This window comes from Callospermophilus lateralis, chromosome 2, assembly GCF_048772815.1.
Source record: "Callospermophilus lateralis isolate mCalLat2 chromosome 2, mCalLat2.hap1, whole genome shotgun sequence".
NCBI lineage: Eukaryota > Metazoa > Chordata > Mammalia > Rodentia > Sciuridae > Callospermophilus > Callospermophilus lateralis.
In genome coordinates this window covers 38,743,420-38,861,678 of record NC_135306.1, presented here as the reverse complement: position 1 = coordinate 38,861,678, position 118,259 = coordinate 38,743,420, and the positions used below count along the sequence as shown (strand labels likewise).

The 118,259-nt window shown below is 37.2% G+C and overlaps 4 protein-coding genes and 2 pseudogenes across 6 annotated transcripts; 1 reads left to right on the top strand and 5 right to left on the bottom strand.

Moving 5' to 3' along the window:
- Window positions 1-4,207: 4,207 nt before the first annotated feature.
- Rigi (RNA sensor RIG-I) lies at window positions 4,208-86,292 on the bottom strand. 3 transcript variants are annotated; one of them, XM_076845922.2, is made up of 19 exons: window positions 58,730-58,847; window positions 42,994-43,128; window positions 36,169-36,350; window positions 35,165-35,312; window positions 33,912-34,034; window positions 32,232-32,327; window positions 31,397-31,550; window positions 30,661-30,919; window positions 28,100-28,262; window positions 26,458-26,562; window positions 22,961-23,118; window positions 21,721-21,856; window positions 19,174-19,322; window positions 16,930-17,020; window positions 12,648-12,815; window positions 11,416-11,567; window positions 7,055-7,198; window positions 4,648-4,976; window positions 4,208-4,521 (listed from the first exon to the last, which is right to left on the bottom strand). In XM_076845922.2, the coding sequence occupies exons 1-18, from the start codon at window positions 58,833-58,835 to the stop codon at window positions 4,668-4,670; spliced, it is 2,778 nt and encodes a 925-aa protein (XP_076702037.2). In that variant the 5' UTR covers window positions 58,836-58,847; the 3' UTR covers window positions 4,208-4,521; window positions 4,648-4,667. The 3 variants fall into 3 exon arrangements, with proteins under 3 accessions (XP_076702037.2, XP_076702038.2, XP_076702036.2); XM_076845923.2 differs by lacking the exon at window positions 58,730-58,847 and adding an exon at window positions 86,205-86,292 and having other exon boundaries at window positions 4,208-4,976; XM_076845921.2 differs by having other exon boundaries at window positions 4,208-4,976.
- Window positions 48,566-50,077, bottom strand: LOC143390884 (actin-related protein 3 pseudogene; annotated as a pseudogene).
- Window positions 61,816-63,336, bottom strand: LOC143385828 (TIP41-like protein pseudogene; annotated as a pseudogene).
- Window positions 75,681-86,293, bottom strand: Topors (TOP1 binding arginine/serine rich protein, E3 ubiquitin ligase). The gene is made up of 3 exons (XM_076845919.2): window positions 86,205-86,293; window positions 84,588-84,782; window positions 75,681-79,382 (listed from the first exon to the last, which is right to left on the bottom strand). The coding sequence occupies exons 1-3, from the start codon at window positions 86,205-86,207 to the stop codon at window positions 76,452-76,454; spliced, it is 3,129 nt and encodes a 1,042-aa protein (XP_076702034.1). The 5' UTR covers window positions 86,208-86,293; the 3' UTR covers window positions 75,681-76,451.
- On the top strand, window positions 86,091-86,957 carry Smim27 (small integral membrane protein 27). Its single transcript, XM_076845924.2, has 2 exons — window positions 86,091-86,250; window positions 86,593-86,957. Exons 1-2 carry the CDS (start codon window positions 86,206-86,208, stop codon window positions 86,713-86,715), a joined length of 168 nt encoding a protein of 55 aa, XP_076702039.1. The 5' UTR covers window positions 86,091-86,205; the 3' UTR covers window positions 86,716-86,957.
- Window positions 86,958-88,235: 1,278 nt separating this feature from the next.
- Ndufb6 (NADH:ubiquinone oxidoreductase subunit B6) lies at window positions 88,236-100,389 on the bottom strand. Its single transcript, XM_076845918.2, has 4 exons — window positions 100,084-100,389; window positions 98,092-98,184; window positions 91,581-91,625; window positions 88,236-88,412 (listed from the first exon to the last, which is right to left on the bottom strand). Exons 1-4 carry the CDS (start codon window positions 100,261-100,263, stop codon window positions 88,344-88,346), a joined length of 387 nt encoding a protein of 128 aa, XP_076702033.1. The 5' UTR covers window positions 100,264-100,389; the 3' UTR covers window positions 88,236-88,343.
- Window positions 100,390-118,259: the final 17,870 nt, after the last annotated feature.

Below are 118,259 nucleotides of genomic sequence, written 5' to 3'. Positions count from 1 at the left end.
TTTGAATTCTTATAACTTAAATGTTTCTTTTGATACTGTCACATAAATCCCATAAGTTTTCTTTTTGTTCATTTAATTTTTCTTTCTTCTATATATTTTCAAATAACCCATCTTCAGGTTCACAGGTGTTCCTTCTACTGGATTGTCCTTGCTATGGACACTATTGTGCTTTTCATTCATCATGTTTTCATCTCTAGAATTTGATTTTCTAAAAAAAAAAATGCAATATCTTAAAATTCTCATTTTAGTCATTTATTACAGTCTTCCTGATCCCATTGAATTGTCTGTTTTCTTGAAGTTTGCCAAGCTTCCTTAAAACAGTCATTTTGAATTATTTATCAGACAGATCATAAATCTCCAGTCTCGTGATGTCAGTGATTGGCTTTATTTTGTTCTTTGGTGGGGTTCTGTTTCCCTTATTGTTCTTAATCCTTATAGCCATGCCTTGGTATCTGCACATTTCAAAAAGGTCTTAATCTAGTTTTGTGGGCTGGCTTTGAGTGGGAAAGCCCTTCACTGGTTAACCCATTTAGAGATTCTGGGTAGGCTATCTGGAGTGGCCTGTGGGTGGGATTGCTACTGGAGTCCTTGGCTGATTAGCCTGGTATCTAGATCAGCAGGTAGATGAGTCAGGTTGGATTCAAAGTGTGGATCCACTGGAATAGTTCTATTCAGCAGGACTGTAAGAACTGGCCTCTGTCCACAGGAGCTAACCTGGACCTGGGGTGAGCCTTGAGCCTAAATCCTTGAGCCTGAATTACTGTAGTATGCTGACTGGCTGGAGCCTTACATCTGCAGGGGTAATCCTAGAATCTGCACCACTTTTCTCAAGTAGGTCTAGATGCTGGCTCCACTGGAGCCTTGAGCCACAGGGATTGGCTGGTGCCAGGACATGAGTGAGGCCTGGAATTGTGGGTACTGACCTGATGCCTAAAATCACTAGGCAGGGTTGGCATGGAAACCGGGTCCATGAGGACTGTTCTGGAACTGAGTTCACAGGGTCAGTCCTGGAGTGCAGCTTGTCCCCACAAGGGTCTGCTGGAGCCAGCCTCATGTGTAGCACTGCAGGTCAGCAGGGCTAAGACATGCAATTATGATGCTAGTCTGGTGCTAGGGCCAGCCTGACTCAGGTGGACCTGGAACCAGAATGAATGGCATGGGAATGGGCCTAGAAACAGTCTACCAGACAAGTTTTGAGTCTGGGACACAGCCCTGCCCCGCACTGGGTTTTGCTTTGGCAAGCCTAGTGTTGGAGTCCAAGGCAAAGCCAGGACTCACTTCCCTTCCCTAGCCCCAAGCTTAGGGTACCTCGCACTATGCTGCCTAAGATTGAGGGAGAAGTGGCACAGGTGAGGTAAAGCACTTCTTAACCTTTTTCAGTGCATCTGTACTTCTGTGCCACATCTAGGTGATATAAATATCCCACTTGGTAGCCTTAGCTTTTAGGACAGTGTTTTTGTGTGTGGACAGTTGTTCAAATGGATGTTTCTGTGGGAGGACGAGCATGGAAATTCACATTCCACTGTCCTACTCAAGTTTCATTATTTCTTGATATGTGACATTATGGTTTCAGAGTCAGGGTATTTGGAAGACAGTGTTAGATAGGTCTTAATTATTAAAGAATTGACAGTGACAATGACAGTGTATGTTGTAGGTCACTGAGGGAAAGGGTGGCAACAAATGGTACAGAAACCTACCTGACCGTAGAATACATTCTTCAGAGAATCTCATGGCACTGTGTTCCACAGAATGCACCTGAGGAAATACTGGCTTCTGCTTTGTTATTTGAAATTCAGTTAATATAGAATCTGTTTTAAGTACAGGAATCAGTTTACTGACGTTGTTGCACAATCAAGGCTTTGAAAGATTCCATTTCAGGGTGAAAGCATCATAGTGTCAGCACCAGCTAGAACCATGGAGATAACAAAGTGGTAGAACAGGTTTATCTGAACCACCTGAAGAACTTACAGAAACACACATGGTTAGACACCCTGCTAGGATACTATATTGGGGACTGGGATTATGTCCATGAAACTCCCTGGTTGGCTCTCAAATGCAGCCTTTGATCAAGAAATCCAATGACAGCAATGACCTATTTCTTCATTCAGTACATATTAACCAAGTGCCTATTCTGTTCTCAGGTCTATGCCTGACAATGGCTTGATTCCATATAAAAGTCAAATGAGGAAATTTTAAGTTTTTGTTTCAACTTTAGTCTGAAGAGAGGACTATTTGCCTTCCATCTAAATTAAATGTTAAAAGCATTTTTCTCTTCTGAATAACATTTCTAGTAGATGTTTAATATATCCTGTTGAAGTTCCTAAATAGTAATAGCGAAGAATAGTAATTACATATAAAGATCCTAATAGTGAAAAATGAAAAAATCAGCTCTCAACAAATTGTTTTAAATAATCTTTTTATTGCATCTAAGAATACTATTATAGTAACCATTGTTAAGCAATTAATTATTGTGTGTGTGTGTGTGGGGGTGTGTACTTTTCTTATATTTTAATTAAAAGCTGACAACTAACCCTGATAGTTTGGGGTTATCCTTGTTTTACAAAGAGCCTATGTAACTGGCAAGTTTACTTGACTACTTGCCAGCTCTACTGCTGAAATGGAAAGTAAAGCTGCTGTAATGTGTTATCCTATTAATCTCCAGGGCTCATCTGGGTAATTTCCAAATAGCCTTCAGATATAAATATGTCTTACTTGAAAAGGTCATGTCATCACATGTGCTGAACATATTACTAACCTTGTGTGCTCTCTGGAATTTTGTTTAGGTCATTTAATGGTCGTAATGAACTACAACCAACCAATCTGAATCTGTTTTGGGGTGATACTTAAATTACTATAGATCCTTCCCAGAACTAAACACAAGATAAAAATAAAATAAACCTAGGCACTGTTACCATATCTGGAAAACCCCAAACTAAGCTCTCTGAAGCATCAGCAAACCTTGCTAAAAGACACAGGAATGCCATGTGAGTACATATTCTAATTTTTTAAAGTAACAAGAACAGCAAAATTGAACCATTTCCACAGTAGCAAAGGGGCTTAACTGAGGACAGATAAACCAAGTGTTAAGCATTAATCTCTATTAATGAAAAATGGCTTGAGATGACTATTCCAAGGGAAGAATGGCATGAGTTAAGAGAACAAATTAAATGAGCAAGTAAACAACTTCTTAGGAACATTGTATCCCTGATGTGCCTTCACCACTAAAAAATGGACTACTATAGAATTTTATGATTACCATGCCACACATTTCTATTAAGAAAACATGAGGATATGTAACTTGTACTTGTGTAGGTATATACTGAACCCTTGGAATCATCTACACTTAAGGTATCAGCAAAGAAGAAGCAATAAAAATGCTTTTATGTTTATTAAAAAAAATAGAAAGGCAGAAGCCAAGGAAAATTTCAAGAAAAGAATACGACAGCCAAATGCAACAAAGAAATCAAAAGGACTAAGAAATGGCCATGTGATTTGGCAACTAGAGTCACTGGCAGCCTTGAAAAGAACAGCAGATTAAGGGGAAAAGCCAGTTTACAATGGTTAAGGAAATGGGGATAGGGGTATGGAAAACCTTTCAGCATCCCATTCATTTATTTAGCTCAGTGTGTATGGTGTTGGTACATTGTATGCATTGGCAGTGGTTCTGAAAAGGATAGAACCGAATTTGTTTTAGATTTTTTTTGTTTTAATTAGTTATACATGACAGTATAATGCATTTATGCACTTTTATATACATAGATGGGATATAATTTCTCATTTTTCTGAGTGTACATATTGTAGAATCATATTGGTCATGCAGTCACATATATACATAGAATAATAATATCTGTTTCGTTCTACTATCTTTGCTATCCCACATCCCCTTCTCTTCCCTCCCTTCCCTTCCCTCTACCTAATCTAAGGTAATGCTATTCTTCTCTAGTGCCCCCCACCTTATTGTGAATTAGCATCTGCATATTAGAGAAAACATTTGACCTTTGGTTTTTCAGGATTGGCTTATTTTGCTTAGCATGATATTCTCCAACTCCATCCATTTACTGTAAATGCCATAATTTCATACTTCTTTAAAGCTGAGTAATAGTCTATTGAGATATATATATATATATATATATATATATATATATATATATATATCTCAATAGACTATATATATATATATATATAGATATATATATATATATATATATAGATATAGATATATATATATATCTCACATTTTCTTTATCCATTCATCTATTGAAGGACACCTAGGTTGGTTCCAAAGGTTAGCTGTTGTGAATTGAGCTGCTATAAACGTTGATGTGGCTGCATCACTGTAGTATGCTGATTTTCAGTCCTTTGGGTGTAGACTGAGGAGTGGGATAGCTGGGTCAAATGGTGGTTCTATTCCAAGTTTTCTGAGGAATCTCCATACTTCTTTCCATAGTGGTTGTGCCTATTTGCAGCAGCAATGTATGAGAATTCACTCACATGTGTTTTGCATATATGATGTAGCACAAACTGTTCAAAACCAACAGAAGGTGAAGTTAACTGAGAGTGTGCAATACAGTATAAGCCTTGTGTAAAATACCTTCATAGAGGCACAAGCAATGGGTGATTACCCACAGGGTTAATTTCTTCACTCACCATTCCCTGTAGCTAAAGACTTAGGCCCTGAAGTCATTGGGATATTCTGCAGCATCAAACTGTATCTTCTCAAAATGAAAATCTTTCCACTTTGAGTACCGTGTTTGAACTCCAGTTGCAATATCTTCCACTACAAAACTTTCAATTTTTATGACTGGAATCTCAAATTCCTTATACTTCACGTGGATTCCCCAGTCATGTCTGCAGTTCTCTTTGGCACAGAATATCTTTGCTTTCTTCTCAAAACCCCCATAGCTCTTCGGTCTGGGGTGTGGTTTACTCACAAAGCGTTCCTTAAAATCATCTCCAACCACAGTGTAATGGCATGTCTAAAATGAATAGTTGGAACAATATAGAAAATGTTAGAAGCAATCCATAATTGTGATTTAAGATAAAATACTCCACAATAATCTGAGATGAAGAACAGATGGAATCCCACTTATTTCACAGTTTCAAAAAGAAATCACCTGAAGGCCACATTAGGCCTAAATTAAGTGCCACTGGGTACCTCATGAAAAGGAAGATTAAGAAATTTCCAGGAAACCTACCCCCTAAAAGTTCATATTCTGAGTTCAGAAACAAAAGACATAGTTGTTGAAGATCTGTGGAGTGTTAAATTGGTCCATGAAAGGACAGGCACAATCCGAAGGACACATGGAACAACAGCAAAGGATCAGTGTGCCCCAGAGAACACCATGGACGGTATGTCCATCGGCCACTCATACAGTCAGTTTTACAATAAACTGCACAGAAACAAATGCAACTCCAACATCTAGTCTTCCAGGAATACAAACTCTAAAATGGCCATTGTCAAGAAAAAAAAAATCACAAAAAAAAATTGAAGCTAAAAGGACCTTTTACAGCTAAAGTAAGGCAGGGGAATTTAGTATCACTCATAATATGCTTCTCGCCCAAACAGTTGGGCTCATGAGGTTTAATTTTCTGAAGACCAAAAGGAACTCTCAAGTAATAACTCATCTCTTGACTAGCCCAGCCACTCAACCTGCTCTCCATCAGCAGCAAGTTACACTCAATGTTTGTCTTTGGAGATTTTTTTAAAAATTACTTTTATATATATTTTTAGTTGTTGATGTACCTTTATTTTATTCACTTATTTATATACTGTGCTGAGATTCGAACCCATGTGCCTCACACATGCTCACCAAGTGCTCTACCACTGAGTCACAATCCCAGCCCTGTCTTTGGAGATTTTTCTAATCCTTTATTTATAAGGAAAAAAACAATAATAAAAAAACAGAAGGTCGACTTGCACGTGTCACATTAGAAAAGGAACATTTTGTTTTCATTGGAAAAGTGTTCCATATCCCATAAAGTTTAGAAAATAAAATCGTAGGAAGAAAATAGTCACGGAACCTCATCATCAGAATATAACATTTTGGCTTTCTTTTAATATCGTTTACAAAGGTACCCGCCCCCCCCATGGTATTATTGTTTCATGCAACTATAAGAATAGCATATTGGGCTAGGGTTGTAGCTCAGTGGTACAGCATTTGCCTAGGATGTGTGAAGCAAAGGGTTCAATTCTCAGCACCACATATAAATAAATAAAGATCCATTGACAACTAAAACCAGATTTTTTTAAAATAGCATATTTATAGTTTTGTATCCAGTTTATTTTTTCCACTTTTATTATACTACATAAGCTTCATAATCGTATTTTTAAATAAAATTCTACTTTGGGATAATTTTAGACTTAGAGAAAAGTTGCAAGAAAATTCCTAGAAAATTCTTTGTATACCTTTGACCCAGTTTCCCTAAATGCTAACATATTACAAACCATAAAACTAAGAAACTAATATCTGTGTATTGCTATTAGCTAAACTACAGATTTTCTACTAAAATTCTTTATTCTAGGATCTAATTGAGACTACACTGCATTTAGCACAACCATTATTCTGAAGAGCTTCATAATATTTAAAAGACAGTAATTTTTACCTTGACACACAACAACGGTATTTATGGGGCACAGTGAGATAATTCAACACATGAGTACAATGTATAATTATCAAATTAGGGTAATTTGCATTTTCATCTCCTTAAAACATTTATCATTGCTTTGTTATAAAAAAGATTTATGAAATATTTAATAATTGTTGTCCACTGTTAGCCACCCTACTATACTGCAGAACAAGAGAATGTATTCCTCCTGACTCTACTTTGCACCTGTTATCTAGCCTCTTATGCTCCTCCTCACTACCCTTCCTAGCCCACAATGACCACTAGTCTCTCTACTATATCAACGGTTATAGCTACCACATGAGCAAGATGTTGTATTTTTTAATACATGAACCACAGCAGAAAAAAATAGTAATCTTAACATAAATATTTCATCAAGTTTTAACTTATGCTAAAAATCAACCAGATGCTCTTATAAAAGGCTGCTTACCTCTACCACGCGTACATCAGCCGTGTAACATGCCAAGGTTTTGCACTTTCCACAGAGCAGGTTTTTATTTTTCTTATCAGGGACAGGTTTTGATTTGGGTTGACTATCTCTGATGAATTTATCATGTATCTGTATACTGTGAACCTATGTGCCAAAAGAAGAGCCTCATAAACATAGTCTAAGTATAATGAACATATGTGTAAATAAAAGCACACGTAAGTACATATATAATCATTCATATACACCTATGAATAGACAATATCTACTTATATTGTTTTGTTTATAAATGAACATATGTGTAAATAAAAGCACACGTAAGTACATATATAATCATTCATATACACCTATGAATAGACAATATCTACTTATATTGCTTTGTTTATAAATATCACATGGAAATGTTTATTGGCTCTCTTGACTGTTAGTCAATGTTTGTGGCCTCCAATTAGTCTTTCAATTTCTTCTTCAAAGTTGCCATAAAAGGACTAAATATATTCATGAAATAGTCATGTGAACCATGTTTCACACTTAGTAACTGGTAAAATTTTAGAAATCCATTCAGATACATAAATTAAACTATACTAAAAAGCTATAGTAACAAAACAGCATGGTATTGGCACCAAAATAGACATGTAGACTAGTGGTACAGAATAGAAGACACAGAAACAAACCCACATAAATACAATTATACTAGCCAAAAACACACATTGGGGAAAAGATAGCCTCTTAAACAAATGGTGCTGGGAAAACTGGAAATCCATATGCACCAAAATGAAAATAAACCCCTATCTCTCACCATACAAAAAATTCAACTCAAAGTGGGTCAAGGCCCTAGAAATTAGACCAGAGACCCTGTGCCTAATAGAGGAGAAAGTAGGCCCAAATCTTCATCATATCAATATAGGCCCTGACTTCCTTAACAAGACTCCTAGAGCACAATAAATAAAATCAAGAATTAAGAAATGGGATGGACTCAAACTAAAAAGCTTCTTAGCAAAAGAAACAAACAATGATGTGAAGAGAGAGACTACGTTTGGGGAGCAAATTTTTGCCACCCACAAGTCAGAGCTCTAACCTCCAGGATATATAAAGAACTCAAAAAACAAACAATCTATATTTCTGGAAAATATATTAATAAATGGGCTAAAGAGCTGAACAGACACTTCTCAGAATATGATATACATTCAATCAACAAATATGTGAAAAATTATTCAACATCTCTAGTAATTAGAAAAATGCAAATCAAAACTAAGATTTCATCTCACTCTAGTCAGAATGGCAATTATCAAAAATACAGACAACAATAAGTGTTGGTGAGGATGAGAGGGAAAAGGCACACTCATTCATTGCTGGTAGGACTGCAAACTGGTGCAACCAATATGGAAAGCAGTATGGAGGTTCCTTAGAAAACTTGGAATGGAACCACCATTTAACCCAGCTATCCCACTCCAAAGGACTTAAAATTAGCATAGTATAGTAATGCAGCCACATCAATGTTTATAGCATCTCAATTCACAATAGATACACTGTAGAAGCAACCTAGATGCCCTTCAATAGATGAATGGATAATGAAACTGTGGTATATATACACAATGGAATTAGAAGTATGGCATTTGCAGGTAGATGTATGGAGTTGGAGAATATCATGCTAAGTGAAATAAGCCAATCTCAAAAAACCAAAGAATGTTCTCTCTGATTAGTTGATGCTGATCCATAACAGGTGAGGGGGGTATGGAAAAAGGAGAGGGAGGGTTGGAGAGGGATATAAATATAAACTCTCTTCTTAAGCATTCAATTGTTTTTTAAATTCACTTATAACTGATGACATTTAATCATATACTAATTAAACTATGTACAATCTCAAGTATTTTAAATGTTAATATTGGCAGTAAATATAGCCCTAATAGGTCAAAGTTATTTATATTATATTTAAAACTAAATAGAAGTCAATAACTGGGTAAAGAGGTTCAAAATAAGTATTAAATCTGAGGTGTACTGTCCCTCCTCCCACACACACCCAGGGTTGGAAAGGAAGCCTTGCTCTATGCACTGAGGTGGAGAAAAGCAAAACTCAGGACTTCTGATGGTGGGTAGTCATAGGAACACATCATGTTGGAAGTTCTTCATTCTAAAGAAACTTTATTTTATGTCCTATCCTCCATGAAGAAGGGAGCTTTCCTCATTTTCCTGTTTTCAGATACCACTTTAATCAAAACAGTTCAAAATACCCTTTATACCTTACTCTTCTACAATGAAACAGGACCAAATCCTGAAGTTTCCACCACGGAGATAAATTCTTGGGTACCTCTGGACTGCCCACATGTTAAGTTGCTGCACAGTAACCAGAGAATCCCACAGGAGCCAGAGTGCTATAGTGATGGCAGGCTGTACACCACAGACCATGGACAATGCAGTGGGGGTGCCAGGAAAGAAAGTGTACAGACTCCCAGCAGATTGCCCAAAAGAGCTCCAGACTTTCTGTTCTCTCTGTTAAAGCTGAAATGCAGGACCACAGTGTTCGAATTCAACCACAAGTCATCCTTAAATGCCACAAAAGGGAATCTCACCCCAAGAACCACAATTCCTTTTAATTTTAGGAATATAAGATTTTCCTACTTTGTTCTACTAAGCTTTGAAAGCAAAATCTTCCCCCTCTAAACAGAGCAACTAGGCTGGTCATCTATGACAGGACAGAATGGCATCAAGACTCCAGGTTCCCGGCTGCCTCAATTACCAGCTACCAGTGACCCCTGGCTCCACTCATTCTGGGATCCCTTTGGTTTTTTGTTTTTGTTTACTGGTACCAGGCATTGAAACCAGGGGTGCTTAACCACTAAGCTACATCCCCAGTGTTTTCCTTTTTTATGTGTGTTTTGTTTGAGACAGGGTCTTATTAAGTTAGGGCCTCACTAATCCCTCTCATTCTTTACCATTTCTTAGATATTTCACTGGTTGTCTCCTCACCCCACACCTTGGCTTGGTGTGCCAGCTACCACAAAAAAAAAAAAAAAAAGTCTACATCTGGTCCAGTCTCCACTTTTCTCAACAGACATGCTTCCGTCACGAGTGTCTTATTAAGTGGATTGTAATTCAGTGAGAGATAAAAATTATGCCATGGTTATTAAAACTCAATAGGATTTTAAAACATTTATTGACTCAGTGAAACAAGAACCTGTCAGTAAAATTAAGAGTGAAAATGTAGAAAAGGTGGTTTTAGACATATTAGTCTCCAAACTTAAGAAAGAAATGTTTTTCAAATGAGTAAACATTGACATAAAGTTGTAATTTTATCCAAAAATAATTGTTAATTTGTTTTAAATCATTGCTTCCAAATACTTTTTCTGGCATAGAAATTATGACCTTTTTGCAATTATGGACACTACAGAATTAGTATACTGAGTTGTAAGGTTCATCGTAATGAAGTTTAACTATGCCTCACACCTCTATTTGGTGACACATATGAGCACATATTTTATACCAGGTACTGTGCTAAGTAATACATATTTCTCATTTAATTCTCATAGCTTCCCTGAGAGTTAAAAAAAAAAAAAAAACATTTTCCCACCTTGACATGTGAGGAGATTGATTATTTAAGACAGGGTAGCTGCCTGAGGTCACAATGCAACTGGCAAAACTGAGATTTGAAACACTGAGTATTTTCAAAAACTCTTCCCCAGTCCTGCAGTATTCAGTGCTTCTAAGGTTTCTGAGATGAAAATCTCTGCAAAGGGTCTAGAGAAAGTGTGGGTAAGCATGCCTGCATGGCAGTTTCTTGACTTCTCCAATCTGATTTCATGTTTCTGTGGTACAAAGGAAATTACAATAGAATGAGGGTTACTACCAAGAGGCTGCTCTGAACAAATGTGCCACTCTAAGGTATATGTTATTGTCCACAGCTACATGTAGGCATTCCAGCATCTGCCCAGTGACCTGTGAGCTCCTCTCAGAGGACTTTGGATGGCAGAGAGATTTCAGGAAGAAACAAAGGAGAGCTGTGTCATGCAGTGTCAGGATGTGGTCCTCAAGAACTGTCCACTTGAAAGAAAATATAGCTCTGTTTGCCTTTTAGATCTAAAAACAGAACTTCAGATATTTTAATCTCATTGACCCTAAAATATAACAGATTTAGCTGGGTATGTAGTTCCGTAGTGGAACACTTTCCCTAGCATGTACAAAGCCCCAGATTCAAACCCCAGCACCACAAACAAAACAGAACAAAACAAAACCCAGTAAATTTAATGTTCACTGTGGAACAAAAACAAACTTACTATTCTAACACAAAAATTCTGAACAATATGATAAAAGGTACAAACCCTGTTCATGTTTTCTGTTATTTATGGTCAGATGAAAATTTGACTTACTTTTTTTTCAAATTTCATTTTATCCCATGTCTGAAGTTTTGAAATGGAGTCATTCATCATTTCTTCCTTATACATGTTTATATTTTCTTTTTCAATTACATCAGCATTACTAGTCAGAAGGTAGCATTTGCTACCTCTTGCTCTTCCTCTGCCTATTGGAAAATATATATTTTATTTGGTGTTTTTGACTTAAAACTCATATATCATGAGAACACAAAAACAAAAGGACAGAGATATTCCTAAAATTTCAACTTTGGTTCACTGAATCCTGCTTTCACCTGCATGTTAAACATATGGATAAACCAGGAGCCCACCTCAGGCTACCTCTCTTAGGGTCTCCAATGGCACGGTGTGATTGTATAGCCTTATTATCAGAAATGCCACTTAAAAGATAATTCAATATGAACCCTTTGTATGACTCTGAGCATGATTCTAAGATGATAATGAATAGGTCCTTCCTCAAGAGCCTTTTAGGCAATGACATGTTCACAATCACCAGAACAAAGATAGACATAGAGGGCTATGGGCATTCAAAGATCTTATTCTAGCTGGGGGACTTAGGGACAGGTAAGATGGATGCAGAGGAAGAAGTAAAAATAGTAGCAGTACACTAACGATACTTTCAACAGCAAATGATGAAGTCTGATTGGCTGAAATGGAGAATGAAAGAAGGGGAAGAAGAATGGGAAATAGATTGGAAAGGTGAGTGGGTCCTGGATTTTGAAAACTTGAACATGAAGTGGAATGGGGAAATATTAGAGTTTCTGTACTGGCAGTGACGTGCTCAGAGCTGTTTTTCAGGAAAATTAATATGGTAGTCATAGAAATTGGGAAAAAAGGGAAAAGGAAGTAGGCTAGTTGGGAAATTCTCTAGTCCAGGTGGGACAGAACTCTGAAGAATCTCCTCTGGAGCACAGGGAGCACCAGCCCAGTTAGAAAGATACACACTGGCCAAGTCTCAAGCCAAGTTGGAATTATCCCTTCACAAATATGTCAGTGTTGGGCAAGTAAGCAGTATCATTATGAACAGAATCACTATAGGGTACAAATTAATGGGCACAACTGTAAACACCCAATCCAGACCAAACAAGTCACAATTGAGCCACATACCTGAGTCCCCTGTACCATCAATTGTATACTCAACCTCATTCAGTAGAGGAAATAGGCCAAAATGACAAACACCAAACAAAATACAGTGGGAGCCATATAGGAACTGTATCAGTTTTTCTCACCTCTGGTTTGGATCATTTTGATGACATTGCCCACGTACTCATACAGGATGACCAGATTGCACTGAGCAATGTCGATGCCTTCATCAGCAACTGAGGTGACAATCAGAATATTATCTTTATCTTCTCTGAATGCATCTAGTGCACACTTCTGTGCTGGGAGGGTCATGCCTGTATCAAGCAAACAGACATTACACAACTCACCAAAGAGAAAACTTTCCACTTGAAAAACTAGCAACTACTTATGGAATACACATTATATGCAAGGTACTATAATAAGTGCTTTATATTCCTGATCTCCCAACAACCATAAGCATTAGGATCTATTCTTATGCCAGTTTTAGAGAGGAAATTTAGAGAGACCTTTAAAAGCTGAGACTTTGCGACAACACTAACAGTTCAAATCCCAACTGCAGCATTTACTAGTTGTGTGGCTTCAACAATATCGTTCCAAAACAAATACCTTCTTGCAAAAATATCAACTAACAATAACACTTTTACATGCAAACAGGAATTTACAGCTGACAAAACATTTTCATACTTTTGCACTCACTGGAACTTCACAAGGCCCTTTTAGATGAACAAGGAATTGTGACATGATTCCCCTTTATAGATGAGGGCCTTACAGTTCCAGAGGTATGGTAAACTGACAGGTTAGCAAGCAGTAGTTTCATTTCTTTAACTTATGTTTAATGCCCAAATAGTGTGCCTCCTGGAGTATTCTTCACTCCCTGCCTTCTGTTGTCTGAGAATTCCTCTCATGCTCTGAGGAGGAAACTCTGGGTAGCTGCAGTTGTATTATGTTTTTCAATCAAAGAGACAGCACTCGCTGTTCACCAGTAGTCGTATTGTTTCTCCAGGAAAGAGAAAACACTATCTGTCTATCTGTTCTTCTCTTGTTGGGCACACAGCTAAAATAGACTTCCTAGCCTCCCTTGCATTTGGAGTGCCTATGACTAATTCTCATTAATGACATACAGACAAAAGCAGTGTATTCGTTTTTTCCAAAACTGACCCTAAAAATCATCCATACTCTTGCCGTATCTCCTCAATGGACTAAATAAGGTTATGGTAGAGGAAGTAGAGACACCCTGGGATGATAAATAGCAGTTCCTGGGTTGAAATAAGCACTTCAATCATGTTGGGCCACGTTCTCCCTCTTGGATTCTGAGATTGGGTTTTAGAGACAGGTAGTAAATTGGGAAGGTATGGGGAGTCTTAAATGAAGAAATGGAAGAGCAACTGTAAAGAAAAAAGAATGAAACAGACATACGGAATCAGAGGACTTCCCAGTCTCATTGTAAATGTCTGTGAAGCCTAAGTGCACTTCCTATACAGACCTGAGCATCCTTGTAGCTGGCCCCCATTCTGCTCAGACTAGCTAAGTAGATTTCTATTAACTGAGGAGAAAGAAAGGACCTCGACTAAGATATCCACATGTTTCCATGATATCCTATAGCAGTATGATCTTGAAGGCTACATTTAAATTGTCTATATAGACTGAAGTTAGGATGTGGTAATTGCCCAGTTCACGTGATCATGGCAACACCCAAAATGGTGAGAAAGAATACGCACACTTAAGTTCAAACTTTACGGGCCCCAAAGACCCATCGGCATTTAAGTTTTAGTGGAATCATCTTCTGATCTCCATTTAATGTTTCATAGAAAAGCCCCACCTCAAGCAAGCAGAGGAAAGTAATATTATCTCCTTTACCTAGCTGGCCATGGGATCCAGTTTGTACAAAGACCATTTTCCAAGTTGATGAATTATTTGTAATTCCAAGTCATGAAAACTCAAGTGCAATCGGTTTTATTTGTAGAAATTCACTTAAATTTAATCCCTAATTATTTGATTTTACTTTTGGGTTTCTTTACTCAGATTACTGTTTTTTAAGATATAAACATACTTTCTATTTCTTTTGAATCCGTGGATTCTCAGTAAAACTGACACCAAACAAATGAAACAGTACATGTGGACCACTCTGTGAGAAGTCTATACGTGAAGTCTATATGTGAGAAGCTAATATTGAATCTGTATTAAACACTTACTATGTGCCAGGCATTTCTAAACCAGGAGTTGGCAAACGTTTTTTATGAAGGGCTTATTAGTAAATATTTTAGGCTTTGTGGACCATGCTGTCACAGCTGCTCGACACTGTCACTGCAGTGTGAAAGCAGCCACAGACAATACATAAATGAACATGACTGTGTTCCAACAAAACTTTTTATAGACACTTAATTTGAATTTCATATCTGCTTCATGACATGAAAAAATCTTTTGATTTTTTTCCACCATTTAAAAATGTAAATCTTATTTTTAGCTCAGGAGTCATTCAAAATCAGGCAATAAGCTGTATTTTGCTATTCACATCAACCCTATGAGCTATAATGAATATTATTATTTTTCCATTTGGCAGATGAGGAAAATGAGCATAGATTAAATAACCTGCTTCTTCACAAAATAGAAAATCAAAAGGCAATAGGAATGGGAATTTGTAAATATTCAGACTTAGCCAACTGAACTGACATTTATCTTCTACCTGAAGTTTTGTTATAAAAGCTCACGATTTTTCTAGTTTAATGGTAACAAGAAGAAGACAGACCAGAAAAAAAATATTTAGTCAAAATTATCTTCACCCATCTATCCAAATCATCTTAACCTATCTATCCATTCATTAAACATTTATTTAGTAATCATAGATCATGGTTTGTCAGATAGCAGCAAAATGGTTATAGGTTCCACTTTTATCCATAAGGAGCTCACATTTTGTAGGAGGATATAAATAGGAAGCTGTGATTCCATGAGGTGAGCAATGAAACAGGTAGAATGGATGCTGTGGAAATGTAGAAGAAGGGCGTCTCTGTTCATTTTCAGAGGATGGTGGCTGCTTGGGAGAAGAACAACGCCTGACACAGAGGGAGTTCTAAAGTAAGAATATTTTTGGAATGCCTACTCAGAAAACTCATGTTGGAATCATTTGCAGAGAACTTTGAATCCCAACCACACTAAGGTGATGCTGTACTTCACTTGATAAGTCACAGTTTCAAAATATGAATCTCCTTTTCATATTCCAAAAGTTTAGAAATTATATATGGGGAAAGAATAAGAGCAACGACTGAGGATCAAGATGATGGGATGATGAGAAGTTGCTTACTACAAACAACATTCAATAAGAAGAGCAGAGTGAGAGCCCATCATTGTAGGTCATGAAATAGTCTCTAGAGGGCAGGCAGCACAGCTGTGAAGAGGTCAGAATGAGAGCTGGCCATCTAGGACCTTCTCAGATGGTAACAGAGAAACCTTTTATCCTTTGACCACCCTAGCTAGACTTCAGGATTGTCACCTTTGACTGTTTTTATACCATAATATATATAATATACATAAAAGCTATATGTCAACAGTTTAAATAATAATAATAATACAGAATATTTGTATTTTCAGTTAATCTTAAATTTGCTGATTGAGAGTTTAAGGAAAGGGATACATTCAACCAGTATTTGGAAAACAACTTTGGCTCTGTTGGTTGGACATATGAGAGGAAGCAACTGTCTACCAGCAAAGAGACTAGTGTTTGTGGTGTTTGAGCAGTGTGATGGCCTTCTAATTCACCAACTGAGTGAAACTGAGCTACAGTTCCCAGTTACTCATCTAGGTGCTGCTGAGAAGGGATTTTGCAGATGTGATTAAAATCCACAATCCGTTGAATTTAACTTAAACTAAAAGGGAGTTCATTCTAGGTGGGCCTGACCTATTCAGGTGAACTTTTTAAAGGGAACAGGATGGGAAGCAATGAGCTCGGCCCTCCCTGAGCTCAGGGACTTCAAATAGTTCATGCTTGCAGGGTTTCAACCTGATTCTGATCTTCCCTTCCTGTCTACCTGCCTATAGATCTCAAGACTTGCTTGCCAACCCAATTGTATAAGCCAATTCCTTCTGTGACATTTCTCATGGCTCTAAGTTTTCATTCTATTTTTTATTTTTTATAACCACCTACAGAGACAATGCAAATACTAATTTTAAAAAGCTACTATGTGACTGTATTTCAAAGTTGTAAAACATTTATTAAATCTTAAAGACAAACAACAACAACAAAGAAATCTCTAGGTTATGCATAGGTATGTGTACACATAAAAATACACATACATATACCATATATATGTATAATCTCCTACTGGTTTTGCTTCTCTGACTGAACCCTGATAGAAGCATTTAAAAAGAATTTATGTGTATTATGTATTTTATATAGATAGTATACTAAATGTAATTTACTACATATATAAGTACCTGTATTCTGATTTGTTCTGCCACGACCAGTCAATACACCAGGTTTTAGAAAGTTGAGTGCAGCATTTTCTTTAATCCATTTCTTTAAAGCCTAAAAATGAAAACTCTCTTTATTAATTCAATATTGAAATATATATTTATATAAACAAAAAAGATTTATAGTATACAGATGGATATCAGACTGATAAACCTTGAAATCCATGCAATAATACAGACTAGTGGTATAGATTTTTGTGACCTATCTGGTTTAACTGCCAAAATATATCTTAAGCAAAAAAAATAAAGTTCAAAATAGTGGGTACAGAGAAGTAATAAGTGAGTTCAGCAAAATTGCAGGACACAAAAATCAATATACACAAATCAATTGTGCTTCTACATACTACAAATAATTAGAATTTGAAAAAAAATGTTAAAAGTACCATTCATAATAATGTAACCAAAAGTAATACCTAGGTAAAAGTCCAACAAAATACATGCAGGGTCTCTATGTAGAAAATGACAAAACATTGGTAAAACAAATGAAAGAAAACACAGTGGAAGCCTCTAAGGTAGTGCTCAGTGACTTCCATCTCCTAAATTCAAATCCTCAACTTAAGAGTGAATTTCACTTAATAATTTACTTCTAAGAAGTACAGTAGACCTGATGAGATACAAATTCAAAAAAGAATTTATAAAATGAATGTGGCTTCCAAATCAGGCCCTCTTTTTCTCAACCTTTCCTGGGTCACTCACTCTAGGGAAAGCCAGCTGCCGTGTTGTGAGGCAGCCTGATGGAGAGACCCACATGAGTAAACTTGGAAGCACATCTTTTAAAGCCTGTCAATAGCCATGATAAGAAAGCTCAGAAGTTGATCTTCCCCTCAAGATGACTGAAATCATGACCAACACCTTGACTGCATTCTACAAGAGACCTTGAGCCAGAAATGCTGCTTTTTCCAGAATCCTGATCCATGAGTGTTAAGATAATAAATGTTTGTTGTTCCCTAGCATTAATTTGGACTAATTTGTTACTTAGTAACATATAAGTAATAAAACGTTCTATATAAATGAAGATATATATTATGGTTCTGAACTAGAAGACTCAATATTGTTAAGATGCCATTTCTTCCCAAATTTTATCTATACAGTCAATGCAATTCCAAGTGAAATTCCAGCAAGCATTTTCATATATGTGGACAATCTAATTCTAAAATGTATATGGAAAGTCAAAAGATTATGGCTGAAACAACTTAGAAAAAATTGGAAGACTTACACTATTCCATTTCACGACATCATAAAGCTACCGTAATCAAGTCAGTTGTGGAATGAATGAATGGATGGATGGATGAATGGACAGACCAAAGGAACAGAGAAAAGAATCCAGAAATAGATCCAAACAAATACAGATAACTGATTTTTTTGGTTAAAAAAAAAGTTACAAAGGCAATTCAATAGAGAAAGGAGTCTCAACATACATTGCTGAACAATTGGATGTCCATATTCAAAAAGAAAAAGAAAGCATCTCAACCCATGCCTCGAACCACATACAAAAATTCAAAATGGATTACAGACCCAGATATAAAATGTAAAACTATAAAACTTCTAAATGATAACAAAGAAAATCGGGGGGACCTTAAACAAGCAAAGAATTCCTAGATATACCATAGGCAAAATCCAGAAAAGAGAAAATTGATAAACTAATCTTTGACTTTTTCAATCTGCAAAAGCTATTGTTAAGAAAATTGGGTGGCAGGGGGCGGGGTGAGCGGAAGCATAAGCCAGAAGAAAATATTTTCAAATCACATGTCTCACAGAGGACTTTTTGTGAGAACATTAAAAAGAATATTCAAAACCTCAATAAGATGATAAACAATCCAATTTTAAAATGGGCACCAAAAAATAAAAACTGAACAGATACCCCAACAAAGTTAAAAAGCATATAAATGATGTTTAGCCATCTCAATCACTAATGAAATACAAATAAAAATTGTTGTGAGATACCATTACACATCCATAGAATGGCTAGAATTTAATTTTCTGTGTGGGTAGATGAAGTTCTTAATCCACAGGTATCAGGATTTATAATCTAGGGTGATTAAGATAGTGAGGTATTCATGTAAGAATAAACAAACAGAAAACCAGAATAGAGATCCCAGAAACAGGCTCACACACATATGGATACTTGACTGCTAAGCAGTGAGGAAAAGGCAGTCTTTTACATGGTACTAGGCCAATTTGTCATTCACAAGAAAAAGGAAGGCTTACATCCACAAGTGCTCTGGTTTTCACGAAAAGAATGGTTCTGGTCTCTGGATATAAGTGGTATTCCTCTTGTAAGATGAGGCAGAGGTCGTTGAGTTTAGGGTTCTCATTGCTGGGATCTCTGCAAACACGTTCTAGTTCCTCCAGTTTTTCTGCAAATGGAGAACACTTTACAAATGGCTTCAAAATTCTTAAAGTTTATAACACATCGTGACCTAAAAGTTCAGTTAATCTCTCAATCTTAGACCAAAATTTTCTAAGAAACAACTACCAATATAAGTTGGTACATTTTAGGAAGGTCATTTGGCAATATCCATTAAAACACAAAGCTCACACAACTTTTGATACAATAATTCTATATCTAAGAATTTGAAATACCACTATATTTAGAAAATTATGGAAGATATCTCCAAGAATAGTCACAATAATTTCATTTAGAAAATAACCTAAATGCCCAAAAGGTAGGAAACAGTTCAAAAGATCATGATGGGCTATACATGTCAGTTGTTAAGATTAATAAGGGATTGGGTTGGGGCTGTAGCTTAGTAGTAGAGAACTTGCCAGGCATATGTGAGGTACTGGCTTTGATCCTCAGCATCACATAAAAATAAATAAATAAATAAATAAATATATTGTGGCCATCTATAATTAAAAAATATTTTTAAAAATTTATAAGGGATTAATACATACATAATGGTTTCACAGATATTTTAGATTAAAAAATCAAAATACAGCCAGGCACGGTGTTGCACGTCTATAATCCCAGGGGCTGGGGAGCCTGAGGCAGGAGGATCAAGAGTTCAAAGCCAGCCTCAGGAAAACAAAGCACTAAGCAACTCAGTGAGGCCCTGTCTCTAAATAAAATACAAAACAGGGCTGGGGATGTGGCTCAGTGGTCAGGTGCCCTGAGTTCAATCACTGGTACCAAAAAAACAAAATCAAAATACAAGATAGTATATTCAGTACCGTGCCATATATGTGTGTATGTGTGTGTGTGTGTGTGTGTGTGTGTATACACATACATATATATGTATGAATGAAGCTGTGGTGTGCAAGAGCCAGATCATACCAGACTGATAGTCAATTGTTAAATTTTTGAGAGTTGCATGAGCTAGCTTTAAATACGAAGATTATTAAAATTTATATAATTGATATACATTTGCCACTCAATAACATATTAAAAATGAAGATAATAAATAGCCCACACTCATATCTCTTAATTATTTTATTACTTTTTACTATAATATGCTCTTAAATTATTTACATCTATTGTGTCTGTAGGGTAGGGATACTACAGAATGGTGTGCTACTGTTCAGTTTTTTGGTCACTCATTTGATGACAACATGTTGGTGGCTTGAACTTGATGACAGTGGGAGTACTGATATCAGGAAAGTCAGGAAACAATGAAAATCAGTGCTTGATCTATTTTCTTGACAATCTAGACTTATGAAAGCAATTAGAAAATTATGCAGATCAAACTTAGCTATTAAGAGTACACTGATAATAATATTCATAATAATAAACATAATCTCCCAGGGTTTGAAAAGCTATTGTCCAATTCAGAACAAAAAATAATTGCTCAGATCCTTGACAAACAAGTGAAGCTTCAATGTCTCTGTTGTTTCATTTCCATCTTACTCCCAACATTAATGAAAATATATACCAACATCCATGTCGGAAGTATATTTGTCTGTTAGCTACAACCATAAGTTGGTAATGAGTACCAGGATTCTACAAAACCACTAAAAGCCATTTATACAAGTCAACTGGCTATGTAGAATTTACAATCAAGGAGATTGTATTTATTATTTGTAAGTTGCATGCTATATAGCTTCTATATCAATAAAATTTATATCAAACTTATGTATAATATATGCACACATTCTTCCCAGAAAACTGTTAAATGTTTATCAGCACAGCACACCACTAGGAATACATATGTGTAGTGAATACTTCAGTCCAGGACAAGGTGATCAACAACCATGATCACCTTTGGGAAAAGAAATTTGAAAGAAAGAGGAAGAAATTTTTTCACTTTATATGTTTCCATATTTTTGGTAATAATATGAGGGCAGTCGAATTAAGGGTCATTTTGATTTCCTCTTCATATAGAGGTATATATACATATAGTCTTTAAAGATCATTAGAATACTTATTTGTATTCTCTAAACTTTTATAAAAATCACTGAAAGTTAAACAAAAAAAATGTCATCAACTCTATGAGAATTATACTTTGCAAATTCTGCTTTTTTCCTTCTTCCAAATAGGTAATGGTTTAAGCAACCGATTCTCTCCATAGGTATGAAATTTCACTGAAGCCAGTCCCACTATTTTGTTTTGGAGTGCTGGGGACTGAATTGTTGCCCTACACATGCTAGGCAAGAACTCTACCACTGAGCTACACCCCAGACCCATAATATCTTCTTAAACCCAGTACAACTGCCTGAGCACCACCAAACTTATGTATATTAAATACAACACCATGTCTGTTTGTTACCACTCAGAATTACCAGACTCTGGTGGCTTCCTTCTCAGAAAACACCCCTCACCTTCAAACCTCCGAGTAAGATCTTGCTCAGTCTCATCAAATCCCGCTGTTCGGACATTGTTGAAGAAGTCTTTCAAGTAATTCAGAGCATCTTTCATTTGTGCATCCTCACTGATAATGAGGGAATCATTATATTTCTGTTTAAAATAAAAACTGATTTTCAATATATTTCCATCGTCTAACATATTTGCCCGGCTTAAATTCAATTAGCTGCCCTTAACAAGGAATTCGTTTTTAAGTCTATTTCAGTTGGGTTTTTTAGATGAATGTTCCCTGATGGTTCTATAATCAAAATTTGAGCCAAATACAGTTTTTAAAAATCTCAATTAGCTAGAAACATTAAGTAATTAGTAGCACTTTCAATTTTAAAACTCCATCTTGGCAAGAGGGGGCAGGTAGAGAAACTATGAAAAATCCATATCATAAAAAGTAATAACAAAAGCATATCAACTTCTACACCTACATTATAATTCAAACATTCAACTTAATTTCTGAAGTTGAATTTCTAAATCATAAATACACCTTTTACAATGACATTACTGACCACCTATACCAATTCAATTAAGATAATTAAAATTCTACAAACACATGCTAACTGAATGCATTTTAAAATATTTTCAGTGGCATTATGAGCAAAGATGATGATTATTACTGTTGTTCCTCGGCTTCTGTTAACCAGAGACCCTAGATTTCTGAGCACGGGGCTTTATCAGAAGCAAGAAATCACAAGTTCAGGCAATGGGACTCACATAGGCTTTAAAGATGGCTACTACTGGTCACATATCAAGAAAATGTCCTCTTATCATCACCCAATTTTTCCCAACCATGTCAAACATGGGACTGCTGAAGTGATGGTCAAGTTTCAGTCCTGTTGCCTCCACTATTATCATTTCAGAAATAAGGCCTCACCAGGGATTGAACCCAGAGGCACTTAAACACTGAGCACCTCCCCTGCCCTTTTTATATTTTATTTATAAAAGGGTTTCACTAAGTTACTTAGGGTTTTGCTAAGTTGCTGACGCTATCCTTGAACTTGCAATCTTCCTGCCTCAGCCTCCCAAGTCGCTGGGATTGCAGGCATGCACCACCATGTCTGGCTCCGAACTTTCCTTTCAAATCAAAGATTCCTAAATGAGCTCTTGGGGAGAGGATGAGATAAATGTTAATAGTCTCTCGGCTACCACAGTGCAGCTCCCAGGGGGTGCTATGACTAAAATAGCCTTTCAAAAGAAGTAACATACCCGCAAGTATGAAGTATACAGAAATAGTGCTTTGCAAATCCTGCTCTCTTCCTCTTTGTCTGGCAGTCGAAACACCATGCCTGCTTTATGAACTCCAACAATACGTTGTTCATACTTCTGTGTTCCAAAGTCCCCATTTTGAGTTTGAAATAAGTTTCCTAGGGAGGAAAAAAAAGCTTTTCACTGTGCCATATGGTCAATCACTTAAGGTTCTAGCATGTCCCATGCTCTGATTTCCTTTCTTACTATCTTTAAACAGGGCATGCCTCCTGCAACAGTCTGAGCCTTAAGCAGTGTGTTTCTGTGTACATATGGTTATTTACTGAGTCCTTAACTATGTACCAAGAATCACAGGGCCTTACTTTCATAATTTCACAAACTCATGAGGTAGAGATCACACTTTATAGTTGTTTATAGGAAGTTCAGGAAAGCTAAGTAATTTACCAAAGTCACATAGATGAAAGAGTGGGGAGGGCCAGAATTCAAACCCAGAGTGTCTGATGCCCTAATTCTATTGTCTATGACAACTAAAGGATCACAGAGATACAACAATGGACTTGGGAGGTGGGAGGGGACTTTACCTTTAAAAATAAAGAAGCAGTGAGTAAAAATAACAGGTCTCAAGAGCTTCACCAGAGGGTGTATAAAAGCAGGAGATTCAGGACTCAACACAGCCTGCTCTGCTTTGCTGTGAACTTAGGCCACCTGATCTCCAGAGAGCAGTCAAACAGAACAGGAGGGCCAGACATAACAGGAACTCAAGAGATGCATGTTACGGACGCCTCTGTATGCCTTCATCCCCTAAGCTAAGCCTCAATTCCTTGGTTCAAAAACAGAGTCTGCTATGGTCCAGGCTCTGTTTAGGGCTGAGGATAAAAAGATAAGGAAGGCAAAGCCTGGGCTGTTTTCAAATGGTTTGATCTTGCAGATTGAGTTCCCTTTGCCTGAAACATATCAGTTCTCTGGGGCTCCTCCAGATGAGCACAGTACATTAAAATTCCCCTCATCCATTCATTTTTAGTAAGAGGAAAAAGGAGACTGCTCTAACATGTAACATGCCTCTTTCCTAGCCCCAGTGACAAACAAGATGGCCAACAGAAACTAGATGAACCACCAAGTATTTACTGAATAGGTTAGGTGTAAAAACAACTTAAGCAATTTGGAAATGACCAACTGAAAGGATACGAAGGAAAGGGTGAAGGCAATGTACCAGGGGTTAGCAGAATAAGAAAGTAGAAAATCATGTGACTCCACCCCATCTCTCCCTCCCTCTGCCACTTCACCATGTCACCTTGCTCCCAGATGACCTTGAACTGCTCTCCCCACCTCTTCCCTTGTTTCCTCAATTCTTTCCCCACCCAGAAAATAGAGGGAGTTTACAAATTTTCAAGTGAGAAACCATGCTACCCAACTGCATAAACGCCTCTAATGGATTCCTTAAGCCAAACTCCTACCCTGGTGCTATGGTTTAGATATGGCTAAGCGTCTACCAAAAGGCTCATGCATTGAAAGATGAGTTCCAGTGTAGCCATGTTAAGAGATGGAGCCTAGGAGGAGGCACTTCCCTTAGAAGGGACTAAAGTAGTTCTTGTGAGAGGGTTGTTAAAAAAAGAAGAAGCCCCTCCCTGGCTCCACTCTGGCTTCCTGCCTGGAGATGGGATCTCATCTTCTCACATGTACTCCTACACCAATGCCATCCACCATGAGACCTTCACCAGAGCCTGGGCCATTTTGTTTAGGCTTTTAGCCTCCAAAACAATGAGCTAAATAAGTTTCTTTTCTTTATCAGTTACCCAGTCACAGGTATTTCATTATAGTAAAAACAGGCTAGTGCCTCTACTCACAAAGGGTGAACAGGGTTCTCTGGTGTCTGGCCTTGGCCTACTTTTAATTTTCACCTCTAGCCACTCCACTTCCCTTCTTTCACTTTATAGGACAAATGGAATTCCCTATACTTTCTCTAGTCTGCTGACCTTTGCAGATTGAGTTCCCTTTGCCTGAAACATAGCTGATGATCAGCACCCAGACAACCCAGAAGCTTCACTACTTAATTTTGGCTTTACCCTTAGATTGGAAATTTCATGAGGACAGAAGCTACACTTCAGGATTTCACACTGTATTCCCTAGTACGTTGCTTGGCACTGAAAGAATGAATAAACATGTTCAAGCAACTGCTAAATCCAAGTTGGAATTGTAAAGATAAAGGGAAGCAGATTGTCCATGCGCATTAGAGTTCAACAATTATTTCCTAGGCAAAAGGCTATATGAACATAAACTTGGTATGTCAAGAAGACTAACCAATGAATGGAACATGAAATGGAAGAGACAGTGAAGGTGGGAAAATTACCATAAGGCTATTAGAATGGGTCCTAAGTTAAGCTTGGTAAGAAAAGGAAAGGTAAAAGCAAAAAGCTCCTAGAATTCATTGTGTTCTTTCTTCCTTCCTTGCCTGCTATCCTTCCAACCTCACTTGCTTCTCTCCTTGACATGATTGACTTCCTCAAGAATTTTCTCAGCCATTAGGTCCTCAAAAAGCCCTTCCCAGTCCAGGACACTCTGCTGCCCAGTGTGAGACTTCTCACCCCATGGCAACCATTTGTATCAGATTTCCATTATTTGACTCTTGAGTTGAGGTCAGGGTCTCTGTGTGTGTCTCTCTCTATTTCTCTCTCTTTTGTGGGACTTTATCTTTAATCTCAATATTTCTGTTGCCTAGCCCAGTGCCTAGAACGATAAATATTTCATGAATGGAATAATGAATAAAAAGTGGAAGGACAGAACTTGGTTACTCCATGAGGGAGTTTCAGATGAAAAAAAAAATTATATATATATATCTCAAAGATCACCTCTAGTGACTGGGGTTGTGGCTCAGTGGTAGAACATTTGCCTAGCATGATTGAGGCACTGAGTTTGATTCCCAGCACCACATATAAATAAACGTCCATTGACAACTAAAAAAAAAATTTTTTTTTAATCATCTCTAGGTTTTAATCACCAGCGGGAAAATGGTGGTTTCATGTTATGTGAATAGGAAAGTCAGTATGGAAAGCTAATTTGGAAGGTCAAGAAAGCTGATGAACTGATTTAAATTATTTTTTAAGGTGTGCATGTCCAAACAATTTACACGAGATTTAAAAAGAAAAACGGGCAAGAGAGAATAAAGGAGAACTTATTAGGCTCCTGAATAACCTATGATTAAGAAAGTCCATATATGGGGCTGAGGATGTGGTTCAAGTGGTAGCGCGCTCTCCTGGCATGCGTGAGGCACTGGGTTCGATCCTCAGCACACATTAAAAAAAAATAAAATAAAGATATTGTGTCTACCTAAAAATAAATTAATTAATTAAATTAAATTAAATTTAAATTAAAAAAATATGGTGTTGACATTGTCTAAATGAAAGAGAAAGTGGAAAGCCACTAGTGAATGCTCTATGGCTATTCCAATGGAAGGGACACAATATATGAGACTTATCTCACTGAGAGTTAAGAGAACTCACCAAATTCTGCACAGATATTCCTTGCCAGACTCTCTATGTCCCTCATCAGCTGAGATACGATGAATTTAAATTTGTTGGTAGTCCGTGATTCCACTTTCCTGGAAACTAGAACCATCAAAGGCAAGTAAGTATTTTTAGGGAAGAACAAATCATAGTTCAATGTGGGTATCTCCAAACCTTTTACTTCCTCTGGAAAATTAGAGATCCCAAGTTCACTGGCAGATGATCTTAATCGTACAACAAATGCTCAAAAAACTTGGCTCCCTATTGCTCACCACATTGACTCTGACATTTGTTCCCCATGCTTTAGTTTCTCACTCAGCTGCCCTGTTACCTCTGACAAGCCAAAGCCCTCCTGTTCTGCAAGTGGCAAGCTCGAATCCTGTGTCTGTGCTTTGCTGTTCTCCTTTCCTACCCAGCCCCCAAGAGTGTCCACACATCGTTGTATTCTTTCAGCAGAATCTTATTAATTGCCTATCGTGTGCTATGTTCTGGTGATAGAGAGTTGAAAAGAACACACCCATGCTCCATAGAGGGCTGCATTCATAGAGAGTTCTGTAACCTAAGTAGGGGCAAGGTACCATGGAGTACAGGGGAAGAATATCTAATGTTTTAGGGGGAGGCAGTGTTGTTGAATAATATGGGAAGAAAGAAAGGAGCAAGAGTAGTTATGGGGAAAGGACAGCATGGGCAAGAGCTCAAAGGGAGAAAGCTCATGGCATGTGTGGGAACCCAGAGGAATGCAACATGGTTGGGTTTATGGGATTTGGGAAGAGAGGAGGCTCAGAAGGCTGGAGGGGCCAGATTACAAGGAAATTTATACATGTTAAAACGTTGGGTACCTTCTCTCCATTCCTTACAGATTGTTCCCCATCAGGAACTTACCCGTGTCCCCCCATCACCTAAGTATTTGTTTTGCCTTAGACTCATACAGTCCTGTGCTGCTCAGAGAGCAAGGGTGTATCTCCTGAATCTCTCTTGTCCTTGCAGGATTAGTATAATAATAAAGTCAATAAACAACAAACATTTGCGCATCAATCTTATTTTAAAGATAATATTCTGATCTTTTGAGGACAAAGAAGGTGAATTCAGATAATTTCAACTACATTTATCAGATACATATTTTTTTTTAGTTATAGACGGACACAATACTTTTATTTTTTTAAATTTATTTTTATGTGGTGTTGAGGATGGAACACAGTGCCTCACACATGCTAGGCAAGTGCTCTACCATTGAGCTACAATCCCAGCCCTCAGATATATATTTAAACGATGATGACCACACAGTACCTGGCTCAGGCATGGAGCACAGGGAAGGACTAGGCCCAGCCTTTGGCTTTCTACCTGCTTAGATTTTCTCATCATCTCCTTCACATTGCTAGGACCTTTATCTGGGTTTTATGGAGCCAAAGTAGAAATTTTTGCTCCTTATAGGCCACTTCTAATGTTCATCCATTGGGAGGGAAGACAACTCAGGAAGAAAGACTGGAAATGTTATGTGACTATTTCCCAGGTTTGGGGTTAAATATTTTCTCCTAAACAAATAAAAGGCCAAAGTTCAGTGTTCATGTAAATCACCCTGAACTAGGGGTAGCAGAGAGTGTTAAAAATTCCCAAGAGCTTGTTCTTGGATACCACTTACATTTCTGGGGCTTATAAACAACTTGCTCCAGTTCCTCCAAGTTGTCTCTGACTGTTGCTATCACTGTTGCATCAAGAGAAGCACACAGTTTGCAGATGTAAAGCATGGCTTCATCTGTGGTTTTGGCATCCCCAACACCAACTGAGGCAGTCAGCCCAACAACCTGTAAGAGCATTCCAACATTAGCTTTTTTCTCCTAACATTCTCTATGAAATTACAAATAAAAAGGTCCCAATTGGCAAAGCATGAATACAAGAGTCACAGCTCAGCTAAACACTAAGCAACCTAGAAACTGAGACAGGGAAACTTTCAGGGCAATGATTCTCCTTTCTTTTGCCTTGTGTCCCCTATTATGTGGAGAACATCATACTGAAAAGGAAAAGGACTGAAATTGACACACATCCATTCCAATCTCAGCCATGTCACAATAACTGTGTGTCCTTGGACAAGTACCTGCAGCTCTCTGTAAAATTGGGAAATCATAGCTATTTATTTGCAATGGTATCTGTGCAGATTTAGTAAGATACCTCCCTCCAACAGCTGTGCAATAATTATTGAATAACCATCTAACCAGCAAGAAATGTAATTAACATCAAAGTTATTCTAGAAGAATAGGCTATAAGAAAGGTGATTTATATGGAAAGGTTCTAGTTTTGGTCTGTGAGCACCATACTAAATTTCTTTTAACCTGCACTCCCCAGATGGATAATTATTAGGGCTGTTGAACTTGACATATGTGCAGACTGGTATACCATAAATTCATAGTTTCCAACCACATTTGAGTCCCCCATACAATCAAGGAATTTTTCAGTGTCTCTTTCAGTTCTCCCTCAGATTTCAAATTCTCTCCACTCTCCCCAGCTCCTGCTCCCTTTCATATATCGATGATACTCAGCAATGTTCAAAAGAGAAGTTATACACCAGAGATTTCTTTTGCTTCCTAATCCATGTAATAACAACTCTCTGAATCGACCATTCTCATATGACACCAGACATGTCATTCCTCTCCTCCCACACTAATGCATCCACTTGCCCACTAACCCCACACCCTCTGGTGTCTCCAGGCATCTTGCTCTACCAGTCATTGCCCCCCCCTTTCATTCCGCCTTGCCTACTGCTGTATCCTACCTCACACTCTATACGCAAGTATCACTGAAGAATTTCAAGATTTTGGAGCACACCAGGTTCTTTCAGAACACTGCCTCTGGACACACAGCACCCTCTTAATGAAAACCATCCAGCCATCTACCTGGCAAACTCCTGTTAGTTTCTGCCTAGCCCCTCACCCCCTACCTTTTTTATTTTTTAACTGGGGATTGAATTCAGGAGCCCTTTATCACAGAAATACAACTTCAGTCCTTTTTGTTTTTGTTTTTTTTTTATTTTGAGATGATCTTGCTAAGTTGCTGAAATATCCCAGAACTTGCAATTTTCCTGCCTCAGCCTCTAAGTCCTACTTAACCCAACTTCTGTCAGGTCTTGCCTTACTTTTTTTTTAGCACACATAGGAGTACTTTCACTCCTGTTCTGGCTATACCTTATACCTGTCTCCACAACACACCATTATGATAAATTGTGACATAATTCTTACATATCTGTCTCCCCATGAAAACTCAGGTGTTTGAGGACAAGAATTATTTCTTTACATATTTGCACCCCGAGTGCCGAGAACAGTGTAAGGCACAGAGAGGTGCATGATGCATATAGTTAGCCCTCTATGTCCACAGGTGCAACCAATCAAGGGATCAAAAATATTTGAGGGCTGGGGATGTGGCTCAAGCGGTAACACGCTCGCCTGGCATTCATGGGGTGCTGGGTTCAATCCTCAGCACCACATAAAAATAAAATAAAGATATTGTGTCCACCTAAAACTAAAAAATAAATGTTAAAAAAATATTTGAAAAAAACTACATAAGAATTGAACATGTACAAACTTTTTTCCTTGTCATTATTCCCTAAACAATATAACAACAACTTATATAGTATTTAAATTATATAAGGTATTATAAGTAATCTAAAGATGATTTAAAATATATATAAGGAGATATATGTAGGTTATATGCACAAACTATGCCATTTCCTGTAAGAGACTTGAGCATCCTTAGATTTTGGTATCTGGGAGGCAGGAGTCCTGAAACCAATCCCTTTTCAATACTAACGGACAACTATTTGTTAAGTGAATAAATAAATGAAGGAATCAAAATTTGTCAATGAGTTGTACAATATGAACTTTGAATCTAAAAGGAACAACCCTCAAATGTAGCCACAAGAGTAAGTAAATAGGCCTGGGTACAGTGGCACATAGCTATAATACCAGTGGCACTGAGGCTGAGTCAGGAGAATTACTGAGTTCAAAGCCAGCCCCAACAATTTAGCGAGGCCCTGAGCAACTCAGTGAGATCCTATCCCTAAATAAAATACAAAAAAGGGCTGGGGATGTTGCTCAGTGGTTAAGCACTCCTGAATTCAATCTCTGATACCAAAAGAAAAAAAAAAGTAAGTAAAGGAGGATTGAGGAAGATAATAGCTTTTCTGAGGAGTACATCTAACTTTGAAGATACCTGGGGCAGTGGGTCTGAAGATCCTCCAAGTTTCTGATCTAGATAATTGAACATGATCATATTGTATGGGTGGTGTTTATTGGTGTTGTGGCATTCATCAAATATCATCAAAGTAAAGACAGACAGTGATGGAATAGTTCCATTTTTGAGATTGTTCACAATAATCTGGGGTGTTAAAATGATGATGTCATTGTTCTTGATAGTCTGTTCTACTGGGACATTTTCAGTTGTTGCTCCAGAAATGCCTGCAACACTGTACCTGGGAAGAGACAGAAATCCTATGTTACCATCCTGTGAATGAGGAAACACAAAGATGAAGCACTAGATCAGAAGAGCAGCTGATGAAGTTCTCCCTACATCCAAAAAGAATATATCCTGACACATAGCAAGTGATTGACCATAGCAACTGATAGAATATATTATTTTTTCAAGTCACTAAAAGAAAAAAAAAAGAGTACTTACAAGGGAATTGTCAAATAATTATAAAATCATCAAAGAAATCAAATGTGCCTTTTAAATGTCAAACTTATCAATTAATCATTTAATCACCCTGTAAGAGCAAACCAGATTAGGATTTCTGGCATATCTAACAAAAGCAATCTGAATTACATCTAGATTATATAAAAGCTGAATCTATTACAATTTTTTAAAATTGTGGCTTTAAAAAAGCAAAACAGAAAACACATTTGTTGCATAAAGGTAGAAAAAAAGAAGTTAGACTGACTGTTATACCTACCCAAGCCTTTCGAAATAGCTCAAGAACACAGACTTCTGCTGCTCATACACAGGGACATGATTAGCAAAAAAAGCAACTTTCCCTTTTCGTCCTTGTGGAAAATTTTTAAGATGATGTTCACAAATAAGAAGTGAAACTAATGTTTTCCCACAACCTTTTAATAAACAAGGAAAAAGAAAACATGTAACATGGTATTAGATATTGCTATAGAAAGGTATTTCTTTTGGCTCTCCTAACACCAGTGGGAAGGTAAGTAAACTGATCATTTAGAGGGATGAACGACTGCAGAATTTAAGCTATAAACTAAAAAATAATCAAGCTACTTCCCAAGTTACCTGCACTTGAATAACCAGGATCAAAAGCATACTAAAAGAGGGTATTTTTCTTTCATTGTTCAAATTCATTTTCTTTCATTGTTCAATTTCATTGTTCAAATTCCTTAAAATATGTGAGACTTCATTAATAGGATAGTTTTCTCAAAGACAAATGGAACAGGAAAAAAATGAATCTTCCTTATTGTCAGTATTCAATAAAAGGGGAAAAAAGAAGGGGAGGGTGGGAAGGGGTTATAAGGGCAGGAAAAATGGTGGAATGAGATGGACATCACTACCCTAAGTACATGTATGATTGCACAAATAGTGCATCTCTACACTGGGTACAACCAGAGAATTGAAATGTTGTGCTCCATTTGTGTACAATGAATTGAAATGCATTTTGCTATCATGTACAACTAAGTAGAACAAATTAAAAATAAATAAATAAATCTCTTTTTTTTAAAAAAAAAGGGGGGGGGGGAAAGGGAGCAGAGAGGTATGAGTAATAGCGATTGGCTTACCAGTAGGAGCACATATTATTGTATTTTTTCCTTCCTTAGCAGGCAAAGCAAGCTCTAGTTGGTAATTTCTTGGTTTCAAGTTAGTTCGAGACATTTCTATGATACAAAAGGAAAAAAAAAAATTACCAATGGTTACCACTCTAAGGAATCATGGCATTAGCTGTAGTCAAATGGACATGAATCTGACTCTAGCAAGAAAGGTTTTGGTTGAGTATCCTGTCTCAATCTCCTTAGAATCTTGTCTCATTAACCATTCTAGCTTTCTCCAATCATTTGAAGTGCAGAATTTTCTCTCAATGCCAAAGTATCAATGGCAAGAAGGGGGAAAATATTGGAATGAATTCTTTCTTAAACAATACAGAATCCCGATAAAGAGAATGCAAAGCAGAATGGCCTAATTCAGGGCAAGACAGTCAACCACCAGTTAGTTATAGGCAACACTATGTGGAACAAGACAAAAATGCCCTCCAAGATCATTAAAGGAAAACAAATTTAATACAGATTCTCAAAGCAATTTCTTCTTGGAGAATAACCATACTTTGTAATTTTTCAGGCTCTCAAATTTTTAAAAAATACTCAGAGATTTTATCTCAATACCAGGTAAGAATATGACATGTTAAGAGCTAGAAAAGTCTTTGGTCTAAAGAGTTTAATTTACCCATTTTTTAAAAAGGGAGAATTTCTAAAAGGTTAAAAAAATTAACTTCACTTAAATGACACATCAGGATCTTTACATGTCAGAAATATTTAAATCAACTTATAGTTTTCCATTTTATATCAGAGTGACAAGAAACTGATATCATTCAGTCACAGAAGTAACACACAAATTTTCTTTTCATGTTATCCTAAAATTTGCATTTTTTTCTTCAAACACTACTTATTATTAATCCTAATTTCATTCCTTATATCCTTTTATAAATATCATTGTGTTCTGGCATATTATGTAACCTTCTGGTCTCTTCATAAAATGGTCATGAAAATATATTTCAAGAAACTTAAGGGGGACTGGGGTTGTCGCTTAGTGGTAGAGCACTTGTCTAGCATGTGTGATTCACGGGGTTCGATTCTCAGCATCCCATACAAATAAATAAATACAGGTCCATAGAAAACAACAACAACAACAACAAAAAAAAGACATAAGGGGGCCTTACAGGACCATTAATAAGTACTTATACATTGCCTGATGTTTGAGAACAAGGAGCCCTCTGGGAGGACACAATCCCTCCACGCACTGGCAAATACTACAGGCTGGTTCTCAATCAGGTACATTTGTGCAGTGCACATAGCTGGCATGGCAGCCCTGGGATCTTAGAAGGAAACTGAACAAGTGGCTAACAAACACAAGTATTTTTTCAGAAAGTAAGGCCGCTGTTGGATTTCTCAGACACTGAGGTTCTGAGAGGACTCTGTTTGCCTTTTCAATGTAGCCATAATTCAATGTAAGCCACAATAATTTCTTGGTGATAAAACAAGAATGAAGAAAAAAAAAGATAAGCTAAAAGCAGAAGAAGCAAATGACAATTCTAACCATAAAGTATCTATTTTAACTTAAATTATCTTTTCTTTATTAACTTTCCTTAAAAAAAATCACAAGGCTGTGACTTCTGGCAGTGCAAAATATATCCCCCCACAAAATACCTGAAGAACCCCATTATGAAAAAAAACAAGCAATGCCGGTACCTGAGGATGCTTGGGAATTCTGACTAAGATTCTGGTATTCTGGATCTTCCTGGAAGAAAATGTGTATTTCAGAAGTTTCCATTTCATCATCCTCCAGATCTTTATTTTCAATATCTTTTTCACCTGTGTGAACAGACAAAGGAAGAACTTAGAATCTTAACGTAATCTGATTATAGTTTTGATAAAATTTTAAACTTCCATTAATTTCCCACAACCACATTCCTTCACTTCTCAAAACAATTAAGAGAATCATCTTGAGTGTGAAGTCTCCATTTGATGTTTGAACTCCAAAGTCATTTAGAACTAATTATTGTAGGGCTGGGGATATAGCTCAGTTGGTAGAATGCTTGACTGACATGCACAAGGGCCTGGGTTCAATCCCCTGCACCACACAAAAAACTTCTTTTTCAAAGAACTAATTATTCAAGGTATAAATCATGGAACCAGTAACTCTGGAAGCTTGTTAGAAATGCAAATCTTAAGCCCCTACTGAATTAGAATCTGCATTTTAACAAGGCTTCCAAGGAATTCCTATGCACACTAAAGAAGAGAAGCTTCTTCTTAGCAGACATTCATGTCTCCCATCTCTGACTAATTCCTGACCCAAGAAAGTAGATGTGTATTTATATAGATTCCTGAACAACTTTTCATCAATAGAAGTCTAGCTGAAACCAAGACTAGACACTCAGATGTTTACCAAACTCAGCCAGTAAGGCAAGGCTCTGAGATGTCAGTCTCAAGTAGCCAAATGATAGCACAGACAATCGCAGCAGATTCTTTCTTCATTCACACGTTTTGTTCACTTCCAGTTGGCTGCCAGGTGAGAGAACCAGGCAGTGTCTATCATGATTCTACTCTAAAAAGAGGTAAGTCCTGGAGTTTGAACCTTCAACTCAAGAGTACACAAGCTATTTCTCTGATAACCTAAACTGGAAGCTCAGAACCTGCCTGCACCAAATTCTTTAGACCTGATGGGCTAATTCTGGATGACAGCAGTTTGTTCTGTTCCATGTTGAGGAGTCACATACAAACAAACCAAATCCATAGGCAAGTAGCTACCTCCCTCCCAGAACTCAGCATCATGCTGGCCTCTTAGTAGAGATAGAGCCTTAGGTATCTGAAGGGAAAAGTGCCTGTGAGAATAAGTAAAAACAGGTGGGAATAAGGGAAGTCCCAAGTTGAGTCGTGAGGGGGCACAGTACGTTTCTGAACCTTCCCTCTTCCATTTCCGAGTTGTCCTTGGCACGCCCTACCTTTCTCTACCAGCCACATTTCACTGAGGTTGTTCTGTTCCTTCTCCAAAGCAAGTTTCAAAGCCTTGGGCCAGTTCTCCTTGTCTGATTTCAGAAGGCATTCGATCAGTTTCTCTGAACCTGCTATCATCCCCTTGTTGTAACAAATCTAAGCGAGGAAAATACAGTTTATTGATCATTTCAAAAATGTTTTCCATTTATGAGTTTTTAAGTATTATCTGATTTAAAAATCATTGCAAATTGAGGACCTATGGATATTCGTTATTGCCATTTTTACTCCATTCAACACTGTCACTTAAGATATTCTTTCCTTCATTCTTGACCTTTAAACATGATATCATCATTTCAAACCAAGATTTCCCATCTCCTCTGAGATAGATTAGCATAAATAGATATTAGGAAGATTATAATATTAACAAGTAGTTTTCTTCAGGGTAGAGGGATTTACATGACTTTATTGTTAATCACAGTAACTAAAATTTATTGCACATATACTATGTGTCAGGCTTCTATCAACACTTTACATATACTATCTCATTTAACCCTTACAAAGATACCATATTATTTAGGTACTATAATTGTTCCCACTTTATGCATGAAGACACAGATGTTTACAGAAGCTAAATAAATCGCCCAGGATCACACTGCTAGTACACAGTTACACTAGAAATTTAATAAAATTTATTTATGTCCACAGCCTAAATTCTTAACTCCTAGTCTATAGCCTTTTTCATTTGCTAAACAGTTCAGTTTTATTTAAATTTGCATTAAACATTATTCAGAAAAGTAATGAGGTAATTTTAACTGAAAATAGGTCAAATTTAAAACTTTGACATAAAAATTACTCAATTCACATTAAAAGTACTATTCTAGGAAATAATACTTTAGACATGAGAATTTTTTTTTAGTTTCAATTATCTTTCTTAGGTTTAAAATAGTATAAAAAACAAAAGATACATCCCATATTCTATTTCCTCCAAATCTAGCATTTTATGTTAACTTACCTGTCTAATTTCTTCACATTCCTGACTAATTAAACATTCAGCTAGTTCAGGAAGGATTTCTAAAGGAACAATTCTGTTTTTAAATTCTGGTTGCAAACGTCTTAAAAGTGTTCTGTACACTTCTAACTTTTCAATTTTGTTGAAATCCCAACTTTCAATGGCTTCATAAAGTCCAGAATAACCTGAAAAGAAAGAAAATGAGGACTTTTATAAGATCAACAAGAAATACTTTGATGTTAATATCCTACAATCACATTTAAATGTAAAGTGACAGAACTCAAAAACACCTATAAATTACCTGTCATTAATGATTTTTCAAAAATAAAATAATATGCATCTTAGCTCCCCAATAAGTTTAGGATTTCCAACGGTGTTTATTATCTTTTAGGAGAAAATAGTAAAGTAAGGACAAACATGAAGTCTTATATTTGGCCTTAGTATAAAATCTTCCAAAATGCTCCATGAATTCCACCTACAACTCCTGATTTGCCTTTAAATAAATCAAATTCTCATGTCTATCTTCTCGGTAGAAAGCAGTAAAGAAGGCAAAAAGAAACATAAATCTTATTTCCTGCATCCCCAACCCTTTTTGAGACAAACTTGCTTGAGGCTTTGCTGATTTGCTGAGGCTAGCCTTGAACTTGTGATACTCCTGCCTCAGCCTCCCAAGTTAGTGAGGACTACAGGCATGCAACACTGCATCTAGCTCCTTCTTTTTAAGAGTTGAATAATATTCCATGTATAAACATATCATTTTTTGTGTATGGGATCAAACTTAGGCCCTCAGCACATGTTAAGCAAAGTGCTCTACCACTGAGCTACATCCCTGACCCAATTCCACATTACGTTTATCTGTTCATCTGCTGATGGACATTTGGTTTACTTCCATCTCTTACCTACTGTGAATAATGCTGCTATGAACATGGGTGTGCAAATATCTATTTAAGACCCTACTTTCAATTCTTTCAGAAATATGCCAAAATTAGTATTGCTGGATCATATGATGATTCTAAGGTTTGAAAGGACTCTCCATACTGTTTTCCATAAGTTACACCATTTTACCATCCTACCAATAGTGCACAAGAGTTCATTTCTCCATATCTCACCAATATGGGTTACTTTGAATTTCTGATAGAAGTTATCATAATGAGTGTGAGATGAAAATTCATTACAGTTTTAATTTTCATTTATTTAATGATTAGTGATGCTAAGCATCTTTTCATGTGTTTGTTTAGCATTTGTATATCACATATGAAGAAACGGGAAGTCCTTGGACTAATTCTTAATCATGTTATTGGGTTTTTTTGTTGAGTTACAGTTCTTTATATATTCTGGATATTAATCCCTTATCAAATGTTGACTAGTAAATATTTTCTCCAATTCATTGGTTCACTTTCCATTTTATTGATTGTGTCTTTTGATGCACAAAAGTTTTCAAGATTTAATGTAGCCTCATTTATTTTTTGCTTTTGTTACATATGTTTTTCTATCACTTTTTAATATTGCTGAATTTATAAAATTAAAAAACTTAAGACTCTGCCAGATAATTGTTGGTTCATTCTTAATTTTAAAAAAATATACATGCAATATTTAATTATGTAGTCAGAAATTAAAACAATGCAATGCATATAGGTTGAAAATTTTACAATCATCTTTTACTTGAAACTCTTGCCCTCTCCAACCTCCCAGAGATAATCGACATTAACAGTTTAGTTTCCTTTCATATTTTTTCAATGAAGTTCCATGAAAAACCCATATATAATCTGGGTTCATCCTTTTTTACAAAATTGAATTGCATGATGCACATTATTTCTGCAACTTGATTCCTTTATATAATATTATATCCTAATACAGTATTCCTAAATAGATCTCTTTCATCCTTTTGACTACTATATATTATCCCATAGTAAAGATATAACATGTTAAAGGGATAGGTATTTACTCATCTATTTTCTCCTTTTCTTATTTATCAAGTTGATGTATCCAAGAAATCATTGCCAAAGTCAGTGTCATGATGTTTTCCCCTTGTTTTTTTCTAAGAGTTTTATGCCTTTAACTAAGGTTGAATTAATTTTTGTATACAGTGTGTGATAGTTAATTTTGTATGAACTTGATTGGACTAAGGAATGACCGAATAGCTGGTAAAATATTTCTGAGTATGTCTGTGAAGGTGATTCCAGAATGTGAATCAGTGGACTGAGTAAATGTTGTAAAATGTACACAGGCATCATTCAATCCATTGTAAAGGACACAAATAGAACAAAAAGTCAGAGGAAGGGCACATTCTCTCTTTTCTTGAGCTCAGACATCCATTTTCTCATCCTGGGACAACAGTGTTCCTAGTTCTTTGATCTTACAACTTTAGAACTCACACCAGCAGCCCTTTTTCAGAATCAGACTGAATTATACTACTGACTTTCCTGGTTCTCCAGCTTGCAGACAGCAGATCATGGGACTTTTCAGTCTCTACAATTGTATGAGCTGATTCCCACTATACATATGTATATGTAGATACACATGCATATAAATAACACCTGTGTATACAGATACATCCCTTTACACACACACACACACACACACACACACACACACTATAACCTACTGATTCTGTTTTTCTGGCGAGCACTAACATATGTATAAGTGTCCAACTTCATTCTTTTCCATATGAGTATCAAGTTTTCCAACACCATATGTGAAAGAGACTGTGCTTCCTCCATCAAGTAGTATTGGTACCTTTGTTAAAGAACATTTGATCATTATACTCTGTAGAGTTTATTTCTGGGATATTGGTGTATTTGTCTCCATAACCAGTTCCACACTGTTTTGATTGCTATAGCTTTGTAATATGTTTCAAAAATCTGGAAGTGCGTTTGTTTTTCTTTTTTCACAATTTTAACTATTTGAGGGTGTCTTGAGAGTCCATGAATTTTAGAATAAATTTTCCTATTTCTGCAAAAAACTGCCATTAGAATTCTGAAAGGGTTGCACTGAATCAGTAGATTACTTTGGATAGTAGCAATACCCTAAAATTAAGACCATCTTCTAATTCATGAACATGGGTTGTCTTTCAATTTATTTCTATCTTCTTTCATTTTTTTCCACAGTATTTTATAGTTTTCAGGGTATGAGTCTTTCACCTACTTTGTTAGGTTTATTCCTAAGCATTTTATTGTTTTTGGTGCTATTATAAATGGAATTATTTTCTTATAACTTTTTGGGTTGTCATATAATATATGGATAAGCAACTGATTTGGGTTATTGATATTGTATCCTGAAACTTCTCTGAATTTATCAGTTTTAACAGTTCTTTTAAAATTGTTACAGTTTTCTACATAAACCATCTCATCTACAAACAAAGATATTTTATTTCTTCCTGTTCGATTTTACTTTTGTTTCTTTTCTTGCCTATTTGTTCTTATATTTTTATTGTTAAACCTCATTTTATTTTAAAGTAGAATTTAGAAGTGCCATTTTTACTTATAAATTAATAAGGGGTTTTAGTAACTCATAATAACCTAGATTAGGTGTATCCCCCAAATGGAGAAGCAGTGGGTTCTCTGAAGAGGGTTGTATAAGAGGTAGTGGGGAAGGTAAACAGAAGGAGGCTCACTTTACCCTTCTGTACCATTTAAATTGTTCGGAATAAACAGGCATATATTACAGTAACAAATTGAGAGAAATTTTAAGACAAGGTTAGGAAATGAAAGAAAATAAGTCAACAACTTTTAATCCTGTAAACAAAAGCAGAAAAGTTTCAGTTCACAATATTGGAACCAAGATTTAAACAATTTCACCTAAATTGTTTTGAAATATAAAACCATATCACTTTTCATAAAAGAACTGCAATTATACTGATTATATATATGTAGGCCTCTTGAGGAATTCTAATACCTAGGGAAGGACAGTGTGTGTTTTGCTTTTAACACTGTGCTAATTTAACATATTGGTGTTACAATATGAGGACACAGGTAATAGAAGACACCTCATCATCAGAATTTGTTTTCCTGTAGTAATGACAAGTTTTCCTTAATTTGCCCGGTTTTAAATCATTCTACTACAATGCAAATAATAATTGTATAACAACTATATTTTGTTTGGTGACTCTTTGTATGCATTGTGCTAGGTTTTCATATATGTGTCTCTTACTCATTGTTTACAACACAAAAAGAAAATTATCCTTTGGTTTCTTTGACAAATGAGTAAACTGGAGAATCAGAAAGGCAAGTAACTTGGCTAAAATCCCTTAAATAGTTAAGTGGCTGATTTGGTGTTGAAACTCATGCCTACTCTCACAGTCTAATATCTCAGTGCAACAAATTACCCCAACAAAAAGCCATTAGTAGACCTACGTTCTAACTCTAGCAAAAATGCCAATTACTGTGTGACCCTGAGCAAACCTTCTCTCAAGGCCTTAGTTTCCTCATGTACAGGAGAGAGGTTGGGTCACATGATTTCCAAGATGTCTTTCATATCTCTGGGTAAGACTGACTTTATAGGTGTGGACAAGAGAGACTGAAGAACATATCATAGCTCTAAAAATAGAAATTTAAAAGCTATGCAACAGGGCTGGGGTTGTGGCTCAGCGGTAGAGCGCTCGCCTATACCATGCAAGGCCCTGGGTTTGATCCTCAGTACCACGTAACAATAAATAAAATAAAGGTATTGTGTCCAACTACAACTAAAATATAAATATTTTTTAAAAGCTTTGCAATGGTTGACATAATAGAATATTTGTAACACATAAAGAACACACCAAAATGTACACATGTGAACCCACTACTTATATTAAGTACAAGAATATCTTAACATTTGTGTATACCTTCTCTTCCTCAGCTTTCTATCCCCTCACCAAAGAAATCACTATTGTGTATTTGATATATCACTCCTGATTTGTTTGTTTGGGAATGGTCACATGACATATGTTTGCTTCCTTAAACAATGTATGTTTAGTTTAATTTGTTTGAGACTTCATAAATATTATATCCTATGACATTATAAGCTTCTCTGACTTTTTAAAAAAATTAATATTGCATTTCTAAGATTTCTCTGAGTTGTCATCTAGAGGTATGTTCACACATTTTTATTGTAGTTTAATGGACTACTGTGTGAACATTATAAAACTTGTTTTTCCATTCTTCTCTATGAGGATAATGGAGTTGTTTCTAGTTTTGTTTGCTTGCTTTTGTTATCACAATTATACTACAAACATTATGGTATGTGTACTCTGAAATGTATATTTTTCTAGGGCACAAACTAAAGAATAAAACTTGGAAAAAGAGATAAATGATAGTTGAATTCTACCCGACAATGTCAAATTGTTTTTCAAAATAACTGTGTCTGCTTATGTATACAGCAATATTTAAGATTTTCCATTATTAAATGTCTTCTTCACCCTTCACACTGTTGGACTTCAGTTTGCTGTCGAGTAGTTAAAAAGTGCTGCCTCAGTGGGTTCCTATTTATAGTTTCCTAATTGCTAAATGAGCTAAGAATCTTTTCATTTATTTATTCACCTTTCATACATCCTGTTCTTTGAAATATCTATCCACATCTTTTGGTCAATGAGTGTTTTCTTTCTTTTCCTGATTGATTTTAAAATATTCTTTGGTAAGTATATATTTTACAATTATCCTCTCCCCCACCTTGTGACTTGTTTTTTTTTTTTTTACTTTCTTTATAATGACTTATGATAACATTAAATTAAGAACAGTTTATCAAATTTACCAAGTTTTCTTTTATGGCTAATGCTTTAATATCTTATGAATAAATCCTGTCATGCCCCCATGTAATAAAACTATTCTGTTATTTTCTAAATGGCTTAAAAAATGGCTGTTATATTTAAGTCTTTAAATTCTCTTGAATTCAAAGTAAGAAATACAAATTTATTTATAGCCACGTGGATCTGAAAGTTAGGATGTATTTGGTTGTTAACATTATCTCGATTATAATTGTAATTATTTATTGAATAGTTTAAATTAAATATAAATATAGTAATTATTTATTGAATAGTTCCCCATTTCCCAGTGATCCTCTGTTCCCAGGGGTCTTTAAAATATCAGATGTGTGGGTCTCTGTAAGAGACTCTGTAGTTTTATTGTTGTTGTTTTTGGATGGTGGTCTCACCATGTTGCCTAGGCTGGTCTCAAACTCATGGATTCAAGCAATCATTTTGAATAGCTGAAAATATGGACACATGCCACCATGCCCAGCTTTTTAATAAGCTAACACCCAGAAGGAAAGGCCAATTTACCTAATTCTTATGCAAAGGTGTCTTGACTATTCTGAGATCATGATTCTTTCATATAGATCTTAAAACCAGTTTGTTAAGCACATTGGAAAGGCATATAAAATTTTTATTAGAATTGCATTAAATATACAGATAAGAGTAAGGTGAACTGACATTATAATGGTATCAAGTCTTACTTTCCATGTGCAGGGATGTACCTCTCTACTTAGGATGTCTTTAATGTTTCTCACTAATATTGTATCATTTTCTCCATCTAAATTTTACAAATACTTTGTTAGATTTATTCCCCAATACATCATCTTTTTATTACTATTATAAATGGCATTTCATTTCTGTTTGCTTCCACTAGGTAGAAATGCAACTAGTTTTGTATACTGATCTTACATCCAATGACCTTGCTAACCTCTCACATTAGTTACAATAATCTCTGTAGTTTCCTTTGGATGTTTCAGATAGACAAGTGTGTCATGTGCCTGAAAATAGTATTTTAAATACCTCAAAATTATTAGCTCTTCACTTTTATAGCATTCTGACAAAACAAAGAAATAAGCTCTGATCTGTAAGAAGGATGAACTCACCTGCTTGTTTTAAGGCATCCAAAAAGCCACGGAACCAGCCTTCCTCCTGGAGTTCCAAAAGGAACTGTAGGAAAAGTGAGGCAGCCTCCATGGGGCCCCTGTTGTTTTTCTCAGCTTGAATATACTGCATCTTATCTACAAACAGAAGCGAGAATGACATCAAACTGCGGAACTACTAATTACTGAAGAAAAGCCAGAAGAGGGCTGCCAGACTTTCCTGAATGGGGCAGGGGCTCGAACAAGTCACATCATGGGCAGGAACTTCAGGAAAGCAGATTCCCTGTCTAGGCTGACTATACCCCATTTGTACCAACTCACTCTTCCCATCTTCTATGGAAACTTCTTGTTTGGTGTGGAAGTCTGAAAACATTTGTAGAAAAAGGAGTTTCCTTAAGACGTTTGAAAAACTCTTACAAGGAAGAAGTCGTAGCACTAGGTTCGATGGAAGAACAAAGGCTTTCTTTCTGTTCAAAAAGCTAAGGCAACTGCTGGACTAAAGGAGTTCCAGTGCAGCACTGCTCAAGGACTTTAGTAACAGCTACGGTGGTCTCGGAAGCAGTTCAAAATGAACAGGGATACTCTCATGACCCTTCTAAGTTTTTGCTAAGAGGGTTGCAAATACAGCAGAAAAGAGAAAGAAAAGGAACTAAAAAGAAACAGGTCAGCTAGCCACAAACAATCTCCCAACCTGCTGGTGGTCATTCTAACTTTGCACACTTAACTCCATACCTAGGGATGATTTAGGACCAAATCATCACATTCATATGACCTCACATTCAATAAGTTTCCGTTTTTTCTATAGTTGCTAAAAAACAGATTCCAAGGGACTAAGCTGGTGAACCACTATGTTCTTAGAGATTAAAAGTGGATCTGGAACATTATAGACACTCATTAAAGGCAAATTGAAAGAACAGAGGAAAGAATGCCTTAAAAATTATGATATTAAGTGACCTGTCTTAGTAACCCAACAGTAAAATTAACTCTTTAAGTATAAAATTTAATGATTTTTAAAAGTTATAAATCCATTACTACTATCTAATTTTAGTTCATTTTCATTGCTATAAAAAAATCCTTTAACTATTAGCAGTCACTTTGCACTCCTCCTCTGTTAGGGTCTGTAAACAAGTCAAGATGGCGCCTGGCAAAATGCCAGAGGGAGTGGTTTGTGAAGTAACGCCAGCGAGCCATTAAGTGTGGAGATTCCTTATTGGTTGACTGCTGTATCTAGTTTATGTTAATTAAGATAAGCTGTGTGGAATGTATATATACCCTTCCTGTTCTACAATAAATGGCTCCCACTCCTGCTGTATCAATCTACACAAGTTGCTCGTCACCACCCCCTCGCCTTATTTTGCCCAGCCAGCCAGGCTGCGGCACTCCTCCTGTTTCAGTCTTAGGCAATCACTAATCAACTAGGTTCTCCATGGATCTGCCTATTCCAGACATTTCACGTAAGTGGAATCATATGACATGTGGTCGCTGTGGCGTCTTTCACTTAGCATAATGTCTTCAAGGTTCATCCATGTAGGATGTATCATTCACTACTTTATTGCCATGCTTATCCACACATCAATTAACAGACATTTGGCTGTAGCCACATTTTGGCCATTATGAATAGAGAGGCTATAAAATACCTCAAAATTATTAGCTCTTCACTTTTATAGCATTCTGACAAAACAAAGAAATAAGCTCTGATTTGTAATTTTCAGTGCAGACATATAAATTTGTTTTTCTTAGGTATTCATGGAAGTGTGAGATTCTCAGGTCATATGGTAACTCTATTTTTAACATTGTAAGGAACTGCAACTGTTTCCCACAAGCAATGTAGGAAGATTCCAATTTCCACATATCTTTGTCAATGTTTCTTATTGTCTTTTTCATCCAGCCATTTGTATTATTTTCCTGTGGCTGCATAATAAATTTCCAGAAACCAGGAGCATAAGATGATTGAAATTTATTCTCTCACAGTTCTAAATGTCATCAGTTTAAAATCAAGGTGTCAGCAGGGCTACATTTACAGCAAAAGCTCTAGGGGAGAATGCATTTCTTGCTCCTTCCAGATTCTGGTGGCCCATCACTACCAGAAGACCCAACTTCCAGTGATCTCACTCCCTCCAATCTCTCCAATCTCTGCTGCTGTCTTCATATTGCCTTCTCCTCTCCCTGGCTTGTGGCCACATCACTCCACCATCTACCTCTTGTCTGCACATGGCATTTTGTCTCTGTGTCTTCACATGCTGACTTCTTATAGGAACACCAGTCATACGGGACTAAGAGCCCATCCCTGAATGCAGAACGACCTCATCTTAACTAGTTATAAAGACCTTATATCTAAATAAGATCACGTTCTGAGGTACTGGGAATTAGGACTTCAACATCTTTTTGAGCAACACAGTTCAACTCTTTTTTTTTTTTTAATTTTTATTAGTTGTTCAAAACATTACAAAGCTCTTGACATATCATATTTCATACATTTGATTCAAACGGATTATGAACTCCCATTTTTACCCCGTATACATATTGCAGATTCACATCGGTTACACATCCACTTTTTTACATACTGCCATACTAGTGTCTGTTGTATTCTGCTGCCTTTCCTATCCTCTACTATCCCCGCTCCCCTCCCTTCCCCTCCACACAGTTCAACTCTTAATGGTGACCCCTCTCCGTCTAGAGGGAAGCTCCACCACCTGCACCCTGAGGAAACACAAGACCCATCAGAAGCCTCTTCACCACATCCCAGCTCCTGGCGCCTCTCCATCGCAGAGCGCGCGCAGTTCTCCAGCTCTCTGAACCTCAGAGACCCAAGTCAAAATCTGGTTCCAGAACCGCAGGGCCAAGGCAAAAAGACTGCAGGAGGCAGAACTGGAAAAGCTGAAGATGGCAGCTAAACCTAGGCTGCCCCTCCTGGTTCGGTCTCCCGTTCCCCATCAACTCGCCCCTGCAAGCAGTGTCCCTATCCGGAGCCTCCTACCTTCTCTTCCCCTCCTGCCCATCAGACTCTATGCCACGCCAGTGGGATACCGCGTAGAATCCAGGATGGATATTAGTTTAAAAGGATTCACCTCTCTCTCAAAGAAGGCGACCAACCCAGTCCTCCTGCAGCGGAACTTTCAGGCACCCTCCAAAGCGGCTAAGCCCAAAGCGCCCCAAGTCCTAGTTCGAATTTCTTCTTTAGATGGGAGGCACCACGTCCTGTTTACACGGCGTCATATCCTAAATGTCCCCATATATATATATAAGATTTTTATACAGCAAATGTATAAATATAAGATTTTTATACAGCAAATGTTAAAATTCAAATTATTTTGAAAGGCAAAATTTATAAACATGCATTTCTCTATATATCATCTTAAAAATACTGTAAGTCCATTTTTTGTGTTTTCTTAAGGCGGGAGACAGGTTATTTGATGTCAATTTGGTGGTCTTGATAGGCTGAGTTGACTTCTGCTTAAGGAAATCAAATACTAGAATTAGGGTGCATAGAGGAAGTAGATAATGGAAAGCTTCTGGCAAATAAAGGAGGTATATAATACATTTGCATTTTATATAAGAAAAAGCTTGTGAGATGCTTTCCATATTTGATTCTATTTTCCTCCTTCTCCATATTGTTGGCTTTATCATTTATTTTTCATAAGCTTGAAAAAAAGGGGTTGAGAGTAATCCTGAGACCACCCCAGGGCAAGGTGGAAAACAGAAATAAATACTTCCTAACTTCTCTCAGTGCTGTGCTATTTAACTCCATTTCGGGTCATCAGAGAGCAAAAAATTAAAGCATACCAGAAGGCATTGATGATTACTATGAAATACTAGGTACATCAACTCATACATTGCAAAGATGATTTTTTTTGGGGGGGGTACGAAAGTGTAGTAATTTTCTGCTTAAAAAAACAAATATCTTACCTATATGCGAAATATTCTTGAACAATTAGTAGAACCAGGAAGGAAAAAAAAACATGCTTTCTCTGTGTGTGTACCTATTGTATGTGCTAAACTTATTAGGAAAAGTTTACACACTTTTTGACATGCTGGGGGCAGAGGGTAAAGCCATCCTTTAACTTGCTAAAAATGGTGTTGTCAAACAGCCCGTATAGATAGTATAGATAGCGCCCCGGTGGTGTTTCACCTTGGTGTCCATCTCCCTCCCCCCAGTACACTTTAATCCCTTTGAAAGGATACATTGTACAATTTTATATATTTTATTGAAGAGTTATTCCTTATCTCTTATTCTGAATTAAATTAAATGTTTGGTTTATTGCAGTAAAAGAAAAAAAAATAGTGACCCATCTCATCACTTATCCCAGCTTCCCTGGGTCTACAACTCTACCCATCCTTCCAGTCAGTTCATCCTATTCTTCATCTCAGGGCTTACAGCTGTGTTCTTGCTCACTGCTGCTCAGTCTTCCCTCAGACACTCCACCAGCCATTACTGATACACTGGGTATCAGCAGAGGTCCAGATTTATCCCAGGCCCAGCAGAGGCCTTTCCAGGTAAATTGTACTGTTTACTTGTACTTTGCTAAAGACCGTTCCTGCTGCTAGCTGGCCCCAATATCTGACAGAATATAATTCTCACAATTGAAGTTCACCAACAGAATCTAAAGCCTTCAAAGGAGCAGGGGAATAGGGAGGGAATACAGCATAGAATATATTAGAGATAAAGTAGGACGTAGAAAAAGAGAGGAAAGCAAAAGACTTATGGATAAATATGTGCATAATAAAACACAGAGACATGAATAGAGAAGATATAACCCAAAATTTTTTAAGCCAGGACCTCATAAACAGGAGGCACATATTCTATAACTGAGCTACATTTCTAGCCCCAGTACACCAACTTTTTAACTACATTAGCTTACAGGGATGGCATTGAAAGACTTCTACTATACCTTTTCCATTCAAAAATTTTTAAAAAGTATTTAACATAGTATTTTTCTTTTTTAATTAATTTATTTTAATTAGGGATATATATTACAGTAGAATGCATTTTGATTCATTGTACACAACTGCAGCACAACTTTATTTTAAAGAAATTTGTGCCTTTATTAGAATGGTATTAGGCTTTAAATACACCAATTTTGGTAATCAAATTATTGTTGATTATTATTGTAGAGAACTGCAACACTGGTCCAACAGCCTTGTCTTTACTTTTCTTTCAAAGCAAGAAACAGAATGTGAGTAATCAGAAAGCACTAGCAGGCATCAGTTAATCCAAGATACTAGCTTTTTAGTTCCAAAAGCACTTGCAAAGAAAACCATTGGTGGGAGAAAGGGGAAGAGGGTATGGAAACAATTCATAATAACTGGAATCCCTGCATGCACCAAGTCTTATGAGGCTTTTTGAATTCATCCTTTACTTGGTCACTGTTTGTTCCTCAAATACTACAGTTTTTCTTTGACTTTTTTCCTCAAAGTATAAAAAGTATGAAATATAAACAAGCTCTTGCATTGCACACTTGGAAGTATACAATTCAAGCATTATAGAGCTATCTACATACCGATAAATCCCATCAAATCTTGATTCAATAATATACAAAATATCAGGGCACAGAAAGAACTAAAACCCACTTCTTTTTGTTACACATAAGATCCAAATATTCAATCTAAAGAAAAACACTTAATCATTTTGGCTCTCTTCTACATCTGCATGTTGATACACTTATTAAAATATTCCTGTATAATCATGTTTGGTCTTACTATTTCAAGTCAGGTTTAAAACCGCAAAACCAGCATTCCAAACAAAACAGGTAATGAGAAAGATTATCTCTTCTCCACTTCCCTAACCCCAATAACTATGAAGCCAATTACGACATGACTCCAAACACTGGATTGTGACGACAAATGCTAGGTCCAATTTCTTCATAATCCTTTTTGGTGTGGCATACTTGGTAGAACTCAGGCGTGGAAGCCAGCATTGATCCTCCAAACCAAACTGCGTATCGCTGCATGTGGTGTGTAATAACTTGTATGTCAATAGGTTTTGGCTTTAATCTACCACCACTCAATTCTTCACTCAATTTCAGCCTGGCATCTACAGTTCTTTTCAAATCTCTTTGCAAGTGACGTCCAAAGCCCCTGAACATAGTTGACCCTCCAGAGAGGACAACATTCATCAATAGGACAATTCTGAATCACTTCATCTACAGCTTCTGAGATAGGTTGTATAAAGTCTGGATTAGCAAACTCTGGATGAAAAAAGATTTCAGGTCCCAAGAATCTCTCATAACCAACATCAATGGAAAATTCTTTCTTTGAGATTGCATTGATTCCAGTATACTGCTTAATCCTCTTTGATCCATCTGTGTATACTTGTTAAACTCTTTTACCAAATCTGGGCAGACATCACTATAGCGTTCCTTTACTGCCTTTGCAGTTTCCAGAGATTGCTCTGGAGGGATGCCTACTTCTCGATCTCTCAACAGCTGCTGAATAAAATATGTTATATCTCATCCTGCGATTGGAATGTGTTTAATACAGCTGCCAATCACATACCCTTCGGCCACAGGAATAACATGAGTGACACCATCTCCACTGTCTATTACTGTACCAGTCAATGTTCGTTCTCCTACTTGTCTTGAGGTCCAGGATGCAGCTAAGGCAAGAACAGCCTGCACAGCAATGTACAAGCCTGGTACATTGAAGGACTCAAAACATTATTTCAGCAGTATATTCCCTGGTTTTCTGGAGTATTCAGTGGAGGTTCAGTCAAAAGAAAATAATGGTCTTCAGGTTCTGCCCTTAAATATTTAAAGATCACTTGCTCCATAAACCTTTCCATCAAGTCCCAATCTTCAACTAAACCATGGCGAACTGGCCACTTTGTTACATATGTAGGTTTTTCTATTGCTTCAATACCAATGAAGAAGTCTAGGTCATCAACACCTTTCATGACCCTCCTTTGAGCTTGATCACCTACTTTTGATGACTCCTTAATAGCAATACAGGAAGGGATGATAAATTGTGGTTCTGTATTTCCAGCATATCCTAATTTTGTATATCCCATGCCACAGTCCACCACACAGGCCGGCAACTGTCCTGCCATCTTCCTCCTTGCCTGCTGCTGCCACCACCGTAGTCTGCTCCGTGCTGGTTGGGGCCAGGGACTGGCGGCAGGAGATGGGAGCTATCTAACCATCCACAGCCCGGCTGCCCTCTCTGGGAAGGGGGGGCGGAGCTGGGAAGCTGAAGCAGTAGCAAGAAAGCAGCAGGCTGGGTCAGCGGCTACCACTTCTGCCACAACTTTTCATTTCTACGGTTGTACACGATGCAGCATTGCACCATCTGTACAGTCATACATGTACCTAGGGTAATGATGACTATCTCATTCCACCATCTTTCCTGCCCCCATGAACCCTCCCCAACCCTCCCTCTCCTTTGCCCAATCAAAGTTGCTCCATTTTTCCCATGCCTCCCCACTCCCCCTTATGGATCAGATGCATCCACTTATCAGAACATTCGACCTTTGGTGTTTTGGGATTGGCTTCCTTCACTTAGCATGATATTCTCCACCTCCATCCATTTACCTACAAATGCTATAATTTTATTCTCTTTTAATACTGAGTAATATTCCATTGTGTATATATACCAGTTTCTTTATCCACTCATCTATTGAAGAGCATCTAGGTTGGTTCCACAATGAACTGAGCTGCTATGAAAGTTGATATGGCTGCATTACTATAGTATGCTGATTTTAAGTCCTTTGGGTATAGACCGAGGAGTGGGATAGCTCAAATGGTGGTTCCAGTCCAAGTTTTCTAAGGAATCTCCATACTGCTTTCCAGATTGGTTGCACCAATTTGCAGTCCCACCAGCAATGTATGAGTGTGGTTTTTCCCCCACACCCTCACTAACACTTATTGTTATCTGTATTCTTGATAACTTCCATTCTGACTGGCATGAGATGAAATCTTAAGAGTAGTTTTGATTTGCATTTCTTTAATTACTAGAAATGTTGAACATTTTTTCATATATTTGTTGATCAAATGTATATCTTCTTCTAAGAAGTGTCTGTTCAGCTCCTTAGCCCATTTATTGATTGGATTGTTTGTTTTTTTCATGTTAAGTTTTTTGAGTTCCTTATACATCCTGGAGATAAGTGCTCTATCTGACGTGTGTGTGGCAAAAATTTGCTCCCAAAAATGTAGGCTCTCTCTTCACTTCATTGATTTTTTCTTTTGCTGAGAAGAAGCTTTTTAGTTTGATTCCATCCCATTTATTAATTCTTGATTTTATTTCTTGCACTTTAAGAGTCTTGTTAAGGAAATCGGGGCCTAATCCAATGTGATAAAAATTTGGGCCTAATTTCTCCTGCATTAGGTACAGGGTCTCTGGTCTAATTCCTAGGTCCTTGATCCATTTTGAGTCGAGTTTATGCATGGTGAGAGATAGGGGTTTATTTTCATTTCGCTACATATGGATTTCCAGTTGTCCCAGCAACATTTGTTGAAGAGGCTATCTTTTCTCCAATGTATGTTTTTGGCACCTTTGTCTAGTATGAGACAACTGTATTTATGTGGGTTTGTCTCTGTGTCTTCTATTCTGTACCATTGGTCTACATGTCTATTTTGGTGCCAATACCATGCTATTTTTGTTACAATAGCTTTGTGTGTAGTATAGTTTAAGGTCTGGTATTGTGATGCCTCCTACTTCACTCTTCTTGCTAAGGATTGCTTTGGCTATTCTGGGTCTCTTATTTTTCCAAATGAATTTCATGATTGCTTTTTCTATTTTTATAATGACGTTGGGATTTTAAATGGAATCACATTGAATCTGCATAGAGCTTTTGTAGTATGGCCATTTTGACAAAATTAATGTTTTGCCTATTCAAGAGCATCAATACAGTATTTTTCAACTAGCCTTTTAAACTCACCTTTGGATATTTTTATGTTATTGCTTTACAACTATACATTAGCACAGGAAGAACAAACATGCTTACAAACCTGCAGTACCCCAGTCCCTCACGCAAATCTTTCCTCCTCCTCCTCCTCCTCCCCCCTCCTCCTCCCCCTCCTCCTCCCCCCCTCCTCCTCCCCCTCCTCCTTCCCCCCCCTCCTCCTCCTCCTCTGGTTTTAGTTAGTTATACATAACACTGGGTTCATTCTGACATAACTTTAAAGGCATGAGATATAATTTGCTCTCAATCATACCAGTACTTCCCCTTTCCCTCCCTTCCTCCCTCTTTATGTTCCCTTACTCTACTTTACTGATACTTCTGCTGTTTTAGGTTTTTGTTGTCATTGTTGTTTAGTGCTTTGGATATACATGATAGTGAGATTCACTGTGGTACATTCATATATGTACATAGAAAAGTTACGCTAGATTCATTCCACTGTACTTCCCTTATCCTGTCCCTTCTCCCTCCCCCTCAATCCTCTTCATCTAGTCCACTGATCTTTCTTCTATTTTTATGGAATCCCCCCTTTACCTCTCTCTCTTTCTTCCCTTTATTTTGGATTAGCTTCCATATGTCAGAGAAAACATTCAACCTTTGACTTTCTGAGTCTGGCTTAGTTCACTTAGTATGATAGTGTCCAATTCCATCCATTTACCAACAAATGCCATAATCTCATTCTTCTTTATGGCTGATGGCTGAGTAATACTCCGTTGTGTATATGTACCACATTTTCTTTAGCCATTCATCTAATAGGCATCTATAAACATGCTTTCCTTCACTCACTAATAGGTAATAGATGTCATTTCCCATCAAAGGGCACCTAGGTTGGTTCCCTAGTTTGACTACTGTGAATGGTGCTGCTATAAACATTGATGTGGCTGTTTCACTGTATTATGCTGATTTTAGTCCTTTTGGATAAATACTGAGTAGTAGGATAGCTGGATCTTATGGTAGTTCCACCCCTAGTTTTTTGAGGAATCTCCATACTGCTTTCCAGCATGTTTGCACTAATTTTCAGTCCCACCAACAATGCATAAGTGTATCTTTTCCCCCACATCCTCACCAACATTGGTTATTATTTGTATACTTTATAATTGCCATTCTGACTAGAGCCTCCCTCAAATCTTACTCTCTTCAGACTAGTTTCCTTCATATTACTTTGGCACATTTTGTTCTAAGTTCATTTATTTTAAGTTTGGTACTATAAGAAATAAGTTTTTATATCATGTATTTTTTCCAAATAACATTTTTTTCTTTTTTTAAACACTAAATATTTAATCATAAACATATATAAAGATAAAGCTAAATGTATATCCATTTCACATACCTACAAAAATAATCAATTTTCCTGGATGTATCATGACAGATGGTGCTGTTTTGCTTTTATTTTTTAGTCTTACGGACTATATAAACTGAATAGTTATCCATTGACACTCTGCAATATACTGTTTGATTAAAATAATATTTTTAAGCAAAAGCTTCATCTTCAGTACCAGAAAAACAAATTTACCTGTTGTAAACTGATTTTCAACCAAATATGCTTTTGAGTTCATCAACACTTTCTCTATCTAGACAGATAAGCAGTGATTCATAAAATGTACAAGAAGATTCCTATACAGTAAGATCTGAGGGTATCCTTCTACTTTATGAGTTGCAAAGTCCATGAACTGAATTTCTTTTAGAAATCTATGTAATAAGCTAGGGTCTAGCAGGTGCACATTATCTGCCAAAACTCCAGATAAAGTGGAGTCTCATGCTAACTGGAGAATCTTGGAAACAGAAGCAATTCCTCTTTGTGTGTTTATTTAATGACGCCTATCACTCACTTCCCCTACGCTAAATGTCCTTAATATCTGTCAAAGATATTCCTCCTCTCCAAAAACACTAACATCTCCTAAATTGGACTTTAAGCTATTACCATATGAATTGTACAGATAAATGGGATTCACTGTGCTAGCTCCATACATGCATGCATCATGTACTGATCATGTTCAGCCATCATTCTTTCACCCTTCACTTCTCCCCCTCCCCCAGTACATTTCCCAGGCCTAGAAGTCCCTCTTCATTTCTGTCTGTCCCCCCACTTCCCCATCTCTGGAGACCAATATCCCATCCCATATTTCAACAAGACTGACTTATTTGTTTCCACAAATGAGGGAGAACATTGCTATCTGTCTTTTAACACAGTGTCAATGTAAACATTTTAAGCACTTTGTGAAAAGCATGAAGAAGTAAAAAAAAAAAAAAAACCCACTGAAATCACACCACATAGAATCAAACCCATGTAATATTCCAGAAAACACCTTCTTCTAATTATATGTACAAATTATACATAGTTTAAAATAAATAGGCATCTATAAACATACTTACCTTCACTCATTTATAGGTAATAGATGCCATTTCCCATGAATAAATATGGATTTTGATATGAAAAATATCAATTTTTAGTGGCTGTATGGTATTATATCACACAAAAACACTTATTTATTCTATTCTTTGTTAATAGGCAAATCTAGTACAGACATCTGACTTTTCTTGCTTTAAAGTTTTCCTTAGAATAAATTCCTAAAAGCATAATTTGAGTTGAACAGTACATACTTCTCAATGTTGTTACCTAGGAATTAGGGCTGAGGCTCAGCGGTAGCATACTTGCCTGGCACATGTGAGGCACTGGGTTCAATTCTCAGCATCACATATAAATAAATAAATAAAAAGGTCTATCAACAACTACAAAAAGCAATTTAATTTTTTTAAATGTTGTTACCTATTGCTCAACTCCCTCCACAACCCTGAATTTGCTCAATCTTCATAGTCTTTGCAAAACAGAAACAAAAACAGACCAAACATTTTTTAATGATTTTGTTTGTTATCTTCTTTGATCACTGTATTTTTTAAAAAACAAATTTCCTGTTCATTAAACATCTGTTGCAATGACACTGAATGAACTCTTCCTTAGTTCTAATAATTTGAGGAAATTTTGTCTCTTTTGCTTTCTTTGTGGTTTTCTGGTTATTTAGTTTTTTTATTTATTTATTTATGCTCGTTTTGTAGTTACTTGAGTCAAATTTATTAATTCATTTGTGTTATTGTTTTGAAATACCTATAAATCTATTTCCTCTGACTAGAAGTTAAGTATAGCTCAAAAATATGTATTATATGGGCTGTCTGCTATTCTTGCGAAAGTGGCTGTAACTGGCTTGATTTTCTTTTTGTTAGAAGTTATTTTGAAAGTATATGGTAATTTTTTGAAAGTTCCATAATAAATTTCTGGAAAATAGAATAATACCTAACAGTTATTTAGTGCCATGTACTTTAATTCTCAAAAACCTCTGAATGTGATTGCTGTTCTTATTTGATAGAGGAAGAAATTGAGTCAGAGAGGAGGAGTTAAGACATTTCCCTATAGTCACAAAGTCTGTAAATTAGAGAATTAATAAAGCTATGCTTTGGGGAATTTATTAAAAATTTATCTATAATGTAGCATCAATTTGACAAAGTTCCTTAAGCATTGGGAGAGTAAGACATAGTCTCTATAGGATATGAAATTGATTATATAGCTATTAAATCAATTTTCTAAAATAGGTCATTTAAGCTGATTTAGCAAAAATGCCTTATAATTCCCAAATTTCTTGACTTTAAAGATTTTTTTCTTTTAAACAAAAATATTTTTTTGTTTAAAAAAATGTTCTGATGTGGCATTTACTTTTGTAGTCAGATTTACAGTTATTCAAAATGAACTCCACTTGCTGGGCTTCATCATTCATCACCAATTCTTCAACTCTAAGATCTCCCTTTATTGAGTTATTACTAATTTTTCAGTTCTTAATCGTTTGCAATGGGTAATTTTCGTAAGAAATGTATATGAGATCCCACATATACAAGATATTCTTGCATACACAACCCAAAAACCTGACTAGATACAAAATTTGGGAGACTTTTATTCTCAAAATTCTGCAGTTTTATTGTGTAGTTTCATGAGAGTTACAGAGAAGAGACCAACTTAAACTGGTTCCCTTGTAGGAGACCCAAGTTACCCTACTGGATTTTTCCCAAATGTTTATATTATTTCTTCATCTCAGAATTATAAAAATCCTACCAGTATTTATTGAGACTTGACTCCTCCTCAATAAACTCATTTACTACACACTGCTTCTTTCTTAGAAAAAAAATTCCTTCAATTTTTTGTTCTCTTTTTATTGAAATCACAATGTACACAAATTGTAGGGTCTGGATCTGTGTGAACATGCTACAAAGCACTGCCTCCATTGTAATTTTTAAGTACAATCATGTTTTCAAAAGAACTGCCTACATTTAATTTCTTCCCTTAGCTATTTATTTCTAGTCTTCTTCTTCTTCTTCTTCTTCTTTTTTTTTTTTTTTTGGTAGCTGTGGATGAAGAGAATTCCTTTATTTTGTTTATTTTTATTGGTGCTAAGGATGGAATCCAGTGCCTCACCCAGACCAGGCAAGGGCTCTGCTACTGAGCTATAGCCCCAGCCCCTCTTTAGTCTATTCTTAACAATTAGTTCACCTTCAACCCATCACCATTCCACAGAAACCATTGCCATGGGAGGCCACAGATGGCTATAATGCCAAAGTCAAAGACAAGATCAAGTCTATAACACCTCCATGTCCACATATGTGGATGCTCTTTCCCCGTTCTGTCTTCCTTTGTTTATTCATAAAGGATGGGCTTTCTCAGGATTCTGTCCCAGGTTCTTTTCACTCACTATCCAAAAGGCAATTTCACCTACTCTTTACTGTTTCAGTAAAATCTCTATACAAATGACTCCCAAGCCTAGATGTTTTTTTTTTTTTTTTCCCCCGAAAAACAGCAGACCTATGCTGTTCACCATCTGATGAATCTCTCTTCTTGGATGAACCAGAGCACACAACCTCAGCATGTCCAACTCTGAACCCTTCATCTTCTACTGCAAACCTGTCCCTCCTCCAAAATTACCTATCTCATACACCACCATTCATTCACTCAGAGGTCTAAGCTAGAGACCCAAAGCTCTCCTCCAGCCTGCTGTAGCCCTGACCTATTCACCACAAGAGTACTATTGATTATCCTTTCCAAGTGTCTCTTCAATCTATCCACTTCTCACATTCTTTCAGACTTCTGTTCTCTCATCTGGCCTGTCTGCCCCCAGTTTGCCACTCTCTTATCTTGGATCTCTGCATCTGCTCTTGGCTCTCCTCCTACTCCTCCAATCCATTTCTCAAACTATAGCCAGTTATCTTTCTACACCGTAAATTCAATTAAGACTGTTGGCATTCCCCACTTTAGCCTGCCTCTCAAGCCTCAACTCCCTTCTCCACAACCTAAATCACGGGAATATTTTCTGGATTCCTAGCACACACTGGTTTATCTTTCACCTTGGACCTTTGCACATAATGAGCTCTACCTGCAATTGCTGGTCTCCTGACTCCAATTTAGACCTCAGTTCAAATGGCACATACCTGGAAAGTTTTGCCTGTCTTCTCCAGACAAGGTATACATCTTGGCTACGTGCTGCCACAGCACCCTATGGTTTTCCCTCGAAGAACTTACTGTGCTTTATTTTAATATTTAGTTAGAATGTATATGTGAAGGCAGATAACTAATTTGTTAAGGCAGGGACCGTTTCTACTATGCTCACCATTGACTGCTCAGTATGATGCTTCCTATTAATTAATGTGTTTAGTAAATTATTTCCAACCCTAACATCATATCTGACATGATTTGCTTATTCAGTGTTCATTGAGTCAATACATGAGCACACAAAAGAATAGGATTCTCACCACTTTGATAGTGTTCCATCCAAGCATTCCTAAAAGAGTTGTTTTCCATGTACTTATATTTTTCAGAGGCCCAAGCTACTCTGGTCACTGGAATACCATTTTATTACTTCTCTTTAGGCCAACCAGTAAATGGAGGTCCACTTTTGTTGGTAGTATTCCTTCACTTCTTTCTCCACAACTGTGGTTTGGTTTTGTAGAGCATGTCAGGGCTGGAATAACCTGTCTTATTCTAATGCAATTTCAAAAATTCTCTCACATTGAGTTGCTTGGAGGCTGAAAAGAAACTTCCAGATCCCCTCTCACCTGGACTCCTTCCAATCACCACCTCCCTTTCTCCTCTTGGGGGAAGCCTGAGCTCATTCATCTCCAACGAAAACCCATTCATTACAACTTAGAAAGTGGCTACCTTCCATGATCAGGTGTCTCAAAATCTAGATGGAAGCGCCTGTACTTTAGCCTAAAGTATTCAGTCTTGGTAAAGTCCTGCTCCTCTCAAGCTTCCTATCATTTGGAAGAATTAAGACTTGGCAGAGTTATCAACTTCCTTTGAACCTGAACAGCATTTTGTACCCTGCCTTTTTAATCATTTGGGTATATCTGTCCTCGTCCTTCCTGCCACCCTTATCTCAAAATCTCAGGTTATAAAATATACTAAAGAGGAGCCTGGATCTTATTTCTCAGTCTCTGATGCTAGTACAACACCGGGCACATAGTGGTCTAAATTATTAGCGGAAATAAATGAGACCGACCATTTCTTTCCCCAGCTTTGAACCTAAATACATTTGCGCCGCGCGCGCGCGCGCACACACACACACACAAACACCCAACAAGTTATTCCACCTCGCAGCAACTCAAGTCCCCTGGCCCGGTCCCCGCGCTAGGCTTCCCACGGCTTTTCAGACTCTGATGTCCAGTATAAAACGCTCTGGGGATCTGGCCACTGACCCACTGTTCCTGGAAAGCTGTAAGGCGTTCCGCTGTCATATGCAAAGTTAGAAAGAAAGAAAGTTAGCCTATGGACTTCAGGTAAAAGGCAAGGGGGGTTCGTTGGAGACCACTCACCCTCCCTAAACCAGGGGGCCATGTAGCAGAGAATGTGAGTAGGATCCAGAATCTTCCTGACATAGTCTCGGAAGGTGAGCAGGTTCTGTCGCTGCTCGCTCGTCATCCCGGCCTCGGCTCCCGCGCAGGGTCTGCCAGGCTGGGCGCCGGCTCCCTTTTAAAGCTGTAGGGGAGGAGGCCTAGCTGAGAGGCGGAGCGGCGGGGGAACTTAATTACGATTGAGAAAACGGAAACCGAAACCGAAACTAGCGGCCGCTGGGGCTGGAGAGGCGCGGGACCTTCCCAGCGCCGCGCGGCTCCGTTTCTGCGGACCCGGGGGAGCCGGCCGACCCAGAGGCCCCCAAGAGCAGCCCTGGGGATTGCTTTTATGTTTATGTATCTTATTTTTTGATTTCGCTTTTATAATGATAACAGTTTTAGTTTCAGTAAAACGTGCACAACTTAAGGGTGCAATACGATGAGTTTTGGAAGACATGCACCGGTTTTCCCTCTTCTCCCAGCTGGATCCCGTGGTAAACAGCATTGTTTTAACCTAGGAAACGGCCACCTGTTTACCGAAGTGACCATATCAGGTTGCATTCCCACTCGCACAAGAGAGCTGCAGTAGACACACGTCCAGTACACGCATTGGTTTCTTTGTTAACTTCCTCACTGGTCCATGTGAAATCATTTATTATTGTGGTTATTAATGTAGTTTTGATTTTCCTTATAAGGATGCTGAACACATTTGCTTGTGCTTATGGGCCTTTCATGTAATTTCCGTTGTAAATCATCTGTCCCTATCTTTTGCTTTGTTTTGGAGAGTTTTGTTGTTGTTGTTGTTGTGTTTCAATAGACTGACAGGAGTTACTTATTCTGGATACAAAGTTGTCAAATAAAATGTATTCGAAATATCTTCTCCCAGTCTGTGGCTTGCCATTTCATTTTCTTAAAGCTGTCTTTCTCGAAGAGCAAAAGTTTACATTGACAAAATCTAATTTATCAGCATTTTCTTCTGTCTGCTGCTTTTTGTGAGCTTTAATTGCTCCTTAATAAATCTTGGCAAAAATAAATAAATAAATAAATAATCCTTGTCTGCCCGGAGGTCATTAAGATAATTTGTTTTTTTCTTTTAGATTCTTTATATTTTTATCTTTTACTTTTAGGTTTATGATTATCTTAAATTAATTTAGTTGCAATATGACATAGAGATCCAAGTTCACTCTTTCGATGCTTCTGATATACATACCAGCACCATTTGTTGACAACTTTTCTTTGTTCTGTTGAACACTTAATTGACTGCATGTGTGTAGATCTAGTTCTGACTCTTTTATTTCCTATTCTAGTTTCCATTTCGGTTTTCTGACTTTTATTTCCTATTCTCTTAGGGGAAGCCTGAGAGCTCATTCATCTCCAATGGAAAGCAATACCTACAACTTACAAAATGGCTATCTTCCATGATCAGGTGTCTCAAAATCTAGATGGAAGTGCCTGTACTTTAGCCTAAAGTATTCAGTCTTAGTAAAGTCCTGCTCCTCTCAAGCTTCCTATCATTTGGAAGAATTAAGACTTGGCAGAGTTAACAACTTCCTTTGAATTTGAACAGCATTTTGTACCCTGCTGTTTTAGTCATTTGGGTATATCTTTCCAATTTTTTAAAAAAGGTATGTGTATACATACACATGGACACAATGTATAATATGATGTTGCCCAGAAACTCCAACTAATAAACATTCTTATGAATTTTTCAATTCTTATAACTTGCACGAATTGAGTCTATTCTGTTCAGATCTGTGAATAAAACAAAGCTGACAATATATTATGTATATATACAAATTTTTCTGTCCTAAGAGAAATCATTAAATATGAGTATATTTAGTATACAATGAACAACAAATTCTGATTCCCTATACCTTGGAGGTAATGTAGAAGGCTGACACATTCCAAAATTATGTGTGACCAAATCTACCCTGCCTCTTTGGCTCAGCACAACATACCAAAATTAGAGCAATGATTAATATCCAAGTGTATTTTTTTCACTAAAATTAATCTTCAAGCCAATACCTGAAGAACTCTTCTAATACTTTCAATTAAATATTATTTAATGACTTTTCCGTCAAGTGCAATATACACAACAATTATTTCAAGTCAGAAAAAAAGAGGGTGATTTCCCCCCGGCCCTTAAAAAAAAAAAAAAGTTTTATACCACTTTAAAAAATCTACTTTAAGTAATTCCTTACACAATTTTCCTTATAAAGAGACTCTAGAGAGGCAAAAATCAATAATCAATGGTTATTTCGAAGGGTTGTCATCAAAATAACCAAATGGACTTGAAATTTACTTTTGTACAATTTAAAATTCTGTACTACCTAGGTTCCAGGCCAAAAAGCACTTATAGATGGAGGAAAGACAATTCTGATATCCTAGGTTCATATATTTCTATGTATATAACAGCTTCAGTTCTCCAAAATACTAGGTTTGGGTTTTTTGTTTGTTTTTTGGTTCTATATCAAATATTTTTAAATCTCAAAGGTAATTTAAAATTAGGGGGTAATTACATTTTTTAAATTTTCATGGATGAAGATCATTAAACCATAGCAACTCGCAATTCTGCATAAGTGAGAATAAACATCAGAAAGTCCAAAGGGAAGAGCTAATACATGAAGATGCACCATCTGGAATCTTATAAAAGTCGGATTGGGATTCAATTACTTCAATTAACCGCTTCATGGCAGAAGGCAGGTGTTTCATGATGGTTGCAGATTATACCCACACCAATGAGATATATGCACACCATTACTGCTGCGGTCACACTCTGTGATAATTCAGAAATCCAAATTTAACCCCAGAATATCTAAATCTGGAGTATGAATTTGAAGGTAGTTTAAACAACAGTTGACTGAAACCACCAATCTTTTTTTTTTTCCTTTAAGGCTATAAAAATCTAAACATAAATAAGGCAATTAATTCTCAGGATAAAAATGCACCCTAATAGTTAAGGTGTCCTGTCAGATTCTACAGTGAGTATATGCTGTATCACCTTCTATTCCACAGGTGTACTTTCATATTAGTGTCTGTAGGATTAAGATCGATTCTTTATTAGCCTCTCACACAGACTCCTTTATTAGTAAATATTGTGATATTTCATTAGGTTCCCTGAACAGGGAAAGTGGGACATGCATTAAGTAAGTAATTTTGCTCTCATGATCTTATAACATGTAGGTCTCCTCTACCTCATAGTAAAGCCAAGTGTCATTTATTCTGATAAACACCCCATCGAATCTCAAGAAAAACCACAACAGCAGAAAAAAAGCTAGAAAGCATTACTCTTAATTTTTACAGACCTGAAACACCATGATAATGAAGTACATCTTCAAATAGGAGAACTTCTTCAAAGAATTGTCTGTTCTCTGGCTTTCAATTTCTCTGTATCTGTATGATCTGTTGCAAGTATCTTTCTATTAAGAGAGTCTCTAAGTAACATTCCTTTATAACCTTTATAATCTGTTGCATTTAAGTAGGACAGACCAGGCAGGACACCAAGGAATAACAGGAAGCAGGTTTATAGGTTGCAGCCAGGTTCAAAAGGGGGGGGGGGCTCTTTGCCTCCATTAAATCACCCCTCTGAACCCTGAGTTCAAGCGGTAGTGTGCTCACCAGGCATGCATGCAGCCTGGGTTGGATCCTCAGCACCACATACAAACAAAGATGTTGTGTCCACCGAAAACTAAAAAATAAATAATAAAATTCTCTCTCTCTCTCTTAAAAAAAGAAAAAAGTTTTAGAACTCTATACCTAGTGTGTAAGGGGAAGGGCTCAGAAGCTCACAATCTGTAGAAGTTCACATAAAAGCAGCTTTTTCACTCTTCTGGGCACCCAATTCAGGCCAAGGACACTCTGAAAGTCAGTGTCTGGGAAAGGGAAAGTGACCCTCTCCTTTCTTCCCACGGTCCTTTGAGATGCAAATGCCTCTATCAAGGTTCCAGACCCAGGCTGGAGTCCCTCACTGGGTCTCTGCAAACACAGTCTCCACCTGAAAACTGTTGTAGAAATTCTTGCTGATAGTCTAAGAACAATTATCTAAACATAACTTTTGAGGGTCTCTGGAGAAGCTTAGTTATGGCAGGGTTCTTCTGGGGGGGGGGGGTCTCTGGCCTGCTTCAGTATAGGTCCAATCATATGGTTTAGTAACTTCTTTGTGGAGTGTTCACCCTCACTTCTGCTTTCCCGCTACTTTTCTGCCCAGGCTACTTCAAGTATTCCTTGGTAGTTGTTTAGTCATCTGAATGCATCCTTAGCATTGAACTCAATCCCAAAGCCAGAGCCATGCTGGATTTTCTCTCTCTCTCCTTCCCGCTCCCTCCCTCGAAGGGGTCTCCCTAATTTGCTTATGGCCTTGCTAAATTGCTGAAGCTGGCTTTGTATTTGTGGTCCTCCTGCCTCAGCCTCCTGAGCTGCTGTGATTACAGGCCTGCACCACTGCACCTGGCCCATGTTGGATTCTTAAAACCTTGTCTCCTAACATCATTTTAAATCTCTGCCGACTTCAGGAGGTGGGTCTTGGTGGCCCTCAGTTTCCAGAGTCAGAAAGAGAAGTCCTGGTGGCTACTCTGCAAGCCGTGGACCATTCTGACAAGGTGGACCATTCTGGCAAGGTGAGCCCATGAGGCTTGGAACACACAGGAGTGGCAGAAATCACCATATCTCTGAAGCCTGCAGCCCCTCCATTTGTAATAGTTTCTAATATCCCTGTGATTTCTTCTTTCACCTATGGCTTACATAGAAGAGTATTGTTTGTTTTTCAAATACTGGGAATTTTCTAAATGGTTTAGTGCTACTGACTTCTGATTTTAATCTATTGTGGTCAGAGGGCTGATGCTGTAAGATTTCAATCTTGAAGTTTTCTGATATGAACTACCTTTGATATACATCAGGCACACGTAAGAAGAATGGTGCTCTGCAGTTCATGAGTATAGTGTTCTATAATGTCGGTTATGTCAGATTGATTTATAAAGTGATCCAAGTCTCTTAAATCTGTACTAATTTTCTTTCTGCTTGTTCTATCAAATGCTGAGCAAAGTGTTAAAATCTCCAGCTACAATTATAGATATATCCATTTGTCCCTTTTGTTCTATACGTTTTTGCTTCATAAGTCTTGTAGCTGTTAGAAGCATTCATTAGGATGGTTAGGTCTTTCTGATAAATTTTGTTTTGTCATTATGAAAAGTTTCTTTTGGTTTCTGGGAATACTTCTTACATCAGTCTACTTCATGTGATACTCTTATAGCTGCCTCACCTTTCTTATACCTACTATTTGCATGGTATATCCTTTCCCAGCCTGTTGCTTTCATCTTGTCTGTTCATATTTAATAAGCATCTCTAGAATACAGTATACAGTTGGATCTTGATTTTTTAGCCAGTCTAGCAATCACTGCTATTTAATCAGAGGACTAAATCCATTTACATTTAATTATCATTGTGGTTTAGGCTGGGCGCGGTGGCACACACATATAACCCTAGTTGTTCAAGAGGCTGAGACAGGAGGATCATGAGTTTAAAGCCAGCCTCAGCAACAGTGAGGTGCTAAGCAACTCAGTGAGACCCTGTCTCTAAATAAAATACAAAATAGGGCTGGGGATATGACTCAGTGGTCAAGTGACCCTGAGTTCAATCCCCAGTACCCCCAAAATAAATAAATAAATAAATACACACACACACACACACACACACACACACACATACATATGTATAAGTGGGTGTGTGTGTGTATATGGTTCAGAACTTTAGTTTTGCTGTTTATTGCATCTGGTTTTTTGTTTTGTTTTGTTTTGTTTTTTTTGCTCCTCCATTCTTTTGATTTGGGGTTAGTCAGTCATAACTTTATCTTTTAGCCATAACTCTTGGTATTCTTTTAGCCATGTCTCTAGACATGTGTGTGTGTGGGGGGGGGTTGTGTGTGTGTAGTTTAGTGGTTGTTCTAGGGATTGCAACATAAATCCTTCATTTATCTCAGTCTAGAATTAATATCACACAGGATAAATAAGTTCCTTATAACCACATAATTCCATCTATCCTACCAGATCTTGTGTACTATTGTCAGAAATTTTATTTCAGTATGTTGTAAAACACATACAATGTTGCTGTAAATACAGCTTTGTTGTAAATAGTCGGTTGTCTTTTAAATAAGAAAAAAAAAATTAGTCTTCTCTATTTTGCAGTGCTGTTTGCCACTCTGGTACTATCTATTCCCTCTTGAAGATATGGATTTACATCTGATGACATTTCCCTTCTGGCTTCTCTTTTTTTTTTGAGAGAGAGAATTTTTTTTAATATTTATTTTTTAGTTCTCGGCGGACACAACATCTTTGTATGTGGTGTGAGAATCGAACCCGGGCCGCACGCATGCCAGGTGAGCGTGCTACCGCTTAAGCCACATCCCCAGCCCTGGCTTCTCTATTGTTAAGGATTCCAATGAATATTTCATTTCAAATACTGATTTTTACAGTTAGGATTCCCACTGGTTCTTTTATTGCCCCCCACTACCTGTGTCTCAGCTCAGAACCTCCACCTATTCATTTAACCATCTTTTCTCTAAGTTATTGTACATATTTTTAAGTGTCTTTAAAGTCCTTGTTTGATAATTCCATTCTTCTGGGTTATTTAAAAAAAAAATTGTTACTCCTTTTTTTCCTTAACTCTGGGTTTCTACACATGTCTTAGTAATTTTTGCACTGAATATTATGGAGATGTTATAGAATCTCTAGATTCTATTATTTTATTCTCAAGTGTGTTGCTTTTTGTTCTAGTATAACACTAAATTACTAGCTGGTCACTTTAAATTAAAAGAAGCTTCACTTACTTGTTGTGGGAGGTCTGCTTCAGCTTTACTCCCCTCCCCTATTTTGGGTTTGCTGGGAGTCAAACCCAGGGCTATGCATGTGCCAGACAAGTGCTCTACCACTGAGTCCCCAAATCCTCAGTTTTGGCCTTCATCCAAGTTAAATCTTAGTCCTGGGTCCTGGTCTTCCCTGCAAAGGTGTGGCCCTGCAGAGGTTTCAGTGAAAAGCCTCAGCCTCCCTAGGGACTCACCCTCCAAAATCTGTCTTCTTTATGATGGCAGCTGAGATTTCTGTTGAGCTTTTCCCTGTCCAACTATTTCTTATGTAGATTCCTGGAAATTTTCCCTGCACATAGACATTCTAAGGTCAGATAGAGATTTGAGTGAATCTAATATAAATTTTAGGAATCTCCCTTTGCCTTTCTGATATTTCTCCCTCAAAATCCAGTCACTCCAGCTGTTCCAGGGTTCATCTTCTAAGACATGACTGCAGTTCTCTGCTTGCATTCTAGCCTCCATCTGGATGGGGGAGGGGGGGGCCTTAGATGAAAAGCCAAATAAATTATTCTCATATAATGCAATTCCTATATTTCAAGAGCCCAATTCCCTCCAACTTCTGCTTTTTTACTTTTCTTCAGTATCTTAAAGTGGTTGTTGTTTATATTTGTCCACATTTATAACTGTTGCCCATACAAGCTATATCTGGGTTTGGATTTTTAATTGGGAAAAAGAAATCAGACCCCAAATTTCTTTTTTAAAAAGACATGTCTCCTTCTATGTTTCCAGTGTGAAATAACATACATTTGAATGACAATGAATTTATTAAACATCACTTATATATCTGAAAGAACTCAAGTCCCCAAAATGGAATCATTAGGCTGATTCATAGGTAAAATTTGACAAAGGCCAGGAAAGAAGAGGGGTGTCACAGAATGGTAAGACTTAGACCCTCTCTTAACATGGGCATTAATTTATTCAATACATTTACAGAAATATCTACTATATGTCAGATAACTGTGAAAAGCATGTAACATACAGAGATAAATGGAAAGAGTCTCTTATGAGATTCTAGTCTGATTAAGGGATGAAGACAATAAAGATATTAAAACACATTTACTTAGGTAACTGCCAATGTGAAGTGATATGGAGAAAACTATTTTGTATAGTGGTAAAGGAGTACCTTTCTGAGCAGGACACATTTTAACTGAGCCCTTAAGAATGAGATGGAAGCCAGGCGTGGTGGCGCAAGTCTGTAATCCCATTGGCTCAGGAGGCTGAGGTAGGAGGATCACAAATTCAAAGCCAGCCTCAGCAAAAGCAAAGCACTAAGCAACTCAGTGAGACCCTGTCTCCAAATACAAAATAGGGCTGGGGATGTGGCTCAGTGGTTGAGCGCCCCCGAGTTCATCCCTGCCCCTCCAAAAAAGAATGAGATGGAACAGGCTATTCAAGAAAACAAAACAAAACAGGGCAAGGAGGGTGCCAGGCAGAGAGACAGAGTGCCCAAATGGGTTTTTAAAAAAACAAAGAGACATCTGTATCTGGAACTTTGAGAACATGGGGTAAATGGTACACAGAGGAAATGAAAAGGTAAGCCAGGCCTTTAAGGGAAGGAATGAAGTCCAATGGGAACACATTGCAGGGTTAAGCAAGACAGAAATCAGACTACATGTTTCAAAAGACTTCTCTGGCTCCTATCCAGAAGGAGTAGATCAGTTGGAAGGTGACTCAAAAGTAAAATATGACGAGGACATAGATAAGGACAGTGGCAGCGGGGACTATAAACAGTAAATTGTTTGCGATATATTTTAGTGATTGGATAGAAAAAATACAGGATACACTCAGGTATCTGGTTTGAGAATGGTACCACCATGACTAACATGGAGATGGGTATAGAGCTTACTGTGTTCTAGTGTGGGACACAGACAGGTAGGTGTTAGATAGTAATAAGTTCAGTGAGCAGAAATAAAACAGGATAATGGAATTAGCAGTAATGGAGGCTACTTAGATTAGTTGGTCAGAGAAGACACAATGAAGAGGGGAAGCAAGTCTTTTGGGTAAAGAGCATTCTGCTCACAAGGAACAGAAAAGAACAAAGGTCCAAAGGCAGGAGGAAACTGGGCCTGTTTAAAAAAAAAAAAAAAAAAGGAGATATGTAGGGTTGCTAGAGTGGAATGAATTAGGGGAGAGAGAGAGAAGTGGCTAAGGCTGGTTACAGAGGCCTTACAGACTGTGATGAGGACTTTGGTTTTCATCCTAAATATAATGGGAAATCACTACAGGATTTTGAGAGGAAGAACAACATGATTCGACTCATATTTTTAAAGGATCACTGTGGTGATTGGAGGAAAATAAACTCGGGTGGACAAGGGTGTAAGAAGACTGGGTAAGCAGCACTTGCACCAAATGAGAGATGGTGGCATTTTGGACAAGGACTGTAGGTAGTAATGGTTATGGTGAATTTGCAAAATATGTAATCCTAAAACCCCTACAATTTATTGATCAATTAGACAGATGTAGGATAAGAGAGAAGAGTCACAACTCCAGTTTGTTTAGCCTGAGCAGTTGTATGAGTGGTGTGATGTTATTAGCATGGGAAGAGTGGAGAGGCAGCATTGGGGGAAGAAATTGAAAATATGCACACTAGCTTGCTGATAAGAATGGTCTATAGGCAGTGCTTCTCAAGCATTAATGTGCACCATCACCTACACATCTGTTAAAGTGCAGGTGCAGATCCAGTAAGGTCTGAGACTCTATATTTCTAAGCTCCTAGTGATACTGATGCTGCCAGTCAACAGACCTCACTCTGGGAAGAAAGTCATTGAAAAATAAGGTAAAGGTGGGGGCAAAAAGAATAACTTTAAAATTGAAATGCTTACTAAATTGAGGGTAAGTGAAATTCAAATATGAAGGGATTCATTTAGAAGACTTCTCCAGCTATAGCCTATAAGCCATCAGCATCAGAACCCTGGAAACATGTTGGAAAAGTAAATTCTTGGCATCTAATATCTTCTGAACCAAAAACTCCAGGAGTGGAGACCAAAAAATATATTTCAATAAACCCATCAGTTGACTTTGAAGTAAGCTAATGTTTGAGAACCAGAGATAAAGAGAAAGAAAATTGAGTGGAGAGAAAATGGATACTGTGGTCCATCATGAAAGTAATTCTTCAGTTTTCCAATATTTATACCTTTTTATGATGTAACGTTGTAGTTCCTCCTATATGCAATAGAGACTTCCCCCCACCTCTCCTTGAATCTATTCTCTTTTTTAATATTTATTTTAGTTGTAGTTGAACACTACCTTTATTTCACTTACTTTTATGTGGTGCTGAGGATCAAACTCAGGGTCTTGCACGTGCAAGGCGAGTGCTCTACCACTAAGTCACAACCCCAAACCTTAAATCTATTCTCACCTCAAGACTTTACTATAGACAATAGAAGGTAGAAGGGAAGGTGTTTATTCTGAACCTAAGTTTCAGGAGACGGAGACGTGCACTTTTGCTCTCGCGCGAGTGGACTCCTGTGATCACCAAGTAAAACAGCTCAGAATAATTTGCTCAAAGACGAGAAAACATGGAGACCAGTACCCCTAATTGAGGCCACCTTAGATCGGAAGACTCACACTTATCTAAAGACACTTGAGAATGTTAGTCAAGACCAACCAGACAGGGAGGTTTCTAACAAATGTGAAATATTGTTTTGTTCCCCCCATCCCTTCTTTTTGGTACCAGAGATTGAACCCAGGGGCACTTAACCATTAAGCCACATCCCTACCCTTTTTAATATTTTATTTAGAGATGGGGCCTCACCAAATTGCTGAGACTAGCTTTGAATTTGAGATCTTCCTGCTTCAGACTCCAGAGCCGCTGGGATTAAAGGCATGCCTGGAGAGGTATTGTTTTTGGCAAACAGGGTTTGTGTTTGAGCCTAGCACTGACCAGAAATGCCCAGCTAATTAGTGAAAGTAGGTGGTAGAAATGGGAAGTTTAATGAGGAAAAGGTGTGAAAGACCCAATATAACAACTGCAATGAGAAACAACACCAGAAAAAACTTGCCTACTTATGTATCATACTGTAAGAGGACAAATAGATGAGAATGGTCGGAACCTGACGTTAAGAGAATAATTCTATAAAATGAGCCCAATGTATTGAACCTCCACATGCTTTCTGTGCCAAAAAGCAATTTGCCTGCAGTCCTGCTGGACCTGAAGGGACAAGAAATGTCACATTCTTCAACAAACTGAGGCAGGGGGAAAAGGTCTGGCAGTCAGTGTAGATAATGAATGATGGGGGTTAAGATGAGGGCCTGGTATCAAAGACAAGACAGTAGGGGTGGCTAACAGCCAACCTCAGGGATTGCACTTCCCAGTACAAGGAGTTGCAGCTCCTTCCTGCCCTTAGGCAAGTACACAGAGAAGAAAGAGAAGGTAAAAGAGCAAGACACACCCACTCCCATCAGCACCAAGCTCTGGGCCCTCTTGTCAAGAAGTCTGCTACTTTGTCCCTCTCTTAAATAAAACTTGCTTCCTAAACTTGCCTCAGCATTTCTCAGGTGTTTAATTTTCAACACCACAGGAATGAGGACCTGACCCTTATCTCTAAGACCAATAGCAACAAAAAATTGAGACTGATGGCTGCTTTTATGGCAACACCAATCTACAGTTACTGATTTCCTTCAGGAACACATGGCAGGATGCACAGAGGCACAATGGGAGAGTTGGGCTCATCCAGAATAAGGCTTGCTACTTCAAGTAGCACAAGGAAACTTCAGCTTGCATGCCTAATCTAGTAAGTGGCTTGTTTTTGTACAGACCACTTCTTTATTTTTATTTATTTATTTATTGTAATAGGAATTTAACCAGAGGCACACTACCACTAAGCTACATCTCCAGCCATGATAATTTTATTTTTTAAAAATTGAAACACGTCTTGCCCAGGCTGGCCTCAAACTTGGAATCCCCCTGCTTCAGACTCCCAAGTAGCTGGGATTAGAGGTATATACCACCACACCTGGTCTTTTGTGGCTATTTAAATTCAAACTAAATAAAATATAAAGTTCAGTTTGTCATTTTACAAGGCATATTTCAAGTGCTCGATAGTAGATACTATATTGGACAACACAGCTTGAGGCACCCAAGTCTCAAACTGAATCTATTTCCCTTTCCAATCTATCCCTATTCTGTATTTCCTACCTTGGATATTGATGTCTTCATGCACCAAACTCTCACCATCATTTGGTCATCCTAGACTAACTCTTCCTCACAGCCCATGTCCAACTAAATGTCGCCCAAATCTTGTCTAATCTACCTCAGAAATCTCTTGAATCCATCTTTTTCTCTGGATCTCTATTGCCACAGGCTCTTCTGATTTCTAGTTTTGAGCTACTTCAAAGAGGTTCTTTAGTGGTCTTTTAGCAAGACTCTACTGGCTCCAAATTTTCTTGTTCATTAATGCTAGTTGTTTCTTAGGAACAAATCTAATTGTTTCACTCACACCTTTAAAATTCCTTTTGGTGGGCTGGGGCTGTAGCTCAGTGGTAGAGCACTGGCCTGGCATGTGCAAGGCCCTGGGTTTAATTTCCAGTAACATAAAATAAAATAAAATTCCCATAGGTTCCATCCTACTCACCCTTTATATCCCTAGGATTTATTATAGTCTTGGATTATAAGTACCCAATGTTTGATGAGCAAATACATTTTACAGGTAGAAAAGCAAAGACCTTCTTTCTAAGAGAGATATTTACCTATTTAAAATGAAGATGGTCATGCAGATAAGCAGCCTCCTTCAGGCAAATACTATAACATGTCTTGTTTTACTCCCTTGTGTGTATACAGAAATATATCACTCAGTGCTTCTACAGGGAGGAATTTAGACAAATCTTAGTCTCACTTGAATTCCATTTACCTATTTTATTAGTCAGATCCAATGGTATTTACCACCCCCCAATATCCTTGTAGGGAAAGCAGAAAAGAATTTACTAATTTTTGTTACTTTATAACACCCAACCTTATCATACTTTTTTTTTTTTTTTTTTAAAAGCAAGTCTTTTTTTGGTTTGTTTTGTACCAGGGATTGAACCCAGAAGCACTTAACCACTAAGCCACATCCCCAGCCCTTTTTATTATTTATTTTGAGGCAAGGTCTTGCTAGGTTACATAAAGCCTCCCTAAATTGTGAGGATGTCTTTGAACTTGAAATCCTCCTGCCTCATCCCTCCCATACACCGCACCTGACACTTACTGTACTTTTTAAGATAACCATATCCTGCTTGCTATTTTCCATACCTATGTGGCTCCGATATTGACTGAAAAACCCAGGATGATTAAGTAATCTTAATTATTTAATCTTTCATTATTATCTTAATCTTTCATTATTACTCAATTTTAATTACTTGTGTGCACATGCCAACTGCTGTAAAGAAACACATATAAAGAATAGAATTTTTAATCCATGTGACTCAACTAGGTTTTTTTCCCCTCCTCTCTTGCCATCACTGAGGGTTATTCATTTAGAGGACACTTAATGACCTTGCAGATCATTACCTTCAATTCCAATCACCTTTGCCTCCACCCATTTCATCTCAGCCACACTTCCAAATTAAGCACACTAGAGTTAAGCACGCTGAAACATTTTTTGTCATCTTATTCCTGTCCCTATACCTACTTGAATCTCACTGGAAAACAAATCCCTTGATATTTCTCTGTTCTCTAAGAATACAGGTCACCTCTTTATTTCACCTCCTGCCCTATGCAACCCAACACCAGGATGCATCAGTTCAGCTGCTCTCCACAGTATTTTCCACATCTCTTGCCCATGTGTTTACTGCTCATATCCAGCCGAACTGTACAGATAAACCCATCTCCATGTGAATATGGAATGTGGACTACATCTCAAACAATTCCTGCTTCTACTCCCAGCATTGAATATTACACCAATCCAAGAAAAAAAAAATTACAAATCTGTTTCCCAGATTTAAATAACGCCCCCAGAGAAGCCTCAACACTAATCAGCAAGTCTTTCTCCATGTTCTGTAAGGGTTTTTTTTATTCGTCTCAAGTCCAATCCTACTCCCCACACATCATTCATTCTTGGATGGCATTCTTCCTAATACAGAGGCTTTATGGCATGTACTACCTATCTTAGTACATCTACCCATAAATATCTGTCCATTTTCACCTCCTTCTGCCATTTGAGAGTATGACTTGCCTCTGCTTCTATCCAGTACTTCACTCACCCATGTTTTTCCATACAGAGCTTTGATTCATCCCTTTCTGCTCCTTTATTTTCAACATGTCTGGCTCCAGGGGTCTTTTTTCCAAAAAAAAAAAAAAAAAAAGACCCATTTTACATTTAAAACAACACAAACCTTCCTTTGAGCTTATACTCCTCTAGTTTCAACTCTATACTCTTCCTTTCTTAGCTAGGCCTCCAGGAATAGTTCTTTTTCCTCAACACTCCACTTACTCAGTTTTGCATCCTTCTATAAAATAAACTCACTCTATTCTACTGAAATTGTTCTCATGACTGACTTCCTCAGGCCAGCTGGATGATATAATAATCTGATTTCTTCATACTTCTAACTTCAACTCCCTCATTAATATTTCTGATTTAAAAGAACTTCATGATACTCCTTTGCCCCAAATTCTTCCCTCTTACAGAATCAAATGAAATCTTTATAGGTGTTCAATACTTTGTTCACACTTACTTTCATATCACATCCTATTCACACTTCATTCCAGCAATTCTTAAATATTGTACTGTCCCAACTACATCACATGGTCACAAATCTGTGGTATTGCAGAACTATCCCCCAAGCTGGAATGTAAAATTCCTCCTCTGCCCACTGTAGGCCTTGCAATGTTCTTGAATTCAAGATCCAATGCTATTTTGCCAATTTAGACTTTGCTGCTGCCTCTGGGCAGACTCAGTTCACTATGTTGAGCTTAAATGCACTTTATAGATAAGGCCACTGATGCATCTAGCAATTCTCTGTACTTGAACTCACCAATGAGGCCAGAGTCCTATCTTGTATCACTCCACAATGCCTAGCATCTATTGTGCAGTGTCTAGTATGTAGTTAAGGTTTTTATGAAATGGTTTAATAATGTAAATATATGGTTATGAAAAAACAAATATTGCAGAGAAGTGTTAGTTGATTTTGGAAAAAAGAAGACACAATTTAAGAAACTTTCTTTAAAAGTGCTGGATGGCTAGGGAGACAAAGTAATTTTCCGGTAATTACAAAAGAATGAACAAGGTGTTCAGTGGTGGAAATGAACACAGTGTAATCTAGGGAGAATAGAGGTAAATGTTTTAAAAAAATGATTTAAACAACCTTTAAAAGTCAAGCAGAGATTTGGACAGTTTTCTCTTCAAGCAAGAAGGTACACTTTAAGGGTGGCAAGGTTCTTGTTAATCTAAATTGATCACTGATAACAGTATGTAGGAATTATAGTAGAGCTTTTTGAATAAATTTGGGAAACAAGATTGTCCTCAGAGGTGAACTATAAAGTCCACAAGCAATGGATAAAAGCAGAGTGCCCCTCAAGTTCCTTAAAGAAATGCTTGACTTCAGAGAAGATAAACAATGAGACTGGAATATTCTTGTTACACCAGAAAACTGAATGCTTAAAAAATGATGGAATATATACAAAGTACACAGAAGCCAGTTTGAAGATGCTCTCGCTGGCTAACTACAGGAAAATTTGAGCACTGACATAATTAAGAACAAAATAATGAATGCAATCCATTGCATAAAATAAGGATCCATAGGTCCACACTAGATAAACAAAGGGAAAACTACTTACAGAAAAATGCCACCTAGTAAGTATAAAACAAAATGTGGAGTTAGAAAAATCACCATTTTTAAAACCATCACAGTAAAAAATAGATTCAGCCAAGAAGCATTGAGAATGGTAAAATTTAGACAAGGGTAAATTTACATAAGCAACAGCATGCTTACATGATTTCAAAGAATCTCCCTACAAATTAATTACAAAGGAAAAAAAATCTGACAGTGGAGATACTGTACAACATAACCATATGATCAAAATCAATATCACAAGGGACAAACAGGTGCCTCCAGATGATATTGATACAATACCATGTATGTAGTATTCTAGCCCTAAATACACAATCTGAATGTAATTGTAAATAAAATCAGAAACTGAGGGACATTCTATAAAATCTAGTGTCAAATGTTATATGAAAGACAAAGGCTAAAAAAGAACTAAATTTCAGATTAAGGAAAACAAAAAATAAAATCCCAGATTGGAGCCTTCCGAGGGAGGGGCACATAAATTTCAATCTCAATGACATCTACATTATTATAGCAATTTGATCAGTTAACATTTCACCTTGATTTAGGTATAACAAACTTAGTTACAAACAGATCTTTCAATCCTCTGGATGATACTACAAAAGAATTCTACTTCCCACTCCTTACTCCGATGGTAAGTTTATTCCTTGATTAACTATAGTCTTCCCATTATTTATCAATGGCTGAGTTAACTAAAAAACTCAGATTTTTCTAATTTCAAACCATTTTTCCATGCCCTTTAGGATAAACGAATTCTTAACATGGTCTACAAAACCTGCTCCCAAACTGTCCTTTGGCTAACCCTGCCTTCTTTTAGTTCTTGGGATATGCTGGGCTCCCCTTCTAACTTCTGATCATTGCACAGGTTTTCCTTTGTTAACAGAAACTACTCAGTGTCTACTTGTTTTCTAGACTCCAACTATCACTTCCACCTGAGATAAGGTCCCTATTATGTACTTAGAACTTGTTGTAATTTGTAATGTTATATTTACAAATATACTGTCTTAAATCAACAATCTATTATAAGTCCCACAAAGGTAGGAGATATATATGCTTTGCTCTACCACTAAAATCTAATCAGACCCTGCCACACAACAGACATTCCAATTTCCAATGAAGAATGAATGGAGTAGAGCAAGGCAAATTGAAGGCTCAATTTAGATTTAATTCAAGTTCTACTGTTCTCTAGCAATCTTACATTAGGCTAGATGTAGAGCAGTTTTATCTTCTCTAAAACAAGATAAAAAATAACACAAAGTTTGGCTAAAAGCTTTTTTTGTTTCTCTAATAAACTAAATCCACCAAAATTGCATTCTGCTGAAGACGGAAAGCAAGATACTCAAAATCAGATTAAGTAACTAAAATAATCATTGAAACTGAGACATCTATAAATGCTGATCATCTATTTTCACCAATTTGACTCCAATAATATATATACACACACATATATTTTACTATTGCATAGGAAAACTCCTGAATTCTTGTTTTAAATGTTACTATTTTATTTTCTTTTGTTGAATACACATTTTACTGGCAGGCCAGATAAACAGTATATAAAGGATACTAAATTTTCCTTTTGGCAGAAGTCAAGATAAACTGTAGGATAAAATGCTTCAATTCAGCCTGAAGAAATGTTTTGAATCATACAAATTTTAAGAGGAAAAATAAAGACTGTCCAAAAGGACTCTCCTAGCTTATAACACATTTCCAGAATAACTTTCAAAAAAAAAAAAATTCAAAAATACTCATTGACTACCTTAAAAATATGTCAATACCATATGGCTTTATGAAATAATTTCTAAAATTTACACTTTTTATTTAAAAAGGATCCAAAGTTTTAAATAAACCACTAGCAATATCATTTTCTTTACTTAAAAGTGCTTATCTCTGAGGGTGGGACATATATACTTTTTGAACAAATAATGATTTTTACAAATTAACACACACAAAAAAAAAATCACTTAAAATATTTTAAAGGGGAAGAGTTTTCACCAAAAGTCATCTTTAAATAGACTGTAATAGATAACAATGTTCCTTTCTATACCATCAAAATCCTCAATGAGATGCTTTGGCAGTTTTAAGACATCAATCTCTATGGAGAGACAATGACATTAATGATGTCCGTGGAGATGGCAATTGCCTTGATGGCTCAGTTTGAATAGATACAACACTACTGGGCTGGTTTTCCAAATCAGAGGCAAAGGTGCTCTCTTCTCTTACATCAAGAGTTTGTTCAACTGAAGTTGGCTGGGGCGGAATATTATCCACAGTCTTATTGGCATTATTCAAGTTGTTGGTAAGTGTGGTGATATCACACTCCTTGTCCAGGTCACCAAATTCATCTTCTATTGTGACTACGTCTTTAGTTTCAAATGGTTCCAAGGAAGGAGCCAAAAACTCATTTTGTAAAGGGTCTTGAGGACAATTATTGTCACATTCTTCCATATCTGCCTTCACTTCAGAATCTTTATCACTATCACTGTCAATAGTAATAACAACTGGGGAACGTGAAATATTATCTCCATGATGTTTCCTATGCTTCTTCTTATGTTTCTTCTTTTTCTTTTTGTGATGTTTAGTTGTATCGGTAGCTTTCCCTTCATAGACTATCTCTACACTTAAGCTCCGGGTTCTTCTTTTTCTTTTCTTGGGTTTTGTTTCTCTCTCTGATGATCGGCTGTCTGAAAAGCTGTCACTCTCATTTTTGTAATTACCATCCAATTTTGATGAAGATTTTTGGTAATGACTGTCCTTTACTTTAGAAGCAAAGTCACGAGATGGTTGAGCAACTTCATTAGTACCCTCCAAATGCCGTGTTTTATATTTTCGTTTCCCTCCAGGCTTTTCGTTTCTCACCCGGTCAGGCCCTGTAGATGCAGTCCTTGACCTGTTACTAGAAAGGCTCCTCGATCTGTGCCTTTCATAATAATAATACTTCCTTTCACTGTGATTATTCTTTTTCCTAGCATTTGTTCTTTCAGAAAAGGACTGAATTCTAAATTCTGGACTTGAAGATTGTCTAGAATAATGGGCTCTGGACAGAGTCCTCCTTCTGTAAGACGATTCATAACCGTCCCTGTCCTTGTTTCTACTGTAATATGTATACTCCCACTTATATCTGCTTCCATAATTATTTCTTAAATAATAGCGATCTCTATTTCTGCTCCGTGATCTTCTTTTGCCATGATCACTGCTACGAGATCTTGATCTGCTTGTGCTTTCACTACTTAGAGAAAGAGTTTGGCTTCTTCTTGACCAACTGCTATCTCTAGTTCTTGATCCCTTTTTGTCTCTTCTTCCTCTAGGTCTGCTACTCTCCCTGCTTCTGGATCGTTTGCTCTTCATTCTTTTCTTCCCATGATGCCTTCTATGATTCCTCTGATCGTGCCCACTTCTACTCTGGGAACGAGAATCCGAACTTCTGGATCTTCCCCTCTTTCTGTGTCTATGGTTATACGGGGAATATACTCTGTCTCCTCTCATAGATGAGCTCAGGTCTCTAGGAGATGACAATGATGTAGATCGTTTCTCTTCCTTCCTTGATTTGATTCTTGTACCAGAATCACAATGACCTTTATTCATTTGCTCATCTTTTCCAAGAATAGAGCGTGGAGATGAACATCTACTAACATCACTATCACCAGTACTGTAAGAGTGCTCTTGTTCTTGTGTCTTCCCTGTTTCTATTTTCTCATAAGAGCCTAACTCCTCGGAATCTGAGGACAGTTCAACAAGTTCCGGCGTCCTCTCAGCTAGTGGTTTAACAAACCCAACAATGACACAATTATCTGAAGAAGAATCACTGTCATTATTTAAGTCTTCATTGGTTTGTACTCCTTGTATCTGAGATGTGGCTCCTTCTGTGACAAGTTCTTCATCTGAACTGTCAGAAGTATTTAAAAGGGAAGACATGGCAACATGTACCTGCTCTGAGCTTGAGTAAGATGGTCCTGGAGTTTCATCATCCCAAGGTGCCTGACTAACAGTGGCTACATTAATATCCAGCTCTTGGGTCTCAGTCTCATCTGGAGATATTGTTATGACTGAAGAATCAGAATGGCTACCTTCTTCATATGATGGAGCAGGGCAATCATAATTAGCATGTTGGTCAAAAGCTGCCATGTTAAAAGGAGATCGAGCAAAACTGATAAACTCATGTATAAAATGCTCAGTTCGATTAAGTAAAAATGGTCTTAAATCAGACACAAATGCCTGACTCTCCAAGTCATAGCGAGTAACATTACTCATGATGATGTGCTGGACAATATTGACTAAAGATCCATGAGCTCCAAAAAGAACTGTAAGTTCACGTTTTAACCAAGGGACTAACCTGTGAAGACAAGCTGGATTCCTACGGAAAAATTCAGCTGAAATATCCCTATAGCGGCCACCATCTTCTATATTTCTAACTCGAGCACCAGCGCGATAGAGAGTTCGTCTAAAATTAATAATATCTTGTTCTTGAATTTTCCGCAAAGGCCTTTCATCTGCAGTAGAGTGCCTTAATGAAATCTGTCTCATAAGTTGAGGAATTTCAACACCTCTAGGTCTTGATGAAATGCCTAACCCTTCAAACAGCACTCCACTATCTGGTGGAGTAGTTGTTCTTCTATTCATGGTACTACTAGGTGAATAAACAGAAGCACTTCTTTCCCTTGTCATTGTTGTACGGTAGCGAAATCGTCGAACTTCAGGGGTGGCAAAAGAACCATTATATGAAGGTCTTAGGACATACTCCTTGAAGTCATCTTCTGCCCTCACAGAATGAAAAATAGAATCAAAGGGCTGTTTACATAGTGGACATTCAGCTTTGTTTTTTGACCACTCCTGAACACAGCGAAAACAGAACTTGTGTAAGCAGCGATCTAAGTAAGACACATTATCAAATCTATCCAAGCATATAGGACACTTAGAATCAGGAGATGCATCAGCTGGTACTGTCTGTTGCAATTTGCTAGTGCCAGCCTTAGGTGAAAAGTTGTCCATTTTAAATTCTTTAGCAGCTGATGCCATTATCTGTAAAAGGGAAAGAAATATATCAGTTACCAGATAAAGAGTAATGACTACAAAATCTGAACAAAAACAAAAATTAAAACCTTGGAACATACTTCATGAAAACACTCGAGCGGCTTATTTTTATTTTACTATAAGGAGGCATTTTAGCATAATAATATAGTGCTTAAAGCACAATCCCTGAAAAGTCAGATTTCCAGGATTCAATCCTGTGGCATACTATCAAGTGTTACTATCTCTATGCTTTAATATCATCTGTAGGTCAGTGACAACAGAATTTGCCTCATGGGTTTGTAAAGATTAGGCCATCAGAAAGGGGGCCTGATACATAATAAGTGCTCAAAAATACTATGTAACATTTTATTATTCTTTTAAAAAATAATTTGAGAAATAGCTGGCATGTATGAAAAGTACAAGAGAAAATATAACAAGTGCTCATGTATCTACTATTCAGATTTAACAACTAACATGTTTTAAAACATCCCTTCCCCTCTTACCCTTCTCTCTGGAAAATAAAAGCAAAACCACCACAGCCTTAAGCTTATTTCATTTTTATGCACAGTTTTATGGCTTCCATATACACATGCCCCTAACATTATATACTACCCATTTATTTTACTTGTGGTAATACTGTATATGTACTTTTTAAAGACAGCTTTAGTGAGCTTATTTAAATAAAATTTATCTATTTAAACTAATTCTATGATTTTCAGTGAAAGATTCACTGAAACAATCTTTTAGTAAGGATTAAGTGAAATAAATATTAAAAACACTCAAGGGCGGTGCCTGGCTCATAGTAACTGCTAGGTAAACATCAGCTGCAGTTATTATACTATCATTACTATTTTGACACTTTTGTTACTACACTATTATGTTCAGTTAATCACTGATTCCTTTCTAAGAACCCTTCCTTAGCCTTTTTTTAACCCAAAAGTCAAACCACCACAAAGTATCTTGAAATCATGTTTTCAATCCCCTTTCCTATTATCTTTGCCCACAGGGATCATAAGGATCTTAAAGATTTGTTTTCTTTAAATTCATCAGTTTATATCAATTCATAAGTTACAAAATAAATTTGCCAGTCTGAAATCTAACATGCATTAATTCTGAACTTGCTATCTATAAATCTTATTTTGCTAAATTCTGCACTTATTATTTTGCATATATTAAATATTAATTTCTTCATGTTTCCCTAGGCCTATTATTCATATTCTTCTGCTCCTCTATCATAGAAAGTTCCATCACTAGCCAAATGCTAAGTTAGTTAAATAACAGAACTGCAATTTTCTAAATAATAAAAACTCATTGCCCCTAACAACTATAATAAAGAAAAACCTTATAACACTTGTATTAGTGAAAAATTCCACGACGTTTTTCAAGTTAAATTTGCTCATTTAGGGCATCTTTGTTTTCCCAGAATCATAACTTAAAAGGTAATCAATTAATAATGAATAAATGTTCCTTCAAGGGTTCAAATACATCTAATCTTCTATTTTCTGGATTGGAAATACAAAAATCCCTACTGTTTTTCATTATTTACCAGGTCTGGAAAAACAATTATACATACGTAATACTAATTGTGTTTGTTCGTTTGTTTTTTTATTTGTGGTACTGGGGACCCAGGGTCTCACTATACTAATTAAATGCTCAACTACTAAGCTATATCCCCAACCCTTTTCAATATTATGTTATTCTAAACTTTTTATTGCATACATTTCTCAGCATCTCCTTCTACTTATAATGCTTTTTTAATCCACCTATTGTGGGGAGGGGCATAAAAACATACAGGATCCAGGGATAGTGTGTATGGCTTAGAGGGAAGGAATAGGCAAAAATAGGAAGGGAACTAAAGGGGTTATCAGATGACTTGGACTAAAGACCAGGTTTCACCTAAAACTAGTTCTGTAAAACAAAGAAATTCACATTAACTCTATATTTTAATTTTACCCTCTGGGTAAGGGGATTATTATATTTGGAAAAAAGGGCTGGTGAATTTCTAATCAATACATTTTATATTAATTTGTTTCTTTGGAGGGTAGAATTTTAGTATTTACTGAACATTTCTTGTTCACATAAGAACTGCTACCCTGGCTGGGAGGGTGGTGCAAGCCTTTAATCCCAGTGCTCAGGAGGCTGAGGCAGGAGGATCAAGGAGGATCCCGAATTCAAAGCCAGCCAACAAAAGCAAGGTGCTAAAGCAACTCAATGAGACCCTGCCTCTAAATAAAATACAAAAAAGAGCTGGAGAAATTAGCTCAGTGGTTGAGTGCCACTGGGTTCAATCCCTTGTTACCCTCCACCCTCCAAAAAATATGGTACCCAGAATAAATTAAAGGACATTATTTTTTATTATTTTTTAGTTGTAGTTGGACACAATACCTTTATTTTAGTTATTTATTTTCTTTAAGTGGTGCTGAGGATCGAACCCAGTGCCTGGCATCTACTAGGCAAGTACTCTACCACTGAGTCACAACCCCAGCCTGGACATTAATATTAAACTTGAAATTCAAATAGAACAAAATCTTTAAAAGTTTGATTTTTTTAAAAAATAAAATCTTAAGTTTTTTCTTCTCTAGTTTTTATAAGCCTTTCAACCACTTTGACAGCATATGACTAAAGACAGACCAACAACATCCTCCACCATAAGTAGAAAGAGTAACTTAGAGTTCTCGTATTTCTACACAGGAATATCTTTAGCTACAAGGAATGGTATTTGTCAGAAATTATGATAAATGAAGCAGATCAAATATGTCATATTTGAATCATTTCAAATCTGCTGATAATTACCTCTTCCAAATTATCACTAAAGTTAAAATGTTTGTTAAAACAAACATATATGACCCAAGAATTCCACATCTAGATATTCACCCAAGATAAATAACACATGTCCAAATATTTGCATGTGAATATTCACAGCAGCCTTAGTCATAATAGTTCACAGGTGGAAAGTAAAATGTCCATCAACTGGATTAAGTTAATAAAATGTGGTTTATATATAAAATGGATTATTTGGCAATAAAAAGAAATACTGATACATGTTACAAAATGGATGAACCTTTTTTTAATGTCAAATGAAAAAAATAATCAGCCACAAAAAACCCACATATGGTATGATATCATTTATATGAAATGTCCAGAATAGGGAAATCTAAAGTGAATGAATGCTGGTAATGAGGTTTCTTTTTGGCATAGTGAAAACTTTCTACAATTAGATTATGATAGTTGCACAACTCTAAATAAACTAAAAACTACTGAATTACATGAATAGGCATAAGGCATAAAACTGGTATGACTAGGACACTGGGAAGTTTGCAGGAGAGATTCTAGATTTAGGTTGTAAAGATGGACCTAATGGTAAACACACTTAGGGCTGCAGGTTTGAGAAAACACCTGTGTAAAGGTTTCTCTAGCACTTTATGAATTAGGAATGCAAATTAATTTCCCCATAGAGGAGATTAATCAGTTCTTCTGATCCCACTTCTTCAAGAGCCTCCCAAATCCAAAATAAAGTTCTCATCTTGAGGATGAACTGATTAAGCCAAACCTTCCTTTATCAAATCTTTAAATCTGTTTGCTGGTTCTAACAAGGATAAGAACTCTTTATGTTATAATTTGGGGGAATTAAAGGTAAATCAACAGGCATGCGGTATCTAAGGAAAATGGATGGAGGAAATAAAGAATTGGGAGGCTAGAATGTAAAGAAGGTCATAGATGTGCTATGAAAATGAAATAAAACTGCTCTGCAAAATTATATTTTATAAAGCCAGACTTTCTATAAAGTCATCTTCTATAGCATTCCTTAAATTTTCACTGGATATAAAACTTACTAATCTGATTACATTTGAATAATTAATGTTAATCCTAAAGAACTTGTCAATGTTGAAAATCAAACCACTTCTTACTTGTATGACATGGAGGAAGTTATTTCTCAAAACCTAAATTATAAATCTAATTTCTCAATTCTAAAATGGCAAAGTAACAGCAACCTTTTCAAACTCACTTGAAAAGGTGGTTGTGTGAAGGGATATATTTCCTGTAACACTCAGCACAACTCTTGATACACAGAAAGAACCCAACACTGTTCCCCTATGTTATGTGAAAATAAAAGTTAATTTTGGTAACTGATAAGTGCTCAGAGGACAGTCTATAATAATTAAATAACCATAATATACTTAATAAGATTCACAGGTGGATGAACTAGAAAGACATCCAAAATATTAAAAACAATCTCAGTCCTACTCCTTGTTACTTAAAAAAAAAAAAAAAAAAACCTGCACCTTTCTGAACTGCATTGTAATCACCAATTTCAAAAGGGTATACAAAATTATACAATTTACTGATCACATGTTACCAAATTTCATTTCAATTCCAGCAATAAAAAAGAAATGCTTGAGAAACCTTTCCCCTCTAAAGCCACTCATTCCAGATAAGCACGGTTGTCTGTGGCCAACAGCAGAGGTTTGGATTTCATGTAATAAAAAAAAAGGCCCTCCAAAACAAAAAAGCCTCACCATTATTAGCTTAAGTCCTGGGGAGCTGCTTCTAATTTGTCTTAAATAACTAGGTATGTTACCTACTATAAATTCTATTCATTTTTCCTCTGAAATCATTGTGCACCTCATCTCAGCACTGTTCTCTTCTAGTCTGCGAATGAGGAAAGCTGCAACTAACTGGATTGTTGATGAAATCACAGGCAGACAAGCCCAGCTCAGAATGTGTACCACTGCACAGACAACTCCAGCAGTCACCCTGATAGTGGCTTCCTTAGGTTAAGAACTGCCGCTGGCGAGGATGGAACATAGCATCATGTGTTATTACATAACCACCACGAACAGTTATTCCCATTATACAGACGGGTTCTGCGGTTTGGGGACTTGGCCAAGGTCACACTCCCTATCAGCGGCAAAGCCACGATTCAGACTCAGCGGCTGTTTGTTTTTTCCCAGAGTCCAAGCTCTTTCCAGTACACCGCTAAGCTCGCGCCCCTCGGGAGCGCTAGTTGGAAACGCAACCCTCACCCGCCCACCCGCACCAATCCACAGGTGCGCAGCAGGAGCCGCCTGCTAGGACCTTTTACCCTGCTGAGGCCCAGACGGCCTAAGGGGCCCGAGGCCGCAACCCCTCGTGCAAGGGCCTCGCTCCAGTGGGGAGCGCCAGCTCGCCCAGCACTTCCGACCCCCGCGCCTCATTGTTCCCGATCTGGCTCACCTCGGAAGATGCCGGCGAAGGCCCGGCTGCGGCGCTGGAGGCAAGCTCCCCACGGCCGAGGAGGCTAGGTCGGTGACGGCAAGATCCACGAAGGCGTACCCGGCGACTTCTCCGCCTACCCTCCGGTGCCGGAGTAGGCGGGGGCGCTTCACCCTCCTCGCGAGACAGCGGAGACCCTGGCGGCTGCTGCGACCCCTGTGACGTAAAATGCTCATCACCAAAAGCAGCTTGGGGGCGGGGCAGAAAGCGAGACCCACTCCCCCAACCCCCGGCGCGTCAAAACACAGCAGCAGCTTTCGTAACGCATGCGCAGTAGACAAGCGCCGGCACTGAGGGCGGGGTTTAACGCATTAGGCCCAAGACACCGCCCTTCCCCCCGGCTCAGTTCCCCTGGGTTGAGCAACAAGACCCTCAGAGGCACAGATCTGTGTCACACGATTGATAAATCACTCGAGGTTACTGGGTCACACAATAAATGTTCGCTCCCAGCTTACCCAAAACGCACAATAACTAAATAACATTCAAACTCCACCAAACTCTGGGAGAAGTTACTAAATGATCTTACCATAGCGTATAAAGGAACTCGATAGCTCAGATAGGAAGTTAACACCGGAATTCGAGTGAGATCCACAACCACAGCCCAACCAGCATTCTTAAAAGTCTTCAGAGAGCTCGATCTGTGGTTTGGGTAAAAATACTTACCCAAACTCTTCCCCAAACAACATTTTTCTTTCAAAGAACCGCTTTTCCCTTTCCTACTCCCCAAAATCTGGCTTAAAATCCTGTTAAAATGGTATCTAAGCTATACCGTGAAAGAACGCCTGAGCTAAGGCGGCCCACTGCCAAATTCTACCACTCGGGCCTCAAACGCCACCGTCCCCAACATTCTAGAACTGAACTTAAGACTCGGTCTCGCGAGCCAAACTGCCGTACTTTGGGCCTAATAGCTCACACAAGATGTGGTTCTAAGCTCATAACAAACGTTCAACAAACACTTGTTGATTGGTTTGTACATTATGCCTGGTAACACCACATATTTCTTAGAAATACCATTTACATCAACAAGCTTGTGCATTCTCAATAACTATCTCAGAGGGTTCAGTTAACAAAGAGGCCAGCAATTCATCTGTTAAATAAAATGGTGGTATTTCTGTTTGTGTCAAAGAACACACGACCTTCTATATTATGTGGTAACAAAGGGGAAACGTTAATTCTTCCAGCGTAGACACCGGTGTAACATTAAAACATGGATTACTTCTCAAAACTTTTAAACGCGCACAATGGCACATTTTTCTGAGTCACTACTGCACTACATCTTTAAAGGAAATCAGTTGCGGCATGCCTATCTCTGGCAGCAGAAAAGCAATTTTAAACAGATTTTTCTCCTTTATTTCACCCCCCGTCGCTGAAAGGCGGGCTAACACCGGTCACGTGACCGAGCCCAACTCCGGGCGGAAGAGGACCGCTGGGCCCTTGGAAAGCGCTCCAAGATGCGCGTGGGCGGGCGTTCGCGCCCGGTTGTAAGATGGCTGCTGCCGCCCAGCAGCCACCGCCCCGGAGGTTTCTTTAGAGCCTGAGGCTTCGGCGCATTCCCGCTTACGACCGCCGCCTCCTTACCATGAAGCCAGTGAGTCGCCGCACCCTGGACTGGATTTATTCAGTGGTAGGTCCAGTGTCTGGCGGGGCCCCACAGCGTCGACTTCCTGGGCCCGCGGGAGGAAGGCCCCTATTTCTTCAGCGTTCAGAAACTCTAAAACCCATTCCTGAATTAAGCGTCTCACTCCCTCAACTCGACTCCGCCTCTTCCTGGAGGACACGATCTTCCGCTTCTTACGTAAGAGCTGCTGGGTGTACTCGCCTAGAACTCCCATTTATTAGATTGTTACTATAAAACCCGTTTTCACCTGGTACATGGTAACTTGGCGGGAGCGGGAGTACCACGATCATTTATATAAATATTTTGCTTTTACTTCCTCTTGGTTGTTTGTTTTTTTTTGTTTTTCAGTTGCTGTTTGCAGTCGTTTTACTCTCCTGGGGATATGTCATCTATGCCTCAACAGTAGCTGCTCAAAGACAGCTAAGGAAAGAATACCCAGACAAAATCTTCGGGATGAATGAAAACTTGTAGTTCTTTTGGATTTAATTCTCTGCAATACAGTTCTTTTCTTCATGCTTATCTGACACCTATGTAGATTTAAAAGTAAAATCCACACTTCCCAGATTTATTTTTGTATAGTTCTTTATAATAAGCACAAACAGGATAATTTTTCAAATAGATCTTATAGCTTTTTAGTGTCAGACCAGAGATTGTCAGGATGGGCAAGGGTGCGACATCTGCATTGGAGGGGAGAAATAAAGAATGTCCATGCACTTCTTCTGCCTTTTTCAATGCTTTATTCACTCAAATCATTCAATTTCACTCTATAGATTCTTAATCAAGAAAATGACAGTCTTTAATGCTGGGTACTGCAATAGACATATAATCAAAGCAAACGATTCTAAGTTAATTCTAACCACTGCAAACATATGTAATCATGACAGACTTATTAAAGACATTCCCCCTGCATGCTAAGCTGAAAGTCTCAAGCCTTAGGCCTTAAGTCCAGCAGATACACACTCACTCAGACTGCAGTGATAGGTCAGGAACCTCTAAAGTCTTCTCCTGGGGTGAAGCTGACAGCTGGTGAGAGGATCTTAAGGAGAAGTCAACATTCTCACCAGGGTCAAGATGTGGCTGTAGAATTTGAGAGCAGTGAGGCCCATGCAGATCAGGCAGATAAGGGTTGGGATGTCTGAGTCCTCATCAGGCTCTCTGGCATGTGGGCATCAGTGTCGCCTGGCTGAATGTCAGTACATTTGCTCCATCAATTATACTAAATTTGGAGGCTTTTGCTCATCTTTTGAGTCCCAATCGGCTGATACCAGGTTTCTTAGTGACTTTTTCATTCCAGTGTCAGGACATACAATTTGGTGGTTCCCATTCAATTGACTCTTATCAGGGTGAAGACAAATGATAGTGACTTAACTTTGAGTTTTATCAGGATTGTGGAAAGTGACTTGTCTTTATCAGGCTATGCCTGATGACAATATTGGAGGGCTCTGTAGGCTGGTGCCTGGTGGGACTGTAGGTTTTTTTAAAATGAAGTTAAAATGGAATTGCTTAGGCTAAGGCCATCCTTACAGAGATAGAATGAGACATTTTTCAATTTAGTTTCTAAAATACTTAATTAAAAATACTCTAGGGGCTGGGTTTGTAGCTCAGTAGCAGAGCTCTTGCTTTTAGCACATGTGAGGCACTGGGTTCCATCCTTAGCACCACATAAAAATAAAATAAAACGGCATGCTGTCCATCTACAACTACAATTTTTTTTTAATCTCTAAAACAAAAGTGTGGAATTTGTCTTTATATTTTCTTATTGCAATATTTTACTCTGTTGCATACCCTCACCAAAACTGGAGTAAAGACTATGTAAGGGGGGAAAAATCAGTGACTAACTACTTTTCTACATCCTGTTTCTCAAGTGAAAATGGCCAGAAAAAGTAGGTGGAGGCCCGGATTACTTTTTGGCATTTCTGGGTTTTACTTATTGTTAAAATTACTCAAAGAATCGCAAGTTGTACAATGTTTTATAAGAAATATGACGATACTTTTCTGAGAATAAACTTTATTAGTTACTTTTCCAGGAAGTATATTCAGTAAATATGACAATAGGAACAAACTTGGGCTCATAAACCTTTGAAAGTTTTAAGTAGTCATCAGTGATGTTGATCAGGATATTCTTTCATTGGTGGAATTACTTCTCCAGTCTCCAGAATTGTATCACCCTGGGAAAATGAAGAAGCATTTATCAGAAAAATCTAAAGTCTGCAGAAGTGGTAGTTTTATACTAGTCTGTGTTCAGACCTTGCATGGAAAAATTAGCATTCACATTATCTGGTCAAAGAGCACGGGCTTTGAAGTGAGAACCAAGTATGAAGAATCTTGGACCCTCCGTTAACAAGCTGTATAATTTTCAGCAAATTACTTAACTTCAGTTTCAGGCATATGTTTTAGATAACAGATTCTCTGTCAGTCTGACAGTTCCCAAGTGACTGAGTAGAGTAGAATTGTCCCATTCCTCACTTCCACCCTGCCATTTCCTGAGCTGGTGCTGCTCAGAACTGTCATCTGATGAAGAAACAATCTAGTTTTATATTTAAGCCACATATGTTTTGATTACAATTTGTTACCACAGTAGCACAAAAAATTGGGGCCTTGAGGTCATTTAATGCTGCTATAATGAAAGTCAAGCCACAGTGCACTGGTTTGGCCATTTGGTGCCAAAGGCACAGGCACTCAAAGCTAAAAAGATGGAAACAAAAGGCAAGGGCAAACTACTTAGCAAAACATCTCCTATAATAACTTGGAAGCAAAGTGCCTAATGAACTTGAGGTTCTAGGAGAAGCTCTTTTCAGAAAAAAGAATACATATATGTATTTGGATACTACTGGCTGCCTTGGGAATGTACTTCAAGAAACATGGGCTTGGGAAAGAAGTGGATGATTTGAGAGGAGAAATAAAAGGAGAGAATCTAAAAATTCAGGATCTTGTAGTACTAGAAAATCAAATTGCTTTGGAATTCCTAAATAGTAATGGTTAACAGATTTTGAGCAACAGATGCCATTAAAACTTAGGAAGCAGAGAGATTCAGTCCCATGGCAAAGACCAGAGTGAAGTGAAAATAGCCTTTGAACCATTCTATTTCAGATGACCTCCATATAGAAGCAAACAGATGAGATCTACCAGGTATTTTTCTATGCTTGCTGAATGTTAAGGGAAATGGATGGCCAAAGATGCCAAACATACAGACTACAGAAGCCTATGAATGTTTGAAAATAAAACCACCTCTGGCACTCAACCTGCGAGCAGGAGGCATATTTTAAAGGCTCTACAACTGCTAAGGAGGGTGTGCTTTCCAATATCCGTTTACAGATGGTCTAGGTTGATAATAAAGAACCCCATGGTTAAAGCCAGGGACCAGGAAAAACAAGGAACAAAGGTATTCCATCTAGAAGACAAAATCAGTACCTATTCAAGTAACTTTGCACACAGAGGAGCATTTGACTACTAAGATTTCGGAACCGCCACACCCAGTGACTGCTGTGCTACCCACAATCTACCACTGAACAATGGGTGTGGTTAGGGCAGGAAAGGGATACTTGCCTTTTGGGTTCACTGATCCTCAAATCAAGAAAAATCACATCTGAACCTGACAGATACTTCTGAGAATTATCTGGAGATCATGAATTTGTGCTGGCTACCATGATGGAATAGGACTTTGGGATTTCTCCCTAGGAACTGAGTATGCTGTATATATGTGGAGAAGAAAGTGAAAAGCTATCTGATGACTGCAAGTACAGACTGTGGCAAAGATTCCACCATGTATGAGAGTCAGGGAAATGGCAAAAAAGAAAAAAAATTAATTAAATTAAAAACCACATAGACACTCGGGACAATGGGAATTCTTTCTGGCCAGTAGGATTTGAGAAGTAAAGTAAGCTACTTCCAAACTTTTACTTTAAAAATTATCCCCTTAGATATCCAGTGCTCTCTTCCCCTACCACAATCTTGGACATCTCTTTTCCAGAGGCAGAGCTATAAGACTGAGGTGGATTGCCTGATCCACACTCATTTGTGATGACAAGAAATAAACTTGTTTTGTTAAGCCAAAGATTTACAAGATTGCTACTGCCTATCCTATTCTAAAACATGTACAAATAGGCAGTCTTCAGGTTCTCAAAAAGGGAGATTCTTAGGGAGTCAACAGTACAGACACAGTAAAGAATCACAGCAAAGGGAAGAAAAAAAAATCCCCAAAATAAAGAAATGCTACAGAATCACTGATGTGGTCTTCTGAACACAGCTCACCTTTTGAATAGAAATGGCAAAATAAAAAATAAGCAAACATATGAATATAAGAATAAATATAACTTACCCAACTGATGAAAGCAGCAAGATATTTTACTATTTTGAAACAATATAGGCCCTAACACACATCAAATATGCATAAGAAAGTAAAAGAAGAAATCCTCTTCTTTTCTAAAGCAGAGTTACAACTAGGACAGTTAGCCAATTGTGATGGTTTTCCCTGAAATTCCCTTGATGTAATAGATAATGATTTATTATGAAATACAACTATGAATTTTGAGTTTCATGATTAGATTTTACAGTTAATGATAGTTTATTCATTATCTGTTGACTAGAAATGGACATGAACTTAACATGTATTATTTTCCTATACTAAACAATAACCTCACCAACAGCTAATAAAAATACCAGCTGACCAGTGAGTAGTCTTTTATTTAGAATTAACTCATTTTAGAAAATTCTTCTCTTTTTTGGTGGTATTGGAGAATCAAACCCAGGGCATTACACATGCTAGGCAAGCACTCTACCACTGAGCTACATTCTCTAGCCCCTGAAATGACTTATTTTAAATTAGTAAGCCTTACATATTAATAGCATAAATTTAAAGCACATTAATGGATTTTAAATTCACAGAGAGCTTCAGGTCAAATCTTGAAAATGAGGCAAAAAAAAAGAAAAAAAACCCACAAGAAAATTAGAGTTTGAAAAAAATAGAAATGCAATTACTGTCACTGTGCTCAGATGCCTGCTCAGCCTTGTGCCCTATGTCCCTCATCCAACATGAAACAGTACCAGTGAAAATCTGTTGATACCTTCAAGTCACTTTAGGAAGATCAGGTCATAAAACGAGTGTTGAAAATTAGTGTGTCCGCTTCCCATTTTCAACTGTAGTTGCTACCTCATACTAATTTAAAACACACACACACACACACACACACACACACACACACACAAAGACAGAGAGAGAGAGAAAAGACACACTTAAAACTGACAGAGGAAAAGAACATTTTAGTCTAATGATCACTGGAAGTGGGGCACAGATAATGACTAAAAGAAAATTCAGAGTTAAGAGTTTAGAGACTTACTGGGAAGATTCTGGGCTTCCTTTCAACAATGGCATATGGTTTTTTCTGTAATGAAAGTAACTGTTAATTATGGTGTTGAGTTTGTTTGAAAAATAAATCATATCCAAAGCTTTAACTTAAGCCCCAAACTTTCATAGAACTCTAGACTCATACATACATCAACTTTTTATTCAACATCTCTATTTAGCTATCAATAAGCATCTCAAATTCAACCAGTCCCAACCATTAACTTCCCCATCTCCAAACTGTCCCACCCCATGTTCCCTATCTTAGTAAATGACACTTCTCATTCCAAAGACCAACAGACTTGACCCCTCAGCAAATCCTTTTGGTTTACCTTGATAATGTACCTTATATCCAATTGCTTCTCATCATTTCTAGTAATACCACCCTGATCAAACTTCTATTATTTTTTTCACCTGGACTATTTCAATAGCACCCACTAACCTTTCTGCTTCCACTATGCATCCTCTACAATGCAGGCAGAGCAGAGTGACACTTTTAAGATATACCATCTCTCTGCTCGAAGTTTCATAATTCTTAGAGAAAAATTCAAAGTCATTTCTGTGATCTCTGAGACTCGACATGACCCAGCCCTTGGCTACCTGTCTGATCTCTTTCCACTCATCTCCCTCCCTCACTGTACTGTAGCCTCAGTGGCTCCCTAGCTATTAGTCCAATCAGTCAAGCCTGCTTATGCCTCAGAGCCTTATACTTATTGCTTACTCTACCTGAAATGTTCTCCTACATATCTGCTTGGCCCATGACCTCATTTCATTTATTTCTTTTCAAATATCACTTTCTTAAATTAAAACACTGGCCCCCCGCCCCCCCCCCTTTTTTTTTTTTTTTTTTGTTGTTGTTGTTGTTGTTGTTTGTACTGGGGATTGAACCCAGGCCTCATACATGCTAGGAAAGCACTCTACCACTGAGTTATATTCCCCCTCCTCCTTCTCTCCTCCATCATTCTCTAATCTTTTACCCTGCTTAATTTTTATTATAGAGATTTGATCACCTTCTGTAACTTTCATTGCATGCCTCTTTGTTCATGTCTTTACTGCCAGTCTCCAAAATGGGAATAAGCATTTAGTGGGGGCAGGTATGCAATCTGCTTTGTTCACTGCTGAATCCCTGTGTTTAAAACAGTGCCTTGCTGGGCACAGTGGCACAGGCCTCTAATCCCAAGGATTAGGAGGCTAAGGCAGGGGGATCTCAAGTTCAAAGCTAGCCTCAGCAACTTAGGGAGGCCCTGTCTCTAAATAAATATAAAAAAAGGGCTGGGAATGTGGCTCAGTGGTTGAGCACCTCTGTATTCAATCCCTAGTACCAAAATAATAAATAAATAAGTTTGTTAATTAACTAATAATAAATACAACAGTGCCTTGCACACAGGAGGTACTAAGTAACTGTTGAATAAATGTACTTACAAATCATGTACATCTGTACAAGATACACCACCAGACTATTTAAAGGTCATTGGCATACATAGGCCATGGATATAAGACATGAGGAACTAGAGTATGAGAGAATACATGTGAAGACTAAAATCTTTTAAGAACTGTGGCCAAAGCCAAGCAGACATTGAAATTTCTTCAGAGAGATGTAGAATTCAGGTAGGCAGCAAAAAAATTAGCTGAAGAAAACTGGTTACAATCTTATTGAAGACACAGACCTGTGCTTACCCAAATCAAGAGAAAGAATAAGGTGAATGGCCTTGGGACCTCTATTGGCACAAAACGATTAATTAAATGTCTAACACTGGCTAAGGAAAAATCAACTGAAAGTGTTAACCCCTCAGATAAGCAAGCATATTAATGTACTGTATTATCAACCTAGTAACCGCAGCTTGTTAAATTTGCTTCTCCTAGAGGATAAGATCTTTTAAATCCTAAATTTAGTTATAGATATATAAAGTAAATTAAACCCAAAGTATAAATAGATAAATGTCAACTTTAAAAGTTCTGAAAACATGGGACAATTCATATAATATCCTTTTGATTAGTGAGTGTGCTTATGTAAGATAATGTGGCTATTAAACAATTCAACAGATTAGGTTTAGGATTCTAATTAAAATGTATAATTGATTTAGACTTGTGATCATAAATTTAAAAAAAAATTGTTTCTTAGGGTTATGAATTTACCTTATAAATACTTAAAAATAAAATTGAATATATAAAATCTATAAAAGCATTTAAAGCCTATAAAAGAATTTGATGTTTACTTGTAAGTGAAATTGTTTTAGGAGAGTTCAACACCAATTAATCCAAAGATGGTGAGAACAAAGAAAGCAGACTGTTCTTATTTTATTAGCTGTATAAATAATTTAACAGAATTTTAAAAATGGATTTTACAAGAATTAAGAAAAAATAGATTTTTAAAATTTAAAACTAACTAATATTAGATTATATTCCTAGTAACTGTAACCAGTTCTTTCTGTATATAAAAACCACTTTTGGATATTAGAATAACATCATAAAGGGGCTAGGGTTGTAGCTCAGCAGTTAGTGCTCGCCTCGCACGTGCGAGGCCCTGGGTTCAATCCTCAGCACCACATAAAAATAAATAAATAAGATAAAGATATTGTGTTCAACTACAATTAAAAAACAAATATTAAAAAAATCATAAAGTAATATCTTTCTCTTCTAGGGTCTTACATGCTAAAATAGCAAAAAGTAAATAAAATAGAAATATAATGATATGAAATGGTCTATAGATTTATAGGTAAACATAAAAACATTTTAAAACCCTTTAACAATAGAAATATAAACTATTATCTGACCTGTGAAGATATAAATTGTTATCTCCCTTTATTGGTTGCATAAAGATTTTATGTTGGTTTTACCAGACCCAAATAATCTCACATTTTAACAGATAAAACAGACTATGTCCACTTGGATATCTCCAAAAATTGCTATGGCAGAACATGATCCTAAACAAATTAACTTTCTTCCTATCATCAGAAAGCACTCTCTTCTAGATTCTCCACTTATAAACTCAAAGGCTAGAAATTTTACAGTCATAAAGGACATAACTTTGCCTTTATACTTAACCCAATCAGCTGCCAAACTTCAGATGTTTCTTTCTTCAAAAATGTCTCCTGGCTTCACTTTTCTTTTTTCATTCCTGCTGTCTTCACATTAACCGATTCCTATCACTTTACCATCTACTAAACTGCAACAGCCTCCACCTGATGTACCTGATGTCAGACTTTCCTCCCTTCAACTCACCCTAGATATCAATGTTTTTTCTTACATTCATCAAGTCACTCTCCCATTTAAAAATGGAGAGCTTCCCAAAGCCTAACACATACAAATCAACTTCTTCTGCCAAGTTTTTTAAGACCTCCCATGAATTGATCATAGCCTACCAAATCAACAGAAACCTTCTATTCTAGTCATCTTCTCAGTCTTGGGAACATTTTCATGCTCATTACTGACTCCATATCTTTCCTTCTACTTGGAATAACTTTTCTCCTCCATACTCTTACCTAAATCATATGTATTGTCTAACATCATACACATTTAAAGTCAGGAATTTACTCTTGTATTTTTTTCTTCAGCAATAAAGAAAGAGGACGTACTAAGCACTCTATATTATTTATCAAGGAACATAACTTCCTTAGTGAAAAGAACGAAGATGACATCATCAATCAAAGAGTCTACAAAATCAACAGAGAACAAATCACGTTAAGAGATGATTTTTGGAAAACTCAAACAGATTTCTTTATTTATTTCACACCTCTTTCAACAGGCTAAGAGAAAGCAAATATCAACAAGATTATATATAACTTGTTAGGCACACCCTAACTTTTGTTTTGATTTTATTCTGAAATAACTTTAAACTTATGAAAACTTGCAAGAGTGACAAAAATAATTTTTTCTAGAATCATTTTTTTTTGGGGGGGTGGGTACAAGGGATTGAACTCAGGGGCACTCAACCATTGAGCCACATCCCCAAACATTTTTGTATTTTTTATTTCTAGACAGAGTATCACTGAGTTGCTTAGTGCCTTGCTGTTGCTGAGGCTGGCTTTAAACTTGAGATACTCCCAAGCAGCTGGGATTACAGGCATGAGCCACTGCAATGGGCTTCTTGAATCACTTTATAGTAAATTGCCTGACTGGTTAGTAACTCTATTATATATTTCCTACAGGCAATATTCTTAAAATAATTACAATACAGCCATCAAATCAGGAAATTAACATTAATACATCACTTCATCTATTTGATTTAAAGAACCCACCCAATTTCAATTATTGTTTCAATAATTATTTGGACTTCTTGGAAAACCCCTTACATGACTTGTTCTCCACTGATTGTGTAGGCTCTTTAAAATTCTGACTGCCAATGTCACCTTTGTTCTTTTGACTAAGGAGATTATGCCCATTAATCAAGAATTCCATTTAGTTGGCAGTCTCTCTTTAGTCTTCTTTAGTCTGGAACAATTTTTAAGATATTCATGAGACCTAGACACTTTTGAAGGAAACAAGCAATAAATATGCAGAAGAGTCCCTCAATATGGGTTTGTTGTTTCCTCCTGAGTGAATTCAGATTATGCACTTCTGGTAGAAATATCCCAAAATTCATGCTGTTTTCTTCTATCATATCCTTTCAAGAATTACATAATTTCAGTTTGTCCCATTACTGACAACATTAAGGTATTGCCTGCCAGATTTCATCACTACAAAGTTATTCTTTTTTCCTTTATAACAAGTAAGTATTTTGAGGATTAAGGTTAATTTTAACATAGCAATTAAATATTACTATGATTATTCTCAAATAATAGACTTTTCTATCATTTCTCATCCATTTATTATTTAGCAATCTATTGCAAAAAGTTTTTCTTTTCTACCATTAAGTAATTTATTTATATGAGTATGAACTCACAGATTTTCATTTAATTTATTCAGATGATTCTATTATTATTTATTTTTTGATGTTCAAATTGTTCCAGGAAGAGTCCTTTCAACCTGACTCGGTGTCTTTTTCATATATCCCTATTATTCTTTGAGCACTTCTTTACTTTCTGACCCATTTTTACTCTCTGCTCTGGCCCTGGAATCAGCCATTTCTCCAAGAAGCTCTACAGCTTTTCAACTGGGAAATGCATTTAGAAAATATGACCTGGTTGGTAGGCATCCTAATAACTAAGGGGCCTTAGTTAGGCCTTCTCAGTAAACAGAGCTAGGAAATGAAAACACACAGGCATACACATCTTTATATCCAATATTTATTTCTATATCTATTTAAGAATACATAGTAAAAGTGGTGAGTTCATACCAATATTTCCAATTCTCTCTTTTCATATATGTAAATTCTTTTTCCAACAGTGAGAATCCTGAGTTCTAGTATCATCAATGTTTACTTATTTGATCGATCATCCTAGGGGTAACAAATCTACTGTTACCACTACCATACCCTCAATATTATAACCTCAAATCATTGGGTTCTTCATCTTACTCTGGGTTGCCACTTCCATCACTGCCTCATACCACCTTTCCTCCAGATGTCCTCCTTCCTCTACTAAGTTCCACTTCCTACAACAGATTGTTCCCACTACTACTCCCCTAAGAGCTGTGCTCAGCCTTCTCCCCTACAATCCACTTAGGATCTAACCCCTCACTCAGTTACAAGAATGCCCTCCCCACTGTTTGTGTTCCAGCATTCCACACACCGCAGTCACTGTTGCTCCCCCTTCCGTGCCATTCCAGAAATTACATCCCCCCCTCATCTCGCCTTGATCCAATACCATGCACTTGATTGTGCTATCCCTATCCTTTAAAATATGGCAACTGGCTCCATTCAATCAATCCATATAAGATCTTTCACTTAACAAGTTCAAGCTTTTGGCTATCCTGGATTCTAAAGAAAGAGAATTATGAAAAATCAGACAAAAATGAAGAAAATGAAAACGGGATCATGACAAAGATAACCTTTGCCTATTTTGAATTTTACATTAGATCTATGCTCAAAACATTCTATTATTTTATTTCCTCTCCAGCTCAGGATTCTCAGTATACACTAGTATCATTAGGTCAGTCACATTCTAATCATTTAAACACTATTTCTACCAGGAAATGGATTTTTAAGTTGTACACTACTTTAAAGAATAACCCCCACACATACCCCATCATACTGGGGATTGAACCCAGAGGATTTCTACCACTAAGCATACACCCAGCCTTTTTATTTTGAGATGAGGTCTTACTAAATTGCCCCAGCTGGCCTTGGACTTGCGATTCTGCTTCAGCCTCCAGAGTTGCTGGGATTATAGGCTTTTATCACTGTGCCTGGCTAAAGACTAATTTTTTTTTTTGAAAAATCATACTTAATTACTTATAATCTTCATTAAATCTTTTAATTAAAAGGATTCAAAGTACTTCAATATCAGCTATTAAGTGGCAGATTATTTACACTATATAAATAGGGAGTACAGCATACCCACATAGGAGTCTGTTTTGCATAATATTAAAAATAAATTCTGAAAAGCATATGCTTAAAACATACTTACAGACACATGATATTTGACGTAATAATGAACAATCCAAGTGGGTATAAGTACACAAGTAACAGCAAAGATACTGGTCCTGTATACCTTATAGATCTGAAGAGAAAAAAATATATATAAAATAAACACATATCCCATTTTATGTTTGTGGTTAAAAAAATAAAACAAAAAACAAAAATTACTATAACAACGTCATGACTATTATACAAATCTCTAACTGGAGCATATTTTATTATAGTCTGCTGCTAATCTTATTCAAATATTTTTACTAAATGTAGGCCTGCTATAGGATTATGAACAGAGTCCAGAGCAAATAAGGCTTAAGACAAATAGCGTTTTACAAGACTATAATAAGACATTTATAGATTTGTTTTTTAAAGATTTCTAAAAACATTATAAGCTTGTTAAAGATAAATCAGGGCATAAATAATGAAAGAATAAGTTTAATAATAAGCCTAATCGTCCTAATAAGCCCGAGTTATCAACCTACAGAATTTTTCAAGTAAAGTCATCTCTCTAAACTATCAATTTTAGTACTGACAATAAATATTACTTGCATTATTCTAGGAGAAAGGCAAACAACCTTGAGTACACCAGTGCTGGAAAAAGAACATTTTACATACTGAGATAGGGGTATTCCAAACTCACTGTGAGATGCCTTCTGACATACCGTTGTAAAACAAAGACAAAAGAGAACTGAACTCAGTTATTTGATGGCAGCCAGTATGACTGAAACACACCTATCCTTTCAAGGAAAGGACAATCTAGAGTCTAAGTATTATAACACTTATAACTATAGAAGAAATGATCCACTCAAAGTAAGCAGAGATGGAATTTAACAAATGATTATTTACTTTCTTAAATCACTGGCTGATGGGTGAGATATCACCTTTCAACTAGTGACTGCTAAAATCAATATGGAATACTTTGAAGGTATGAATTAAACAATTTAATTTTACCACTATAAATATATCACTTTCTCAGAAAAATTTACACCAATTCTGTTGCACTAAACTTTGTAGTACAGTAAGATGGTAGATACATGTGGATTTCAACAACTCCTTCAATTAGCTCTGTGACCACGGGTAAATCATTGAATTTTTGTAGGCCTCAGTTTCCTCATATTAAAAAGAGGATTAGGAACAGTTTCTATCCTATAGGAGTAAAGAAAAAAAAGGAACATATGTAAAAACAATCAAAAGCAAAAAAACCCTCAGCAGACTGCTAGGCACACACATAGCAAGCACCCAATGTTGCTTACAAGCATTATTACTATTATTTAGCCAGTGCTGCACCTAACTGAAAGCAATTCCTACTTAATATTTTAAAGACTTCTAAAAATATCACATTGATATGACTTAACAAGTACAAGACTTCAAGAAAATACCCAAGCATCCTGAAAATAAAGACCATTCTTTAAATGAGTAATTTTCTGCCTAGCGAAGTCCAGGAATATAACAACAATAAACGGTGTGTTAGAAGTACATAACTGTGGTTTAGAAAGGGGGCTTGCAAATATGACTCACTAAGGGTACCAACAAGACCTTGCCTTTGTACAATCATATATGGCTGCACTACCAGCCCAGGGGTCATTGTGCCTTCTGGTAGTTGGGTACAGTGTTTGTCTCTATAACCTCAACTGTAAAAGGCAGACAAGTACGCTCAAATACTAAAATCGCAGAACCTTCAGGTCCGTGAATCCTTGGCTGTCATTCCGAGAGATTTCTACCGTCCAAAGAACCACACGTGCAGCGTCCTATAAAAACCTGATTCGCCGCCTCTTCACTACACTTGACAGCCGAAGGGCGCGATTCTCCCAAGGCTATATACGTGCTCCCTGCCCAAACCTCTAGAGGAGCGCCCAGGCTGAACCTGAGACTTCACACCCGGTTCTCCCTTGGGGAACTACCGGGACTAGCTGGCTCAGAACAGTGTCAGTCCTCAAAGTGGCCGCTGCGGGCTTTGCTTAGAGGGACGGGGAGGTCCGTAACTCACCACATTCTTCCAAGGGGCCCTATCCTGCAAAAACTTATTCCAGAATGCCTCCATAGGCCACATCCTCTGGGCAGGTAGGACAGGCTCCCGGGGGCTCAGCTCCTGGTCCTTCAGCCATCGCCGCCTCAGCTCTCGCAACTGCTGGAGCCGCAGTTTTTCATCCGGCGTGTACCCCGTCATGTCGCCACGGGTAGTAAAGCAAAGGGACGCAGCGCGCCCCCGAAACAGGGTCTTGTCCCGCGCGCTCCCGCTCCTCAGAGCGACCTTGCGAGGACGCCTGGGAAGGGCGCGCGGTTTTGACGTCACAACCTGGTCCTGCCTCTGCAGTAGCGCCAAATTCCTCTGAAGGAAAGCAGCGTGTGCGCATGCGCGCGGGGCTGGTCCCTGAATTTTGGATTAGAGTGGAGGGGCCTAGCAGAGACTATGAGAGGTCAGAGAAAGAACAACTAGTGTCCTTCGAGCTGGAAAGATGAGCGTATGTGTTTCAGTGAATGTCTGTCCAGATGCAAAATTCTGGGCTTTTCTCTCCTACCTTAGAACTCCTTTCTCCATGACCTAGAGAGTCAGCAGATAGTTACACCAAGTTCAACTCCCAGCCATAAAAGTAACTGGTGAAGGGACCTTGGGCTGCTGTCTGATTTCCTCCATCTGCACAGCGGGAAGCAAAAAGAGTAACTTAATATCTGGCAGGATTTTATAGGTGCCTCTGATCCAGCAATCCCGTTGTAAGACTGTCCCAAAGATGTGGTAAAACTATGAAAAGATGAGCATGAGCACTTACTGTAGCACGATTTATGATAGTACGATACAAGAAGTTATTCCCCAGATTCCTTGATAGCGGACTGTTTGAATAAAATTGTGCCACGAGGTTAGAAAGTGCTGCTACTGTCAGTGGTCAAAAATATTAAAGAAGGACTCAGTATACCGCTGTGGAATGATCTCCAGGTATATTATTAAGTGAAAAAAGCAAAATGGAGAGAAGTGCATATTGTATAAATACATACACTACGTAATACATATTGCTTAAATTTTAAAAATAATGGAAATGAAAACAACTGATATTTTAAACAATGTTGCCTATAGGGAGAGGAAAGGAACAGAATAAATCAGGAATGGAAACTACACTTTTCTGAATGTATCTTATTTCATAAATTTGATCTTAAAGCCAAGAAACTATTTCACATCATTATAACACGAAATTAAATTTACAAAAGGCAGACCCTTAAAATCAAATGTAAAATAAAACACATTAGTCTAACTGTGACAATCTTTTTTCCAAATTTTTACTTTTTAGTTGCAGTTGGACACAATACCTTTATTTTATTTATTTTTATGTGGTGCTGAGGATCCAACCCAGGGCCTCGAACATGCTAGGTGAGTGCTCTACTGCTGAGCCACAACCCCAGCTCTAAATGTGACACGATCTTAAAAGACACAATTCCAAAAGAATTTAAACCATCAATTTCTGTACATCCATAAAGGGATAAACCTCAACAACAAAAGAACTGTAATATCTATATCTATATAGATATAGATATAGATATTTTACACTGTTTTAAGCAATACACTGTTGGAAGTGGTCTTGGTATTGTTAACATGACACTGAAAATAAATTTAGTTAGTATTGTAAAGAACTGTTATTTTTCGTATAGGAGAAAGGATATGAATACATACATTGTATGCTATGTAAAAACCCCATAGTACTGGATTCTGAATAGGCAGAAACAGTATGAATTTATGAAGTATTATCTTTTAAAATAGACAACATTTTATCTTAGGTCTGCTTGTTGATAATGACTTTAAATTAATAGCTAACCCCATGTTATGGTTTGGATGTGAGATGTCCCCCCAAAGCTCACATATGAAACAATGCAAGAATATTTAGAGGAGAAATGAGTGGGTTGTGAGAGTCTTAACCCAGTCGCAGTGAATTAATCCCCAGATAGTGATTAATTTGAGTGGCTACTAAAGTGGTAATGTGTGGCTGAAGGAGGTGGAGCATTAGGGGCATGGTTTGGGGGTATACATTTGTATCTGACAAGTGAGACCTCTCTCTGCTTACTGATCATCATGTGAGCTATTTCCCTCTGCCACACTCTTCCTGCCATGATGTCCTGCCTCACCTCCAGCCCCAAGGAATAGAGCCTGCTGTCTATGGATTGAGACCTTTGAAACCATGAGCCCCTAAATAAACGCTTCCTCCTCTACCGTTGCTCTGGTCCAGTCTTTCAGTTGCACCAGCGAAAAAACTGACTAAAACACACAATAACCACAAGCATCCCTAGCGCCTAGATCAGGCCTTGGGTGTGCTAGGCAAGCACTACTGTATCACAGAACTACACCTCCAGTGCTCGCATTTACCATCAAAAATAAAAGACTCTTGGAAGCAGCAGTTCACAAATGTGTTGCTCCAGACATTTCTTTTTATATATTTCTATATTTTTTAATTGTTGATGGACCTTTACTTTATTCATTTGCTGTGCTGAGAATCGAACCCAGGCAAACGTTCTACTACTGAGCCACAACCCCAGTCCCAGACACTTCTTTAAACTCTTAAACATTGTTGAAAACTCCAAAGAGCTTTATCTATATGAATATCTATTGATGTATACTGCATTTGAAATTAAACCATTTAAAATAACAATATACCCATTAAAAGTTATTTAGTGGGGCTGGGGTTGTGGCTCAGAGGTAGAGTGCTTGCCTACCATGCGTGAGGCACCGGGTTCAATCCTCAGCACCATATAAAAATAAAATAAAGATATTGTGTCCACCTATAACTAAAAAAATAAATATTTAAAAAAAGTTATTTAGTAAGAGGAATTCTATTGTTTTATATTTTTGTAAATGCTTTTAATATCTGTCAATAAATTACAGCATAATTTCTATAATTACAGTTGTATTCAGTCATAATATCACACACTATGTACCCTCTGGAATATTCCCTAAAAAACTGTGAGAGAAGGAGAGTTTAAAAGGGAAAGTAGCATCTTTGTATTATCATGAAAATAATTTTGACCTCACAGCCTCCATAAAAGGATCACAGGTACTCCCATGACTCCTCACAACATACTTTGAGAACCATGGCCTTGGAAAAATAGGAGATTCCAGGTTTGGATTAGGAAACATAAAATAAGTTAGGGACTTGTTGCCATTCCAGAAAGGAGGGAAGTTTTTAAAGACTAGTAGGTTCATGTCAAAAGGATTCCGAGCCAACTTGAATAGATTCCCACAGGTCAAAGACGGAAATTTTTGAGCATCAATAAATATGGCTTCAGTGAATTTTAAAATATCAAATACAAGAATGCAAAATGGTTTTTAAAATTTTAATTTGTTATCTTTGGATGACATTAGGAAACCAACTCATTATTTTGAAATCAGAAAAATGTCAAGCGTATTTTTTCTATTCATTCTATACAAATTGTATCTTAAAGTAACAAAATGGTTGAAGAGATAAAATTTCTTCAGAGAATCATTAAAGAACTAACAAAAGAAGAAGGTGTGGCAGGATTAGAATCATTACCTTTTATAATCCTTAGTTCATTAATGAATCAATCAGTGCAGTGATTATTCAATAGTTATACAGGTCTCAAAAAGAAAGTAATTGCGCCCCCTCGTGGAAGTCGGCCTCACTGCCTGTGAAGTAGCCTTGCCAAACAAATTGAACCTGAGTCTGTGTTTCTAGATCATAGTGGACAGGCGCTTCTTATAGACCACCAACATGTTACATGTAGATAAATCCGGATTGTAGGGACTACATGCCACTGACTTCGTTTATTAAACAAAAATATATTGAGGGGAAAAAGAGAATCCAGAAAATAAAAGATGCAGAGGGAATTTTGAATACTACCTCACTATTTTATGATATTAAAGGATTATTGCTATTTTTTGTATGTGATGTTATTGTAGTTGTATCTTAAAAGGGAGCGCTGATATTTTAAAGATACATTCTATAATAATTATAGATGAAAGGATATAGAATTTATTTCTAAATAATTGTGAAGGGAGGAAGGAGGAATGGAGGAAATAAGATTAGTAATGAATTGGCAATTGTTGAAGCTATTTGATAGTCAAATGGGTGCTCATTATATTCTTCTTTCATGTACTGTTTTGTATATATTTGAAATTCTATCATATATTTAAAAATTATATCTATGGCTTGAAGAATTGAGTAAGCTATATCTTTAAACAACTATTAATCTGAATTCTGTCCCATGATAGCTACAGTTTGTTCTAAAATGTTTGCAGCCTATTGAGGCTAGAGCCCTCCACTCTGTTATGATGAGACCCAAACTACTGATATTCCAGTGAAAGTAAATCCCTGAGTGCTTTCCTATCCTAAGAAGGACTATATTTAGTTCTCCAAGGAGGCATTTGATAACCCAAATAAATATTTTCTTTGTGAGTGGAATTAAGCACATCTAATAATTTCTTGAATTTGGGATCAGCATTCTGGCTTACTCTGGGAAATTACTACACTCTCCCTCTCCCTACCCCTACCACATTTGAAAAAGAGAGAAAGAAATGAAATCATGATTGTTTAGAAAGATATATTCTTATACTATGAACTACTGCCACCCTTTCCCATTTACCTAAGGTTGTTAAACTCACAAAGCTGAGTTGAATAAAAATAAATCAGTGAAAGAACATTCATCTTAGCAAGACTGGGAAGTGTGGACTCACAGATCCAGATGAGCTGTAGTACCTGGAAGACTACTAGACATCACCACAAGAGGACACTCTTGTTTGCTGAAAAATTATAAATACAATAAAACTGGTTTTACATAAGGACTCAATAACCAGTCCACAAAACTGGAAAGGATCTAAAGCTTAGTGGGCGGGGATAGACAGGGCCAGGAGATACATTGGGGAAATATTTTTTGTCAGTAAAACTTACCTTTATAACTTCAGTTCTGTCTAGTAAAGGTCTATCCTTCCAGCTATGTTTATAAAACCAGTAGGGGGCTTGGTTTGGCTCCTGGCAGTGTGCTAGTTGGGATCAACAAGAGACTGAGACCATGGATTTCATGTGGTTTGAACAGAAAGCTGATCTGAGCACAGAACTTGACCACCAGACTGAGTCTGTCACCAGGAATTGAGACAGGAGTTCCACATCAAAGTTCCCTTTTTCTCTTTTAAGAGCCTTTATGATGTCTTCTCTTTAAATACTGCTTAAGCCAAATAATCGAAAAAAAAAATTTTAATTACCCTGGAAATTCCTTTATCTCCCTACTAGATTATTTTATCTTATTCTTTTCTTAATAATATTTTTTATTTGTAGATGGACACAATATCTTTATTTATTTATTTTTATGTAGTACTGAGGATAGAACCCAGTGCTTTACAGTGCAAGGCAAATGCTCGACCACTGAGCTACAGCCCTAGTCCTCTTTTATCTTGTTCTTTAGCTTCAAAAACTTTTGCATTACCCTACCAAACAAGCCATCATTATTTGCAAGATGACAAAGAGGAAATTTGCCCGTGTTGATCTGAAAACAAATCTGTGAAGTTGTGCAAGACAGAGCATTCTCCTTCAAATCCCTATTTTGAAAGAGTCTTGGAGACATAGTCAGTATAACCAACAACTTCATGGGGAAGTTCAGTATTGATAGAGGCAGAAGGTCACATACTCTGTGTACCAGAAGTGAAATTCTGAGCTGTACCCTTAGTTGAATCTTAGTTTCCATCTAGGGAGCACAGTTGTCATGACTACCACTGTTTTAGTATCATTGCAAGATTAGAACAGAATAACTCATCTGATGTCTTCAGCCTTTAGTAGTCCAAGGTAGTGTTCATTTACTCAAGTTTTTACTTCAAATTGGATCCCTGCACTTTCAGTGGTAAGTGATATTAATCAGTCCTCTAGAAAGAGTAACTAGTTAGGCTGGGTGCAGTGGTGCATGCCTATAATCCCAGCAGCTTGGGAGGCTGAAGCAGGAGGATCACAAGTTCAAAGCAGACCTCAGCAACTTATTGGTAAAGTACCCCATGTTAGATCCCCAGTACCAAAACCAAAAGAATGATTGATTAAAATCACTAACACAGAAGGAACTTTCATATTTTGTTTTAATTTCAATAATAAAGTTTAACATTTAGTATGATATTATCCAGATCACTTACAGCCAAATCCCCAAATTTGCATGTGTGTTTATAATCCCAAGGGATCCAGTTGGAGGCAGTGTGAAGTTCTGGCACATTTTTTGAATAAATGTTTTGCAATCATTCAAATGTTAGAAATAGTGGATTCCAACTTTGTGTACACCCACTAACAACAGTTTAAAAAGTAGGTGAGGTGATAAATAGGGAAAATAGAAACTTTTTCTTTGTGCTTTTTTATTGTTAAATATGTGTTGCTATAGCCAAGGGTGGTGGCACATGCCCATAATTTCAGTGACTGGGGAGGCTGAGGCACAAAGATTGAAATGTTCAAGACCAGCCCTTAGCAAGTTAGTGAGGCCACCCCAAAAACTTAGTGATACTATGTTTCAAAAATAAAAATAAATGAGGATATAGTTCAGTGGTAAAGCACCTCTGGGTTCAGTCCACAGTACCACTACCACATTTGAAAAAAAAAAAAGAGAGAAAGAAATGAAATCATGATTGTTTAGAAAGATATATTCTTATACCATGGGCTACTGCCACCCTTTCCAATTTACCTAAGGCTGTGAAACGCACAAAGCTGAGTTGAATAAAAATAAATCTGGGAAAGAATATTCAGCTTACCAAGACTGGGAAGTGTGGACCCACATGGGCTGTAATACCTGGAAGACTACTAGACATCGCCACAAGAGGATACTCTCGTTTGCTGAAAAATTATAGAATTAATAGAATTATTACCTCCAAATTATATATGCCCCCCAAAATTATATATGCACATGGGTGCACATGCTCAATGATTCAATTGATGTTATAGCATGTTAAAAGTCAAGGCAATGGGCTGGGGTTGCTGCTCAGTGGTAGAGCGCTGGTCTAGCACATGGGAGGTCCTGGGTTCGATCCTCAGTACCACATAAATAAATAAATAAATAAATAAAGGTATCATTTAAAAAAAAAACTCTTAAGGCAATACACAATAAAACAAAATACCTAAAGGCATCTCTCCATTGCTTTTGTTTTATTAAAACATGTCCATTACTTTTATTTGTTTTATGCTTTTATTTGCAATTGATTTGTAACTTAATTTCAGTTTCATAAATGAAACAAACTCTTCATAGCAAGTTTATATGTAACTTGATATGTGTGAATATATAAGCAAAGATATAATTAAAATAATTTAACACGGTGGATATACAAGAATTTGTTTTCCCTCCTTTAAAAGGGCTTATCACATTACTTAAGCATTTGAAAAATGCTGTCATAACATTATACAGGATTGTTTCTTTAGAGTTACTGATAACCAAAAGGGAATAAGGTAAGGAAATGTAGAGTAGGCATATTATCATAAATACTGCATTGCCTTTTTGGGCCAAAGAGACAACTTTGTAAGATCTAGTATTTTATTTTTTTAATTATTAATATATTTTTAGTTGACAGATAATAATTTTATGTATTGAGTTCAATATGATATTTTGAATGCAATATGGAATGATCAAATCAAGCTAACATTCATCACCTCACTTATTTTTTGGTAAGAAATAGAAATGTACTCTTAGCAGTTTTCAAATATATTGTTATTGACTGTAATCATCATTAGGTATGATAGAACTCTTGAATTTATTCCTGTTGTCTAACTGAAATGTATCCTTTGTTGAGTCCAACAATTCCCCAATCCCTTGAAATTCCTCTCCCCTATCCCCCTAGTAACCAGAATTCTTTTCTCTGAGTTCAACTTTTTAAGATTTTACATGTGAGATTGTACAGTATTTGTCTTTCTGTGCCTCCTTATTTCACTTAGCATTATGTCCTCCAGGGTCATTTATGTTGCCCCAGATAAGGCTTCCTTCTTTTTTAAGGCTGCATGGTATTCCATTGTGTATACAAACCATTGAATTTTCTTTGTCCAGTCATTCATTGATGGACACTTAGGGTGACTGCATATCTTGGTTATTGTGAATAATGTTTCAATGAACATGATGAGTGTAATCAGTTTGTTGACATATTAATTTCATTTCCTTTGGATATGTACGTATTCAGAAGTGGGATTGCTGCATCATATGACAATTCTATTTTTATTTTGTTATCTTTATTTCTAGTATTTTGAGAAACAATCTAGTATTTCTAAATGTCAGAGGCTGCCAACTGCAGTAGTTCACACCTGTAATCCCAGCTCCTTGGGAGGCTGAGGTAGGAGGACTTGCGAGTTTAAGATCTGCCTGGATAACTTAGTGAGACCCTGTCTTAAAATAATTTTTTTTTTTAAGGGCTGGGGATGTAGGTCAGTCATGGGTGAACAATGGCTTTTGGAGGGAGAAGGAGCCCGGATCTGAATCATCTCCACTGATTTTGATGCAAATTTACATAATAACTGATTAAATTTGCCTTCACTTTTTATTTAGATGTGATGTAGGTGTCTTAAAGTCCTTACTGTTAGTAAGAAGGAAATGAATTGCTTAAAAAATTTAATTAACATTACAACTCTTCATTGTATAAATGTAGCTGTCTTTTGTTTGTGCTTCTGAAATAATGTTATATTTCTTTACTGCTCATAATTTATCTTCGATCTTCACATATCTGCTTTGAAGGACACATGGGTTTCTATAATGACAAGAGGTTTCTTTGTTCTCTTATCTGTACTCAGGCATTTCATTAGCATGATGATGCAGAGGTCATAAGCTGAAAGAGTTCTTCTCCCAGCTTCTTTGCTCATGTCCTCTCTCTGTCTCTCTCTCTCTACTTCAGGTAACACCATGGCCACTATCATCATTTTATCTACCTGGAAAATGTGAAGCACTGTCTAGACTGAAACAAAGAAAATGGAGAGTTGAGTCACAAATCTAGATAAAATTCTTTCCTGAATATTTATTTTAGCCAAAATTATACCAATGCTTGGCTCAGTTCATTGAATGTTTCTTGAATTTTCTATCTGTATCTGGAGGGAAGGATTATTTCCCACACTGATTATGCAGATATTTATTCAGGAAAAACAATGTGCAGACATTCTGTGGATAAACCTTGATTATGGTATCTATGATTGACATGGACTTTCCGGTTTATACAGTACTTTCATGAAGATATTTTGTTGGTGCTCATTGTAACCTTTTGAGCCTGCATTTTTGTTGACTCTTAAGTTTTTTAGAGAAGTCAGGGTAAGAAGAAGTAGTCTTTTTCGCTTCCTCCCAAGGCACTCATGAGCAAATGGGAAATGCTCTTAATACTAGGACCTTATAAAGGGGGTAGAGGAAAGAGGCCTGTGTATTTATTTACTTTCTTAGAGGATCAAGAATGAAAAGAAACCATATATCCGGACACTTTCTGTTGGTCTTGGATGTAGATATAAATGCAAGGTCAGTGACTTCACTTGCTGGAAGATGGTAACCAAGTCACATTGGATCTCAAAGTATCTTACGTCTAATGGAATGTAGTCCACAATAGTCCTTGCCACAGGAGGGCTCAGCATGGCTACTCCTGTCTATCAGATGGAAGTGGGCTCCTCCCTGGTCCAAGTATCCCCCAAGTGTACCATATCAGAAACAGTGGCTCACTTTTATTGGCCTATTAATTCACAAGTGTACTCAGAGAAGGAAGAGAGTAATTATAATGGCCTCAATTTGATTTATCTTATTCAGGAAGGAAAGGTTTCAATATCAAACCCCTAACATTCCTGTGGCCAGTGCAAAGTTCCCCATAACTTGTTGATCTCAAATGGTATATTGTAATCATCATCCAAATCCTACCAAACTTCTAAGTTTGCCTCTTACCATGTGTGGATACGTAAGCCCTTTTCTAGCAACAATCTAGTCACATTAATATAGGTTTTCATTTATTGCTTTCCTTCCAAGATCACATATCATCAAATCCAATCCTGGTAATTTGTGAGTGCTTATAGCAGAAACCATTTGGCTTCATGTTTTATATATGCTAAACACTGAACTATGCTGAGAATAAATTTATGAATAAGACTCAAGGGGTCTTATCCAATAAAGGAAGACATATAGATAAGTAATGTATATAACTATTCTGGTGATGTGAATGGAACTCTAACCTTTCTAATTTTTAAAGGAAAATGGATTATATACTTTTCATTTATTCACTCATTCATGCATTCATCATATACTATTCTGCTACTTACCAGACAGCAGGACTTGTCCTCAGTGTTCACATATGGCATTAAAAAGTCCCCACCTCAATGAATATACAGGATAATGTAGGACCCAGATAAGTAATAAATACTTTCAATAAGCAGGAGATACAGAGGCATCTATCTCGTACTCTGGCTGCTCGGAGAGAGAGTTATCAACCACCTAGGTGAGGCTTCAGAACAGAGAAGACAGCATAGAACTAAGATGCAGAAAGAGGAGACATTGTTATCAGACAGAGGAGGAGCAAGGATATGCAAGGAGGAAGCATGGACAAGTGATCTTCATTCTCTCTGACTGTTCAGAGTTAGAATCCAGGTAGGCAAACCTTCTCTCACCTTGAAAGGACCATGAGTATGTCATTGGGGAAAACTAAATGACAGGGCTGGGGCTGTAGCTCTGCGGCAGAGCAGTTGCCTAGCACATGTGAGGCACTGGGTTTGATCCCTAGCACCACATAAAAACAAATAAATTTAAGGCATGCTGTTCATCTACAACTACCCCCCGCCCCCCCCCCAAATGAAACTAAATGACAGCAGCTACCAGGGCAAATGATTGGATAAGTCCAGCTGGCCTATTGATTTGATTGATCTGAGAGCTTTGGCTTAAAGTTCTGAATCCAAATTTTAGTGATGCTTTTCAAAGCTCTCATTGTTCTGCCTTATATACTGTTCAATTTTCCCCTCTTCCTCTACCCCAATCTTACACTACAGGACCAACAGTCTCTTGATCCAGTAATGTCACCTCAGTCTCTTCTCTCTTTGCCTTTTGCTCCAGTCATGCTTGCTTTCTTCCTCTCTGCCAATATGGTTTTACCTGTGGCACAGTTATTTCTGTTTTTTTCTGTCCATCTAAAGTCCTCCTTATGTGTTAAATCTGTGCCAAGTCTGGTTTCTGCAAGTGGTTACAGTGAAAATATCCTACTTCGAAAACCTGAATATACCTGAACATCAGTTACATGGAAACAGGCACATATCATTTCTTGCAGAGCACCTGGGAGGAGTTTATTTAAAAGTTTAATCAACATGCAAGAAGATATAACACCAGTAAATGTCTGGTGGCTCAGCTGACAAGGGCCTGTTCCCAAATTGCCCATCCTGTAGACATTTTCACACTGCACTCATCATGGCTGGAGCTGTGGGAAGTGTCTCCATCTAAGCGTCATCCTCTCCATTCATAGCCTGCCTTTCTGACTCCACAAGCTTGAACTCTGTCAGAAAGCACTTTGTGGTTCTATTTCCACTGTTCTGCTGAAGGTTCTCAATATTTGTCCTTCATGTGCACACTCTGAAATGTGCAGGAAAGAGTCAGCATGTTCACACAGCTCTCTGAAAGTCTCTTCTTCTTATCATCCTCTTTCCTTTCTTGCAGTTTCTTCTCTCCTGTATTCATCAGGGTAATTAACAAACAACTCCAAAATCTCATTGGCTTAAAATGATGAAGTCTATTTCACATCCATAACATACTTCATTTTAGGTTGATGGAACACATCAAACCCAGGCCACCAGAGGCTCCCATGGCCTGCCCAGGAAATGATATACACCACATGGGGGTCGGGAGGAAGCAAAGAAATCCTGATGATGCAGGATATTTCAGGAGCCAGGACTGCAAGGAGTATGTAACTCCTCTACCAATATTCCATTTGCCAGAACCCCATCACAGGGCCCCGCCTAACTGCAAGGGATGCTGGGAAACGGAATTTAGTTGTTTCCAGTAAGGTAATAAAATGAATTTGGTGGTCAGTGTCTCACGTCTTTTGGCTAGTAGATTTACATATACTCCTTCTCAGAGGTCTGTTTCTCTCCAACCAGTCTATGGAAAAACACTTTGACACCTTACATGATGCCAACCATGCCTTTGATGGGTCATATATAACCCAGTTACTTCTGTAACATATTGATTCTTTATCATATATGATTTTTTTTTGGTACCAGCGATTAAATCCAGGGTGTTTAACCACTGAACCACATGACCAGCTGTTTTTAATTTTGAGAGAAGTTTTCACTAAGTTGCTTAGGGCCTCACTTAGTTGCTGAGGCTGGCCTTGAACTTATGATTCTCTTGCCTCAGCTTCACTGGGATTATAGGCATGTGCCACCATGCCTGGCTATCATATACCATTCTATATAACTCTGATATTGTCTTATATAGACATTGCTTAATACAGCGATGATATTTCATAGTTGAAGGGGTGATAGTATCAGAGACAGGCTAGAAAGACTATTTTCCATAGGAGGGGGAAAAGTAAACAACTTAGAACTTTTGGAAACTTAATTGAATGTGAATCCACAGAATGTGGTATTACCCCATTAGTCAGTGAAGTGGAAATATATTTATTTATGAGAAGGCTTATTTGTATCAGGGACAGTTAACTTGGGTTTAGAGGGATTAAAATGCTATTTTAAAAACTCAAAAGTAGGTCTTAGAAGGTGAGCTCATGGTTTCACAGTTAGGGGATTCCACTAGATGGCCCTGTTTTAAAACATAACAAAGCTAGAGATAAGCTGCTTTCTGATTACTGCAACTCAGACTTTTTTCAAGTATTTAGGGCACTTCATTACCAATTGTAGCTGCGTTTCCTAAAATACTATTGATGTGGCAAATTTCATCTTTTAATATGACATGGAAAATGTTTTGGTAAAATAATTCAGCCCAAAGTTTTCTTAACAGAGAGTATTTCGATTTGAACAAATCATTTAAAATGAAAAACCTGCACCAAAATGACAGCCTGTTCCCCAAAATGCAGCATCAGCAGTAGTGTTCCAAGAGTTCAGAAAGCAGCCCAAGCTGTAATTTTCCCTTGCTCCAAGTGGATTTTTAAAGCCAACACAGATTCTACCTCTATTTTTCTCAGCTCTATTTTGAGACACACATTTTAAAATCCCTAAGGTTATTCTGCTATGTTATGTGAATTCTGACAACTCCAAATAAGTCCAAACCACCCAATTAAAATATTCTCTGAAATGGAAATGAGATGATTATAATAAAAAGCTTCAAACCTAATATTTAGTACCCAGATCCTGGTGTTTGCCATTATAAGGCATTTACAGAATTGCTGATGAGACAAAACAGAGGACGCTATTGTCTCTTTCCCCTATCCATGCATCCCTTAATATTGCCATTTTTTGTATCAGGTTGTTGACCCTCATAGCATAAAGTGAGTTCATCTGATTACAGCTAAGGAAAGTCAAGGAAAAGGACTGTGGACCCTACTTTTCATTTCTTCCTTTTCCCAACCCTTGTTCCTACTCAAAGGAGATCAATGGTGAGACCACCAACAACTTTTGCTTTCATCCTCCCTCCAGCAAGTTGATAGTATAATATTTGTTTATTCCAAGAAACAAAGGAAGCCAACACAAGAATCTCTATCCCTTGGGGCTGAGGTTGTGATTCAGTGGTAGAACACTTGCCTAGCACATGTGAGGTACTGGGTTTGATTCTCAGCACCACATAAAAACAAAATAAATAAGATAAAGGTATTGTGTCTATCTACAACTAAATATTAAAATACAAAAGGTGATTGACCATTTAAAAAAAAAGAAGAAAGAACCTCTACTCTTTTTGTATTTTATTTTATTTATTTATTTAGTTGTACTTGGACACAATACCTTTATTTTATTTATTTATTTTATGTTGTGTTGAGGATCGAATCCAGCACCTTGCACGTGCTAGGCCAGCGCTCTACAACTGAGTCACAACCGCAGCCCCTCTTCTTGTATTTTAAATGGAGCTCTCACACTACACTCAACATTACTGAATAGTTCTAATCACACAATTGTAAATGAAAAATCAGAGCTCTAAACTCAGGCAAGGATACTCTCCCACTAGTATTATGGCCATCTGAATTATCTCAGATATTACATTGAAAACACTTTCCATCCCAACTCTTCCAAATGTATGGCAGCCATATACTTCCTTATCCACTAAAACATAAATCAAAGAAATATTGCACAATTCTGTGTGCTTTTGTCTGTGTGGGGAGTAAAAGTAAGGAGCCCAGAGTTAAAGGATTAGGGTTGGCTGGGGTATTGTGTTTGTAACCCTATCACTGGCCAGGATGAAATGTCAGGGATAGGATTTACCTTTCCTTCTGAAACAACTAGAAAATCAGACAAAATATACGAAGCAATGGTTTTAAGATACTGGAAAACAGGCAAAGTGGGATTGTGATCTCTGATAGAAAGTAAATAAGTGAGGTAAGCTCCACAGTTGTCCCAGTCCTCTGCTAGAGGAAATTTCTAGGTTGCAATACATGAAAAGAAATCCTAAGCAGAGCAAGGAAATCTCACTAAGTTGAGGAGAGATAGATTGAAGTTTGAGGAGGCCAGCTTTGGGAGAATCTCTGAGAGAGGAGGGCAATACATAGAGAGAGCTCTGAAGTCTTCAGCTAAGTAATGATCTGAGCATGTGTAAGAGAAAAATTCTTGAGGTTGGAGAAAAAAGGTCTAAGAAATCAGTACACCAGCCAAGGCTAGGCATGCAGAAGACTAGTGGAAAAGGTCAATCTAACTGGCATGCGTGCGGCTCGGGTTCGATCCTCAGCACCACGTACAAAGATGTTGTGTCTGCCGAAAACTAAAAAATAAATATTAAAAATTCTCTCTCTCTCTCTTTAAAAAAAAAAACATGCCCCATCTAGTCAAGAGGTTAGAGGAAAACATAATCACAATCAGGAGAGAGATGAATGACAAAAAAGAGGTACCTGGAACTTCTGTAAAATAAGAATATGATCTTTGAAATCAATAATTGTATTATTGATATTAGTTACAGCTTGAATACTACAGAATAAACATCAGTGAACTTGGGAAAGAACAATAGAAACTATTCTAAGTGAATAGCGCAGAAAGAAAAGACTGAAAAAAAGAGACAAACACAGTATCAGTGACTTGGGGAAGAATATCAAGATGTGAAATTGGAGTCTCAGAAACACCATAATATACTGTGAATTCAAAGATACAGATAGGTTAAAACTAAAAGGATAAAAAATATATATCATGCAAACTTTATTTTCAGACAAAGTACATTTCAAGAACAAGGAACACTACTAGGGACAGAAGGACACTAGTAATCATAATTGTGTATGTACATAATAACAGAGCTTCTGATGTATGAAGAAAAAATTCATAGAAATAAAAAGAAAAAATAGATGAATCTACAATTACAGTTGAAGACTTCAAAATTCTCAGTAATTTAATACAAAGAAAAAATAATATAAGAGATTAAATAACTCTACAAACTTACTTGATCTAATTGATGTTTATAAGATATAATTGTACAAGAGCAGCAGAAGATGCATTCTTCTCAAATGCACTCAGAACATTCACCAAGATAACCACATTCTTGTGATTAAAAATAAGCCCCAAGTTTAAGAATATCAAAATAATATAAATACATTGTTTAACCACAATAAAGTTAAACTGATTAACAACAGAAGAGAGATATTGGATATTAAGCAGCACACATCCAAATTTCTCATGGGTCAAAAAAGAAACCATAAGAAAAATTAGAAAATATTCTTAGCTGATAGTAAAATAAAAACAAAACACATTGAACCTTGTGGGTTAAGTAAAAGCAGGGCTCAAAGGGAAAGTGATAGCATTAAATAATAGTGTTGAAAAAAGAAGAAGGTAGAGGAGGACCTCAAATCAATGATTTAAACTTCCACTTTAAGAAACTAAAAAGGCAACAGCAAACGAAATGTAAATAAGGGAAGGAAAAGTGAGGAGCAGAAATCAATGCAATTGGTTCTTTGAAAAGATAAAAAAGTACATCGTAAATGTATAGCCAGATTATTTCAAGAGCAATGGGAAACCATTAGTATGTTAAAGCAGGGGGCAACATAACTGTATCATATATGTCAAAAAGACCATTCTGCTCTGGAGGGCACAATTCGGAAGGAGCTAGAAATGGAAGCACATGGATCAGTTACTTGGCAGAAGTTAAATGGTAGCTTTGACTAAAGTGGTGGCAGTGAAAATGGAGAGACAAGAACACAGTCAAGAACTATTTTGAAGGCACATAGTCCAGGCAGTGAGAATAGTCATCTGCGGGAGGTGAGCGAGAGGTGGATATAGGACAACTCCTAAGTCACTATTTTGTTATTCCCTGTTTCTCTTAATGGTATCACCAACCACCTGGTCATTCAGGCTACAATCCAACACCGTTGCTTTGACTACTTGTGATTTAGCATCCAAGAACTATGGAGGCAAAATACACCTCATAAGACCAGAGTATGACCTTCTTATAGCATAATTTTAACTCGGGCTCAACTGTGTCTAATGATCTATCTGTGTGATTTTTTTTTTTTTGACTCACACTTTGTGACCAATTAATACAACACCTCCCCACACCCTGCTTTTGTTTTGAGTTATGGTTCTCTCACTTACTTGACATTGTCTTTTGGCTATTCCAAGTTCCTTTAAATTACATAGGTCAAATACTACTATTCAAGACCTCTGCCAAACTGGGCTTCTGGTGTTTCCCATCCCAGTGATTGGCACCACCACTGCTCCAATTGTGCTAGTCAGAAACTTCAGGGAGGTGACCTCTTGTATTAGATGTGTGTGTGTTTACTATTTTCCTGCCTTTCCCCCACCTTTCCTCCCTTCTTTGTCAGTTTCCCCCATTTTTGTTATCTTTTGTGTGCTTTAAAATGGCTGCCTTTTGCCTTCCAACTTGACTATTAACAGGGTTTGTATAATATCACTGGGTCCCACTTTCTTTTCCATAGAGATTTGTAGATACTGCTCATCCATCTTCTGTGGAAGGCAGTATAACCGTGGTCCACTTCAAGTTTTGAATATAGAGTGCTACTTATTTTTAAAATGGACATGCTTCTTTCTCCTCTTCTCTCCCCCTCCTTCATAATCTCTCCCTTTCCCTAATCTCAAGGGAAACAGGATTGCCTTTCTTCCCCATCCTAGGAAGAGTTATCTGTCCCTGAGTAAACACCCACCATAGGAACAAAGTAATCCAGAAGATCTCAGAAATGACTATCTCCCAAATTAATGAGTGGATTACAACTCCAAGAAAGAACACGTGGAATGTAGCCTCTGAATCATCTCTTTAAAACCCCCCTGTGTCTACTGATGGGCAGAATCACAGCCTTTGGGACAGGAGTCCTCTTTGTTTCTCCTTTGCTAGCAAAACAATAAACTTTCTTCTTCCTTTTTCTCAAAACTGTGTCCTTGTTATTGGATTGGCATGGGGACAAGGACTAAGCTTTCAGCAACAAAAGGATGCCAGCCTCATCTTTCCCCCTTGTAGGTGGGTAGCTTTGTCTGCTTGGATGATTCAGAAAATCTTTCTTTATCCCTAAAGTTAAATACATTAATCAATGTCTATTATTTTATATCAAACATGTTCTAGGAATACAGTATATTTTTTTTCTGTGACAAATTTTGTTTTTCACTTTGTGGAAACTTTCCTTCATTACATTTCTGAATATTTGTTATTCTTCTGTTGTTGAGTATGCTAGTTCAGGGGTAATAATTGTATTTTGTATCCTCTGGATCTGAACACTTTATTTGGTCTCTTATTGTTTTAATTTCTTTGTAATTATCTGCTGTGCTCATAGTGATGTTTTTAAGCCTTTCTTCAATGCCAGTAAGTCTTTATCTGTATCTAGGCTGTTCTTTTGCTTCTAATTTATTTGCTGATACGTAAGAATTTGATTTTGGTTATGATTGGTTTCCTCAAACTGGCAATTTTTCTTTCTTCACTTTCTGTTGTTTTGGCATTTTTTCTTTGAGCTCTAATTTTATTGATATCATATCTTTATTAATTTTTCATTTCACACAAGGCAATCTGGGGGAGTTGTGTTCTGTCTTTTGGATTTTGTTTTCTTTTTATCTAAATTACTTTTATTATTTACTTACTTTTTGTTTTCTTGATATACAGCTGTTTTTTCCTCTTGATTATAAGCTCTTTTTTATTGGTACA

Coding starts and splice junctions, on each gene's coding strand:
- Rigi (XM_076845921.2), bottom strand. CDS start 58,835: ATGACGAGCGAGCAGCGACAGAACCTGCTCACCTTCCGAGACTATGTC. Junction 12,816..16,929: donor CAGAACAAATCAGAATACAG/GTACTTATATAT, acceptor TGCTTGATACAG/GCATGACCCTCCCAGCACAG. Junction 4,977..7,054: donor CTGATGTACGCGTGGTAGAG/GTAAGCAGCCTT, acceptor TATTCATTTTAG/ACATGCCATTACACTGTGGT.
- Smim27 (XM_076845924.2), top strand. CDS start 86,206: ATGAAGCCAGTGAGTCGCCGCACCCTGGACTGGATTTATTCAGTG. Junction 86,251..86,592: donor TGGACTGGATTTATTCAGTG/GTAGGTCCAGTG, acceptor TTTGTTTTTCAG/TTGCTGTTTGCAGTCGTTTT.
- Topors (XM_076845919.2), bottom strand. Junction 79,383..84,587: donor CTTCGCCGGCATCTTCCGAG/GTGAGCCAGATC, acceptor TCCCTTTTACAG/ATAATGGCATCAGCTGCTAA.
- Ndufb6 (XM_076845918.2), bottom strand. CDS start 100,263: ATGACGGGGTACACGCCGGATGAAAAACTGCGGCTCCAGCAGTTGCGA. Junction 91,626..98,091: donor ACGTCAAATATCATGTGTCT/GTAAGTATGTTT, acceptor CTTTCATTACAG/AAAAAACCATATGCCATTGT. Junction 88,413..91,580: donor GGAAGCCCAGAATCTTCCCA/GTAAGTCTCTAA, acceptor TCATTTTCCCAG/GGTGATACAATTCTGGAGAC.